We start from the raw sequence: 122,844 nt of genomic DNA on the forward strand, positions 1-122,844 counted from the left end.
AACATTCAAATGAAAGTTAATAAATAAAAGGAATAATGATCACAATTGAAGTCATTGAAAGCTTGCTCGATGCAGTGGAGGAAGAATATTGTCATCATTCAACGCTGTGAGAAGATATTAATGTGAATCTTCATCAAAATTGGTACGGAAATATGGCTGACAAAAGCACATTTTAAAATAGAAGTCTCGAGAGGCCTTTTGTCAGCCATATTTCCAAAATGCTCTAGAAATTGCTAGCCAATTGCAATCAAATTTTCACTATGTGCTAGGATGAGAGATTTCTTCTGCCCCTCGTTTAAGGAATTCTTTCTTGATATATTTTTGAAAGCCCATAAAGTTGTAGATGATTGTATCTGTAATAGAAATTCTGACTTGTGCTTCAATGTATCTGTAACAGATGCAATCATTTATAACTTTATGGACTTTCAAAAAAATCAGAATTCCAGCACATTAATATCCTGAGTAAATGGTTTACCATCAGTTCTAAAAATATCAACCCAAAAGCCACATCTTGGAACATATGAAAGGGAGTGGAATAATTATCCCAATCATTTCTTCAAATTTTTTCAACTCGCTTCTTGAATGTCTTTGTTGTCGTTCTAGAAAATTATTTCAGTTTCGTTAAGAATGTTGATCAATTTTGTTGCAATTCCTCTATTTGAAATCTCAGTTCGTATTATTCTCTGCATATCTTTCTTGTTTTTAAAACCTGTGGATGGTCGTGATTTCATCACATATTTTGCCATTTGTTCATCTAGTCTAGGAAAACTTTGTAACTCTGACGCATTCACCTCATTAATGTGAAGAATTTGTTTGCTACAAAAGAACTTCATGCTATCTGCAAAAATACCAAAATATTTTGCAAAGTTAGTCTTGTCAACGATAATTACATTGTCTGGAATGTTCTTAGGAAGGTCTGTAATAGGTTTTCCACTCATTATGACCGTAATATTTGTAGTCTTTGATTTCGTATTAAAGTACAATTTCTTATTCATTTCTATTTCAATAGAAATGTTTTCAAATGTTTCACTAGATTTTTTAGAGTCAGCCCATTTGCATTGAATATGAAAAACTAGAATATCGTTAGGTGAGTCTTGTAATTTTAAACCAATTATTAACACATCCCCAGCTTGAGCAGAGGCTGCGTTTTTGATGATTGTACAATCTGTAACCTTTGTTAAATCCAACAGACCATTAGTGGTATCAATTTTCTCATTCAAGGTACCTTGAATTTGATGTTTAGCGGTGCATTGTTTACAGTTTTGTATTTGTTTCAATGTGAGTTTAGCAGTTTTCTCTGACATGTTAGCAAATGGAAACAGCTCGTTCAATGATAAGTTTGATCTATTTGAAAGCAAATTAAAAAATAAATAAAGATAATCATGGACATGGTCTTCCCAAGAAAATCCACACACTTTTCTTTCAGTAGATAAAAATAACTTTTCAAAAATCGGTCGTAATTGCTGATCAATCATCGAGTACATCAATACTGGAGGATAGGTACAGGTAAAATTTGACGAATTATGGGCGAGGTCTAACATGATAAAGCCCAAATTTTCAGCGTCAGAGAAAGTGAAATTAATAGAGCGGATAATATTGTCCTTTTTGAGTACCGTTTGTCGAGTTAAAATATAGGCCACCAAATTTTGAGCAATATTGTTATTCATGGTGAATGAGTATTTTTGTCTCAGATTAGATGCTGAAGTTTCATAGGCAGTCCGTGCTGTAGGTTCTGTTTGAGTTACATATTGCTCAAGATAATATTCTAAACCTCTTGGAAATCCAGAAAAGAGTCGCAAGTAATGTCTAAACTCAACATCGGTCCTCCAATTCCTCAGTTTAGGATGAGTGTTCGATAAATCATCAATAACCGTAGCAACGTTCAGAGAAGACAGCAATGCATTAACTGGAACAAAAAGTGGAGTGTAAGTACTACCAAGCAGGTTTCTATGTAAAACGTTGTGATATGTGCCGGCTAATAACGGAAATAATCTCCAATAGTCGGGTTGTGGGTTTTGTAATAAACTGCCCAAATATGACATAAATGCACGCAAGGGGTTGTGTTGTTTTTCAGTATGATTAGTATCTATTTGATGAGCCTCATCAATCGCAACAAAGAAATCAATATTATCCTTCTCCAACAAACTGGTAATAGCACCCAATACCTCATTCAGATCTAGTATTTGATTTTCAAAAGTAGCAACCCAATTGCTTACAATACCTAAGAAATTCTCTTTTTTTCCATTGATGTGACATATGAATGAAAATACAATTCTAATAATAAATGATTGAGTAATGTCTAATTGTCTATCTTTTTCTGTTGCAGTGATGGCAGTACCATTTCCAAAAGAAACGAATAAAGGATAACAAGTAACCTGTTCTCTAAAATGTTTACGATATAAATTGAATCCAATCTCTTTCAGTAGCCTTGATTTACCTACACCTGGAGCTGCTGCAATGAATGGAATTATAATGTTCTTTTTGTCCAAATCTAACCCTTTTTGATCAATTAGTGACGAATATTGCTTATAATTGTCAACAATAATCTTGGTACTTTGTTCTCTATCCACAAACGTAAAATTTGTTCCAAAACTGCTGAGTAAAATATTCGAAATAGATTCAATGTTAGAGATAGCTTTTGGTGGTGATGTTGTAAATTGTTGAATAAATTGTTGTATCTTCTTTTGTTTTGATTGCACTGTTTTCGATTTTCAGTTTGTACATTAATATTGTTATAATTATCCAAATTACATACGTTTCAAAGTGGTTGTCAATAATGGTACCTGTATCTTATCTTGTGCTATCAAGACAGATTTTACCCAATCCACTAAATGTTTGCCAGTAGATGAGTCAATTTCCATTCCGAGAACTTTTTTCACTAAATCGGCATCAGTTAATGCACTCCCATCTTGTTCACTTTTACACAATTCATATACAATCTTTGATAGAGATGAGCCATCAAATCCTTTCTTGTACAATGGTTCAACTTGATCCATGGTTAAACCAGCACCGCCTTGTAGTGCAGATTGTACTTGGTTCTTGTCCCACAAACCAAAAAGCTTGGACATTAATGTATTGTTGACCCAATTCACAACAGTTTCACAAGCATCAGAAAGACGAGGATTAATCATGCCAGTATTGTCTTTGAATCTGCTTTGAAGTTTTTCAAGAGCATAATTGTAATTGTCTCTCTTGATATCTTCAACAATATTAGCAAGAGAGGTCCCTTTGAAACTGGCATCATATAAAGGCTTCACATCTTCAACGGTCAGTGATGCTCCGCCATCAAATTTCTTCATACAAAGCAGAGAAGCAACTTGTTGTGCTGTCCATTCCTCGTAATTGTTAAACGCAAGCACCACGGATAGTTGATTGGAAGAATCGTTAACAGTTGGTTGTTGTGGTGGACTGACCGAAACACCACTGCTCTGATCCTTCAACAACCGTGCCAACATGTGGAAGGAACGTGATGTATTGTTATCATCAAATACAGTGGATTGGGAACATGTTGGATTGGTAGAATTATTGTTCTTCACGTATGCGGGCCCAGCACCACCAAAAACTAATTTATCTGAAAACAATTTGGAGAAACAAGTTGAGATTGGTGATCCGCAAAGCGAGCCTTTAACTGCTGATGAAGTAGTGCGGCTCCAACGGAATAAATGGCGTTTCATGGTGGGCTTATTTTTTCTTTTCGCTGACCTTTCTTCCTAACAGCGGATGAAAAAATTAAAGAATGAAATTTTAGTTTTCAAACTGTCTAACAAAAGTTAAAGTCAAATCGAAGAGTTCAATTCAAATAGTTTTTTCTTTTTTACAACAAGAAATAGGTAGAATAAGGCACGAGTGATAGCCTTAATACAACAACTAAAATCTCCAACAAGTTATTATCTATTTATTGTGATGTGCGTCACAAAGCAACATTCAAATGAAAGTTAATAAATAAAAGGAATAGGCATGCAACAAGGTCACTACGTGTCTCATTAACAAGTCTCGAAAACAATCTTCCATGATGTAGACAAGCTCAATGATAAATTTTGAATGAATAATCGGCCAATATTTGACTCAAATCCATACCATGACCATGGCTGGCCATTCACACTCAATGAACAAATACTGCGACCCTGAACACCAAGGGTCATAATTGAAGTCATTGAAAGCTTGCTCGATTCAGTGTAACCATTCACAACAGGTGTTGCTTGAATCACATATTGGGAGGAAGAGGCACGCGTGGAGTTGAATGATATCATTGCATAATTTCCACTCACAATGGAATCAATGGATTCTCCATCGTCTAAGAAGAGATAACCTTGAGCTTTTTGATTCGAATCCAAAGCAACTACTAAATTATAAGGATTGAATTTCTGTTGGGCAGTACTCAAACCTGGTGTTTGTTTTGGAATAATGTATCCACCTCGAATATGAATTGGCATGGTATCCAATGGAGCATTAACATCAGCATATCCATCCGTTCCAGGAGACACTTGTTGACCTCCATAGTAATCATACCAAATCGACGAAGAAGGGAAATAAGCATGAACCATGGTCTGCTGGTAATACAAGACAGGTGACACGAGCAAAGCATCTCCAAACAAGAATTGTTCACTAATACTATATACTTGGGGAAGTGCCACTAATTACACTTTTTAGTTGCTGGAGGGGGTGGAGGCAATTTCATCGGTGAAACCGATGAAATTGCATCCCGCCTTCAGTTCCCACCAAAACTAAACGTTCAAATTTAATTAATTTAAAATAATAATTATTATTAATAAAGTGAATAAATATTTACCTCATGTATGGCTTTAATAACAAGAACAAAACAAATGGTGAAACGTCAAACCTTACTCGCTCCAATCAAGAAACAGATTCCAGTAGATTTTTACACAAGTGAAGAAAATCTTGACCAATATCAACTCTTCATGAATAGGTATTGCTTTCTCACAATGACAAGGCTTCAAATAATTCCATCTCAAAAGCAAGCAATTCATTCAGCTGGAGCACGTTTGTATCAACAAATCAAAAACCACTCAGAACTTCTCGATGCAATTACTGATGTTCACTCAAACCTATTCACAACATCACATGAAGAATTCACAGTCCTATCTAAATCTGGTCGTGAATGGCTGGAGCAAAGGACTAGCAAGAGAGGTCGAGTTACAAAGCAAGACCAACTGCGTAAATCAATACAAGACCTTCAGTTACAAAGAAGTAACATACTTGAATTGAAATCCTCAACTCAGGATGAGGTGTTGTTGGCAGAATATGACAAACAATTGCAAGAACTGGACTTCAAAACACTTGACAAAAAGCAAGCGATTGCATATCTCGAAAGGAAAGCAGCTGAACAAAGGATCCGTAGACACAACAGCAGCACGAACAAAATTGAAAAGAAGAGAGGACGTCCACGGAAAGCATCAGGAATGGCTCAAAGACTTCAAGCAGTAGTTGAAGGAACTGGTATTGCCTCTGCATCAGAGAGAAGAAGAGATTCATTTGTTCACACTCCTATGAACGGTGTTGATTTGGTTAAAGAAGCAAACGCTAAATTATCAGAAGAAGGATTTCGTCCTTACAGCAGGTCTGGAATGTTACGGTATGTCGTTCCAAGGTGCAAAAGTAGTCGAGAGGGTAAACGACATGACTCTGAAGCTACTGTTAAACTTACCAAACCGTCAAACGACCTGACTGAGGAACATGTTGATCTACATGCTACCCATTCTCTCAACAAATACATCAAGCAGTTGTGTTGTCTATTGCCTGAAGAAAGTACAGCTATTTCTTTGGATGAAAAAGCGAAAATACCAACAAAAGGAGCGGCTGTATCGACATCAACACAAATAGCAATGACTTCCAGTAGCAAAGTTTCACTACCAGACCATGATTTTCCAAAAGGTAAAGAGAATTCAATCACTCCAAATGTTGCTGCATTGTTACGTGCGGTTGTTGGTGGTAATAACAGTCTTCGTTGGATGGTGGAAAAAGTGTATGTGAGAAGTAGTTCTAACGCCGAGTTTTTGAAGACCACTAGTCGAGATAAGGACAAGATGTTGTGTGATCTGGTTTTCTTCCTCGAGAAGCTGAAGGAAACCGGAAAGCTTCTTCCGTTATTTTTTTGTAACACTGACAACTGTGTAAACGTTGCTCCCCAGAACCGGAAGGTGCAGGTGAGGATGTTCTACGTATTCATTTGCTTCGACCTTGACGCTCTCATCCACACATCCTTTGCCGCAGGAGGTAGTAAGTACAATCGTGTTGAGCGATGTATGGCTCCGCTTTCAAAAGGCTTGGTGGGTGTTATTGATTTGGATGATGAAAGTTTTGCAAGCAAGCAACAGAATCATCATTCAGCTTTAATCAAACTCACAAATATCTTCAACCAAAAGGGTGGCAAGGATGTACAGGCGTACTATGCTAGTGTATTCCAACAAGACCGTATTCGAGATTTACCTGGATGGCCATCTTTTGCTAGCATTGATGCTTTTTTGGAAGGAAAAGATATTACTGATTTGGAAGAAGAGAAGAAGGTGAAGGCAATACTTTTTAAACTCCACACACACTCAGAGCATGGTAATGGGTTGAACATCTTTTGTCTCCGCAAGTGCAATGATCCAAGTTGCTGTCCACCAAAAAGAGCAACTAAATATTGGGAATTGATGGAAAAGTTTGATGGTTTCATTCCATCTCCAATCCTCGATGAAAGTAATCCTGGTCATTATTTGTCGTTTGAAAAACGAAACAATGTGGAAGGAGTTAGAATGGATGAAGGGTTTCCGAGCGTTAAGGATGATGTCAAAACTTGTTCCCTTTGCGATCGTAGAGTCCACTCCGACATTGATTTAACGATTCACATGAAAGTGGTGCACCCGAACAAAACCCAAAATCAGCTTGATGGTAGTCTTGACAAGGATGCACGAGTAAATCAAGTCGAGAAAACGCAGTTGGAAGGAAGGTCATTGTCTGCTCAGATAAACAGCATCGAAAGAAGGGCACAAGAGCAACCTTTGCGAGCTCGGGCAAAGAGACGCTTTTTGAACAAGTGATTCATTTTTAATTAATTAAATTAAAAATAAATAAAAATTATTTTGAAAAAAAAAATTTTAAATTTGAATTTAATTCCAAAAGCCAAACCCCCCTCCCCCCCATGTTCTGTAATTAGTGGCTCCTCCCTTGCTTATCATATGGGAATGCAAAGAAGAGTGGTTTAGCGGCTACACCACCATTCATGTGAACCAATGCATGAGTGGTATAAATGTAAGGAAGTAATGAATACCTGTTCAATAAGTATTTTCTTGAAATGTCAGTTGTTTGTTGATCAAATGCAAAAGGTTCTTGAGGTATGTTACCAATGGCATTGTGATTGCGACTGAATGGATAGAGTGATCCTAATTGCATCCATCGAATTAAGAGCTCTTTTGTGGTATCACCATTGAAACCGCCAATATCTGAACCGACATGTGCAAAACCAAACATACTATTCAAAAGAATGGACGCAATGGACGTTTTCATACTTTCGAATGTGCTGTCATTGTCTCCAGTCCAATGAGATACATAGTGACCACTTCCAGCAAAGCTACTTCTTGTTAACACAAAAGGTCTCTTGTTGTAATAGGTTTTTAGAGCTTCTGCTGTTGCTTTGGCTTCTAAAAACCCATACAAATTGTGAGCATTGTAGTGTGTAGTGGCACTCATTCTCGAATCCAAATCAATGGTTTTGTGGAAGAGTGGTTCATTGCTTGCTCCTGGAACAAATGGTGGATAATTAAGACTATTTTGATTTGGAATAAAGAAGTCTAAGGTTGCTGGTTCGTTCCTGTTGGCATGTAAGGGTGTGAGTAATGTAAACCATCATTCATGTGAAAGAGAGTTATTGCAAATTACAGTTTTAACAATTTTACACCATCAAATTCAATGTCAATCCAATATGACGACTACTTACATATCAATCCAAAGACCTCCAACTCCTGCAAGTGACAAAAATCCATGAATGAGTGGCTTCCAATATTGATCTTTACAAATTGGATTGGAAAAGTCAGGGAAATAGCAATTACCTGGCCATACAGTGTGATTCACATAACTATTTGAGGAGCCTTGCTTGATGAAAATACCAAGAGAAAGACCCAATTCATATGGCTCGTAACTGTTCTTTGTTAAATCCACAATAGGAATACCAGGATCTACAATGACCACATATTTCCTTCCTTTTTGCTTCAAATCATTGGTGACAAAGTTTCGAACGTCATTAATTGGAAAACGTGTTGGATCGAATGTGAAATCCCAATATTGATACATGTAATCAATGTCAGTCCACATGGCATCGAGTGGCAATTGATTGTTGTCATAACCTTGAACAACAGCCTTCACTTCATCCAAAGTTCGATAACCCCATCTACAAATTGAATCATTTAAGGGAATAGGGGTTGGTCAAAATCCCATTATTATCCAGAACGAGTCACGCATTGGCCAAATATGATGAGAAATTAATTTGAACATGCTTAAAAACAACCTACCTGCATTGATGGAAACCAAAAGCCCACATTGGTGGAAAATGTGGTTTTCCTATAATGCTGTGGTATTGTTGAATAACATTCTCAGAGGATGGACCAAGGAAAAAGTAGAAATCCAAAACTCCACCAATCGTTTGATATTGCAAATATTTGGCAGAAGAGTGATACTCTGTTCTGATGCTCATAGCATTCGAGTTCAAAAGAAAAACTCCATGAGCTTCAGAATTTGGGGTGGCATAGAGATAGAATGGATGACTTCCATACAAGTTCATTTTCTCTGAATTTCCATTGCTAGGTGAGGGTTAACAATTAACAGATCGATCAAGGAGGAGAGTTTGAAAAATTAGTAAAAATCGGGTTTTGAACAAACAACACCACAACATGGTTAACAAGTTCATCCGTGCTACTGCAATCATTCATTCTATTACTTACTCATTGTTCCAAATGATAAATTCATTATCAGTGATATTCAAACGGAAAGAATCAATGCGTTCTCCCAATCCATAAATATTTGGCTCTCCGCCATAATAATCTGGTGCAAGAGCTGTACCAATACTAATGTACTGATCACTGAAAATGAAAGGTCTATTTGTGGTGTCAAAAATTGGTGCCGATTGTCCAACACTTCGACGTATGGTCAAATAGAATGGTTCTCCAACCTTGGCGATTGTCACTTGATACTTATTTCCAACAGCTGACTTTTTCAAATTTGTCAAGTTTTCATTCAATACATATTTATCTGCCTGCCATCTCTTCTGATCCTTGTCAGTGATTTTAATATGAACAATCGAATCAGTCATGTATGTGACAGTAAATAGCAATTGTGAGATATCATTTCCATAAGGTCCTCCAGTACCATTCTTCAATTGCAAAATTCCACTCATTCCCGATGATGTATCAGATCTAGTCATGACAATATATTGGGAAGTGGGAATAGCCCAAGAGAATTTATATGGATCATTTCTTTTCACTGTTTGGTCGTGATGAATATTATTTTCAGGTCGAGAAGTAATGACATTGGGTTCTCGTATGGTCCGATCATCAATTTTAATATTTCCGAATGTTGATGATGCACAAGCAACCACATGAATCATCAGAAGAATCATCGCAATGTTGATAAACAACCGTGATGAAACTGATCCCAACCCGCTGATACTTTCATACATTTTTTCTGGTTGTGTTGGCGAGGCAACAACAGGCAGCTGAGGCTGTTATTTCCTTTTTGAATGAACATCTCGAAAAAAATTTGTGTTACAGAAATGTCGAATCTTACCAACGATTCTGTTGTAAATTCTGCAGACCTTGAAGGAAATCAGGCTCTGAATGCGCCCAATCGAATAGAGGAAGAGCCATTGAAAAGGAACATGAACGTTCCCATCATTTCTTTGACAAAGAGCAATCCGTTAAATCCGTTGAAAGCCTTAGTGGAGCTGGGGCACGTACAGAAAGAGGTAAGCCTTTCCACTTCGTTTCTGATGAGTTGGGAGCATAAAACATGAATCGTTGATACTATATGGTCAATAGATGATGTCAAATGAATTAGAGTTTGCTCGTATCGTTGAAGAAGATTTAAATCTTCGGAACCAGTTATTTGAAACTACACTTGAGCTCTCTCATCAAGTAGACTCGTTTATGGGGTTGTTTGAAACATTTATGTCTGAAAGGAATTTGAGGATGGAACATGAACATATCAGGAGGTCTTTATATGAATTATGCTCTAAAGAAGTTCAAACTGAGGCAACGTTAATGACAACCCTCAAAGAAGACATCAAAGAAAGAAAAGAAACAAAACCAAAGGAACCAATCTTAACGAAAGAAGCTGAAGATAATCATTTAGATCTGAAGGAATCCACATCTGCAAACCTTGGCACAACTCCTTCATTCCAGGCAACCCCTCCTCAGACGAAACAAGAAGAGGTTCGTTCGAATCCAATAATTGTTGACCTCCTTTTCTTAGACATGAAAATAAGGTCCACCATGAAACAGGGGTTAAAACGTTCTTGGAATCAATGAAAGCATCAAATAAAACAACAAATCGTTGTTGACGCGGTTGTTGATGGAAAGCTTTTGTAAAAAGAAAAAAAAATATTCTAAAAATGAGTCAAATGCGTGCAGGTGCGTAAATTTTTCTGCTTGTGTTCGTTGGTCTGAAAGTACTCGGTCGTCATCATACCATGACATTGCTATTCATTCAACATCTAATATGAATACCGAATTTATGATTCTCGTTTTTCGGATTTTATTTGTTGTTGGACCGCTTCATCACGGCTTTGTTCAAAATAATCACTACTTTAGGTCTTACCACTAGACCATTCGGATCGTCTTTCTTGGGTTCATTGGTCAAATGCGGTGTTGTTGGTGGAGGTTTTATGGTTGCTTATGCTTTCATCTGCCCACCAGTTAGAAAGAAGATTTTCGGCGTCTTCTCTGCAAACAAGTAATTACCACTATGACATTAATTCATCATCAAGGATTACATGGAACGATTTGGAAATATTTATCGGATTGTAACTCTTGATTGGAATTGTCAACAAATCCAGATAGGGATGAACATTTTGTTAAACCAAATTTCAACACATTTTCGAATAGGATTGTCATTAAACTGCTCACAATATTATTTACAATCGTTTTTTACCTGTACAACAAGACACTCTCGGAATTGTGATAGGGTCATTCTTTGGATATCCAAGGCAACAAACACACATCAGGAAGACATCCAAATTAAAACTTTATCATCAGACACACAAAAAAATGTCTTCTAGTCAATCACCCAAATCATCATCAGCCAGTTCTGACAAGTCATCTTCACAATCTCAAGAGAGTGTAGCCATTCGTTTTTTAAATGCAGTCATTGATTTCATGGCCAAGAATCCTCAATCACCTTCCGAGATTTATCAACTTCTCGCACAAACAGGATCTGTCTTGTTGTTACAATCCGAAGAATTTCCCAAATACATGACTCGATACATTGAAAACAAATTCGAAGAGGCCGACAAGGAACACTCCAACAATGCTCTCAACAATTTTCAAGCCAAATATCAAATCGTGGTTCAACTTTTTAACTTGGCCACTTTTTTACAAAACGTTCGATTGCCTGCCATCTTACCTTTCATGTCTCCTGTATTGACACCTGAAGAACAACGAAAAGTAGAATTTAAATTGGAGGGAGCACCACTTGTCAAGCAATATGATTTTCATCATTTTCAAGAAATTTCCATTGCCACTTTGGAATGTTTGTTACAATCGAATCGATCACCCATTCAAACTGCCGATTATCGAGAAGCCAATCATTCCAACAACAAGACCAAAATTCCTCCTCATATTCTCAATGACGTGAGATTTTCATTAATGGCACCAAAAATTGAAATTCAATTAGCTTCTCTGTATTTACAACGATTGTATCATCCTTTTGAAGTTCTCAAAGATATGAATCATTTATCTGAACAACAACAACAACAACAACAACAATTTCCTCCATTGTATACCCATAATCATGACAAATTCTATCGATCCAGTAATGATGACATTGCATTATATTATTTAAAAAGTGCTCTCAATGTCATTACTCCACAAAATTCACCAGATGATTATGCCGTAGCTTATTCACAAATGGCACATCTTCTCAAACAAAAAAAGAAGTATGATGAAGCGATTAAGGCATTCCAGAAAGTATTGGAAGTGAGAAAAGTCACCGATTCGGATCCAACTAAATATGCTTCATTATGTATGAACATTGCAAACACATATCTTGCAAAAGAAGAAGAAGCATTTACTCGATTCAAAGAAGAATATTCATCTCACAAGGACGATATTGTTGTTAAATTATTTAAAGAATATTCCATTATTTTGAAAGAGAGCGTCTTGTTACACACTTCGAATTTAACAACGTGTCAAGAACAATGTGAAAAATTTGAACAAGTGTCCAAAGAATGGCTAAAATCCATCGATTGTGCTATTGAATGGTTTGGAAAGAGTGAACATGGTTTTAAACAACTCAAAAAACCACCTTCTCATGAAAAGAAGGAACTCTCAACACAAGATCAATACATTGGTCTCGTGAGTATTAATTTGGGATATGCACATCTTCTCAAGACTAAATTGTACATGCAAATCATTTCCAATTATGAATTGCTTTTGAAAACCAAAAATACACAAAAGAAGAATTTGAGTGAAACAATTAAGAAGGCAAAAACAAGTGCAGAGAATGGAATTGTTGTGTTAAAAACAGCTCTGGAAGTCATCAAACCAGATGTTCACGAAAAGGATTCGATACTTCAAAAAGTTCGTCATATGGGATCTGAATCATTTCCCAAATTGAATTTATATTTGGCAGAATGTTACATGTCTCTATATGTGTGTGATCGTTGGTGTTGTTTAGAAAATTCTGAAGCTATGAAAGAAGGAAATGAAAATCTCCATACTTATTTAGAAGAAGCAAGAACATGTTTAGATTTGGGAAGTTCTCTCTTCATGAAAAAAGAAATGAAAGATTGGAGAGTGAGATTGAATGTTTTACTTTTTGAAGTTTATTTCAAATCAAGTCATGGAAGTGAAACTCCAAAAGAGAAAAAGGAACAATTTTTGGAGAGGAGCATGACTGCTCTGAAAGAAGCTGTCAAAGATAAGGTTCAACAAGATGACGATGTTGTGACCTATGATGTGGATAATTTTTTGAACAAGTATTTAGAGAGTTTGAGCTTGAGTGATTGACTTGATTGACTTGTTAATTTTAATCAAAATTGAAATGAACACCACACTCTGTTTTTTGTGAAATTTGTTGTGAACATTAATTCCACTAAAAAATAATCCAAATGGAATTTTACAATTCAAATACAACAGGTTTATTGATCATACAATTCGAATACAATATTCACACACACAATTTTTACACCAAAGGACCATACTTGGCAGTCCATGGAGAAGTTCCCATAGCCTTATCACTTTTTGGAATTCCAGTATTTTCAGCAATAATATCAGCCAAAGTAACTCTTTCAATATCCCATTTCAATTCAGCACGAGCCCATCGTTGAGGATTATGGCTATAGAAACACTTATCTGCCTTCACATACTTGGCAAATTGATCCTTAATCAACAAAGTTCCCAATTCACCCAACAAGGAATCACCTCCATTGGTCTTCTTTTCAATCAAAATTCCCAACCATGGTTCCAAATTCACCAAATTAGGACCAAAGAATTGAATCAATTTGTTTTGCAATTCTTCATTATCAGTAATTTGAGTGGCATTTTGAGGTTGCAAACCCACAGCCTTACGAATGGTATTGTAATCTGGCAAACCCAAATCACGTCCACGTTGCATGTTACGAGCTGGTAAGTCAAGTCTTCCACGAATGACTTGTCTTAAACCATCGACGACTTTTTCATCCAAGTTGAATGAGTGATGCTTGATGATACCTCTCAAGAACATGTCATATTCCTCTGGACCAGCCATTAAGAGTGGATAGGCGTTGAAGGCCAAATCGAATGGTAATTGAGGAACTTCAGTACCGTTGGCTGTGAATTTGTGAATACTGCAACCGACCATGCTGTGTCCGAAACGATAGGCAGCAGTGGAAAATTCAACGCTGTAATGATTTCATGAAAAGTGTTAAATGTCAAGATTTTGATTTCAAAGCAAGTTCAATTGGATAACATTGTTTTGAAAAACTTACTTGGCAGTCACTCGAACATCTTCATCGTAATCCATTTCACATGGATTTGGTGATTGAGAACCCAACAATCTTGGCAAGTATTCATGATATGTAATGTGTTGAATTTCAGCACAAACAATTGAACGAGCAGTTTGGAAAATCCATTCATCGACTTCGGACTGAGCCAACAACTCCTCGGAATGAGCAACTCCGAAACGTTGAGCAACGAGACGAGCCACTCGATTGTGTTCTCTCAACCACAATGTTTGCATGATGGAAATTGGAAGAGCTTCAGTGGCTCTGGTATCTCCCTATTGGTGTTTTAAGAATATTAAGATGATTTACCATAAATGGGAATATAAAAAAAATAATATTACTTACAGCAATGACAGTGTTGTTTCCTGCACCAAGATAGAACAATCCAGTGGTTGGATCCACTCGAGTCTTTGGCAAGAATTCTTGTCCATGAGCCAATTGATGTCTCAACAAACCGCCATTGAATTCTCTCAACTCACGTGCACGTTGTAAATCACTACCGTACACTTGAGAACAGTCCATATAACCGGTAACGAAATTCACGGGACCAACGGGTTCGTTAGTGAACGTTGGCTTATTGGAGGCAAAAACGGCGCGAGTGAATGGTAAGGGAGTGGTCCAGACATCACCAGGAGGGACTTCAATATTGAGAGTTTCAGTGAATTTCAAACCAGTACCTAGATTATGAAGAAGTGGTTTGATAGAGTCGTTTTTGTTGTTGTTATTGTTGGTATTGTTATTGGTTGGTATAAAATGAAAGATTTCATTTGGGTGTCATATGAGATTGGCATGCGTGATGGAGTGGATATATTTGGAAGGAGACCAGAGGTCAGAGATTTCAATGGATATCATCATTATCAATTTCATCATCATTATCATGGCCAACGATAATATCAATATTATCATCATCAATATAAATTGAATGTTATATAATTATATATAATTTTACAAAATTTCACACACACACACACCACTACGAAATGATGACTTACCTTCAAAACTAATATCATGATCCACAAATTGTCCAAACGCATAAAACATGGCCGACAAATCATGATCATTACTTTCATCGCATTGTCCTTGCTTATTGAACGCATTGGAAATGACACGAGCACTTGTGGCCAATCTTGGAGGCTCCTTCACTCCATCCAAATAGGCAGCTTTAGAGACTCTTACTAATGGTTCACTGGTCATTCCCCACGTTGGATGTTTCTCATTGACACCAACGCCATCGTAATTGGATCCATAACAATTCGAGTAGATGGGACGAGAGAGTTTACGTAATGAACGGAGAGTGATGGGAGTGGAGAGAACGAGAGCAGCTGTTGAGGCGAGGAGGAAGGCTGCGAGAGCAACGACGAGTTGTTGTTGCTTCATCTTTACTATTTAGAGTGTTTTTTTTAGATGTGATTGTTGGCAGTTGAGTGAAATTGCTGTTCACAGCTTCGCAGGCTCGTTGTTACAAATTCACACACAAAATCGAAGGGCAGCGCTGTTGCAATTTATCCTTAACGGCCTTCGAAGACAAAAAAAAATTGCACGTTCATAAAAAAGTCTTGTATTTTTCGAGCTTGGAGAATTCAAGTCAGCTGTCAATTTCCATTTTTCAAAATCAAAAATAGTCCACAACTTTAAAAGGAAAGAGTGCACTGGATGTGAAACAGTAATCTTTGAGAAGATAAAACGCAGGTCTACCATTTAATACCAAATACTTCTATCTTGGAATTCAATGACCTGACAATGAATTTATTGTAGATGTCGTCTTGATAAATATTTATATTCGCGGTATTATGAATGCACTTTAATATAATTGAAACATGATGGAATGGAGAACTTGACACTATTATTAAGTGAACCTGACACTTCAATTTCTCACTGTCAACCAATTTACAGTATTATCTAAAAGTTACAGTTTTATTGTTTCGAAGGTTATTTAAACTTTTTCAAACAATTCAGAAATGATTCCGCAATATTAGAAGGATCCCAACAATAAACCATTCACTTCAACACTCATCGCAGGGAAGTTAAAACAAAAAATATCAAAGCCATTGTAAGACAATCGTTTTTGTGGAAGAACACAATCGGAACAGTTGCAACATGAAACATCCCGAATAACAACACTCCTCAAAACTTTTCATTAAATTTTGGGATTGAAGTTAACCTCATGAGCTCATGATCCAACTCTAATTTCGTTGTGTACAAGAGATGATTCAAAGAAATTGATCCATTTCAAATCGAAATCTTGGCACTCTCGAGAGAATTCACGTGGATCATGATGATGAACCAACTTCATAGGGATTTAATTCTCTACCTTTTTGATTTTCTAATCATTCCTCCGAGAGACTTTGTGCATGTTTTTTCATTAAACCGCCATTGGAGAGAATGTACGGAATTTAATGATGAATTTTGGGAGAGGCAATTAGGTGCCATGATGTATCTGTTGGATGATTCTTGGAGGAACTTAAAACAGGAAACTGAATCATCACATCATACTAATCGTCATCGTAATCGTCGCTACTTGCTACACCTTAACTCTAAAAGGCTCACTTTGGACGAGTTTAGACGAACATACTTTTTCAAAGAACATGCAGGTTCTAAACGATCGTTGAGTATGATACAGACACATCCAGTGTTTGTGAAAGTTTTTGGAAAATTGAATCATGATATAGATGGTTGGATGGAAGAAAAATCAAGAATGAATGAAGGTTGTTTTGGGACTCATACGACACCACCAATGGGCCACCGGATGGAAAATGATTTGAGGTCTATGAAATCTAAAAGACAAGTATCCATTCAATCAATGTTTATCTCAGCATTTGCACGAATTAAGGAGAAAGGATTGTCTTCAAATTTTTTCACAACTCGAATGGATAAGCAAATAGCATCTTGGGCTTTTGTGAGCGACCTTATTACCAGCTGTGAATATTTCAAATACTTTACTGATTTCGATTATTATAGAGAGTACATTTACACAGGTCTTCGTGTTTTTACTAAACCACAAATAGATAACTCTATTCCATGTTGGGAGTATATTTTAACATTAAGAACATTGACAAACAAGAGCGACATAATATCACTACAACGAATGGTTTTTGATTGGGCCATTCTCAGACCGTACAAAAATGATCCATATACTGTCATTCTCAACTTTTTGCAATCCACTTCGGACATGCTTGCAAATTTTATGGACCGTGGAGAAGCTGAGACAGTATCACTACAAGTAGCTTTGAATTCTATTTTTGATGGTATTACTGATTATTTGAAATGCAAACTTTCAGTTGAAAGAAGAACCAACTTCATGAAAAATCTGATCTTTCATTTAATTCAGGGTAGTTTTAACAACTCCACCAGCTGCATGGCAATATCTATTTTTAAACAATTTAAACAATATTTTCAACCCAGTTACAGTGATCTCTTTCAACAACCATTGCACAAATATATACAAGTTAGAAGCAACTGGATTACTTCCTTTCCTGTTCCTACCATCAATACCGACAACCAATTATTATTGTTGGAATATTTCTTAAATTCACTTTCATTTTCGACAGAGTTCCTTCTCAAATTCACTCTAACTCGGAAGAATGGAGCAGCATTTGCCAAAATAGGATTTTTATATTATGCAAGTCCAAATGCAAAACCAACATGTGACTTTATCAAATACTCAAGGATTACGGATGTAGATGATATAATTCGGACAGTCTTGGAGTGTCGTAAGGTGTACGAAAAATTTGGAAAAATGAAACGTTTTGAGAAAGATTTTGAACGAAGAGTCAACGATTTATGTTTCAGTAACGATATAATAATGAAATTATTCAAGTTGCGAATAATTTCCAACTCCTTCAGAGACAATTATATCAAGGACATGTTATATTCTAATTGGAATCGAGACACAATTTCTGATTTTGATCACACATTAACAACCATATTGCAACAAACACAAACCATGCTCTCTGAGTACAACTTTCATGAAGAAACAACCTGCACGAACAATTCCTTAGAACAGATCAAAATTCCATGCAATTACTTGACGGAACTTCATTTCGATTATTGGGAATTAAAAGAATCTGCGGAAAAATTTCCCAAATCCATACTGAACCAAAAATCCATAGAATTTAAACGAGTAGGACACGATTGTTTATTTCAGTCTAACCCTGTGGGTTTACTCTTACTCAGTCTTCGAGTAGTAAAGAAGCACGACGCTGACGCCTTACAGAAAGCATTGAATCATGCATTCTTTACTCAGTTTTGGAATTCAACAGTGACAGTACCATATTTGTACGACTGTTTGTATCCACAACCTGTAGCCATTGGAAATGAAACGATCTATTGCAAGGAGAACTCGTATGGTGACGATTATTATCGTCGAGTGTATTTGAAAAAGATGACAGTGAAACAATTATTACAAGAGATTTTGGAACAGTCTCATATTCTTGAAAAGAAGAAAAAACCCAATACAACCTTGTATTAATTACCATTACATTGTTTTCCATGAAGAAACAATTTTTTAAAATTTTGACATTAGGTTGTGCAATTTCAAAATTTCACAAACCATTTCCAAACACTCGTCTTGAAACAACCAAAAAATTGCAGCAACATGAATCATCAGACCTCTCATTCATCATCACGCTTTCGTGACGTTCCATATCAACAACTTTCGGGACTGTTTTACATTCGAAATTTTATTTCCAACGAGCAAGGTCAAGAACTTGTTTCGAACATGGATGGTTCCAGTTGCAGATTACATGAGAAGCAAGATGATCATGCGGAAGAAGATGATGAATTTATGAATTTCAATGATGATACTAAATTGGAATCATCCTCGCTGTGGCAAACAGAGATCATGTCACGACGTACCCAACAATTTGGATATCATTTCGATTACTTTTCTGGAGGGTTGAAGAAAATGAATTCTGACAGTGAGGTGGTTACGAATGCATTGGGAATTCCGTTCTATTTACAATCACTTGTGGAACGAGTACAACAAGAGCATGAAAAGTTGAATATGGTTCAACGAACAACGAGCAATATTGTACATCAGCAACAATATGAGAAAACTCTTGAATTACCAATTTCACAAATTATTCTTAATGAATATTGTGGACCTTATCAATATATTAAGAAGCATGTGGATTCTCTTCATTTTGGTCCTGTTGTTTCCATTGTGAGTTTATTACAACCTTGTGTCATGATTTTATATGAGGCTTCCCAAGATGGCTTGCCCAATCAAGATTACAGTTCAAATGAGGATGTTAATGAAAAGAATGAGACAACAAGAACCTCACTACTGGATGTCAGCATTCCAATTAAAGAGTTAAAGACAACAGGAAACCGATCGAGTATTGTGTTGGAACCAAACTCATTGCTGATTTTGAGTGGACTTGCTCGTTACAGATGGAAGCATGAAGTGATTAGTTTGAAGGATTATGAAAAGCATGGATTTTCAGCGAAGGAAGTACTTGGTGCCGATGCCAATGAGGAATTGTATCGTAGAATTTCCATCACCATGAGATCGGTGCTGTCAACATCAGAAGAGTAATGATTTGTTTTCCGTTGAAGATCTCGTTCTTCCCTTGGAAAATGACTTTTTATTGAGGGTCAATAAATTTATCAATTGTTGAACATCCAAGATCAATCAAGGATGAATGAGAAAAATAACACTAGAATGATGGGACAAATGAAAAGTGTGAATATCATATCGAACTGGATTTGAGAACGATTTGGGAATGTTGTGTTTGTGAGGTTAGGAATGATGGAGTCCGTGGAAGAGGTAGCTGATTGAGAATTGTCAGGCGCTGCAAACTCGCTCTCATCGTGCACGTTTTCTTTTCCTGACGAGAACTCGTGACAATTGTCGATCAATTGGGTTGTGAATATTTCAGTAGAGTTTGTATGAGACTCTTTCTTGCAATTCAAATCCAATTGTTTTAAGGACGTCAAGAGAGCATCCAACTGTTCCTCAACCAGTTTCTTTTCATGCATGACATTTTCCAATTGAGTTGTAAGCGTTTTCACTGTACATTCAAGAGCCTCGAGTCGTTTCTGTTGTTCATTCATATCCTTATTACTCCTTAGATCATCCCTTTCGGAATTTAGTAATATGGAATCTTCTTGTTGTAATTTACTTTCATTCCAGTTACATTCTTGCACAAGGTTGTTGAAATTCAATGAATCTTCACCATGTTGTGCCATCTCATGGTCCATGCTTCGATTCTCCTGACTGGAGATCTTGTTTTTGAGATGAGCCACCATTTTAAGGGGAAAGAGCAATACAGCAACCAATACCAGAAGAGTTCTCTCAAAGAAGAGCCTCAACATTCTCTTCTTTTCAATTAGAGAGGATTCCTTACTTACATCCATCAGAGTAGATGATGGTTGTGTGGTTTTCATTGGACTAGTGAATGAGGAATGAGGCATCATTGGATCTACAATACATTCATTGAATTCTTCAAACAATGATCGTTGGATGGGAGTGGTGTTCTTGGTGGTGTTTTCATCGTATAATGAAGTGTTTCCGAATTTATTATCATCATCATGAAGTTGAGAAGGAGAGAATAATAACATGGTCGTTAAGGTAGAAGCTATCATCTCTCGAGCACGAGATGTAGTAGAACGGGAAGGTTGTTTTAAGGAGGAAGAGGGTGTTCTTGGAGGAGTTTTCATCGGATGATGAAGAGAAGGATGAAAAGAAGTACGGAGCGAGGATGAAGAGGATCGGATGGGTGAATTCATACAGTAGTGGAGCTTTGGGTCATCATGATGTTGCATCGAGAGATCATGTAAATATTGAGGAGTATTGGGAGAATACATTTTTGTGATTTCAATGTGTGTTTGTTATTATAATAACAATGGAGTAGTAACGATTAGATGGATGAGATTGGACATTGAGACTTTTTTTTTAATTTTCTGAAAAACAAATTCGTAACGGCTAGAAATTTCCAAAATAAAATCATTAAAGGAAAGTCCTTGTTATGACAATTGAACACCAAGTGTCAGATGTAAAGTTGCATTGAGATTTGGTTGCTGCTGGGAGAAATGAGGATTCCCAACAAGATGTAACATATTTGTCAGTAAATATTCCCATTCGTGTTGGGTATCAAATAAAATCCAATCGTTGTCTTGATCAAGATAATACCATTTCATGCAAGTGGGAGAATTTGAAAGTATGACTTGTGGCATTTCGCTCAATGTAAATAAACTTGAGTAATGTGCAATTTGTTGAAGTGAAAACTTCCTCGAATATGTTTCTGATTCTGTGGTGTTGTTAAAAAATACCTTAATCAACATGTTCACTTGAATGTCATGACTGAGAATGCTCTCTATAAAAGTTGAGCTGATATCATTTTCTTTGATCATGCTCTTTTCAATAGGAAGGTGTGTTTGAATTGATGGATGCACATCCACGAACGAGGAAGGTTCTTGCAAGGATGATATTTCCTTTTCGCATTCTTTTGCATATTGTTGAACCTTCTCTAGCCACGTTTGAAGAGGCCTCTGTAAAAATCCACTCTCAATAACTTTACAAATTACTTCCCAGTTCATTCCACAATCTAATGCAACTGCACCAATAATTGCTTCAACCATATCGCTCACAATTTTGCCTTTCAATTTTTTGAAAGGAATGTAGAGAAGAGAGGCTAGTCCTGATGAATCTGCAATCTCTTCAAGAGAAGTGTTTTTCACAAATTGTGACTTGAAATCTGTCATTTCACTTTCGTTAAAATTAAAGTTTTCATAGAGTGTGCGGACAATGTATAAATCCAAGACAGCGTCTCCCACAAACTCGAGTGTATCATTATTGGCATTGCCTCCCATGTTAGCTGAAGGGTGTAACAGGGACAAATAAGCATACAGAGGCTCTTTAAATTGGTACGAGAGCTTTTGTTGCAAGATATTCACTCGATCTTTCATGTCACCAACAAAGGTCTCAATTTTTTTCTTCAATTCTGCAGGGTTGTGCGAGAATAAAAAGCCGTCCCATGTAAAGCAGTCTCGTTCAATAATGCCCACATCCTTTAGGAATGTCACACCATATTGCATATCATTTTCACTAAGCGCTCCTGTTAAGCTTTCCATCATGTTGGCTAAAAGTTTTTTACAACGCATGGCAGCGATTTGTTTTGATTTGGTGTAAGAAAATCCTGCAGCTTTGTGGTGATAATATTGTGTCTCAATGTAAAATTGTTGTAACCCAAATTTCTTGGCAACTATTTTAAGGTAGGCGTTGCTGACTTTGCCTTGGCGTTCATCATTGTAAAATTTCATTGCTTCGAATGGATATTTGAGAACAATGTCCATTGTAGCAGCAAATTTAAGGATGCTGTCCCCCATGAATTCCAATCTTTCATAGTTAAAGTCCAAATTTTGGGACGATCTATGAGTGATTGCTTTTCGTATTATGTCACTATCAACAGAGGCAGGAAGTTTGATAACTTCTCTCAAATCCTCAACAATGAGCAGCTGTTCTAACAGAGATAAAAAGCTTAATTCGTTACTGGTAGCGAAAACCAACCTGGAAAGATCATAATACTCAATGGAAAAGCATGTACTTCTGCAGAGCTCAGGTATTAGGCAAACAGTATTGGTTCCTTTTCGCTCGGCTGAACATGTTAGTAATGGCTGTGAACAATCTGTCACAACCACTTTGTACTTTTGTTCACAATATTGTTTAAAGGTTTCTGATTTCTTTGTGTTGTTGAAACTTGAGAGAGGATTTCTACTTGAATCAACTCCTAGTATAAAGTAAGGGGATTTGTTATAGGTAGTGATGACGATCTTATCTGTTGGGATCGATTGGCCATTCTTCCAAATATCCAAAATTGAGGGTTCAGCCTGTGATATATCTTGAACATTTGTATGATCCTTACTGAAATCCGACATAAATTGTCTCATAAAGTTCCAATCAATCCAACTATGATAATTAGATGATTCCGACGCTATCGTAGGAGTAATTAGATAAAATCTACCATCCTCTGTGTTGTACTTGTCACCCGACTTGAGTTTGCACAATATTTTGAAAAATAGCATGTGAAATCGTTGAAGAAGGAAAAACTCTTCTTCACTACATGTAAAAAAGCTCTTTGGATTGACGTTCAATTCTCCATAAACATTCTTAATTTTCATGGACCTTATGGGCTTCATTGGATGATAGGTTAAAATACCAAATGAAACGTTTGAAAAACTATTCAAGCACCCAGTCAGGTGGCTGAAGAACAATGTCACTCCCTCCGTTTGAAGTTTATGTGCTTGAGAATTTTCATTTCTTATGCAAGAGGGAACATAGAAAGGCTCCATTTCTTCTTCATCACTTGAGAAAGTATCATCATCGGTTGCATTGTTTCCGTCGTCCTTATCATTTTCTTCATCATTGTCAACAAGTGGTATGGGGTTTGATGTGAGTATTTCTCGAAATTGTTCAACGGTGCAATAATCTAATGGTTCATCGAGGGTCTTTTCCAAATTTCTAATGACATTGTTATGTTCAAAGTTTCCTTCTTCTGAAAATATAATGTAATGAGAATTTTGGAAACGAGCACGACCTTTAGATTGAAGATGCTCTTTGGTGGTGTTACATAAATCGTATTGTATCACAAGGGAACATTTGGAAACATTAATACCCTCTTCACCTGTTTTTGTAGCAACCAACAGCTTGACTTTTCTTCTCGAAAAATCTTTCACAACATCCTGTTGATTTTTCCTACTCATATTACTGACACCAACAAGTTCAGTGCAGTTGAGAGAATCGAATTCTGTGAAACATCTCAGAATTTTGGTAAGTGTTTTTACATGCACAATCTTTTCCACAAAGATGATACATTTTGCATTCTTCTCTCCAACAGTGTTCTTGTAAACATGCAACAGCTCAAAAAGGCGTTTAACTTTCGAAGATAGGAAAGGTGAGGTTCTAATTTGTTCTATAGTTTCAAATCTAAACGATGAATCTCTTAGATTTTCTAAGCTACACTGTTTCTGCTCGAAAAGTCGATACCAATCTACAATTTCATCTTTACCGTATAAGTACTGGAAGGAAAACAATAGTCCTATTTCTCCCAAACAAGTGTACTCTTCTTCAATAATGCTTTCATAGCTCATTAATGCACTATAGGATACACAAAATTGCTTCATAATTTGAATAGTTTCAATATTTTCACTTTTCTTGTAAGTGATAATGTGTTGAAATGGGTTTGTACTGTGAGCAAGCATCTCTTCCATGTGCTGTCTTGGGGCAATAACACACGAGTCGAGGTAAAATTCTAACTTGGTCTTTTTCAAATTTTGAGCATGTATGTCAACAACATTCTTATGGAGGGAATGAGAGGTTGGAGTGGCCGTCAAACCCAAAATCCTGGGCAGAGTAACAGACGTCACAATTTCTTCTTGCATAAACAAGAATTGTTCGTGCATCTCTGCATTCTCAATTCTGTTTTTGCGGGAATGGTAATATTTTCTCATGATCACTGTGTAGGGATGTTCTCCAACAGCATGATGAGCTTCATCGAATACAAGTAGTTTGATATCGTTCATCGAAATGGTATCTGTATCAAGAGCATTTAGAAGAGATTGTGCCGTGCATACTAAGACATTCCATGTTTTTCCATTATCAATCACGAAATCTTTTTTCACCTTTACACGCGAACACTTTCGAGCAGAAAAGAACTCTGTCAAAGACTCTTGTTGCTGTTTCTTGAGGGCATTTGTTGGAACTATGAAAAATGTTTTTTGTGGGTCCAAGCGCTCAGCTGACGATGAGTGCTTGCTTGAAGAACTTCCACAAGCACAAAGATCACTTTGAGCACAAAAATTGGCAGAATCTTGATGATAAAGTTGGTCAATGACGAGAGCAGCAATCAACGTCTTTCCACTTCCTGTTGGACAAATACAGACGATATTTCTCTTGACGGCCTCGTTGGCCAATTCTATTTGATAATTCCGAGGCTTCATGAGTGCACAGTGAAACAGGAGACGTTTTTTGTTTTTTACAAGCCTTTTCAAAATTTGTGTTGGTTGAAAGTTTAAACTCGACTGTCGGGAGTGCGTTGGGAATTCTCAAGTAATTTACACGAGTACAACAATTGTAAAGAACAGGATATTCATGGAATTGTTTTTTGTAGATTGTGTGTATTTCCGATGAAGGGTCCTCTCTTCAACACTAGTCCAAGCACTCTGTTCAAATAATTGATTTGGCAATTTTTTGTTGGAATGTTCTTTTTGAAAAGCCTTTATTAAAAAATGCAAAAAGAAGGATTGCCACAAGCAAAACCCACAACTGTTTTGGAACCACTTGATTTAATCCGATTATCGCTTGATGAACAAGTGTACATTAAATTGAAAGGAGATCGTGAATTGAGAGGAGTTTTACATGTATGTGTGAATGGTGAGATATGATGATGATAATAATAATTTAAATATTATTTCGGATATTCAATCAAACGAAAATTATGAATCTATAATTTTAACAAATAATATTTTCGTTTATCGGAATGGCTTCAATGATGACGAAATTATTTCTGAATTTATTATGAACGGATATTTACATTGAACCTGTATCTCGGACGAATTTGGAACGAACCCATGTCATTTTCGGAAACGTAAATTACCACGCGCCTACATACTACAACTCATGATGTCCAATGATGGCTTGGAATTTTCTTTGACATGCTGACAACAACTTCGAAACAAACATAGGCATATGACCAACATTTAAACATGGTTCTTGGAAACGTGGAAGAAACTATTCATGAAATTGAAGTGAGTAAGGAAACTGAAGAACAACACATCAAGGTAAGTAGAGCTCATCATTATGTGGAAATGGTTTGTTGCCAGCGATGGCCATACAATTGATTTCAACAATCAAATGTTCGTGTTTTGAACAATTCTAAAATTGTAAATCATGAAATTGTCGTTTGTGTCCATGATCAAAACCAAACCAATTGACAAATGGATCAATTACTCACACATCTAATCTTTTAAATACTACATCAAAATCCAAACAGACTACCAAAAGGAAAATAGGAATGCTGTTTGTTCGTGGAGATGGAGTGATTCTCGTTGTTAACTCTCAACTTCGGTCTCTATAAGGCAATAACTCGTTTCTAAATGAAAGAAACGACCCTTGACACTAAATCAATGTTCTTTCTCAACATATTCTCTTCCTTATTTCAGTCTGATGGTGTTTTTTAACAAAGTTTGTGTCAGGCCTCAAAGTCGCCAAAATGCACCATATAAAAAAACTGACACCTGACATGATTGCAAAAAATTAAAAAAATTTAACGCTTCTTCATCACTCACTTGTCATCAACAAGTTTATTCCAACAATTTGTTGGTGATACAATTTCAAAAACATTGAGTTTGAAAACATTCATCATCAACGAACACAATTGACACTCTAAATATTTGTTTAAATTGTTGCTGTTGATCCGGCAAGTAAACACCGAGATTGTGAGACCATCAAGAAAATCATCCATTCACGAGTTGTTTATAATCACATAACCATCCTTGTAGTATGGTGTTCGAAGGCCTTTTTGGAAGTAAGTATTGAAAAACGTTACGTGGTTGTTTTTAGATTCAGAAATGACGGCATCGTAATCAAATCGTAAAATACCATTTTGACATCAACCTCATGATGACTCTTCCCACGAAATCGCTTGAATCAAACATGAATACGTATTCATTATTCATTGGAAAACCATCCTTGTCGTATGAAACACCATACGTTTCACATCTTCGTTGGAATGAAACTCATCATCGTCTGTTTTCATCTTCTGTGCTCTTTGTTCCATGTTCCTCGTCTTCTTCATCATCACGACGTTGAACCAACCAATAACAACAACTTCATCCTCACTTCTTGGATATCCTTTGACTCTTTTCAATAACGATTTATTAACAACAAATTATCACCCTCTTTCTCTTACATCAACCACAAACGAACGACCATGATTCGACTTCTAACACTCTTCTCTCAACCGCAACTCACATCCTACTTTATATCCATCCAATTTGCACGTGAATGTCTTCTTCATGAACCGTTTGAATTAATCAACAACAACAACAAACAAACGACTACAGAAAAGAAAAAGGTCTTTGGTTTACCCCTCGACCAAGCCATCAAGGCTTCACCCATTTTCAACGGACTTCCATTCCCTCTCACGAAATGTGTCGATGCCGTTGAACGTTTTGCTCTCCACGAAGAGGGTATCTATCGAAGAGCTGGAGCCAAGAACGCTATTGAGGCTCTCGTTAAATTGTTTGACTCGGGCAAAGATCCAGAATTACAAAATGAAGATCCCTACACGATTTGTTGTGTCGTGAAGGAGTACTTGAAAAAGCTTCCTGATCCTCTCACGACCTATGAGTTATATAATTCATTCATGGAATTGGGAAGAACGAGAAAGAATAAGACTCGTGAAGAGTCGGCCGAGATTATGAGAGCCTTGATTGAAAAGCTTCCCGACAACTCTCGTTATGTTCTTTATTTTGTGGTTAAGCATTTGCATGCTGTGGCTCAACATCATGACGAAAACAAGATGAGTATTACCAACTTGTCCATTGTGTTTGGTCCTACTCTATTCAGATCCACCAATACAAGTCCTACTGTGATGCTGGGAGATGTCTCTCACCAAGGTTACTGTGTGGATTTATTGATTCGAGAAGCCGACACAATCTTTAACTCAATTATTGTGAATAATAAGCAAGTGGCTGTGCTGGATGATCCATTGAGTGTGTCACCAGCTTCCAATGCTGTCTCTCCTACTTTTGAGCAATCAAAACGTGAGGAGGATAATGCCATGAACGGTGGAGCTGCAACTACAGCCAATGCCTCAAATAGACATTCCAAGAGATTTTTCTCAATTGGTGGTCATCAAGCTCAAGACAAGAGAAAAGGACTCTCCTTGATAGAATTAAAGCTCTCTGATCAAGAGTCACCAGTACAAGCTGGAAGAGGATTATTCAGACCAGAAAGCACTCGAATTATATTTACTGAGGACAAATCCAAGCAAGTGACATACACAACCGATGACATCACTCAAATTGTGAAGAGTATTATCGGAGAAAATTTGGAAGAGTCCGCCCATCGATCGTTTAAGAGATCGCTCAGTGATGGTAGTTCCATGTTGAGAGCTCCAAAGAAATCGGCATGGAAGAGCGAGACACCTGAAGATATTCAATCATTGAGTCCCACTTCTGGTCGAAATAGAAGATCATCTGCTGTCGAGGAATACACAAAGGATTTGGATCATGCATCCGATATTACAACTGGCTCTAAGCTTGCAGACTTGACCAACGATCCAAACAATAGCGCTCTCCAAAAACAAGAAAACGCCTGCTTGAAAAATAATCTAACAGAAGAAACTAAAAAGCAACTGGAAAGCGTTCCTGTAGATATTGTGAACAAACCACTTGAAAGTTTGAATAAGAGAATTGAGATAAGACGAAATGCCTCACGTGACATTTACAATGGCATAGATTTGACGAAAATTGATGAGAAATGGAACTCACAACAGCTCTATCTTGAAAAATCAATCATACGAGAGGAAATCAAGCACTTTGAAGAGTGTTACTTTAAGACTAACCCTTCGGCAAGCAAACTACCAAAAGAGGTCAAGGAACTGATCAGGCCGCTGTTTGAAAGATATAATCAAGCAAAAGACATTTACGAAATTTTTGTTTCGAATCGACACGCCTATTCGTCACAAATGAGCACCGAATCTCCGCTGCATCAAGTTGTCATTTATCGATCGAACAATAACTTATCCATGAATACCAACCAAAATCGACAGAGCAATCCTTACTTGGGAGGAAGGAGGTCAATTTCTTTTTCGATACGAGGAACATCCACTCAAATCAAATCACCAGAATTCAAACAATTATTGCTTAAAAACAAGCATTATTGCGAGTTGAAAAAGAAAAAGAAGGAGCTTCAAACAAAACTATTAGAATATGAAAAGAAATTTGAAAAAGACCACAACAGAAAGATGAAGTATTTAAGTGATTGGGCAGACATGCAGAGTGATTATGAGGAATACATGTCAATCAAGCAAAAGATGGACAATATTGTTTCAACTATTACTTCCTCGAACAGCAAGATATCCTCTCCGCACGCAGGTGATGAGTAGAAATGCTTATCAACCCATAATGAGGACAATGTTGACAGTTATTTGTGCTCCAACTCTCTGGAAACAAACTCATCATTGCTTCCCCTCTTATGGCTTGAATGTAGTTATCACTCCATCATTCTCGAGTGGCATTTGTTTACGGATAAGCCACTCTCATTCTAATTGTTGCATCAAACATTCAATTGGTCCAACACATTACTCCATGTGTAGTTTTGAATTACTCTCTCTTTTGAAATCCTTCTCCTCCTTACTTGTCCCATTTTTCTCACAATTTACACCTCTCTTCCAGTTTTCTCTCAAACAACAACAATAAATTATCAAAAACTTCATGATTTTCATCTCTTCGTTGGACTTGTTCATGCCTTAGCACTTGACATACTTTTGTTGTTGTTGAAACCTTGTGATATCCAAACTTTTTTAATAACGGCAACAAAATTAGAAAATTTACAGAAAAAATTTACAATTTCATTGGCAGCACTATCGATTTTCTTTTGCAAATAAATAATACTGAGCGGATTCATTGTTTCATCATCAGATCATCAGTAGAGGGAGTTTTGTTGTAGTATTAATTACATTGAAATAATATTTCGGATACAAGCAATCGGACATCATTATGGAATGTTTGGCCAATTTCCGAAATTATTAAATGTAGAGCATCTGTCAGACAGAGCGGCATCATCAGCAAGTGATGGAGAAACGTTGGACTTGGGTATAACAACATTGGAGGTTCCAAGACCTGGCTCCGAAGCATCTCAGATCTCGGATAGAAGTGGTGCAGCAACACCCAATATAAGCGAGCAACGAGTGGCATCAAGACCCTCTTCTCGGAAAAGAGGAACCTCTAAAAGACCAAAATCTGGACAATTGACAATCTCTTCAGAGGATGATCAGGTTGGATCAAGGTCTGGAAGTAAGCTGGATTTAATCATGAGCAACATGGAAGATTTTAAGGTACAAACTTTGGTTAAAGAACAACAGCTGGAACGAGAGCGAATGTTAAGAGCTCGAAAGGAAGAAGAATTATTAATGGCAAATCGAAACTTAATGGAAAAACTGAGGAGACACGAAATTGAGGTAGAATTAATGAAGGGCCAATTAAAGAGAAGGAATGAATTACTAGATAATCAAAGAGAGTCATTCTATAAGGAATTGCTATTATTAAGGGAGGAACTGTTCAAGAAAAACGGAAACTCAAACTATGTGCCCACAGACTTTTCTCTATTTAATTGGACAAAAAAGAATAGATATGAGGATGAAATGGAGAAGGACAGCTATTCTCGCACAGAGGACATCATTGACACGGAGCATCGTACAAGTTCAATTGACACTGCGTCATATTTTGCTCTGAAAGAACAATCTAAAAAAGTGCAAGATACTTTAACAAACTTGAAAAATCTTGAATACAAGAGAAAACAAGAGCTAGAAAGACTTCAAAAAGAAAGAGAAGAAACAGAAAAGCTCAAGAAGAAGCTTGCAAAAAAAGCTAAGGAGTTACGAAAGAGTGCAGCAAAGGATAAAGAGGCTATTGTCAAACAAATTGACGCGGTAGTTGGTGAAGTGCACGATCCTTCCGAAGACTTGTTTGCGTCTGTTGACGAACATGAATTATCGAACGAAGTTTCTCAAGAAACTGCTCAAAAAGCAGAGGAAGAGGTACCAAAGGAGGAAACACCCAAGCAAGAGCCTGAAAAGAGAGCTGCTACACCTAAAAAGCCATTGGAGGTTTTAGTTTTAAGTGACGATGAAGAAGAAACGCAATCAGAAGAAAAGGAAGAGATTTCATCAGTGGAACTACAACAAGTGACACCCAAGCTATTCGAGATGGATTTAAATAGAGATAGTTCTGATGAAACGCGGTTCGAAGATTCCAAAGTAGAAATTGTCAAGAGCAACGAGCCACCAAAACCAGAAATTGAGATACCATCGTTTTTGAAGCAAGATCCAGTAGAAAAAAAGGAACAAGAGCAAAAAGAGTTGGAACATCTTCAATCAGAGGTTGTCGATTTTCAAAGCAAGTACAATGACTTAAAGTCCAAGATGAATACAGTACGGGCGAGGTTGATGTTTTACAAACAAGACAAGGAACAGAATTTAAAACCCAATGCCGAGGGACCTAAGGGCGATGTGACACTGGTATTCACCGATGTACAAGACTCTACCAGGTTATGGGAGCTCGACATGGACATAATGCAGCAATCAATCAAAGTTCATAATGACGTCATGCGGCAAGTATTGGATGAGACAGAGGGATTTGAAGTGAAAACGGAAGGTGATGCAGTAAGTTGATTATTTCCTTTCATTTAGATCGATCTTACCGTGTTTACAAACCATGTAATGAATCAGTTCATGTGTGCATTCCACACAACAGAGGATGCCATCGAGTTCGCTCTAAGGGCTCAAATAAGATTACTGGAAGCTGAATGGCCTGATCATTTGTACGACTTTGATCCAGGTCGAATCGAAATGGATCCAGAAGACATCAAAAACATAGTATATAGAGGTCTTCGAGTTAGAATGGGTGTGCACGTGGGAAAACCGATCGTGGAGCGAGATCCAGTGACAGGTCGGTACGATTACTTTGGACCTGTTGTAAACAGAGCAGCTAGAGTTGAGGGCCAAGCTGCGGGCGGTCAGATTGTAATATCGAACGCTGTATGGGAGAAAATTAAGGACAAGTTGGACACATTTTCAACTCAAATTTGGTCCAAGTATATGGGTGTTGTGAGTTTAAAGGGAATGGATGAAGCAGAGAACATTCGAACCATTCTCCCCTATCAACTTAGAAACAGAAAGTTTCCAGAGGTTAAGGTTATTATTAATGAGCAAACAGGTTTAAAAGAGCTAGAGGAAAAGCAAGAAGAACCTTCCATTAAGCAGCTACAAAATCAGCTTCGACTGTTGAAAGCACAACACAACGGTCTCACACAAATGAAAGAGGCTGTTAAAGGAAAGATTCAATTCAAAATTCGAATGCAAGCTCTGGAGAAAAGTTTAATGGAAAAAGATAGTGTCATACAGTTCTTGAAAGCCAAGATTGATAATCCAACTGGAATTGCTCTCGAAGAAATTGATGAAGTTATGAAAAGATACGACGAAATTAAGGCAGAGTACTTGGAAATGAAACAGTCCTATGATGACGCGTATGACATTTTTGAAGATGACAACCAGCTCGAAGAAATGTTCAATGAAGTAACTGAAATGAAACATATCGTGCCCTTGACTACGGAATCAGATTCATCATGGTCACTACGGAAAACCAAGTACGAAAACGAACTGGAACAAGTGCAAAACTTGATCAAGCAGCGAGAACGACGAATTTTGGACCTCAAGAAAACTCTAAAAGCATTACAAAGATTGCGTGAACGACGATACAAATCTCCTTCGACAAAGAGAAATGGTGATCGAAGAAATCTTTCCAAAAACCGAGTCAATGCCACTAAGAAAAAGGATCCTAATGCAATGGACGACTCGAACTCCCTTAAGCACAAACATGAACCTCTGCCCTCTACACAAACTCCAAAGACTGAAGACCCAATTCAATCCAAGAGCCCTATCAAAGACAACTCAAAACCATCATCAGCCAGTAATAAGAAGGACATTTCCTCCCAAAAGATGAAAAACTTGATGAAGGCAAAGTTGAACGCTCCCAACGTGCTCTCTCAGTCATTACCAAGCTCCACTCAACACAAGTATCAAGGTATTCGACCCATAATTTCTTCTGCAGCTTCCTCAAGAAATTACGTTCCATATAGGCAGACGTTTGGTCTTTCTCGTTCCTCGGCACCTTCTATGACACAACAACCACCTCCAATAGTTCCGTCCTCGATTGGTGAAATCACACAAATTCTCAAAGATGCAATCCAAGAAGCAATCGGTTCATCGAGTGACAGTAAGGATCTGAATTGGGATTCTTTCATTCAAGGCGTCAGCAAGAGTGTTGTTGAAGATATTCCTTCAACTCCTATTAAGCCAGAGCAACCACAAGACGTCTTTAAGAATATTATAATTTTCGACGAAAAGACCAATCAATATGTACAAATTCCAAAGGAAGCTCTAAAGAAATGGGGAGTCATCCATGCTGCCAAGTTTATTGCAGAGCAACAGTTTAAGGCAGGTCTCAGCAAGGGTGTTCGTATCAATTCTAGAGAAGTTCTTCTTGAGAAGCCAAAGCAGCGCATCGAGAAGGAGAACCAACCAAAAAGATCCTACTCGAGATTGTTGGAGAGTTTTTCTCGACCTAACATTCCTCCAACTAGTTCATTCGTTAATGTCAATATTATCCATCAGTGGGAACCATTAGGATCACCATTCAGAAAAGTACGTGTGCCACCTTCAGCAGAAGAACGAGAGAGAATTATGAATGAGCTCAAGAATTACTCTCCCTATGCAAGCTCAGAGTATTATACGACCTCGACCACTTTGTCTTCATCCCAGAGAATTGCCACAGGGAGTTCAAGTACCTCCAATAATGCTTTGTATTTACCACGACTTGTGTCTGGAGGAGAAGAGAGGTGATCATTGGCCACTCACTCAAATTGACAAGATTCAACAACTCGAGTATTAATTATTTTCCGAAATGTTCTTTCACCTCACCGTGGGAGGGTGATTTGATGTGATCGCAACTCCTTTCACTACTACCACTTTCTTGAAAAGGGCTTTGGGAACCTGTCACTTGACCTTAATACAACGCGTGGCTAAAGAATTTTTCAAGAAGAAAAAAATGGTCCAAAGACTCGGCTCTAAAAAGATTCTTTCTTGCAAGTGGTGGGACGCATTCTCACAACCACAACAACAGAATACTCACACCGCTACTATTATGGCAATGATGAGAAACACGTGCTCTCAGTTGCGTTATTGTGCACGTACTTATAAGAATCAAAGAAATCTTGCTGTACATAAAACAAATGTTACAATGTATCCGAATATTCAAGAAACGTTTTGGGGTGATCATTATGATGCATCAACGTTGAAATTTCATCATTGTACAGGAGGAGGAGGAGGAGGAGGACGAAGAAGGAATTATCACTCTTCCATGTTACACTCATCATCTTCAACTTCTTCATCATCACTCCGAGAATTAGCCAAACAATTCCGACAAGCCAAGAACATGAAGGAGATGCACACGTGTATTTCCTCTCTTGAACAATTTGCTTTGCAACATCCTAACCAATCAAAATCTTCTCAGATTGCTTTATATTCGATCGCTTTAGATATGGCCATGAAAGAAGACAAAATTGATGACGTTCGGAAAATTATGGAAGTCGCCAAACCATACTTTTATTTAATGGGTAAGTGGTTGGTTGGTGTTTAACGATGAAATTATTCACCTTTTGAAAAATAATATGATTATATTTACACCCGAATGATCATCTCGGTCTGTTGAATGATGCATGGCACAAATTTGTAAATTTACTAATTTGTAATATTCACAAAATTTTTGAAAACCAACATCGGAAAATGCTCAGACATTCAAACCTTAAAGTCTCTCACTCTCTACTTTGGGAGATACTACAAGAATCATCCCGAGCAATTACGTCACATACAAGCTCATGCCATGATGCACAAACCAAAGAAAGCTTCACCTACCTCCGTCTTGTGTAGCGAGAATTCTCCAATTGAGTTTATGAGAGTGGTCGCCATGACACGAAAAAACAATATTGAATGTCTATCTAAAATCGCTCCTCTTGCCATAGCTTCTGCTCTTATGAATGATGAATTTAAATTTGCTCATATTATTTTGGATTGTTTTGTGGATGCCACACTTATTCATGATCAACATTTGAGAGAGAAGCACGAGGAGTATGTATTTGTTGGAGAGTCACAAAGCACATTTTCTGGATTGAACGAATTAGTATTTCATGATGCAACGAAAGCGAGCTTTCTTGAGTTTACAGAATCAGTATTGAGAATTATTATCAAAAAATTACGACAAAATATGCTCAAACTCTCTGCATATACTTGTAAAACAGAGACAGGACACATGACATTCAATGATCAAATTTATAAGGACACATGCAATAGTATTATAGACACACTTTCACTCGCAGTGCAGACCATTTCGAAAACTACAACGAATATTCTACCATATAACTTTGAAGGAGGTATATTTGATGAGAATAACGTGGTCGAGCTAAATGATGAACTTTGTACGAAAATTTCGTACGCCATTGAAGCGAATCGAACATTTATGGACGCATCACCAAGCAAAAAATTGACAAAGAAATTTCGAGATCAAGTGACGAACATGACGAGTAACGCCTTAGATGAATACCTTAAAGGGAAACGTAAAGCTTTCAAAGAGAGCATGGGAGTGAAGGAGGATCCCTATATTCAATTCAGAATGGAATACAAGGTGAAGGTGGATAAAGACGGAGTCTTGAATTCTGATATTTCTAATGCATATGTGAATCCTAACCCCATTCAAGCTGGAAACACAATCATTTATAATCACTTTGAAATCGTGGATGATTCTCGTGCAAAGGTTGTAGTGACGGGCCGTAGCTATACGAGACCAGAGCAGGGAAGAGGAAACGAGCCATCTCTTGGTACCGAACCACAGGAACAACCAACACTGGAGCAAGCTTTTGTTCCTCTTCTCTCCATGGCTGATGAAGAATCTTTGGCACACGATCATGACGTTGATGGAATTAAGGATGACGACTTTTGGTAAGATAATTAAAGAAGTGAATAGTGGATTTATTGTGTTAGACATGATCGATTTGCTTTACTCAGTGCCAATTAATTTTCTTTGATGAAGACAATCGTAACTAGCTCAGTAATCAATATCGATCTTGGTATCTGCATGTTGTTTTCGATAGGATATCTTTGCCACATTGGAACCAAATTGCATGGCACGTTTCACATACATACATGATCGTTTCAAGCCCAATTTTTGAGCAGCTCTCCTTAGTAATTTCTTGTCACCAGGCAATAACTCTGAAGATACTTCAACATTATTCGTTGTAAAGTCTGCCAAATACCACAGTGGTTGCTCTCTCACAAAATTAATGAAAGGTTCATCTAGGAAAGGATTTCTCGACTCTCTTCCATGATCGCTAATAACTCGATCATCACGCCCCAAATTTCGAATCCATAATCTCTTAACATCCATATCCATTTCATTATTAAGACCAATCCAACCTTCTCTTTTGAATTTCTTGAAATGTCGTTTGTAGCCACCTAACTGTTCATCAGAGCCTATCTCCATTTTCAATGAAATCCACAAAATATTGGTCATGATAGATTCAACATGAATTAATCCCAAATTTGTCGTAGAATAAATGATACAACATTGAATTTCAAACGAAACGTGTGTGTACAAATATCACTTACCTATTCCACATAAAATGACACGAGCTGGTGATGTGTAAGAAACTTTGGAATCTCTGGATGATAATGGGTTGTAAATATATCCATGACCTCTCGATGCAAACCACAACGCTGATCCAATGTTAAAATCAATTACAGTATTTTGAGGATATATCAGTTTTTCAATAGTTTTACGATGAAGATCGAGCTCAGTAGAGTCCACATCAATGAGTACGAGTCGAAAATTTCTACTTGGATACAATTTGCTTAATTCCTCCCAAGCTTCAATGGCTTGTTTTCTGTCTGCAGATTGACTTTGTTGTTGGTGATTGGTACCAAATGAAACATTGAGTAAATCAATCGACATTTTCTCATTGTCTAGTAAATTCAAATGGGTCAATGCTGTGAGAATGACAGAGTCAATACCGCCTGAAAAAAGAACACACACTTTTGGCGTTGTTTCATCATGCTCTAGAGTATTGTCATAAATATTTGTCACTCGTTTTTGCACTGCTTTCGAGAGATGTTCAATAAATTCATCAACGACATGCTCATACGTGTCAGAGTCAATCACAAGCAAAGATTCTTGTTCTGAACTAGTTGGTGGCTTAATCAGGTGGCGATCTGAAATTAGAGGTTTTTTGAGAGTTCTAGTGTAAACGTCGTTCCATTCGATGAGTTCTAACGAGTCTTGCAATGATTGATTTGGCTTGAGAGAAAGTTTGAAAATTCCATTCACTCCAATAGATCTCCATTGTGAAAATCCAGGAATGTGACATGCTACACTAGAAAGAACCAGTTCATTTCCGCTTTCGTTCACGCAGTACAATAAACTTCTTCGTCCCAAAATGTCCCTTCCGAATAATAAATAATTATCAGTCGTATTTACATAAACAAATCCAAAAGGTCCCTCAATATTTGCAAAAGTATTCAAAACTTCAGTTTCATTACTACAATTCACTAAATGATTCAATAAACATATAGTATCATTTCCATGTTCAATGACACATTCTCTGAAATATTCATTACCAAATATTTCGCCATTCCAAATTAACCAGTGTGTATCATTACCATGATTCATTGAAACCGGTTGTGGAAATGGACGATCTCCTCTCAATGCCAATAAACTGGCAATAAGAGTTACTTGAATTTGTTCTTGAGAATCGTTTCGGAACGAAAGGGTTTTATCATTTGTGGCATCCGGACCTCGAGATGAAATTGCTTTTGAAATACTCTCCACAAGAGATTGTAGTTCCAAAGTCGTGTTTGTTGTTGTTGTGGATGATGCATCTACCATGATTGGTTCACGAGTACTTGGCTCTGAAATTTTGCAGCACAAGGATTGAAATCCTATACTACGTATCTTTTCCATCTTTTCATTAATACTTTCATTTCTTCCATCATCAGCATCATCATTATTTAAATCTTGATGTTGTTCTTCGTTGATTGAATCAACCAATTCATTGGTTGTTCTATCACTGTTCTCATTGTCTTGTAATTTTCCATATTGCAGTAAAAAGTGTAATTTTTCTAATGGCATGTTCTGATGATCATTGCACCGAGAAATATGATGTTCGGAAGAAGAGCTTGATGATGCCGACTGATTGTAGCCCTCATCCGATGATGATGAAGGAAATAAAAAACGAGCTCCAATACCACACATTTTTTCTGAACGTTTTTTATTGAATGATATTCGTTTTGAGAATGGCATGAATCCATACCACAACTCTTGATGGTAATATTCAATATTGAGAAACATTATGAAAACGAAGAGCACGATTATGGAAATTCATTGAGAGTTCTTTTAGACCAAAAAATTCTCGATATGTTTAGAAAATAAAACTAATCTCACTTACAAGGTCTTCCAAAAGGTTCACCAAACAATGGAATAAATATTGATATTGTCCAGCTACTCCTCAAGATTTAATTCTTCCTTGTTGGCTTGATGTGAATTTTAATTCTACTTGCTTTTCAATGTGAACAACTACAGTCAAACCAAATTTTGAAGAATTTAACTTGTGTGACAATTCATTTTGAAAGTGCCAAATTTATTTTGAATATCGAGTCAACATGTAAAGAGGAGTTATTTCAAATCACTATTGACTGTTCATTCATAACGTGCTGAATGTCAATACTTGAAAGTATTCACTGTGGTTTAAATCAGTTTATTATTGAGAGAAATATTAACTCCAACATTACTGGAGCTTTTGTTGTGCTTGTGTGTTGTGAAGAGTATCCCCATCATGTATCTTGATTCCTTTACATGACAAACATGTACATAATGGAACCTCATTGTTGGCAATACATGACTGATGATAGCATTTGATCAGGTGGCGTTCGAACGTGAAAGTATCAATGTTGGTGTTGCAAAAAGGACAAAATGATTCCATGGTTTTCGTTTTTTTTTGATTCTGCATGGAGGATTTCCGTAATTGAAATTTAAAAAGTTTCGGAATTTGTAAATTGTTGGGATCGGAATTTCTAGAGAGCATTCTTTGTGTGCTAACTCCTGACAAGTTTATTCCTTGAGTTGTATCAATTTCGACCTGTTCTGAGCGATCAGTTAGAGGATTGGGCTTTGATAATAAATGCTCACAAAGAAGCCAAAAATTACTTTAATTCGTCAAATAACATTTCTTCATAGGCCTCCTTTAACCATTGATTGACTTTATGTTTTAGATCAAGGCGACCTTTTGTCAATTCGTCCCATGTTGGTGGATTTTCACGCTTCTCTGGCACAAACGTGTCTTCATCTTCCATCTGATCATCTTCATTGTCGTATGTGGTGTTTTTCTGACGGGGTGTGTTGGGATTGTCCATTTTTTTTGTAATGGAATTTTTTTAAATTTAGAGAAAAGTTTGATGAAGGTTCAAAAAATTAAGAATTATGATTGCATGCAACCCTTAATTCTCATATCCATAAGCAACACAATGAGCTCTATTCTTGAATAATGCAGAACTCTTGAGAAAACGAAATAATACCAAACTTTCGATGGGAGGTGAATTTGATCCATTGGCAAATAGTCCTCAATCTTCTTTCTCACACAATGAGAACAAGTAATAATAAGTAAGCGACTAGAATTTTATAATCAAAAAGTTTAAATCATTGATAAATATCAGTCAAAGATTATCGAGTCGTAAAATGTTCACTGCAACGTTAATCGCAGAGAGGACAATGTGTCATTTCCCATGATTCTATAGGGATGTTTGAACTAAATTGTTCCTTTCCTCTTCATATTTGTAGACAGGATTGTCTTGCTTTCAACATTCCCATTTGAATTTTCCAAACCTTGACGACTGTATATACTGTTGTAAGAATTTTGAAAATTGTGTTTCAAAACATCCTCCGCGAATGACACATGTTAAAAGTCCAATACTTGTGGATGACAATGATGACGCATGAGGTTTTTTGATGATTGAAATTAAATGCTTCACACACTTGTGAATCTGATATTCTAATTGATCTAACAATTCGTGGTTTAAAGACTTGACAATCATGGTAAAATACGAGTTATTGTTGTTGTGCAAATTAGAATCATTGCATTCTACAGTAGAAGCCTGAGAATCATTGAATTCAATAATTAAGTCACAATGTTGGCCTCCTCTTTTAAAATTCAGTTTCACATGACGAATATTTGAACCACAGGAATAGTTCGTGTTAAACTCTTCATCTTGTAGATTTGTAACAATTCCACTCAAGTCTGCCAAATCGATCAAATGATACAGAAGAGAGAGTGACGTGTGGCCTCCTTGATTCGACTGAGTGTTCAAATTACATAATTTCCTCATTCAAACTACTTGCTCTTTTGTAAAACTCAATGCACGGTTTCATCGATGGAAATACCAATTTGTTGAAGTCCAAATTCATAGACCCGTCCGATGAACTCGGTTGCATCCGAGCAAGTGTGAGACCATAATTCATAATGTTGTTCAACAGCTTTTTTCAAGTTTCTCAGTGTGCCAACACCATGTTCATACATTTTCAATAATTTATTACTTGTACATTGGTAATTTAATCTCAAGGAGGTGGTGGAAATTTTCACCAATTTAGATTCACTCAAATTGAAAGCTCATTACTGGATAAGCCAGTGACCATCTTGTCAAGCAGTACAGTATTCATATCATTTAGGGGCACAAAATGGCTTCTCAACATCTCTTTTAATATTTCTAGTGAACTGGAAGCAAAAAGAACATACAACCACTCATGGTTTTTCAATGCAGCTGTTTGTTTGTCACTACCAAACCAAGCTCTCACCTTTGACATATTCTCTTCATTAAGATAATTGACTGTTTCTCTCGAAAAGCGATCTACTTCGTACGACAGGATGTGAAATGAATAAAGTTGAAGCCTGTGTGAATGATGAGTATAATCATTGTTCATTGTTGAGTCATCATTGTCATCATCGTCACTCAATGTCATGATCTTTTCTGCATCAATATCAACTGCAACTCTGGCTCGATTATGACCTAACGAACTCACATTACAAAACACATAAACTGCAATGCATGTAGGAGATAACGAATTAAAGCAATCCAGTCGCATTGCCACATTATAACAATAGCCATCTTCATCGGAATTGGAACAACTTCCAAAATGATGTACCTGTTGATCCGATCGCAATGATTTCAAGTAAAAACAGTCAAAAAACTTGCTATAATTTTTCATCATGTCCAGGTTTATACTCGTTCTGTAACAGTCAATTTTGTAGGAAATAAATGGCTGATCGGCTTCCAAAAATCGTCTTCTCCTCATCATGCAATATTTTCTTAAATATTTCCAATCCATCTTACTTGTAAACTTTTCAGTCTCATGATTGAAATCTGATGGATCAGAAGAAACTTCATTCAGGTCACGAATATATTCATCCTCTTGTGGGTGATCATTTTGGGAAATTTCATTCCAACGTGTTCGAGTTTTTATAAATCCATTCCATAACCGAGTAAAAACCAATCTCCAAAAGCCTTCACTTTCATAAATTCCTTCATACCATCTCTTACACACTAAAAACATAGATCCATTCAATAAAAATCCGAGAGGTAAATATGGACAAATATTTCCTACCATCACTTCCATCGGAACGTGTTGAATCAATTCCCATAAATATTCTTGTTTTTGTTTTTTAATGATTGTTTCTAAATGATCAAGTATAGACAAGTATTGAATCCTGTTCAATGATATGGATGATGAGGAAGATTTATATTCTTCAGAAATGGTTGTCTTGATCAGCTCGGAAAGTTGTACTTCCAATTTATTCATTTTTTGTTGTTGAATTTTATTAGTACAAAGAGAATTACATTATCCTTGATCGTAGTTAGTTATCGTGTAATACTATGTTTACGTTGAAGATCGACCACTTTTTCCCATTTCATAAATTCCTCAGTGGCTTGCATTCGATGAAAAGTATCGTTTAAATTATTTAACAGATCAGAATAGAGAATATGTTTGAGTGTTTCAATTTCTTTCATGTCCATGACAGAATTCTCTTGTATCATATCTTGATTCCTTTTCACATGTTCATGCCATTCATGGAAGGCCTTTTTGGTTGTTGATGAAATATTGACTTCATATTTCGAATAGGGTTTCAAAAAATTTTCTTCAATTTGAGAAACCTGTGAAAGTGTTAATTTTTGAGTTCTAACAAATTCTTGAATGTGTTCAAAGAGTAAAATATTCTCTAAGGAAAATTCTTTTTCAGAATAGGTTTTCAACATTTCAAACAAATTCGAGTCTTTCAACAAATGCTCCAAAGAATGGTCATTCTCTTTGATCATGGACAAAGTGGATTTAGATCCAGCTGCAGGTGTTACCGTTTCAAGCTTTTTCACAATTTCACTTTTACGATACTTTAACATTTTCACCCATTCAATGAAGAGAGTATTTCCTCCCATGATCATGTATGCTGTTAGAGAAATCAACATCCGAAATAAACCACTCAATACCGAGATTCGCGTTGGAGTAAGGAATGGAATGAGTAAAATTAGAATGAAAATCAAACAAATCAAATCAATTCGGATGTAAAAGGGATCGTCGAAAAAGAGGAAATAAATTAAACCCTTTTTCTTAATGTCTTTTCTGTGAAATATAAAGTCAATAATGCTGTATATTATTGCTGATAAAACTGCCAATGAAATAATGCATCCAGCGATCACATTTCGAGAGATGCTTAATGAATTTGTCAAGTAAATTCTGGAAAACATTGGAATGAAAACAAGCATGATTAAAAAGGTCAAAAAACATGCCAAAAGAGTGATGAAAATACCAAACTTCTTTGAAGCCAATCTCTTGTACAATCCAATATTATTGCGTTTTGAAATAATTTCATATAAATTTCTCAAATAGAGAACTCTCAAAATTGTGATAATATAAATAACTATGGTCATGGTCACAGTGATAATGGAAATCATGGAATATAAAACTGGACAGGTACTGTATATAAACTCGCTACTACTCAATATTCGAATCATTACCAGTAATGGGCCACACCAAGGAAGTAATAATCGGATTTTGATTGAATTCTTTTGACACATACAAAAGAGGAATATGTAATATATCAAGCAACATAAAATGGAGGCAAATTGAAAGTATTCACTTGCTAACAATGGTTCAAACAAACAAATACTGGTATGACATGAATATTGATAGCTGTTCATCATTTCATTTTGCATGACATAATCCAGTCGTTGTGAGAGAGTGAGGTTCATAAAATCAGAGGAATTGGTGGAAAGTAACTGGTGTGAAAATGTTGAGTTGAGATTATTGTCTTCTAAAATAGATGCAAGAGCAATTTCCTGAACTTTGAATTGATACTCCACAATAGCGGGCTGATGTGTTTGTGTTAAAATCTGTTGATTGATAAAATTCACAAACAATTCAGAATGTGCAACTTGAAAAAAGTTTTGAGCTCTCCTCAACCAACAATAATCATGTTTTTCATAACAAGACGAAATACCTGTTGACGAAACATTCATTCTGCAATATTTCATCTCGTACAAACAAGAAATCATGTCATCTTTCAAATTTTGAATCAAACTTTTTGAGAATGATTCGGAGAATGATGAATTCGTCCAAACATATTGAATTTCATAGGGTGAAAGGATGACAATATTAAAATCACTCAACTCCAAATATCGAGAAGGAGCATATTTCGAATTCTCTCGAATTTGTCGAATCAATTTTGGAACATCCTTATCGGTCGTGATTAAAAACTCAATTTGATTGGAATCCACAAAAGGATTTCCCAAAATACAATCACACAACATGTTGCTCACTTCGATCAGTTTCAATGGTTTGATCTGATGCATGGAAAGAGCCATCTCCACACTGGCTTTAAATGATGCTCTCGACACCACATCCGACTCGAAATCAAAGGAGAACATGTGAAGCGTGCGGTTATTGAAATATTCTCGAAGAATTGAGGACAGAGGTTGGATGAGAGAAGGATTTCTCATAGAAAGGACGACAATGGATGAGTTTGAGCTTGTAATAGAGGCCTCTGCTGTGGTCCATGATGAAGGAGGAGTTGTCCATTGTTGTTGTTGTTGTGAGATTTTCACTCGTTCCACAAATGTGTCAATCGTGGCAGAGATTGTTGAGCAGTGGACGAAATGAGCGGACAGCAGCAGCAGCAACGTGATGAGAGTCGTCGACAGCAGCAACGTGAGCAATCGAGTTGCTTGAATGCAGGTTGTAGAGCCGAGTGTTTGTGGAACGTCTCGAAACATTTTTTGATTTTTCAGTTCACGGAAGTAGAAGATCCATACTTTGACATCATGATTAGAAGTGGTGGTTGCCAAAAATATTCTAAAATTGTCCCTGTTTAGCTTTGGTGATTGCGTTGTGGATGGGCCAAAATGTATTCTCTGTGTCAGTTGCCAAATACCAAAATAGATATTCGAATAACTCTCCAAGAATACATATTAAAACAACATGTTTGCAAACTTGACAAAAAGTTTGAGCAATAGAGGAAGAGGTAATTGGTGAACAGTTGCAGTTTCCTTGAATAACTCATGCCTGTGATTCACTCCAATATCAATCATGTTTTGAATTACATCTGAAAATAAATCATTTTCAAAATCCAATGATTTTGCAATTTCTAAATACTTATCGCAATCAATTTGCTGCCAATGCGAGGGAAACCAATTCTGGCTTTTCATTCAAGGATGCTGTCAAGATGAGTGAAATGGCATGTTCTGGTTCAATTTGCTCCCATTAATTATAACAATATTTGACAATATATTCCAAACTAATTGCAACCTTAGGTGTGGGAGGTAGAAGTATGATAATACGTTCCTATGTGTCGTAATTAAGATCTTGTGACTGCGAGCGAGCCACTCTTAAACAATGCTTCAAAAAGTTTTCCACGGGAAGCCAAGATGGTTCTGTGTTGGCAAATATAAATGAATTGTTTTTCTTGTGGGAGAGTTTGATGCGGACATCACTTGTACTCTTGTCATTGAAATGTTCAATGGTCCACAATTTCTCAAATACTTGTTGTGGTGTGAATGAGGTTTCAGTTTGGAGTAAGTGAAGTGATTGAAGCTTTTGTCAGAAAAATCAAGAATTTACAGAAAATCTTAAGGAACCGAGAATTTACAAAAAAAATAACCCATTGATGATGATGCCCGATCCCACTCTGAGTCTTTTTGGGATATTCATCTTCAGGAAAATCCACTCTTGCAGGATCTTGTTTTTATCATTTCAATCCATCTCGTGGAAATGAATTGTTTGAGAAAATTCAACGAAATATTCTTCCGAGATTGATTCCTCGCTTTCAATGTTACACTCCATCCATGTGGTTAACTCGATATTCATTTCCTTCCTCTAGTCATTGCCCAAATGAATGTTCAATGGAAAGCACGTGTCGGAAAAATCAACTCGGTCCTTATTATTCCTATTCTCTTCTGATGTATCAATCGAGTGATGAATTTCAAAGCGATTATACCATTCATGTCAATGCAAAACATGTAATTCAAACCAATACAAACGTTCAATTTAGAATCATTGACATTCCGAGTCGATGCTATTCCATGAATGAATGTCATCGAGGAATTTTCATGGGATCGATTGGAATACTCGTGGTGAATGCAGAATCGTTTGATTTTGAATGGCAAGTATCGGCGACACTCAATCCTATCATGCAAGTAATGATGGCCAAATGGTATGGAATGAAACAATTGATCGTTTGTGTGAATCGAATGGATATCTTCCAACAAACGAAATATTCGGAAGAAAAATTTCATGAAATTCACACACGAATTTCAAAGGATTTGAAAAAAATAGGATTTGAAGAGACGATAATCATTCCAATTAGTGCAATGTATGGATATAATGTGACAGAACGCTCAGTGGCGCAATTTCTGAGTTGGTATTCGGGAAAATGTTTGCTTGAAGTATTGAATGAACAAGGCATGAAATTTCAATCTGAAAAAGCGTTGCAAAAACATTGTGCGACTCAACCATTGTTTGACGATTACAAATTTACAAACATTTCAACAATCCATTCTCCACTAAAAATACCAAAGAAACTATCATTTTGGGATTTATTGTGAGTGGAATGATTCGAGTGGGAATGACATTTCGAATTCCACTCCTCAATGGACAATATCAAAATCAAACTATTAGGAGTATTCAAATTTTTAATAAGGACTGCCAAAAGGCATACACCAATGACATTGTGGGAATTTGTTTGAGCTCACCGATATTAGAAGACAATCATCTCACTATAGTGGAACACAAAAATGTGGCGACAAAATCAGGATTTATCATTAGTGATCCAAATTTTGAGCCATGTTGTTTTATTAAGAGTTTTGAAGCACATGCTAAAATTGTCAAGTCCATAGAAATTCGTAAAATAGGACGTGTATTTCTAGTTTATTATGGATTCTCTCGAATTCCGTGCCGAGTTGAGAAAGTATTTCGCGTGATAACTAAAAATGGTCAATCATGCTCGAACAACAGTTTGCATACCATAGTGCTTGAGAAAGGAGCTGTTGTAATATTTAAATTCATTCCTCAAGCAAAAATGCTAGCTAATGATCCAAAAAACGAAACAAAGCTGTCACGAATTTTATTGTTAAACGATGATAGAGAGGTGGTTAGTTTTGCCAAAATTACAAACGTAGAAAGAACGAATGATGAGCGTAACGATTTATTGAAAAGATTAGAAGAACTGTTATTTCACAACAAGTCAACACCTATAGCATGGTCATTTCAAGATGTCACTATTCAAAGCTTTCATTAATAATATCAGGTGTTTGCGAACATCTAAACACATAGAGAAACGAATTGAGTTCATGTCAGAAATGAAAGGAACGATGTTTGCATCACAAAAATTTTGAGAAACAACATCGTAACGAAAATGAATGATTTGAACGAAATCTAAAAAGATTGGCTTGTTCATAAATGTTCTTCAAAGGTTCAATGGTAGCACGAATATACACGTGGATATTCATTGCAACACCTTTTATTTCTGAGAACATTCAAAGGAATGGAAGTTTCCATGGAGTGTTCTCGAAACTACGTCATTCCCGTGTTGCATGTGATTTTGGAATGGATAAAAAAAAAGAATATTTTCGACGTGCAACACATTAACTTCCATTGGATAACTTTTTTCAAGAAGAACAAATCTGTCACTCTGTTTCCAGAGTCTGACACTGTAACAAAAAAACAATGACAATGAATCCTACGACGAATGATGGCACATCAACCAACCATAACAATGACAACAACAATGTGCGATTGCTGTTGACAGATTATGATCTACCCTCCTCTCTCTCTTCAAACCATACATTCAACAATGACACTCAATTACCCCTTCTTGGATTGATTCAAAAATTTTCACTTCAACAGAACGGACGAAAAAAGTTCTTGCATCGATGGGAACACGGTTATGAAAAGTATTTCATTCCCATTGAATTTACAAACGACAAGTCCTATCTCTTGAATGCGCTTCGAAATTATCATCGCAAAACAAGTGAATCATTCCCGTGGTTGTTGGAACACGCTGCAAGACTTTATTATCATGATCGAGAAGTGATTCTTGAAATGGTAAAAATTCATGGAGGTTATGTGCATCGAGCAGTTGATGCGATTCGAAACGATAAGGAGGTAGCTATGACAGCTGTCAAACAAGATGGTCTTGCTTACCGTCGTTTATCGGACCCACTCAGAAATGATAAGGAAATTATTTTGGCAGCTGTCAAAAACACACCATATTTGTTTGACGAGCTTCCAGAGGAATGGAAGAATGACAGTGATGTGTTCTTGTGTTCCGTATGTCCCAATCATGCTCACAACTATTCACACATTCAATGGAATAATGACCTCTTGTCGTTATTTTCCCAATTGAAGGATGACAAGGAATTCCTGATAGGTGCTGTCAAACGCCATCCAGAAGCTTTACAATTTCTATCCGAAGAGCTCAAGAATGACGCCGAGTTCATACTAGCATGCGTTTCACAAAATGGAAAAGCTTTTCAACATGCTTCACAAGAGTTGAGAAGCGATAAGGAATTTGTTTTTAAAGCACTAGAACGAAATTGGAAGTCGTTTGAGTTTGCTTCCAACGAAATCAAATCCGATCGAGAATTCATCTTACAAGCGATCAATGTTACTGGTTTAGCATTGGAATTTGCATCGACGGAACTTAGAACTGATCTCGATATTATTTTCTCAAATCCAAGACAAGTTGGTGCTACGTTAGACTCTGCCTTGTGTCCAACATCCTCCATTGCTCTTGAATCATTTTCAAAGCTTGTAAAAGATGACCGGAACTTTTTTTTACGAGTTGTGACATCATGTGGAATGTATCTTGGAATGACAACGTCACAGAATTTCAGAAATGACAGAGAAATTGTATTACAAGCTGTCCAACAAAATGGAAGAGCTTTGATGTTTGCCTCTGAAGCATTGAAAAAAGATCTCGAAATTGTGTGGACAGCAATTGCCAATGAAAAGGAAGCGTTTAGTAATGTATCTCAGAGTCTGTTGAGTGACAAGTCATTTGTCTTGCAATTGATAAGACAAGAACGTTTGGCAGGGGTTCTTAATTTTGTTCCTCCAGAGTTGAGAAATGACAGACAAGTAGTGATGGAAGCTATGCAATTGGAAAGTTTCGAATGGGATTGTTTTCCCTCCTTCCAAAGGTTTGAATTGGAACCAGATATGGTTTTGGAACTTGTGAAACGCACAGGTTATACACGTGAGTATCGTGACGACTTGTACAAGGCACGAATGGATTATTATTATTATGGTGCTTATATGGGAATGAATCATGTTGGTACTGGAGTTGGTCAATAAAGTTGAAAAAATTGTGAAAACACATAGTGCGCATGCCAGGCGAGAGAATATGATTTTATGGAATGCATGCTTCCAAACTTTGTTGAACTCCAATTCTTGCTTCAGGAACTATACTATACCCAATAGAGTAACAATGCATTTGATAATCTTTGGTGATCACTTTCAACTTGTCCTCGCTTTGGCTATCGACATGTTGTTTCAATAAATTCACAAAATAATCATTGCCAGGTGACAATTCTTCATGCTTGCTGTAATTAATGACCCATTTGGATTGGAAGAGTTTTTGATACAATTGTTGATCTGTCTTTTCCATTTCCAGTAAATTTTTCAAAACCGAGTATCGCCTCTTGTCTTCGGGAGGTAGACATTTTTCAAACATTTGCTGAAGATTGGTTGGAATGGCTACAATTAGATTCTCCTTCACCAAATCTTTATGAATAATCGTTCTTGAAATGTCACATGAAGTTGAAAAGAGAGCCACTGAATGAACAGGCCATAATTCTTCATGTTTTGACAATGATGTTTGTTGGTCTTCAACGTGATGATCTCTTCTTCCAGATGTATCATTGGAGCCAATCAACCTTAGTAAAATCATGTTCACAATTAAGGCAGCTCCAGATGAATTTCCAACTAAAACAATATCTCTTGGAGGAATGTGCTTGTCATAGACCAACCACTTCAAACATTGTAAACAATCTTCAATTTGATCTGCCATCGAGTTGGTTAGTAAATTTCGATCCATTGTACTATATTCGTCAGGATCTGCCAACAAACGATGCTCCACGGACAAGACATGACTACAGATAGGATTTGATGATTTTTGTGCCATCATGTTATAATCGCGTACGGCAAACAGCATAGCTTGAGCTTCCATTCCCAGAGCACCACCACTCACATATCCTCCTCCATGAATAAACATCATGACTTTTGGATTGTGACGCCCATTTGGCTGAGAATGTTGATTTTCCTTGAATTCACAACCTTTCATGGTAAACCAGAAAGATTTTCTCAATTCATTCACTTCTTCCATTTTGCTCACACAACCCAGCAAGGGAGATTTCAGAGGAGGATAAAACGTTGATTTGCTCTTCCTTGTATATTCTCGTAATTCGGAAACTTTTTTAAAATTGTTTTCTAAACCTCTCCGTACCAAATAATTCCAAACCATGGATGCAGATGATTGTTTTCGATTCATGAATTTTGCTTGAAAGATTAATCTTCCAAATGATTTTCGGTAAATGGAAAAGAAACAGATGAGAATACGCATCCATGCTTGCACTGTTAAATAGGTGATCATTTTTTCAAATTCTGCTTTTGCTGTGACAGTGTGATAGTATTAATATAATTATTCAATACATTATTCAATTATTATTGTGGAAGATTCAATACTATGATCACCGGTGGCTGCACAATATCCATTCTTATTTTTAGAAAATGTATAAAGATGATAATCATTGTTGCTGTGAACCTTCATTAGGTTAAAATTAACATATTTGTTGACCATGAGTACTTGGTATTTCGTTTACCAAGGACGGCTTAGTAAGCACTTAATTGCGAAGGTCAATTATTTCAGTCGTAACAAGTACTTGGTAGTGACGCAGAGACGTCGAGTCAAATTTCAACTGTTCTACAATGTAGAAGAATTATTATTCACCACCATTTGTGGGGCTAATTCCTCTGTTAGCATTTGAGCCAACTTTAGCTTTTTAAATTGGGCTGCCATGCAAATAATTTCCTTAATGAATGCAATTTTCGTTTCCTTGTTGGGAAAATGAACCTTTTTCACTTCAGTGACAATTTCTCGTTCTTCCAGCATCATGGTATCTTCATTGTCTTTTCGTTGCCCGCGTTTTCGTTTCTTTACACTTGCTCGAATGTTGTCTAATTGTTGCCTCCGTTTACCGTCTATTTGATCCACTTGAAGTGATCGTACCACGATAGCATTCAATAAGTGGTCATTGGACTGGGAAATGAGTTTGAGAGCTTCAGTTGCACCTTGGAAGCTATCAATCAATATTTGAGCTTGCTCTTTTTGCGGATTAACTTTGGTTTTTCGAGTTGTTGAGGGTGGTCTAAAGTTGGCTGCCTTTCCAGCACCTGCGACTGTGGAGGATGATGCACTGGTGACATTTGGTGGTGACTTGTTAAGAGTCAAAAATGTATCGGTATCCATGGAGTATGCAGAAGTGAATGTATTCTCCATGACAGGTGTCGGTAGTAGCGATTCATCTTCACCACTCACAATTCCACCATTGCTGATAGCTTCTTCTGCAACTTTGTTTTCCTTCTCTGGTGTGAAGGAGAGCATGGCTTCAACTTGCTCTGATGGAGTTGTGATTTCGTCATTGGGTATGGTATCCGTTCTTGCCAATGGAGGAACAATATCTGACTCTGGTTTCAATGACGAGCCATCAATAATGATTGGGGTTTGCGCTTCACGTTCGTTTAATTCTTCTTCTTCCTTTCGTTGAATATCCATTTCAGACTCATCTACCAGCTTGTCCAACAGCAAGGGTGCATGAATGAGAATAGATCTCATCTTTTTAACCTTCTTCTTTTGATATGGACTTCCAAAAGTAAGTTGTTTTTGTTTCTGGGTATCGAATGGATCTCGCAATGTTTCTTTCGACGTGAGAACCTTGTCGAAATTGCCCATTTGAGAAACAGGAATGGAGTGCTTGATAATTTCTTCTTTGGATAGTTGTCGTAAGTGTTCATCGAGAGACTTTGATTTGTCAATTTCATCCTCCATCTCGTGTAATTCCATGTTAAAGAGATGGGAACTCATGGTCTTGAATTGTTTCAATAGATTAGATCGGTCAATATCGAATGGATTTCGTATAATAAGCTTTTTGTTGGATGTAGCTACAGATGTGTCTCGTTGGGCTGCTCCAGATGTTGCATCAGTAAATTCAACGTCAGTGCTGCTACTAAAAGGAGTGCCTCCTGCATTTTCATTTTCTGCATCTAGTTCTTTGTTAAACCGTTTTTCTTCTTCCACTAATTGCTTGTAATAGGTCTGTAACGAGATTGGTAGTTCTGATGGAACATCTGGAAAATGATTAAAACTTCCATTAAACCACTTGTTCATGGCTATTTTCAAGGGTTTGATATAGTATGGAGGCAGATTCTGCACAAATTTGTGAAATTGTTGAATCCATGCTGAGGATGGCTGTGACTTGTGAGTATTGACATATTCATTCATTAGATAGAACAGTCTCATGTAATTATAGGGCAATAAATAAAAATGGATTTTGTTTTCATAGTCTCCTGTTGGTAGCGGTATGGTGATGCGCTTTAAAAATCCAAAACTCTCTCCAAATCCATAATTACTTGGAGTACTGTTTGTCACAAATGCCTTATAGCAACCCTCTCGACTAGAATGTTGTATCACATATTTTCCGATTGGGCTATTGACATTAATGTCAAAAATGTCATAAATTGGGAATTTGTTAAAAGCCATGGTCCATAAAATGTCATTCTTTTCAGTGTAAAGAAGGGAAATGGATGGTTGAGCCCTTCGTGTTGGAAGCTCTGTCATATTTGCGCTTGGCAAATAGTTCTCTGGAATTGGCCAAAATGTTTCCTTGTTTGGTTGTGGTTGTGATAGTAGTTGAAGAAGTGTTTTTCCTAGACCTTCATTGTTGGACGGAGGGAATAGACTTAGTTGTTTCAAGCTCAAGGTTTTGACAATTTCAAAATTTACAATTACAGATGGTCGAGCTAATTGTACAGCGGATAAATCTTCCATAAACTTTAAAAGGGCTGTCATGTTCGAAAAAGTTCGTGAGAGACCTCCTGTCACTTCACTTATGGGTGCAATTGGATTGTCAGTGATGGTTGGTGTTTGTCCTGCAGTCAAAGGATTTTGTTGCTTGTCTTGCTGTTGTTGTTGATTGAGTGCTGAGGGCTGTATTGAGGCAGAGGGAGAAATGGTTGTCAAAGTTGTACCAACTGCTTGAAATTGTAAAATAATGCTGAACACTCGTTGGTCCCATCGAAATGGTTCCTCCGTCAACTTGGTCGAATATGTATGTGGGTTGGGCAAGGTCAACTTGTTTACATCAAAACTTGTCTTTGAATCAATGGCTACCTGCCTCTGATCAGCAGCACTCAAGTACGGATTATAGGAATGTGTTAATCGTTCTCCATCCGTAATGAGAATGATTGCCGAGTTTTCTGCAGCACTCGCATATCGTCCCATTCCGTAATGGTCCACTGATTTCTGAAGACGATATTGATTCAACACATCAAAACACTTTTTCAAAGAGGGACCAATTTCGGTGAGATCATTGGCTTTGAGTGATTTTAATCGTTGTAAGAAGATGGAACTATCAGCACTGTCTTTCCATCCTACCACAACTTTTTGTCCCGAAGTTACTAACAAATAATTGTCCTTCTTTTGGTGCTGATGAAGATGTTTTTGTCGGGTTTTGATAAAGTGTTCAACGCAATATTTGGCAATATCTATTAATTTCATGCCATTGGTTGTTAATTGATTCATCGACGAGGATGTATCCATTAAAAACAGAATATTCATCTTTTCCGATGATGATGATGATATTGTTATTCCTAGGTGGATCGTGTACTTGTTGTAAAAAAGAAAGGTGATATAAAAATTCTTTTTTCACAAATTAATTGGTAACTGATAGGTGATGGAGTTGTCTTATTTTTTTGTAAATTATCAATTTTTCTTTTTTTTTATTTCATAATTTAGATTCATAAATATAATAACTAAAATTAATTTTTAGAGTTATGAATTCATATTCAAGATTATTGCTTTACACAAGGTAAACTTTTATCAGTGTCTCGAATGTTACAAACGAAGGGTGGATGGTCACTTTTTTATCTGAACCAATGATTGGAAGGCTCAATTTCCTTCTCAGTTCCATTCATGTTTTCAATCTGAGAATTTTCTTTGAGAATTGCAAATTTTCCTTGTCATTGAGATTCTCTCAAATAGTCCTCTCGCTGAAACATTCGAAAAAAGTATTCATCTATTCTATTTGCTTTTCAAACAAGATATAATATGTGTGAAAACGCCACAACTTTCCCAGCTCATATTTCTCTCATTGATTTTCAACTGCCGTCCTTTAACAGGGATTCTGCTGATTGTTTAATTCAACAGTTGACCACACAACTCACAAGTCCAAAACTCCAACAAACTCTTGGCACATGGGGAGTTGCTTCCAGTGCTCCCAATTTCTTCTCCAACCCTTCAGCCATTCAAATCTCACACAATCATCAGGTCATTTTAGTGTGTGAAAGTAGTAAAAGTTCACAAGAACCTTACAATGATCGAATTCAAGTATTTGATCTCATTACGAAACAATTTAAATGTTTCTTACCTTTCCCTGACCAGTTGATTCGGTCTCTCGTCGTCGAAGAGAATTACAAATTGAAACAAGACGCCATTATTTTCGATACCTACCTCATGGACAACTCTCCATTGTACGATTATTATTCCAAATTATGCGTCTTGAAATATGATTTAAAACATTTACTTTCTCAAGGGGTTGCCAAGACCGAACCCATGACCTCGCATGGTTATTATTTACAGACTTCGTACGTGTGGAAGAGTGATCAATTTGAATCTCCTCAGGGAATGGCCATTCAGTATTCTTCGTCAGAATCTCGTCTTTTTAAGAAAGGGAATGATCAAGTAATAACCTCATCGAATCGTTTGTATGTATGTGAGGCCAACTTTTTAGGACCTTCCATTAAAATTGTGAACTGTTCGAACGGTACCTTATTGGAACGATTGGAAGTTCCATTCATACCTCAAGCAGTTGCTATTCATAACGATTATGATGATGGTGAGCTTGCTTTGGCTTTATTGTCGTCCACAAGTGCCAAAGTGTACGTGATTGTAAGACAGAAGAATGAGGAGAATAGTTCTTCTCCTAAACCAGTGAAATTAGATTCCATTGAGAATGATGATGAGGTTGAGGAATCGTTTTATGAATCGGATGAAGAGTTTTCTTTTAACGGAGGAGAATGGAAGTGTGTGCTTCAATTTGGAAACCTCCAAAAAGATAAACAAAGAAGACTAAACGTACATTCCATCCTTTACGATCGTTTGGCTCAGTGTTATCTTGTAGGTTCTAAGGAAGGAGTTACTTATTTCAATAAGGAAGGAAGAGAAGTGAAGAAATTGAATATTGGATGCTCCGTAGGGAATTCATCTCTCAGTGGAATTTGTTTGAATGAGAGGAGAGATCCATGCTATGAATTGTATGTCTGTGATTCGTATCATCGAGTTGTACAAGTTTTTAAGTAAGTCTTTCCACTGCAAATTTTGAGTTAAAAACTTGTGCTAGGAAACAAACAAAAAAATTGTAATTAATTAACTTCAACACTGATTTACAATCGACGGGTGTCTAGACAAATCCGAATTAAAGATGCAAACTTTTTGGGCAACAATTCTGCGTGTTTAGTTATTCCGTGGATTATTTTCTTGTTCGTTGCTGATGATACAATTATATTAATTCTATGCGAGCCATTGCAGCAATACCAACACACAAGCAACAATGGCGAACATTGGGATCTTGAAAACAGAAAATGCGGCCTCGGAAACTCTTGTACTTGCTTCTCCTCTTGAGCCAGGCAACACTTGAACAACAAACATACTGCTTGGAGTACTGGATTCCTCACTACTGGCAGCTAGAGATCTTGTTACAGATTGCAATGCTGTATTCGACTGAACAAAACATGAAGATGAAGTGTTGGAGTATTTGAGTGGGAACATGGACGGAATGAGCGTGAATGAAAAACCGTACAATGAATTTGCTCCAGGATATGGATACAAGACCGTGTCAAGCTCTGAGTTTCCAATTTGATTCGTAATGATCTGTTTCCAAACATCCATAGTTGCAGAATTGAATTGAGAGCATCCATACTCATTGTGTTCAGGATCGTATGTTATCGTTGCTCTAAATTCTTTAAAGCAACACAAGTAGGCATCCCGCACCACTAAATCATAATTCACACCAAGTGCGGAGGAGGTTTGAACCTGAGCATAGACCTTCTCACCTGACTTGAATGTTGTTTTTGGTGACCAATCGCTGGAAGCCAAGTACATGGTTGCTTTAAGGGTGAAATTCTTGTCAGAAGGAGCGCTCACAATGGTGTAATCAATTTTGAGAGGAATGAAAACAATAGCTTCATCCAGAACTCCATTTCTCTTAAATACAGCCCTAAAGTAAGTGAGAGCTCTGAAATCATTCACTTTGACATTGGACCGCATTTGGATGCGATAAAACATACTTGGTCCATTACTGTACCAGAATGAGCTCTCAGTGACTTGGTAAATGTAATTGGAATTAGTAGAGTTGTAAAAGCTGAAACCATTAAGTGTGGCATTTGTGGATTTCAATACCATTTTGACATTTAACACTCCCGTTGAAGTATTTGTGGCAAATTCCTGAGGGTACAAACTCACTGAAAATGGCAACAATGGAGAGAACTCATCAAATGAAGAAGCTACTGTAGAAGTGAGCTTGACATGGATTATTTGTGCAGTCGTGAATTGGTACGCCCTACAAAAACCACCATTGCTGGCACCAATCTCGTCATAATAATATAGAGCTAAAGGGATGGATAATGTCAAGACGTCTCCTTGCATTTCCTTTTTAACTCGTGCATTCTGTATTAAATCATCCAAAGTGAATACTGGAGTAGAGTATGAATTGCTACATGGTCCGTTTGAAATTAATGTCAGGTTGACTCTTTGACCACCATAGATGAAACAGCTGTCAGTATTGAAAGCAGAATCTTCTCCAATGAATGCTAAATGTGAGAATTCAACATTTGGATCGTTAGAGAAGTTGAATGTAAACTGAATTCCTTGTCCCACTATTTGTGAGGAAATCTGAGGATCTGGAGCACCAACTGAGCTGGCATCCCAACCACATGCAGTTTCACACTGAGCGCCTTCATATCCCTCAACACAAGAGCAGTTGTTTGGGGCTACACAAGTACCTCTTCCATTGCATACTGAGGACGTTTCATTGGATAGTTTGGAGAAGCACGTTGGCAATGAACAATCTGATCCTCCCCACAGAGAGTTGCAACTGCAAGTGTCATGATCGATACATGAACCTTTTAGAGGTCCTCCACAAGCGGCTTCTCCAGAATATCCATAACATGAGATAGTGAATTCGATAGAGGCTGATTGGTATGAAGACACCAACTGCACATCACCAACTCTCACCGAAAAACTTGGTGCAACATTTGAGATAGATACAAACACCACTTGTGACGCATTAATTTGAGCTTGTGTGAAGGATGAGACTGCTATTCCAGGTTGTGAACTCATTTCAAATCTTCCATTTTGAACATCGATGACTGAAAAGCTTATTTCATCATTCTCAGCGTCGTATCCAAGTAACTGTGATGGAGATAGTGTTACCGATTGTCTTGCCTTAATAGAGAGCTGGTTTCTCACCAAAACGGGAACAGTATTCTTGGCAAATAATTGGAAGTAAGCTCCTGCACCACTACCATCTCTGTCCTGTACAGCATATAATTGAATGAGTTTGTCAGAATCAAGAACATGCATTCCATGGAAACTAAAATGTGCCTCCACAGGAGTTCCATCATTGAGAAATCGTTGAGTATTAATACCATCCAATGATCCTCTCCAGCTAACAAGGAATTCTCCAGGTCGCACGACTATGCAATTTGGATCCAGTTGATCATTTTCAGTATAACCAGTATTCACAAGGAACGGTGAGTTAGCATTTCCATTGCTGGCATATACTCTGCCGTAAATATCATAACTAGTACCATCATGACTTGCCCAAGCAATGACCCATCCACCATTACTTAATGCTGCTACTGATGGTTGACGTTGTGCATTGTTCGTGTATGTATTTACTCTAGTTTCAGTATCAACAGTGTTCGCTTGAGAATCAAATCTTTGGAAATAGACTCCCCAACTGCTTCCATCTTGACCGTCACTTTGCCAAACCACAACAAATCCACCATCTGTCAACGACACAATCTTGGGACCACAAAAACAAGTATACAAATCGGATTGTTCTCCTGTTGTGTACGTATTCACGGTTCGAACACCTCCAATTTTGTTGCCATTCAAATCATAACGTTGTAACACAACATCATAAGTTTGATAGGCACCACTGGCCCAAATAACCACAAAACCATCAGGAAGAGCAGCCACTCCTGGAAAACCACCATCTCCATTCGTATTCACTACCATTTCTGTGCTAATGGGATTCATGTTCGCATCGAATAATCTCATGCTCACAGTTTTGTAAATATTAGGAGTAGCTATTAGAGACATGGTCCAAACAAAAACATAGTTGCCATTGGTTAAACGAGTGACTACAGGAAGGAATTGATGCTCGGCCACCACCGTATTCACAAGCTGTTCGGTATTCTCAGCCTCATTTTGAGCATTGTAGCGGCGATAGTAAACATCAGATCCACTTGAAGCAGCGGCTTGGTTGTAACTGATCCAATAGATGACAAACCCACCATCGCTGAGTTTAATAGCACCTTGTGGTACTTGATCATCGATTGTGTGAATGTTTGCTCTTTGTTCAGTTCCAACAGGTCGTGTGTTAAAGCCAAGACCAAGTTCACGATAACCGTCGAATGTTTTTGTAATTGGATGATTTCTCTTGTTGTCAAAATATATAAATGAGATGGCAAGCGAAGATAGAATGAGAATAATTCCAACCACTAAGCAATATCGTTGGATACATGGTTCAAATAATATAGCCAACTTACATGAAGACAAGAAAAGTAGATGTTTCTTTGGATTCTTGGTCAACTCATGTGTCCATGGTTGAGGGTCAGCAGATCCAAATTTCATTTTTTTGTTGATACAGCTTTTCCTGTGAAAACTACCCTGCGCATCTTACGGCTCATATCCCTTTCATTACTCAGCCGTACCACCTATGTTTTGTAAACTGGTGGATGAACTTGCAAAATTCAAAAAATTGAAAAAGGTCCCTCACGGTCCGACTGTGTCGAACTAGGGAAGTGTGAAAGATGATTTCCCACTTCCCAAATTTAATGTTTGTTGTCAACATAAAACAAACGCAGTTGGTACCTTGGTTTGGTGTTAGCCGCACCTACAGTAAAGCAACTACTTCCTTCCAGCTCCATTTCAATTCATTACAAATTCACCAAGCTTTTAAACTCGGGCTGAACCTGAAGACGCGCGTTAGCACTGAACTGCAGGAAGCGGATGAGAGCATGGTGTTGGAGACATGGTTGGCATTAACAAAAGTTTTTGGGTGTGACTTGTGTCAGATTATCGAAGCCAGTCTTTTAGACTCGGGGCTGAACCTGAAGAAGCGCGTTAGCACTTGACCGCAGGAAACCAATGAGAGCACTAGCTTGAGGGAATCTGACACACGTCACAGAATATATGCATCTCACTTTATATTCCACACGTATGGTATTGAAACCAACAATGTGAGTGGGCATGTTTAGCGCATGCGCTGCATTTGAAAGTGGTGTTGGAACGAATTCCTTTTCTCTTACAAAATTCACATGGTTTGGGTTGTTGGGTCAACATTGGAAAATGTTGCAACGTTGAAATTTCCTTATACCGAGGTTGTCGATCACTAAGGCTGTAAATAATGGCAACCAAATGGCCTAATTGTTGAGGCTTTCGGTTATTGGGTCCCATATGGAAATATTGATATAATTTGTGAGAACCAACCACAAGTGTCTTCATCATTGCAAAAAACATGCATCGTTTCCAACTTCTATGTCTACTTCGAAAATGGTACAAATTCAATGCAGCGTCAAATGAATCAACACTTCCCATGTTCATGTTATAAAATCGTAAAATGTCACATCTTGGTGTTTTGTTAGACCTTTTGGCTTTGACACGTTCTAATTCTTCTCTTGGAATTGAAGTGGACCCAACAGACGCCATAAAATTACATTTACCAGAATCAAACACTGAGAGTGCTGCAAAAGCGTTATCATTTCTAACAATAAAGCTTTGATCTCCTTTCTGTTTGAGATCCGGTTGCAAATAATTGGAAAATATTTCGGAAGGCCGATTACTTTGGCAACTCAATACAAATTCAAAGTTATTTTGTTTCAATTGCTCAGCTAATGTCAAACTTCCGTAAAATTGATCAGTAATTATTGCGTACTTTCTTGTGTTGTAATCTGGAAGTTTCTTGGCCAAATCCATAACATAATCAACTACGGTAGTACTAAGGTTATGCTCATTATTTTTCCCTCTGTATAACCAAAACCAAACCGGCATCCCGAAACTGTCACATAGAATAAATAATTTTAAACCTGTGGCATGTGGTTTACCACGGACGTGTTGTCTTCCCTTAAACCGTCCTTTGAACAATATAATACATTCATCAACAACCCCAATATTACTTGGGATCCAACACTCATGAAGCAGGTTGCAAAACGTGTCTAATATCCAATCAATATCGTATGATATGCATTGATGAATTTCTCGAAAACGTTTCTTGGTCATTATGTTGCGAATTAATCCGTTCCCAAATAAATATTCCTCTTCCTTTGTCCAATAATGTGCCAACTCCGGCATTTTGATAAGCCCCATTGTAAAAGTAATCGCAAAATAATAGTTCAATTCCTGCAAGGTAACCTCAGGTTTTTTCAATTCAGCACATTTTAAATTAGTTTTTTCTAAAATATGCTTTTCCACCTCAGCAGTGTATAATTGTTTGAATAATTCAAAACTATTTCCGTTTGTAACTTTGTTTGACGGTTTGCCACATTCTTTGGTGATGTATGGATTACAGAATTCCGGTGCTTTTTTCCAGCCTTCAGGAATATAACCATGCTTGTCTTTGTTGTGGGAGAGGAGAGCTTTTTTGCTTGCAAATTTCTTATTACATTCTTCGCAAACAATACTTGATTTTTTCTTTTTTTTTGATTTCTCAATTAATCTACTTGATGTCATTGATTTCTTTCTTTTCTTAGTTTCCTTGGTTTCGGCTGATGAATTATTGTTTGTAGATTTTTTCAATTTTTTAATGCTCCGTAGATTCCCTTCAAACTCATTTTGAGATGCGTTTGGATTAAGTGATGCGTAGAAGTTCATTATAGTTTGGACTAATTGTTGTTTGTTTCCTGATGTCCTAACATGATATTGTTTACATAATTCTTTTAAATTCTTGTTTGTGAGTTGTTGTAGCTCATCTTGTGACATTTTGATGATTTGTTGTTCCGATGATTTTGTTTGTTGAGTTTCACCCGAAGGTAGTTGTTGTGATGATTGTGGTAAAGTACTAGGTTCATTTTGTTGTGATGATTGTTGTGATGAGCAAAATGTGGCGCGTCCGTGTTGTTGTGGCCTGTTTGACTTGCTCATTTTTTCGTTATTTTCCAACAACACCAACGGCAACATTGATTCATAAATCTACTCACTCACCACATGTGTGATGAGTAAGGATGAAGTCATTGTTTAGTGTGAGCCTGTTGCAAACGGCTGACTCAAAATCCTACACCTCCAAATTAATTTGGATGCGGCTTTCCGAACCGTGACTCACGAAATACAAAAATAGGCGTGGGAACTTGGCATTTTATTTTTAAATTTGCTGCTTTTTGATTGGATGCAGGAAAGAGATATAAATGGCAGGTGATGTTGAATGACGTTTTTGAATGGAAAGTCCCTCTCATGATGTAAGACACGACCAATTCTTTTAGCAAGCAAGGATTTTGAACTTATCAATATCAAAATTCAACAGTACCAACCTGAAACCTAGATGTTCTTTGTACAGACAGACATAATAAACAACAACTTGGCAAAATATTAAGCAACGTGAAAGATTGTGTTAAAAAAGTTGTGAACTTTAACACATATGCTTTCTTTAATTTCAAAAACTCAGAATCTGCCAATCACTTCATTCCGTTATGAGGATCATGCTTTTTGTGGTTTTCCGTGAAATGCAGATAACATCATTGGTAAGGAGTGGCGTATTGGAGGAACGATGAAACATGGAATGTCTTGTTAATGAAGTCACCACATTTACCGAGCCTATTTGTAGTTTTTGTTAAGGTTGATGCAAGTTTTTGTTTCTCTTTCGTCGAGCAAAGGAAATTTAAAAGCAGATAATTTATTTTAAATATATTGGAGGAGTCGACAATTGTCTCAGATCCTTGGCAACTTGATACTTTGTCGAACACATTCTTTTTGGACTGATTTCGTTTCTTGTCCATCAAAAATTTAAAATTAAAAAAAAATGAGCCAAAACAACCCTTCATCCTCACCACCTGCAAAGGCTTCTTCGTACAAGGTACTCCCAACCACTCCTCCCAATAACAACAGCAGCACGAGTAGTGGAGCTCAGACCAGATCAAGAACCACCATAAGACCATTGCCAGGAAGTAGTGGAGGAGGATCGGTTGGTCATCATCATCCGAACAACAATAACAGTCCCTCTTCCACGAGTGGAGGAAGACCATCATTACCAGTGTTACCTTCTCAAGATAATTTGGGTGCTCATACCCATCGGTTGGTATCCACAGTGAAGACTAGTTTGGATTACGATCAATTTGCTCAGATCATTACGACGAGCCCAAGGTTGGTAAAATTTTTGTTGTTATACGAACTGATAACTATTGAATGACATAATTTTCGAATTGGAAATACGTCCACACAAAATATTTTATGATGATGATGATATCTTCTTGAACTTGTGGTGACAATATTATGAAATAATGGACAACATTTTGTGTGAACTAATTTTCGTGTCACTTTTAACAACGACTTTTCATGTGTCATTTTCCGTTATGGTGCACTGTCATCGGAAACACTGTTATGTACATGCCAACACTCATTAACACTTCATCATCACTCCCACAACAGCCTTCTTTCTGCTCTCCATTCACAACGATTATTGACTTCTTCAGAAGTGGACGAGATGGCCTCTGCGTTGTATCAACTGGCAAGCGCACTCTCTACCTTGTGTTTTATGAACAAGGTATTAATTGGAATTGAATTTGAAAGAGGAACAGATACATCTACTACTCCAACTGGAAGCGGATTAGTCATTATGAGAGGAAATACAATCGCTACTAAAATCATGGACAATGTTGTGAAATCGGAAGGTGTCAATTATTTAAAGAGCATTCTTTTAGAACCAATGAAAAAAGTTCTCCTCGATGAAGCTCTCGATTTAGAAATTGATCCAAGCAAATTTGAGGCCAGTTCCAGAATGGAGTCAGAAACTGATTTACCTTCCTTGGAAGATACAAACTTTGAAGGAAAGCCCAATCACGAGATTCGAGTTGAAGAAAATTTGGAAAATCTCAATCTGTTTTGTAGATACTTTTTGGATAGAATGTTGTCTCGTGAAGCTTTGGACACAATGCCTTTCAATATTCGATACATTTGCAAGATCATTTATGAAATGTGTCGCGACAAGTACCGAGTCGAAAATGCGGAAACTCTCATTGCTAGCTTTGTTTTCCTAAGATTGTTTAATCCAACCATTGTTTATCCAGAGTCAAGAGAAATTTTGCCTACAGAAGTCAAGATTCATTCCAAACAACGAAGAAATTTGGTTTTAATATCAAAAGTGGTCCAGCAAATTGCAAATGGTTTCGAATTTGGAGCAAAAGAAACCTTCATGATTCCTCTTAATCCTCTCATCAATGAGTATATTGAGAAGGCCAAGAAATTCCTTGTCGAATGTGCAACCCTTGACTGTGAAAAGAAATTGGAAGCCATGGAAAAACAAGTGCCTGAAAAAGTGAAGAGTAAGGTCATTTCAAACGATGACCAACTCATTCAAGATGCAATGAATGTTCAAATGTTGATCAAGGCTCACGAAAAGACCATTCTTGAAAAGAACAATCAAAACTGTAAGGACTTGATCAATGTTTTGAGTAGATTGCCAAAAATTGAAGAGGCTATCAAAACCGAAATGCTTCAACACTCATCATCAAGCAACAACAACAGCAGTCATTCACTCACATCTTCATCTGTCACATCAAAAGAAGACAAAAAGTATCAAGACTCTGAGCGATATTTGGAATTGCTTGAGAAGGCCAAACAAGAAGATGTCAGAGATTTAGAAGCCATGAACGTTCTCACATGCAGACACACTGATCCACAAGGACGACCAGTAGTCATCTTCTCTGAAGAAAAGATTAGAAAAGAAGATTTGGACAGAACTCTCCTTTACATGATTGCCAAGTTGGACAAGGTCGTAGAAAATGACTATGTCATGATATGGTGCGTGAGTAATTCGACGTCACAAGCTCGCCCTGGATTTTCATGGATGTTAAACGTTTATAGAACCATTACTAGAAAATATAAGAAGAATCTCAAATCCTTGTACATTCTTCATCCAACCATGATGATTAAGGTCATTATGAAATGTTTCTCTCCATTTGTGAGTGAAAAATTCTGGAAAAAACTCCACCTCGTTGACTCTATTCAAGACATTTACAAAGACATTCCAGAAGAAACTCTTCCATTGCCACCAACCACCATTGCATACGATATCATGCAAAATAATATCAAGAGTAATCAATATGCTCTGTTTGGAGCTCCTCTGGAAGATATCATGACCAATAGAAAGGATTGTATTGGATGTCTTGTTCCAACTCCAATCAAGAATTGCATGGACTTTATGAGAGAACATCATGCAGACACACGAGGTATTTTCAGAATTAGCGGAAATCAAGCCACTGTGAATCAACTCAAGATTTTATTGAATCATGGTACGAATGTAGATTTACATCATGTGGATTGCCATGTTCTTTCAAGTCTGATTAAGCTCTTCTTCCGTGAATTACCTGATCCTCTTTTCAAATATTCCATGTATGATGAAATTATTAAGTCTGTGAAAGGTTAGTTGTTCACTTTTTTACAAATTCACTCTTAATTGATTTGAACATGGTGTGTTATTGTGACATTCCTCATCTTCACCCTCACCCACTATGTAATAATAATAACTCTTGATCTGACACATGACAGAGGCTGGAAGTTCTACCTCAACCATTATTGAAAGTTTAAAGACTATTATTGCCAAATTACCTCAATATCATTTAGAGTTAGCAAAGGAATTATTTTCTCTCTTGTATTATCTCCAAACGCTTTCTGAAGAAAACATGATGAATGCACACAATTTGGCAATTGTTTTTGGCCCAAATATTATTAGATCTAATAGTCCTAATCCTTTGTTGGCGCTGCAAGATAACGGACCTCTGACATATGCCACAGAAATTATGATTGGCTATTATGACCAGTTATTTACGTCAAGCCCAAGCGGTAATGACAATGCACGACCTGTTTCTCGAAACCATCGTCCACAAGCACTCGACGCTGGAGATTTGGAACAATTGAAAAATTTAAACTTTGACCAACAATAATACTGATGTGGTCAAATGAATGCAATGTACCCTTTACAAACACCATTTCCAATAATAAATTATTATTTGATTGATTTAATGTGAGATGGTGTTTGCATCTAGTTCGTTATTTCTTTCAAAAAACTAACAACCAATTCATCTGAAAAGCCAGCTCTCCTTCCAAAACTAAAAAAGAACGATTGCGACGCTTCTTTCCTTGTCCTATTGATGATTTTACAAAATTTAGGGAAGCAACTTGGTCTCTCTATCAGAACTTGTTGAGTTTGGTGGATCAACTCGGGAATTTTCGAAATTTGCTCCATAAAGCAAAGCGTAAAATGTGTCATGTAATGCTTATCTTCATGCACAACCTTCTCAGCATGTTCCTCAACGAGATGTAGTATGAATTTTTGCACGAGTTTGTCACTCTTCCTAGAGTCGATCGTAGACGAGTTCAATGAAGTTGGAACTTTCTCTCGCAAGCTCAAAACAAATACTGAAAAATATGCCAACAATGAACTCAACATGGGCAAATATTCTACATTTGAAATGGCCTGAATGGAAGACCCACTTCGTTGTCTCGAATAAATAAATGTTCCATTCTCCAAGAATTGTTTTGTTTGTTCTGCGTGATGTGACAAGATAAATTCAAATAATCCTTCAGGAGATGTCGATGCCTTCTGAAGTAGAGTTTCAACTCCATCTTCTCCAGCGCTAATATAGAACATGATTGCAGCTGCCTCTGCCACTCTAAATCCGTCAAATGGCTCTTGCTCCTCTTTTAACAGACATTCATAGATTTGATCAATCATGAATTTAAGAAAATTGAGACATCCCATCGATCGATACGCGCGTCGAAGTGTGAAGAATGAATCAAACATGGATGGTTTCATGAGTCCAATAGTGTTAAGTGACGTCAAGCTTCCACCAATGGTTAAACTTCGGTAAATATTTTCGAATTCTTGTTGTACCCAAGTCTGCACCACAGCAGACGACGATGAAGAAGTCACACCAACACTGGAACTGCCAAAAGATTTTGCCTTTGGCAGTAGCACAGTTTCCTGTTCACCTTTCCTATACTCGAGCGAGTTGCTATTGGCTGGAATTGTGTCCATGAGTAAAAGCGGTGTCATTGCAACTTGCCATTCCACGTTTTGACCCGTAATCAAGTAACACTCGGTGAGCAAGGATTGAAGAGATGGATTGTTGTAGTTAAAGATCACTGCTGGTACTTTCTTTTTTCCTGGTTCCTTATTATTTTGATAGTAGGTATGAACAGAATCGACAAAGATGTTGTGCAGGATGACACTGGAAATATTGAAACCAATGGTACTTTCTTTCACCTTTTCCAAATCTTTAAAGGTAGTAAATAGAACGTCTATAAAGGTGAAAACAGAATCACTGGCTTTTTCCATAGAGGAGAATACTTGATTAACTGTGAAGAGAATTCCTGAAGCAAATCCAATTTCTGTATGGTACCCAAATTGTTCAATAAATGTAGAAATTATTGGTATAATCCTCTTTCCTAGCTCTTCTGGTTGAGCCATGTACCAAAGAAAACATTGTTGAGCGATATAGGACGACACTCGAAGTAAATGTGCCGGAGAGTACTCCTTTCGAATTTTGGCTAAACCAGCCATGTCATAACTAGCTTGTTCTGTTTGAGCTTGCAAGTCTAAATTCAACAACTCTTGAAAAATCCTATCTCCTGTTTCTTGAATGTCTAGATGATTATCAGAGTCGATCCTATCCTCGAACCAGTTTTTAAACCATTCTTTCACGTGTATCAGAGGTGAATCTTCCACGAAATAGCGGTCCATCATTTCGAAAAAGACGTCCTTGTTTTCTTTGATTTTCTTAAACTCAAATCTTTCTAATATGATGTAGAGTGCGGAAAATCCAAGTGAAAAGTTCGCTTGAATTTTTTCATCTCTATTACTTTCGTCCATATCATTTTCTTCTGTATTGCTCCAAATATTTCTCATAGATTGAAATACCTTTTCCATCACTTGTGGCATGTAACCATGTAATTGAATAAAATCTAGGAAATGTGTGTGGCTAATCAGAAAGTCAATTTCCGAAATAAAATCCTTTGATGAATTTTCAACAAAATCGTTAATAATTAGAGGTGCTTGTAATCTAGGATATTTGAACATTGTTGCAATGTATCTCATGTCAAGAAAGTTGGAAAACTTGTTTTGCTGAATTTCTAACGCATTGTTCTCTAAATCTAACACCACATCACTTGTATACTGCGATATAAGCTCATTGATGTTCTGCCGAGAGACCAGCTTTAGGTAGAGGCATGAGTTGATTAGTTCTGTCAGTACATATTGGTTGGTCTTGTCATTTAGCCAGGGAAATTTAGAAATCATAAATAAAGCCTTCTCTATGTTGTTGTATTTGATGTCGCTTAATCGGTCAATGTCGTTCGAAGAATAATTGGCGTGTAAATTCCTGGTACTTGCACACGCAAAAAATTGATCATAAAAATCTTTTTCATCACAATAGGTATCATTCCAAATTTTGAGTAGGAGAGGAAATTTTGAGGTTATGAAGCTCTTTCTGATAAGCATCTTATGTGATTTCTCAGCCACAATAAATCCAGGTTTGTGGTCTGACATGGGAACTTGAGAAAAGTCATAAATCTTGTCCAAAGCAGTGTACAAAATGTCAAGAAAGTAATTTACAAAACTTCTCTCCTTCAAAGTTCTTGAGTTTTCAAATCTAGCGAATGTTTGATAAATATTGGTGCGTGTGATTATTTTGGTTGAAATCTCATCTTCAATCAGGAGAGATGTTACAAAACATGTTTTTTCGTTGAGAGTGGACTGAAGGGATTTGGATGGCCTCGAATGTTGCAACTCTTTAAATTCAATCGCCTGATACGGTACTGATTTCTCTACGGACAATAAAAATATAAGGAATTGATTAATAGCTCCCCATAAATGCATCAAGAGATTTTCTAGCTTGGTGTTTTCATTCTTTTTTCCTTTAACATGGGATAAAACTGGAATAACTTCTTTGTGCATTACTTGCGTAAATATTGACCACAAATGTTTTTCTTCATACTTATTCAGTAAAAGAAAGGTCCTAAAGTTTGTATTTCCCAATTGTGTAACTAGAATTTGAATAGACCTTTCACAATTCAGTATGACATGGGGATCCTTGGTCGTCATATTTCCGAACATGTTGGTCATTGAAGTCTCGGGAAAGAGTTTGGTTTGAGAGAGAGAGTACGTTAAATGTCGTAAAATAATGATTAAGCATCTGATGACAACTCGTGCTGTATAGTATAAAGAAGAAACATCCTCTTTCGTGCTTGAAATGATGAATTTTCTGCGCTTAGGGTTATTCATTTCATCGTTATCAATAAAATCGATAGTCACATTGTTAAGAGTATCTTCTCGTTTTCGTTTCTTGTTGTCCATTTCCAAAAAATTGTCTTCGTCATCGTCATGGTTTGGTGATATGCCTTGATTGTCCACAGATGATGATCCTCCCAAATCATCTTGAGATGTGCTGCTGTTAGAAACGTTTAAAGAGCTGAATTTTTCCAAGACTAGTGGTAAATGATAGTCAAAAAGTTTAAGCAGCTCAAACCATGATGTTGGCTTGTTCCATACGTTTGCAATGCGCTTGGTATTGCTTGTTTCATGGCTTTTTCTTAATTCCGACTCGTTTTCAATCATCAAGTCATACAATGACTTGGTGAAAGCATCAAAAGAAATTAATTCTGTCATTAGCGCATGATTTAAATATTTGAAGAATATTTCGCTTGGTGAAACATTTCTTAGAGTAACATTTAAAAAGCATTCTGTATTGCCGAATTGCCATGTAATCCGAGTAGTTAATAGACAGGTCGTCCACACACAATTGTTGACAGTAAGAGATTTTAACAACTACCTACCAATAACTTGACTTTCAAAATTTGGATTATTCTTGTTTTTTGATTTTAGATGAAAAGCCCATTTGAAGGGAGAGTAATTCTTGTTCCACGAAGTGATAAAATGGTCTTTGATAAGCCTCATATATTCTGATGGCGATAATGTGCCATTGTTACCACTGTTGTTCAATAAATTACTATGGTTTCCATCACAAGTGCCATTCAATCCGATATGTTGTTCCTTCTCCTCAGTGATCATTTCAGATTGATTCCTACCATTCTCATCACGATGATTTTCCGTTTCTCCATTCATTGTATTCATTTGTATCGATGATGATGATGTGTCTTGAGTTGTTATGATTGGCACTTCCGGAGTACTTGATACTTGCTGTTGTTGTTTTTGATCCTTCTCATCCTCCATACCCGATACCGCTGATGATGCGGAAGAGGAAGGTTGTGGTTGCTCCCTCTCGTCCTCTGATGATGATGATGAGGACGAAGCCTGCTGCTGAACCACTTTCTTTCTCTTGCTGTTCTTACGAGGAGGCATTTTTTTGGATGAGAAAATAATTGTTTGAGCACAAGGGAATGTGAATGATAATAAGGAAGAAGAAGCATGAAACAATGACAATAACACGGAGTAAAATTGATGTTAATATATTTGGCAGAGGTCATTGATAAATTGATTGGGTGTAGAGATGGATCGTTGTTCGTCATGGAAATGTATCAAGAATGGATGATTGTACGAAATCTCTCTCTGGTGTTGGAAATGAATCAGACCTTAAATGAATGACACTTGGTGACAAGTATTCATCATGCAAAAATCCATTCTTGAAAATAAAGAACCTATGAAACCTGATTGAAACCTGATAGAATGGACAACCTTAAAAAAAACAAATTTTGAGTTATGAGTGAAAAGTTGCACCTGAGAAAACAGAGCATTCCCAATGACCAACTGAATCAAGTCTCGGCTGGACTTGGCTCACCTAAGAGTCAGTTGGTCAAAACCATGATGATGATACATTCCAATAGTGCTTTCAACTCACAAGATATTTCGAATGACCATGAAGACAATTTCTCAATGTCAAACACTCCAAAAAGAAATGAAACACATCCAACTCTGACAGATGCAGGAGAGGGACAAGTAGTACTTTGGGTGATTGTACCATTCGTATCTTGTTTGGTTCTTCCATTACTTTCTTCCTTAATTCGATTGTTGAGACCTCATGTGTCAGAGTCGTCAGATCGTTCATGTTCTATCAAGAACACGTGTAAATGGATTCTTTCATTCCTGATAACAGCTCATCACTCTCTTCAAAGCTGCATCAAAAATCAATCACCACGCTAGTCTTTCTGAAAAATCTCAAAGATATACAAACTTGGAAATCGAATTGGAAAATATTTTGCTTGCGTGAAGGTTCAAAGCCATTTTTAAAAAATAGAACAACATCACCGCGCAATTGCTACAACTACTGCTTGCTGCTGCTGTTGCTGTTGATCATCAACGATGCATCACGTGGATCGTATCATGAATTCCAAGACCCAACAAGAGCATCCAAATCATGGTGAGCCTCTTCTTACGAGTACTAACGTTAATGACGATTATCATTCCGAAACAAGTAGTATGAGTAGTATGAAACAACCACAGGAAATTTCGGATCTTGTTCTTCTTGATGATAGTCGGTTTGCATTAGCTGTTAATAATGCAGTGAAGCAAGGACAAGTGGAATGGTTGGATAATATTCTGAATAGAAAACGGCTTCTTATAGAAAAATCATCGGTCAATAACATGAGTAGTAGTAATAACTCATCAAACAAGAATGCAATGAATTACAAGGAAACGAATACAACTCTCTCCGGAGCTTTTGAAATATTACTCGACACAATTTTGATTGGGAAAAAAACCAGTTATTTGAATTTAGGAAAATGTTCGATTTTGCAAATTGCCGTTCGAAGAGCAGATTTACCAATGATCAATTATTTGGTCTATAAGAATCCATACATATCGGATTCTACAATTCGAAAACTGCTCCTCATGAAAGCCTCAAGAAATGGAGACAATATTCTTCACGTCGCATGTCAAACTGGAAATCATGAAGTGGTACAGACTGTACTTTCAATTTTGAGAGATGATTTTCATATTTTGAAAGATGTGACAAAACCTAAATCAAGACCGGCAAGCCCTCAACATGGTGAAAAATCTCCACCTCTTCATCATTATGATGGACAAAACATGGCCAATGACAGCAACAATTCCAATAATCCAGCTAGACGTTCCATCTCATCTGAATATTTAGCATACTATTACAGCAAGGTTGCAGACTGGACTGATAATATCAAAAAAGCCGTTGTTTCACAGAGCCCAGACAAATCCTCCTTTCTCTCGTTATTTTCATCCAAAGATTCATCACACAAAAATTCAGATTCTATGAGTATGATAGGAATTAATGATGTGAATGACGAGAAGTATAATGCACTATTTTGTGCAATTTTATCTAAATCACCTCTAGAAACCATTCAAACTCTTTTTGACATGGGATGTGACTTGTACAATATAACAGCAATGCATGAAAATGTTGTCCATGTAGCAGCAAAGAGTGGTGTTGAGGAAATTTTGAAACATATTCTTTTACTTGTTGATGAAAAGAAGCTAAAAACACTCCTCCTTGAGGGTGACAAAATAGGAAGAACTCCATTCCACATTTGTGCTCAATCGGGAAATTTAGAAGTTTGTAAAATATTAATTGAGGAATATCGAAGTTTAGAAATTTTGGATCAAGTTTTGAAGGCTAAAGATTCTTATGGTAGAGTGGCCTATCAAGTCGCTATTGAAGAGCTTGGAGATTCTATTCAAACTAAGAACAATAATAGTATGGCCAAACTAATTCATCAACACATGCCAACAGCTCTCTTATTGGAAGTTGATGAACGAATCAAATATTATGAAATTGAGAAAAATTCAATGGAGCAAATTTCGAAAACATTACAAGATATGCCTTTATCGTCCTCATTGGCAACTATGGAACATGAACGAAGCAACTTGGGTGAATGGGAAGTCATTTCCCAAGTTGCTACGGCCTCATCATCTGATCAATCACCTCCATCCAAGTCATCTCTTGTATTTACTGTCAACGAAAATATTATGAGCGCTCCACACAAATTTAAAGAACAAAACGAATTGCACTATCACAAGAAAAGCTCAAAAGTCAAGCTCACCTACCACGACGAAGAACAAGAATCCATCTTTGATTTTGTGAGAGAACAAGGTTTTCCCATCGAGAAGCATGAAACAGTGACGAGTGATGGCTACGTTTTGCAAATTCACCGAGTTCCTCATGGCGACCTCGACTCTCTGAAATACTTTCCCGATGAAATTCTTCTCGATGATGAGCTTGAAAGAAGAAAAAATCAAAAGAGACCAGTTGTTTTCATACAGCACGGCGTGTTAAACTCGAGTTCAGCGTGGCTTATTGGAGGAAAAAAGCACAGTCTTGCACTCATGCTAGCCAATGCTGGGTTCGATGTTTGGCTTGGAAATAATCGAGGTGTCCAATTTAGTCGAAAACATATTACATGGAATAGTTTCACAGACAAGGAATTTTGGAGATTTTCTTTTAGCGAAATGGCCAAGTTTGACTTTCCAGCTCAAATCAAATACGTACTCAAATATACGAAGAGTGAGAAAATTAGCTATATTGGTCATTCTCAGGGAACTACACAAGCGTTTGTTGCCTTGTCTCTCTTTCCAGAATTACAAAAGAAGCTTGATTTGTTCGTTGCCCTTGCTCCCGTATGTTCCTTGAAACATCAAACAAGCAAGCTCCTTTCCATGGTTACTCGATTGAATACTGATATTTTATTTTCGACGCTTGACGTGATTGGGATTGGAGAAATTGGTGCCACTCAATGTAAGTTTATGTTGATGATTTTCTGATTCGTGTTAAATATATTGTGCTTACTCGCAATTGTGAATATTTACTGTACCATATGCTACTCAATATTTACTGTACCATATACTACTCACACCTCACACAATATTGGATGAACATTTAGTGAGTCGAACCTTTCTTCCCAAGCTCACTCAAAGTCTCTTCAATGAAGCTTGGTCAATTTTAACCGATTGCAACATTGACCATGATATTCTTCCCATTCTCTCACGATATGAACCATCCCCAACCTCTCTTCAAAATCTCATTCACTGGGGACAATTAATCAAATCCGAGACGTTTCAATCCTTTACTTTTCCTGCCAACAGTAAGAAAGAAGCTCCCAAAGTTGAACAGTATGACCTTAAAAAGATTACAGAAGTTCCAATCGCCATATTTTACGGAACACAAGATTACTTGGCAAATCCCAAAGACGTTGAAGGTTTTCTGATGGAACATTTACAGTATTCACTGGTCTATCACAAGAAAATTGAAGGTTTCAAACACAATGATTTCGTATGGGGAAGAGAAGCCCGTAACGAGGTGTACAATTTTATTTTGCATTTACTAATCCAGAAAACAGCTGCATTCAAAGATGTATCATCTCCTCCAAAGACTCAGCTCACAATTGAAGAACAAGAACAAGTGGAGAAGTGTTTACAAATGACTCCTCGCTCGGCCAATGCTGCCATGTTTTTCCCATGTGTTGAGGGTAGTAGCAGCAATCACAATGTCAATGGTGAAAATAGTGATCGTACACTGGTTCCTGTAATAAGTCATAACAACCAAGAACCATTGAATCATACATTCCATGAACAAGTCGAAGAAGAAGAGAAGAAGACGACTGGAAACGAGCAGGTTAATACAAGTACCGAACACAGTGACTCTGTGTATTATTCGACCTCCACAAATATCCATGTAACACGATCATTCGAAGATATTGTTTGAATGTAAATTCCATGTTGCATTTGTCAAATTGGATCCATTGCCATAAAAGCCCGAGCAAAAATTTCGCTGGCATTGTAAACAACCCGTCAACTGAGGTGCCGTTTCTCTTTGAAAAAAAATACCCTAACACCAACAATACACCATGTCTGGTACGTTTTCAATGAACACGGCTTCCAAGCTTACCTGAATTTACATGAACATGCTATTCTAATTTGACATATTTGATGATCATCATGAATAAACAGACGAAGACCAAACATTCGAATCCGCATCCTCTGGTGCATCCCACACCTATCCAATGCAAGCGTAAGTTTTTGAATCGAAAACGATTCTTTGGATGATCATTCTGCTATTTATTCTTCAAAATTGGATGGAATTCCAAACAACCTGTATTGATGCACGATACCGTTTCAAATATATTCATCATAACATTCATTGAATACCCTCTCTCATCATCATCAAACTCACACAACAATGGTTGCTCTACTATCGAAACAAAATGATTTTGTTTGGCTCTCCTTCGTTTTACACAGTGGTAACTTGAAGAAGGGAGGATATGTCGTCATCAAGGACAAGCCATGCAAGATCACTGAAGTTACCACCTCAAAGACTGGTAAGCACGGTCACGCCAAGGCCAACATTACTGGTATTGATATCTTCACCGGAAAGAAGTATGAAGACGTTTGCCCAACTTCTCACAACATGCCAGTTCCAAACGTTACCAGAAATGAATATCAAGTTATCGATATTTCAGGTGAATATGTTTCCATCATGTTGGAAGATGGTTCCACCAGAGATGACCTCAAGTTGCCAAACGAAACTGAAGAAGATAAGACTCTTGCTGAAAAGATCAAGGCTGCATTCGATGAAGGTGCAGAATTCAACGTCATTGTCATGAGTGCAATGGGTGTTGAGAAAATCGTCGAAATGAAGTTGTAAACTTTTTTGGCAATTAAACAATCTTTTTTATTTCACCTGTACTGGTGTTTTCTTTGTCTTGTACATCAGAAATTTCACTAGGCCACACACAGGATCCTACTTTCGTTATCCATCCTGTGCGAACTCGTTGGAAACGTAATTTGGAAGCCAAATTTAAAAAATGCTTCAATTTTCGATAGATAAATCACTTCTCAACACGAACCAAACCATTCCATTGGGAGGTTTTTCAACACTGACCATCACAAACACCAGTTCAACAAGTAACAATACTTTTGTTCCGAGCTCGAGCATAAATTCCGATCCATCCATGACAATAACAAATCATCATGAAAACACTCAATCATCATCATCCTCTGTTCCATGTAAAAATGATGGCACTTGCTCACATCATCATCATCATAGATCTCCATCACCCACTCTTCATAGAAAATCCTCACAAGATGCCTGCTGTTCCAATTGTGTCAAAGTTTGCCAAAATTCTCTTCTTCCAGGTGTTGTTGTTGCCCTCTCTTGCGGAGCCTATCTTGTCGGTGCCTTGTTTATTGTACCATTTGCCTTTCCATTATTTCATCCCGAAAGAAGTACATCCATGATGTGGTTTTTACATTTTCTCAATCAAATTTGGGGTCTTTTTGAACTCTGTATGCTCTTGTGGAGTTATTTCCGATGCATGAAAACAAGTCCTGGAGTGGTTTCAACCAATTGGCAAGATTCATTCTCAGAGGAAGAGGTTAAAACATTGTTAGCTTTGGAGCCTCAAAAACATGGAGAACCAAGGTATTGCTCCAAGACTGGAATGAATATTCCTCCGAGAGCTCACTTTTCATCGGTACAGAAGAAGGTGATTTTGAGAATGGATCATTATTGTATTTGGGTGAATAATGTAAGTGTGTTGCAATTAGAGCAATGTTTCATGAATATGGTATGATCATTAATTTTTCACACATTAATGTTGTTGTTTATGTTTGTTGACATGTCGCGTGGTGGCTGTGTAACATTTACTGGACATGTCATGTTTAATTGACAATTTCAATGGAATCACATTTCGCAGTGCGTTGGATTGTACAATCACAAGTATTTCTATTTGTTTTTGACATATTTAGGTTTGTATTTGAAATCAAGAGTTATGCTCTTTAACTGCTCATTTAATTGTTGGCTTGTGTACTCTATGAAATTTTATTACTTCTTGTTGAACCACAACAACAACTCCAGTTATGGCTGTGACACACTTTTTCTTTGTCACAATTTTTGTCGTGTTGGCTTTTATTAAGGATTCAAGTAATATTGATGTGACTGTATTTTTATTGACCTTGGTATTTAATGTCTTTTTAGTTCCCATGTCTTGCATGATTTATCTGTTTTGGGGATGGAACACTTATTTATTGTTACTCAATCAAACTTCCATTGAGAATTTTCAACTTTCCGAGAAGAGAGCTCGTTCACAAATGAAGAACTTGAATCCAGAACATTTAAAGTATTTGAACTTTTACAATGTCTCGTATTTGACCAATATCAAACAAGTATTAGGTCAAAACGTGTGGAAATGGTTTTTGCCAATACCAGATGATTTAGGAACTGACGGATATCGATATCCAACCATTCTTCCCTACGAAAAGATTATTGAAATGCAAAAAGAAACCTTCACACATGTTCTTCCAGATTCGAGAGAACTTGCTCGATCTTCGAGGGGACCTCATTCCAAAGCTCATCACTCCTCTCGATATTCATCAACGAGAGATGATGACGACGATGACAGTAGTGAATATGGAACAGACGATGAATTGGTGTAAATGATGACTCATGTTCAATGAACATTACAGTATTCATACTATTTATTCATTCACTTACATATTTATATATTTACAATGGATGAAAATCTCTAAAGAGGATGATGGTTTCGTTTCTCATCATGATGAATTTCACACACACTGGAGAACATGTCCATATGGTGCATGTATCATCATCATCATTGTATGATGATTTCCTACCCAACGTTCCATTTACCACTTGACGTTCTGATCCTGCATTCCAACACTCGTCTCATCCTTCTTACTGGATGTGACCTTTTCTACAGTTGCACCCACTCCTAAATTCTCTGTTCCTTTCTGCAATTCTCTCTGAATGATATCCCTCAATGCCTCCAACGAGTAATTATTTCCACTTCGAAAGACCACTCTTCCATTCCTGCTGACCACAAACTTTTCAAAATCTTCGAGAATGGTCTTGGCTGAACCCTCTGCATAATTACACAAATAATTTAAGGCATCTCCAATTTCTGAAGAGACATTATTGTACAATTCCAAATCTGTGTCAAATGTTTGAGAAGAGTCTTCCGAGATGTAGGAATTGGGAATTCCTCGACACACGATAATATCTTTTAATTTGAGAGAGGATGACAATGTCGAAGAGGTTTTTGCTTCATCTGAAAGAAATTGTTGAATGGGAGATTGTTGATTCTCCAAAGCCTTCTCAATAACACGAGCATTAAGAATGGAATCTAATTTGGGAATGACCATAATTTCAAAATCTCGAGAATTCATCGAGTATTTAAAATCAGCCAAATCATACAAGTATTTTCTATAATTTTCATTGGAAATGTTGCAGACAGTGACAAGAGTGACTTTTCCTTTCAAGTTTTTCAAATGAAACCATTCACCATTGGCAGTGCGAACGGAATAATTGTAAAATGTGAGCAATGAAGAGTGACAAGTCGAGGAGGAGGTGTGAAACGATCGAAGGACGGATTGGCTACTACTATTGCTACTGATGAAAGGAATATGTGAATTGGAACGTTTTAAAGATGAAGCATTGGAGGATGGAAAGGAAAATTTGAGTTTTGGATGAAAAAGAGATTTCATTTTTTGTGTGAATGCTCATCGTCGATGAGGTGAAGGCTTGCTGGTAATGATCACATTGCGTTAATATTAACAAACGAATGCATTTGAATGGACATGTCTTATATGTAGCATTTCTAAAAAAATAAATAACCAAAGATAGAATCGAATGATGAATGGTAAGGGTTTAAAGGGTGTAATTAATCTATTTACCACTGGCAGGTCAAGGTCTTTGGTAGCACAAAACAAGAAGACATGCGATCTTAAAAAGCAGAGACCTCTTTACCCTTCCGCATGTCTCTGACTTGCGGACTTTAGCAACATGTTGCTTGGTCACCCCTTAGCAACTATCATGCGCCGTTGTTCTTGCTGTTGGGCGAAATTTAACTTGTAAATTTTTTTGGTTTGGGGTTGCAACCAGCTGGGGTGTTGGAATTTTCGCGCAATTTTTGGCAAGTTTTTTCGCGCCTGATGTTGCTAAGGGTTCCAGAAAGTAGATACTACAAGTACCATCCACTCTGTAAAGAAATCTCCACCAAAGATTGCAGTAGGAATTTTTGAGACATCGTGCAAATGTTAAATTTTACACTTGAGGTAATATGGTTTAGAAATAAAAGTTCACATTATTATTGTCGTCATCACAAAAGTTGCTTAAAAAATATTATTATCAATCTCTCTGGCAAAATTATTGAATTTCAGAGGTTGGCGTGGAGCATGATGTCGTCGTCGAAGAAGAATCACTTGTTGCTGCTGGTGAAGCTTCGGCATACTTTTTGTAAAATTCTTCCAATTTTTCAACACATTCATCTGCGGAAGGTCTCTCTGCTGGATTTAACTTTAACAAAGACACGACGAATTGCACTACATCTTCTTGTTTTCCATAAATCTTTTTCATATCATCCAAAATTTTCTCAATGTATTTTTCATTGTTCTGAAGTGCTTTGGTGTAGTGTGAAAAACCTTTAACTCCACAATTTAAGGTCAATAATTCGTAACACATGACACCAAAACTCCAAATATCTGCAGAGAAGGTGTATCCATTGATTTGTTGACCGGAGGATTTGATGGCAATTTCTGGAGCCATGTAATTGGTGGTTCCTAAAACAGTGTATGCGAGAGATTTTTCATTGAGGGAACGAGAAAAGCCAAAATCACCCAATTTTAACGTGTTGTAACTGTCCGTTAAAAAGACATTCTTTTTAAGATGATCGTGAAATGATTTGAACAAACAAGTGTTTTTCATAAGGTTGTGACCCCATGAATCAAAATGTTGAAAAATTTTTCACAAAAACGTATAAATATTGTTTGTGAAAATGGTCATTTGTGAAATTCAATGTGTTATACTCGATTCAATATTGTCCCATAAAACTCACCTTATGTTTCAAATCTCTGTGAATAATTCTCTTGGAATGCAAAAATTCAATTCCCTTTGCAATTTGAAGCATGTATCCAATACATCGATGAACAGAAAAGAATTTTCGTTGTTGTCTTCTCTTCATAATCAATGAATCTAAATCTCCATCCTTATAATAAGGCATGACAAAACAAACATTGAAAGAAACTTCTTTGGTGTTTTCATCTTCGACAAATTCAAGAAACATGTCATCGTAGGATGCCAAATTTTCATGTTTCAAATTTCGAATGTACCAAACTTCTTGAATGGCTTGATTGGCTTCTTGATCCGTGTCACATTTGATTTTTTTCATTGCCTTGTAATTTGGCTTATCTGTGGTAGATTGCTTATCTTCGAGATCGATCACCTTGTAGACAACTCCAAATCCTCCTTTTTGAAGTTTTTCTACAATTTTGTATTGTTGCATCTTTTTCATTCTCTTTCGAGTATCAACTGAAACTTCAGCAGTACTGGAGGCATCTTTGATTTTCAAAATGTCTGATTTGGTGAGTTGGAATACACTGTTTTGTTGCTTGCCTGTATTCAAGTATGTGTCACGTTCCGTTTGTGATTTGAATCCAAAATTTCGAGGAATGACTTGTAAATGAATTTTTCCTCTTTCCACACCAATTAAATCCAGTGTGTAATGATGGATGTGATCTTCGACAAGTGATTTTAATGGAATGTTGGCAGCTCCCCTTCATTGTGAAAATATTGTTAATATTTCATGAATTCAGGTCAACAAGACAGATATAAAGAATATATAAAGAATGAAAAAACAAATAATTGACGACTTACATGAAACTTTCAACTCCAGAATTAAACACTCCCTTATGCCACACCTGTATGGCAACAATCTCTTCAATCTGGCCCTTTTCTTTCACACTCGGAGAAACCTCAAATTCAAACACTTCATTCCAAACTGGATCTAATTGATTTTTCACGCTCGATGATTCCAATCTTCGTTGTGAAAGAAACGCATCATGACACAAATTCAACACTACAAAGGGCGAACTTGTTGCTTTGGATGATTTTCTTATCGACAATCCCTCTCCCTTCTCCAATAAAATTTCCAATTTTGGAATATTCAATGCCAACAACTTCTTTTTGGATGACACACCCGAACCAGACGAGAGAACGAGAGATTTTCTTGGAAATTTATCCCAACCCGAAGATCCTTGTATTTGAGAAAGATTTGTCAATGAGATCAATCCCGGACTCAATGAAGAATTAAAAGATGATGAGCCTCCACCTCCATCGCTACTGTTACTACTAGAATTTGAGAGAGTAGTATTTGATTCAGAGAAGGACATTTTTTTTTGAATAATAATATGAAAATGGATGATGATTTGATGAGAGATAGGAAAATTGTTTTTTTTTTCAAATTTGAAAAAGAAATTGGAAAATGAAACTTCTATCAATTCGTGGAGCGAGTGTACAACACATAAATTTTTGGTCGATTGGAACATGCGACGAACAAGTTATTGATAGACTGGAGTTTGGTCAGCAGATTGAATGACCGGAAATGTGGAATTTACTCAACTTGGAATTGTTTTTTACAATGCACGTACTTGAAAACCACTGTCAACACATGTTGAATGTGAAGGTTGGAAAGAAGATTATCAAAGATCATCTTTGGTAATGGTGACTGAATCAATTAATTGATTTTCTCCAGCAGAATAGAAGGAGAAGGTTAAGGAATGAATTTTCGATTGAGGATTGAAGGAAGTTTTCAAAATGCCATAACCTTCGTCCTTGTTGTAAATGTGTGCACTCCAATTGATGCCCCAATGATACATAAAGCTCCATGTGAGACCTTTTGGAATGATTGGTGTGTTTTGTTGTAAAGTGTGAAAGGTGTGAAATGTTAAAGAGATGTGCTTACCTTCAATGCAACCACCGGCTCCATTGACAATATGAATAGGATATCTTAAATTGTGGAAATTATCTTTTCTTTCGACTAGTGTCTTGTAGACTGGATAGGTTCTTTCATAGGACTGTCAAATGTCAAATGGGAAAATGTTTCGAGAACATTTCAACAAACAAAATACATACATGTACATGACCCACTAACATGATATCAACATGATATTTCACAAGTAAATCCTCAAATGCTTGTTGTACAGGCACGCTTTGTCCATCTGGAATTCCGTGAGAATTGCTATAACCAACAGCACTCGAATAAATTGGTCTGTGACCAGTGACAATCACCCATGGAGTTCGTTTTCGATCAATTTTTGCCAAAGTTTGTTCTAGCCATGCTAATTGATCACCCTTAAACACATATTCAGGAAAGAAGTTTTCTTTATGAAACGTCGAGAAGTGTGTTGTAATCATGAATGTTAAATCATGTTGCGAAATTAATTTTACCAAAAATAGTAAGAAACAACCTACCAGGATAATTGGTTTCAGTAGAGATGGAAACAAACGTAATTGGACCGTATTCAAATGAATACCACATATTATGTCCAAAATTAGAGTTGTTTCGAAGAGGCATGAAAAATCGATGATTCAATGCTTGAAATCCCAATTCAAAGGAATAATAAGGATGATGTAAAGGACCCATCTTTGAAATGATTCATTCATATTCATACCAATTCATTCATTTAATACTTACTTCATGATTTCCTGGAAGAACCATATAAGACACATAGGGCATGATGGATGTCATTTTGTTCATATACCAAGACCAAACAGCTTGATAAATTAATCCAGGATAATCATCGGCGTACTTTTGAGACATGATCATTCAAAGCGAGTTGTTGAGAATTTTTGAAAAAACTTACTGAAATGTCACCTAAATGATAAACAAACAAATTCTTTTGACTGGAATTGTAAAACTTTGAAATGTAGTCCTTGACACGTTCCATGACGTAATAACTGTTTAAAATTCCTTGATCACCATACGAAATGACAGTGGTTTCATAACTCTCCGGACTTTGTGGATCAGTTCTTGTATGAAAATGATAAATGTCACTTGACACATTTTCATTTCTTGTAAACGTGCATTGATAATAATACAACTTGTCAAATTCCAAATTACTCAACAAGACATTAAAATCATATCCAGTATGCGAGACTTCTCCGTATTGTGTCACGACATTTCCAAGTGTTGCTGTCTGAAACTCTCCTTTCAATGTTCGATCTTTGTGTGAAAATTTAATCATTGGAAATCCCAATAATTTTTCATCGTAATTTAATGTATGAAAGGAAACAACGATTTGATTGGGAATTTGTGTAAAAGCTAAATGGACTTCAACGGGAGTGAAATCAGAGGAGGAGGAAGCAGAATGAAGAGTTATGGATTTAGCTTTAATACAAAATAAGACAAGAAGCAAAACAAGACAAGCACTTGACAAGTGACTTTTGAGTGAGAGGGAATCAAATTTTCGAATATCGAGCAGAGACATGGTGGTGTTTTTTTTGACGTTGTGTTATATTCAGATCTACCAGTCCTCAGCTGGTGACAGAACGTTGATGTAGGACAGTTGTGCGCTCTTTTGGATGAGAATTGAGGTGCCTGCTTTTTTTCAAAATTGTGCAACCTTCAAAAAACCATTTTTGATATCAAACGGTTAGTAATTGGAGATTGGATGGAACTGAGCTCGTCAGTTGAGAAAAAAAATCTTTTGTGAATTTGTTTGTATTAATTGGTGATCCATTAAGAAAATGTGTGAATATAATTTTTATTTATATTGGTTCTCAATAAAAGTATGGACCTTGGGGTGGTAGTTGAGGTGAATAGACATTTCCAAACATATCTGTGTGAAATACATTATGAGTGGTGGTGGTCGTTGTGGTTACAATTTGAGGAGAATTCTGAGGTGGAATTCCCATCATGTTTGGTTGTGGAATTCCCATCATTGGCATGATTTGTTGTTGTTGTTGTTGATACTGCATGGTGTTCATGGTCATGTTCATTGGATAAATTGTTGGTTGTTGTTGTGGTTGCTGAGAGGTTGATGTTGAACTAAATGCATTTTGAGAAGTTGTAGAATTTGGTAAATAAGCTGAAGATGGATGTGACATGTTATTTGGATAAGATCCACTCGTACTAATACTAGTAGTGCTCGAAGGTAACCATTGTTGTTGTAATTGAGCTGTGACTGGACTTTGAGGACTTGAAATTTGGATATTGGGGTACATGCTTTTTTGTTGAGGTAAATAAACTTGTTGTGACAAGTGACTGCTTGGAAGATTCATCATACCCGCTTCAGGTTGAGAAGATGGAGGTGGTTGGTTCACGAGAATGGGTTGTTGGGGTTTGGGTTGATGATGTTGATATTGAGGCATTTGTTGAGGTAATTTAGGAGGTTGTACGTGAACAACTGCAGACGTTGGAGGTTGTGAAATTGGATTGACATTTGACACTTCTTCCAATGGAGGTGCTGAAGAAGCACTCAATTCCCGATCCATGTCCACTGGAGGTTGAACCACAACATGTTCTTCAACTTTCTTTGGCTCTTGTACCATCTGAACGGGTGGAATTTGGACAGTTGGAGGAACAATCTGTTGTTCTTCATTCTTCTTTTTCACCATTCTAAAATATGAAAGATAAGCAATCATACTGAATCGATCAGGAGATTGCGCTAAATCTTGTGCATCCTGAATTCGTGGAATGTGCAATTCATTTTCAGCTTGATCGATGCAAAGAGAAAGTTTCTTGACAGGATCGAACGAAGACCATTCAGGATCATTGAGAGTACTGGATTGACCATTGGTTAAATGCAAGATGAGTTTTTTCAAATTTTCACCATCGGTCCAGTCTGTTGTTAAATTGGTCAATACTGGTTGATTATTGTAAAGTGTGGAATTTAACCATTGTAATAGCAATTGTTCAATATAGAGAAGAGCTTCTGGATTTTGTTTGGTTAAATTTTCCTTTCCTGCAAGATCAGCTTGATCCAATACTTGACAAATTTGGAATTTGTAAATCAATGCATAGACCACTGCAAGAATGAGTTTCAAATTTCCATCCACAATGTCATTGCTGTCAATATTCACCAATTGAATACCCAAATCTTTGGTAATAATGTTCAAAGCTTCTGCAATATTATTCATCATTTGAATTCTATATTGAGGACGAAGAGAAGCCAATGGATATTCTGTTTTGGTTAATTCAGACAATAAGAGTAACAAGTTTTCACCAGTTTTGAAATCTTCGGCAAGATTGGTCAATTGAATGTTTCGGTTTTTCAATTTGGAGTTGACCCAGTTTAAGAAGGATCGATGTTGGACTTCAACCCAGTTCGGATCTAATGGATTCATTGTTTGTGAAAATAATTGATGGTGATGATTCAATGGTGATGATGTGATCGGATTAGATCGAGTCTTGTTGTGGTTGTTGTGACTTTTAAGAGCGCACGAACGGTTATGTAGTGACAGTGAAATGAATGGATCTCAATTCTTGTTGAGTCACAGACGGCAAAATCAATGGAGCGAAGAAGAAGGAGTTTGTGTTGAATAATTTTTTTTGTGTGTGACTCCAAAAGTCATCGCCCCGAAACGAGTTCCAAACTGTTTCTAAAGAACGATGAAGGAAAAACGCCTTATTAATGTTGAGGGCGTTCAGGTCAAATTGACTGGAAATTTGATCAATTGGAATGGGCAGAAAGGAGTGAATGAACCCTCTCAGCAACAAGAAGTCCCTTCATAGATGTTTGGAGTTCGTTCACAGTGACACAGTTGTGGTGGTTTAATCGTCGAGTGTAAAGTTTTCATTTAACACTTCTTCTTGTAGAGCAATGTCCTCATCGAGCTCATCTTCTTCACTTCCTTGTATCTTCTCCCATGTTAAGTCCATAAAGAAATCATTATCAAAAGCACTTGATTTTAAAGCATCATCAATTTCCATCTTGGTTAATCGTAAAATACCATTGTTAGGCATCATGCCTACATGGAATGAAATACGAAACATGTATTTGGGTTTCTTATTGTCTCTATGATGATAACCTCGAATGTAAACGTCACCACTCAATATCGTGTCAATATCAAACTCAATCACTCCATCTTCTTCTCTGTAATATCGTAATGGGTTTCTATCAGTACTTGAAAAGAGTAATTGTTTAGGATTGAATTGAGTAGGTGCTGTGTAAATTTCAATGACTGGACAACAACCATCTTTTGAAAATTTGGGAACAGTATACATGGTGATGCTTTTTAAAATTTGTTTTCCTCGTTTTCTAAAGTAGTTGCTGATGAGAGATTTGAGATTGAGGGTGTCTTGGCCAAACATGGAGACCAATTCGCTCACGTATTGTACATAACGACGTTGACTGGGTTGAGCAACACCACGCTCTCGAGTCGATCGTTTCGATGCAAAATAATCTAAAGCTTCTGTTCCTGATTCAAACATTCCACTGTAAGTCATGTAACAAGCAATGACAGTTCCCTGTAAAATGGGGTCATTATAATCAAGTACGTGGCCAGAGAAAATGATGAATGAAATTGAATGTTGAATAAGTCAATGGTTGTTGATTGTGAGATAGTAATGATGCATTTCATAGAATGATCATTTCAAAATATGAATCAAATGCATTAATAAAATTGCAAAATCACGTACAGTTCTTCCTCTTCCTGCTAAACAATGCACGGAGACCACATTATTTGGATTATCCTTCAAAAATCGATCCATCTCCTCACAAATTTCAATTAAATATTCCACAGGCGGATTATGATGATCCGGAAAACCCTTCTCAATGACTTTACCACCTCCAACTCCCTTTTCAAACAATTCATAATCATAGGGTATTTCCGATAAATTAACAATCATAAAGTGTCCTGCATGTTTCTGTTTGAAAAATTCAGCAACACTCTCAATATGATTTCTATAGACCGAGCTAAAGCCTTCTCCAGGAATGGCCATTGCAATAATTCTATTCGTAATGTAGGTTAAATCTAAATCAAAATAAGTAGAGCCTACTTGTTCCTGACATCGGATTTTATCACCCGATACCAGTGTCCGAATGAAATTCGTTAGAAAACTCATGATGATGAAATATCAAGTCCAATAAATTAAAAGAGTACAAGATATGAATCAATGAATTGAAATAAATTTTTGAATATTTTGATCCGTAAGAGTCAGACAATGTCAGAGAGTCGTATTGGAAGAGTCTTTCTATATTTTTTTGTAATCCTACCAAACTTCAAAGTGTGTCGCTGGTAGAAATGCTGAGAAATTAAAAAAATGCAACAAACAGAAGGCTCTTCTTCTCCGTCCTTTATTGGCTTTGGGTTAGAGGTGGCTCGTAGTGATGAATTGATAGAACATCCCAATTCAGTGATCCTTCTGGAAAATCAACATCTTGATGGAGGAATTGATGAAGGAAATGAAGCAACAACGACACCACAAATTCCGAATCCCTTGTTGAAGAAATTGAAAAAACAAGAATTGGAACTGGAATTATCGGATATGAATTTTGCGTATCATTGTAAATTTCCAGTGGATATTTTGATGAAAGGCTCTTCTGGTATTCGTCAATTAATTTCAAAATTACTTTTTAGTAATCACCGTATCGAAAATAGAGAGAATGACAATTTTGAGAGAGTGCAACAACATCAAGCACTGATAGAAAATAATGAGAATCACCACAATGATGAATTGTTGGGACAGAGATCAACACAAACCATTGTAAAACCAAATAACGATGGAAATAATTTATTGGAGAATCAAATTGGAGTGACGTTTGTTGTGCCGCATGACTTGTCGTTCTCAGATCCATCCATGAATCAATATTTGTTTGAACAATTTTCTCATCAAAGTTTATTGAGCTGGAATTGGAATTCAAAAGCAGATCATACACAAAGTGTCTTTTCAATGATGCAATATTATTATGGACCTTTCAAAGTGTTTTTATTATTTATGGTAATTCTTATTTTCACAACCATCTGCATGGTGAGTCTTGTGAAAGTGTCTTCACTTGGAAAGCATATCGAGAATGTATTATTTGAAACCGTGAGGACTGAAGCATTGAAAGTGAACCATTCAGCAAGCGTCACATCCATTTTGAAGACTGCTCCAGCAATCAAAACTATCATTTATTTAACGCTATTTCTAATAGCAACAATTTTGATCATTCTCATCACATCAATTTATGTGATGCGATTGATATTAATTTTTATAAGGAGAAGAGTGTTACAAAAATTCGCAAAAACCAAGAAGGCTTTCAACTTGGAAGTGCCTCCTCCTCGAGAGAAGCTCGATTTGGTTCTCTATGACGACAATTACAATGGCACTTCTGAAGAGAAAATATCACAAGCTGTTTATGGATACATTCAATTATCCAAACGATTGATAGTCACCAATAGTAATTCCTCAATTCTTTCTCAAAAGACAACCATCCAGTCGTCATCCTCTTCACAAGAATTAGCCATTTCTAATTTCGTGCTAGAGCACATGATGAAATCCATGATTGATTCACACAATTCATCATCATCATCGTCTCCTTCTTCCTCTGTAGATGCATCCATCACAACTTCAAATTCTATTCCTCTATTACAACCTGCCATCATAGAAATTGAACATTTCTTATTGAAAGAACAAATTCCAACCTTTTCCAAACCCCATGAATATCATGCTTCCAATTTTTCCATCGCTCAAGAATTTCTCTTAATTGCACTTGCAATGGCCCGAAAAGAAGTCATGTTTAAGAATTGTGGATTTGTATTGATTCGAGTTCCCTCTGTGCAGTATGGCATGATGCGATTATGTGAACAATTGGGATTTACAATGATTCATCAACAAGTTGGAGAATTTCCAATGAGTTGGAGTGTTTATATGAGTCCATTAAATTGAAAAGGTAAACATTGTTTGTGTTTGGGATTAGTAACGAGGTTGATGAGGAACTGAGGAATTAAGACCATCTCTTCTCTTGAACTCTGTGCTCTCGAACAAACTTCCAAGTTCATCTCTGCTGTCAAATGTCAAATCTGCCATCACTTCTACCCAACAACAATAAAAAAAATTCACTAGAGCATCAACTAATCTCATCAACAATGCCAAGAAACGACAAGAATGAAGAAACATTCACCTTTGCCGTCTGCGGAGGTGGTGCAGTGGTAAGTATTTTCAGGAAATTTCAAAATTAAATTTTCTTGATCATCATTTTGAAACTATATATCATCCAACCCAACAGGGAAAATCATCCATTACGATTCGATGGACTCAAGATACATTTATTGAACTTTACGATCCAACCATCGAAGCAACTTTTAACATTGCTCGAAAAGTTGACAATCAAACTTCGTTTTTAACAATTATTGATACTGCTGGACAAGGTGAGTGTAACTTATTGATGAAATTTTCATAATCATCAATTCTTGTAATGTCAAACTTTACTTTGGATCATGAATCACATACACATCATTGATTATATTTCAACTCGTGTCAAATGTCAAAAAATCCACACAGACGAATTCTCTGCTCTTCAAGACGTCTACATGAGAAACGCTTACGGCTTTGTTCTCGTCTTTGATTGCACTTCCAAAACCACTCTCGAAGAATTACAAAAATACACGGAAAGAATTTACAGAATCAAATCCGAAGAATTCAAACAAGTCGATGGAAAAGATTATCCTGTCATTTTCGTTGGAAACAAATATGATCTCATTCAAGAAAATCCAAAAGGAAAATATTTAACAGAAAAGGAAATTAAGGAGTTTATCAAAACTCAATTAGGACTTTCTGAAAAAACTCCATTTTTATTTGCGAGTGCAAAGAATGGTTTGAATATGAAAGAAGCATTGGAAAACATTGTTCGAGAAATGAGAGAATTTGAAAAAGGTCAAAAACCTGTCACTAATCCATTGAAACCACCCAAGTCGCCAAGAAAGGGAATGTTGTCATCCGTGTCGGATAAGGGTGATACACAAAGTGATTTGGAGAGAATGAACAATTATTGAAATTGTAAAATATCAAACTCTAGATTTTGTAAAAAAAATTAAATATTGAATATTGAATATTCAAATTATTAAAATAAATTAATAATCATTATTGAATCATTGATGAATTATATTAACTTTTGATTTAATATCTCTCATTACCTTTTGAAACTTGGAATTAGGTTTTTGGATGAACATGAAATGTCAATAATTGTCATTTTTGTTGTCTCATATTGAGAAAAAAATGTCCCAACCAGTTTCTGATGAATTTACACTAGCTGTTTGTGGTGGAGTTGTAAGTATTTCTATGATGAATTCGATCACTCTTGCTGTCACTTGTCAATAATTTTTCTAAATCATCACAATGTAACCAACAACTTCACATCTTGGATATCAAATAATATTTCATCAACAGGGAAAATCCTCTCTCACTGTTCAATGGACACAAAACCACTTTATGAAATACTATGATCCAACCATTGAATCCACCTTTTCGGTTCATAAAATTATTGACAACAAGGAGACTCATCTCACCATCATTGACACTGCTGGACAAGATGAATACAAAACATTACGAGATGTCTATATGAGATCTGCTTTTGGATTTGTTTTGGTTTTTGATTGTACTTTAAAATCTTCTTTGGAAGAGTTGAAAGAATTTACAAAACAATTGGAACGTCTTAAAAAGGAAGAAGTTCATGACGAAGAAGAACATGAAAAGAAGTGGAAAGGAAATTTGTATCCTTGTGTGGTAGTGGCAAATAAGTTTGATTTGATACCTGAAGATTATGAAAATCGAGAATTGACAGAAAAGGAAATTAAGGAATTTATGAAAACGGAATTACTACTTTCGGAAAACACACCTTTAATTTTTACAAGTGCCAAAACGGCTTGGAATGTTGTGGAATGTTTCGAAACGATCGTACGAGAAATGAGAGCCTTTTCAAAGGTGGAATTGCCTCCTCAAGAAGTAACCTCTTCACATCAAGCAAATTCGTCAACAAGTAGAAAACGAAATTCATTGTTTTTGACTAAAATGGCATCCGTTTCTGACAGTCATGATTGTCAAAATGATTTAAAAATGTTCTTAATGTAGAATTTTGAAAAATTCTTTTTCACACTTTCTGTGTATATAAAATTAAATTGAAATTTATCAAATTGATTTTAAAATTGATTTAAAATTACAAAATATCTTTTCGTGAACTTCCAACTGGTTCTCTTGTTCTCGCAAGCTTGATATAATGTTCAACACTCATCATACTCGTGGATCCATAAAGTAAGGCAGTATCTCGTTGTTGCTTTTGAATTAACATTTGAATTTGGAAAACTGGTTGCAATGCATAATCTACTCGACATTTTTCCAATCGATTCAAAGCAACTGCGACTTGTTCGAATTTTCCCCAACGAACCATATTATTTTGATGTTTGACATTTTCAGTAATTTCTGTCGAGTAACAATAATTCAATTCCTCTTGATGTAAACAATCAGAATAATGATTTTGAATATACATAATTTCTCGCAAATGAGCTTCAACCACTGGAATGGCTGGTAATCGACATCCATCAAAAATGTCATTATAATTTTGATATCTTTCGTCTTCGACAAATAAAACGTCAGCATAGTGAAATTTTGTTCGAATGTCAAATCCATAAAAGGAATCGTATTTGGACTTGAAATGGAGAAGAGGTGGAGTTGGCATGTGTGAAAATGCAGCATTCGAATTTGACAACTTGTCATCATTTTGAGTTGAAATGGAATTTCGTTCGTATTGATTTTCAATAAATACAGAATATTCAGAATCTAATTGATTATTATTCTCATCGCCGTCTTCATCGTCGGAATGATCATTCATATGGTCACTGTCTGCAGCATTGCTTTTTCGAATTTGAGGACGTTTGGAAGGACTGTTCGAGGTTGTTGACAATAATGAAATATTCTGAGAAGCGTTGTGATGATTGGCATGTGACAGCACATGTAAGGTGCTAAATGTCGAACAAGTACTGAATCGAGTTTGTCCAATCTTGATGGGAATAATCTTTGAATCATGTGAATTTGTGGAATTTGTGGAATTGGGTCTCGATATCGAACTTTCTCTAGAATTCTCATTCGAATGATAAGTGACTAATTCATCTCGTTGTTTCTGTTGTTGTTGTTGTTGTTGTGCCCACAAAATTGCATGATGATGTTTTGGATTTCCCAACACTCTCATGACATGTTTAAACATGTGATTGAAATTTCCTTTTTCTTTCTTTTTAGCATCCAAGAGTGTAAATTGTAAATGATTCTTAATGGCAGGATGTGTGAACATGGTGGCCATGGCATGAGCACTGGCATAGTTTTGAAGTGTATATAATTCAACAATGATGTGTTTCACCTTGTTCATCATTTCAACTCGATCTTTGATATGGGGTTTGTCCAAAATATCTAAAATGAGCCAATTCACACGATCATGAACAAGTTCTAAAAATTTACACAATTTCGGACAACTCATTTTGAAAAATTGAGTTCTAAAACCAGTATTGAGTAAATTGAAATCTAAATGTCCTTGAGTTTTCTTGCAATTATTGAGTGTGAATGAAGTATAATCTAAAAATTCCACACTTGAAATTTCATTAAAGAAAAAGTGATCCACAATTGTGATTTGTCTTGCAAGTTCGAGAGGTGACACGTCGACCCATCTGAGAGATGCTGAAAATACATTTTGTGGAATGACAGGTCTTGGACATTTGGAAGAATCTGTATAAATGGTTTTGTAAAAGTAAAAGAATTCTCCTGTTGATCCACTTGAAGTTTCTTCATCTTCCTTGTCGTGTGGAGAGCTAAATTCATCATCGTCCATATCAAAGTGAGATTTCTTTCGATAGCCACCGCTAGAGTCCGTAGATGTCACAAAATTCGATAATTTGTTTTTAACAAACGAGCTCACCTTGTTGTTTTGACTGGCTTCCACTTCGAGCGATGCAAATTCCATATATTCCTTAATTCCAACTTTCTTTTTGAGAGATTTTTTGTAATTGGCTAGTTTTTGCTTCTTGTGGACATGATCGAGCAAGACATGACTCAATTCTAAAATGTTGTTAATCTTGCTGAGGAAGACGGTTGGTTCTGGCAATTTGGAATGATCGGTTTTCTTCAATTTTCCAATCACAGAGACTTGTTCCACAATCTTGCTCAGAAATTCTAACATGTTTGAATTCCATTGATATTGATAATTGGAAATCCAAAATCGAAGCATGTCAAAACAGCAAATTATAATTTCCAAACATTCAATATGATTCAATAATTGAGACATGGTTCTTGTAATTCTTTCAATGTGTTCACCGATGGATTCTTCCAAAATACTCGTACCGCCAGTTGCAGTGGTCACCTTGTCTAAATTGTAACTTTTCAGAAGGAGCATTAATGGCAAGCTTAATCTTTCAAATATTTTCAATAAAAGACCATCTGGAGAGAGTAAATGTAAATAGCCGACAAAGAATGTCTTTCTGAATAACTCCTTGTTTTCAATATTTGCTTCAGGTCGAATACAATCTTCACCAAAAACTTCAAAATAATCATTAGCGACATCTGAATATTCTCTAAAACGAACATCTTTGATTGCATCATAGAGTCGATGTTCAGTGACGGTAATCATCTCAATGAGCTTGTTGAGAGAAATTCCAAACAGCAATTGCTTCTTATCTTGTTTCATGACATAAAAATTCGAGAATTGATCAAATAAAGAAAGCTCTGGAGGTGTCACGGTTTGTTTCCTCTCTAAAAATTGTTTGATTTGTTTGACATCGTTGGACGTGAGAGATTCGTATGCAATTTTTGGAATAATTGAAAATTCTTCCCAATACGAAGGTTTCAAGCTTGTCTTGTTCGATTGAGAACGTAATAAAAATTTCTGGTAAAAGTTTTGAGTTATTGTTTTGGATGGAATAGCAGTGTTTCTTCTCGCGTTGGCCATACTGTGACGAGCTCTGGAATTTGGAAGTGTTGCTTTCGATCCAATAATTGTCTTTAAAATTTCAACAGTTTGAGAAGCAGTTGGCCGATTGGAAGGAACTGGATCCAGTAATCGACAAATGAGTTTTGCCAACTCCTCGCCGTTTGGAACACACTCTGTAATTTGTTGAGTCAATTGAGCAAAAAAATGATTATTCTGAAAGACCTCAATGTAAAATTGTCGATTCAATACTTGAAAAATCATTTCAAAGAATACACATCCGAGAGACCACATGTCTGTCGAGTAACCAAATGGTTCTTGTGACATCATTTCAGGAGAACAATATTTCACAGTTCCATAAAGTTTTTGATCTGAATTATAGGATGATGCGTGATGGAAAGACAGAGATTCAACAAAAGCATAGGGATCATGGATACTCGTTCCAGATTCTTTCATCTTTTGAATTTCTTTTGCTTCATCTTGTACTTTGAAATCAAGTTTTCGCAATGTTTCAAAATCTCCAATTTTGATCGATTGTTCGTCATTGGTAACAAAAATGTTTTGCGGTTTCAAATCCAAATGCACAAATCCTTCGTGATGTAAATACTGAACTCCTTCTGCAATTTGCAACATGAAATGTAAAAGTTGGTCTCGACTAATGACTTCAAATACAGAACCTAAATGTTGACTTGTTGGAGAAGATGCATTCAATGAATTCGATTGTTCTTTTTGTTTAAATTTTCGTTTGATATATTGATTTAAATCTCCATTCTTAAAGTATTCCATTAAAAAACAAATCCAATATTTTTGAGAATGTGACGTGAGAGAATCATTCAATGAAGAAGAAGAGGACTCATCGGACGTATGATTCTGTTGTTGTTGTATTTGCTGAGAGGATGACGAAGATTCTGACTGGAGACCTGTGACAGAATTGACACTATGATTGCTGTCAAAAGTCACACGAGTAGAACCTTGTTGATTCAACAACAACACCGACGACATGTTAAACTTTTCAAAAAACACATCCTCAATTTCCAACAAATACGGACACTTCAAATGTCTCAATTTCCATCCTTCCGAAATTCTCAAATTCAATTCCTTTTCAGAATGACACAATACTTTTTTCAAAACTTTTGTAATTCGTTCTTTCGTAACAATCATGGCTACTAATTGTTGTGAAGACATGTTGAAATCTAGACCAGAATCCTCATCGAGTGAAGAAGAATTTGAAGAATGAATTCCAGAGGTGCCTCCGCTACTACTACTACTGATGAAACCATCCGAAGAGGAAGTTAAATATTTTACAATTTGATAATTCATGATGTGGAAACACGTCGACGACAGATGGGAATGATGAATTTAGGTTGTGTGTGATGGTTCTTGTTATTTTTGAAAGAACAAACTTTGTGTTTGAAAGAACGAATGAGAATGCTTGTTGTCAATTACTCGGAAAGTCAATGATGTGTTTTTAGGAGAGGGTGATGAAGAGAGAGAGAGTACTGAGATTGGAATTTTTTGTTTGTTGTTGATGATAGTTATAATGAGGGTTTGATGAGACAGTTTCATTAATTTGTCCGTTGTTCATTTAATTTTGGCTGTATTTGAAAAGTGACGTTTTGGAAGATACATGACCTGATAAAATCGTATCTTCTGGGAAATTCATTGAATGAAAAAACACTGTAACAACATTGCAAGATTAATAACGATTAGTCCAATATTAATTTCCATCATTCCAATTCATAATAAGGACATCATTATCTTACGCCATATTGATCTCTTAATTGACGCACAAAAGATAGATGAGATGCAAAATAACTCCAGTTCGTAATAATGTATGGAATGCTAGATTCCATATCTTTGCTCGCCATATTGCATAATTGAGATCGTGATTTGGTAAAATAAATTTTCGCAAAAAAGCACCACTTTTTCTCTCTCATCTTGTAAACGGCAAATTGAGTAATTTCTCGCACCAAGTCCATGTTTGTCGAAGAATCAATTTGTGCCGAACATAACACGTTCCAGAATATAATATTTTGAGGTGGACCTAACACACTCTTCTTTAAATATCGAATAAGGTAATAATGAGGCTCTGGAATGTAAGGATTTTTCTCAAACTCGTCTCGAGAGAATAAGCTTTTAAGGCGCCTATAAATGTCTGCGTCGCTTCCTAATACAAAACTACAACCGCTGGGACTGTCATAGTACTTGTTTCGTTCTGTCTCTTTTAGAATATCTTCTGAGTATGATTGAATAGATCCATTCACTCTCATTAGTTTGCCCTTAATAGAAAGGTCTCGAATGTCAAGACGTTGAAATTTTTTGAAAAGAGGTTCCAAAGTAGTTACAAGCCGAATATCATTGTTACGTAATACGAGATGCTTAAGTTTGGTATGTTGTAAAATGTAGGAGACGTTGAAAGTATGATCGTTGATTCGATTGCCCTCTAAATTAAGGGAAGTCAAATTTGGAATGTTCTCACTGCTCCATGTTGGAACCTGTTTCAAATTCATTTTGATCAAACTGATATCTGTGGCATTGGGTATTTGAAGCATGTGAATAAAGCGAGAATTATCTTCTCTCCAAATAACCTCATCGCTATCTGTAGTCTTTTCAAATGAAAATGTACAACTTTGTAATGTCAACACATTGAGATTGGGCATGTAAAATTGTCTTTCTGAATTGTTGTTGTCATTTTCTTGTTGTGCAATAGAAATTTTGCAATTATCCAACCCTAGTTGTTTCAAATACAGTAAATTTGGTAACAAGTTCAAAGTTGTAAAACTTTGAGCTAAATAGTTGTCTCTAATATTAGCAAATTCTAATTTTTCACAAGTATTCGATACTACTTGGGGAAGAAAAATCTTTGAATTGGTGTTGTTCGGGCCCCTTATTGTTAACGATTTTGTTTTCACTTTGAATGAGCTCATCAGCTCAGTAGATGATCCTCCATCTACCAGCACCTCCAATGATGAAAACGCAAGTTGATCCATAATTGGTAACAATTGAATAGCCTCTTCACTTGTAAGAACCACTTTTTCAACGAGTACCGTTGTGTTTTTTCCAAACATTTGTGAAATGTCAATCATTTCTTGAACTAAAAAGACTCCACCAACAGTCAATCGATCAATTTGAAGACCTTGTTCCAGTGCATTCGTTAGTGCTTTCATGGTGCCGTTACAAATCTTCACATGTTTGATGACAAGATTTGAAAATTGGGCCATCAATAGAATATTGCTGCAAACGAGTTGAGCAATATCTAAAAACAATGATTTACAAGTATTGGCAACAACTGATAAATCTTTGTAGTAGTGCAGTTCATCCACGATCATCACGACCTCCTTCCGATTCGAATGGCAGGCCAAATGTTCCAATACCATCTTTGCTACATTCATTCTCGTGTTATGATTCAATTCTTGCTGTTTTTGACTCGATGGATAGGGCCAATAACCCACTCTCAAACCTTTCACGAAATAAATCATGGATTTAAAAACCGTCTTGTTGATTTGTTGTTGTGGTTGTGGTGGATGATCCGTAGTACTACTGCTTGTTGAAAGATTCACGACAATTGTATGATGATCTTGTTGTTGAATGAGCCTTGCGATCGGTTTTGAAACAAGATACAACGTATTGAGAAGAAAGGGAACATTCAAGTACGGAATGATTTCATGAATGAAGAGAGAACCATTAGCACTCTCGAGGAGTAGATCTCGCCAACGAGTGGAAATGAGAGGCTCCGATGATGATGAATCACTCGGTGGATTGCATGATGATACTGTCAACATTAAATCGGATGATGACATTTTTTGTTTTGGTCAACAGGTGTTTTGGCATGAGTAGTTGGAGAATGATACAATTGGTGTGTCAGTGGTGACAGTGTTCTGTGCTGAAGAACCGAATTTGAATTCATCATCTTGATTTATGTCACGGAATGAAAATTGTTGAAGTTCGAGTAGTGGCTAGAACATCACCAACTTCACACGTTACTGTTGAATAAATAGATGAAATTTTCCAAAAGATATTAATAGTCAAAGCAAGAAACAAAAAAATTAAAGTATACTACCTCAGTTAATCCAAAATGAAGAGAACTAAAGAACAAACAACCATTCTTGATATCATTAAATCGGAATCCAAGAAGAAAAAAGTTGAAAATACTACTCCAATTAAGCCTGTTAATACCAATGTCACAAATACATCATCCACATCAGCAACTTCCTCCTCACAAACTGATTCAACAAAAAATTTTACCTATCTCATCAATGACATTGATACTAATGGATCTCAAGTAAAATATGTTCCAAATTTTCTCTCCAAAACAGAGTCAAAACAATTGTTTGACAAACTCATGCAAGTGTGTACATGGGAACGAGATGAGTATAACATTTTTGGAAAGAAAATATTATCACCTAGAAAAATTTCAGCATTTGGAGAAACAAACTATGTCTCAAAACTAAAAGGTAATTATTCACAGCGCCATAGAAGACCAACACATAGTGAGTGGCCTGAAGAATTAATTGCTCTTAAGGAAAAGGTTGAAAAATTCACAGGTGAACAATTCACATTCGCCTTAATTAATAGATATGACAGTGGTCAAGATTCCATCATGTGGCATTCTGATCAAGAAAAAGACTTGGCTCAACATTCATCCATTGTGTCTATTTCATTGGGAGAAGTACGAGACTTTCAATTTAGACCAATTCCTGACAAACGTGACAATGAAGAAGGTGAGAATGAATCATCTAATAAGGATGGGAAGAAACGAAAAAAGAGCCCAATTATCACTAAGGCTCTTGAAAATGGTTCAATGGTTGTCATGAATTATCAGACACAACGTAATTATCAACATGCACTTCCAAAAAGAAAAAATGTTCAAGGAGTAAGATTGAATGTAACTTTTAGACATGTAGTGAGATAAATTGTAATAATCATTATTGGTGTTATGGTTGCAAAAAGTGTGAGTTACATACCAATAAGTTAAAATATTCATTTTCAATCATTGTAAAATCGTCTATTTGGCCTATACAGATGTGTTGGATCGATTCAACTCGAGGTCTGTGGAATCCATGTCATCCATGACGGAGTCTTTAATCAATTCCTGTTGTTTTTCCAGTTCCTTTTTATAGTTGCGAATTCTTCTAGTGGCAATAAAACTCAATACGATAAATGGAGAGCATGCAGCTAGTGCAACCACCGATGTTAAAATTAAAATAATTACATCTGTCTGTACATCTAATTCTGGCATGGACTTGAATCTCTCAATCATTAAATGCATGACACTCACGCCTACACCTGCTAAAATCATTCGTCCAACCTGAAAAAGTCGAATGAAATTCCAAAATTCAAGATGTAACACATATTTCACCAATTGGGAATATTCAATATCATATTATGTGTGTAAAAAAGTATTTCGTCACCATTCATGATTTGCCAACTCTTCTCATCAACACATACCTGAAATAATATTGTCAACACTGAACACACCAACCAAATAATACTACAATAATAACGTATATTTGCAGTTTTCAAAGCTCTAGAAATAAAAATTGGATTCCACATGTTTCTATTCGCCTGATCGACAGCACTTCCCAAACTTTGTCCAAAATCTCCAACTGCAGCTCCGGAGCCATGAATGGACACACCCATACTGTCGCTCACGACATTACTTGGCTTACTACCCGGATACAGACTTGCCACAATTCCACACACCGATCCTACCACCATCACCGTTCCCGTAAACAAATGTAACAATGAAACTCCCACCATAAATGCCGTCAATTTACTTGTCATTGTTTTATCATATTTTTCCAATTCATCCACATCTCCTAAAGCCACAAATGTATTAATGGCCACTGCAAACACAATGATTGCAAACGTAAATTTTACAACACAACTCAACCAATAAAGCATTAATTTTCTCGGATGAGATTTTATAAGTGCCAACGTGAAGGAAGAAGGAGCCTCATGATCCGATGGGATGGTGGTTTGATGATGATGGGAGGAAGGGATCATCGGATGATGCTGATGAGAATGTCTTGTTCGGGAAGGATGAGAAATTTCCTCATGATGATGATCATCATCATCACGGACCACTTCTTCTAACACAACATTCGGAGACATTGAATTTTTTAATGATGATGACGACTGTATGATTTTCTTGAAAAGACAATTTTTTTTTGAAATTCAAATTAGGACCTTTTGACAATTCAAGGCCTGTTTAGTAGTTTCACTAAGATCGTAGTCTCAGTTTGTGGGATGTTAATTTCAGAAGATCAAGGTCAGAATCATTGAGTCAATCCAAAGGATCAAATTCATTCCAATAGAATCAGAAAAGAGAACTCGAGATTAACAAAAAGATCATCTTAAAAAAAAATATTACAGCCTTTGTTGCCTCATCATTACACACCCTCATTCATCATGACCAATATTACTTCGGAACAAGTTACTTGTGCGGTTTGCTCTAAAAAATCAAAACAAGATGTTTTAATCTCTACCAATACGATGGGAGGTTCCGATCTTGATTTACGTCCTCCTCCCATGAAACGAGATACCATGAATTGTTGGTTACAACGATGTGCTCATTGTGGATACGTTTCCTATGATATTAGTGTCTTACCTGAGAATGAAGAAGGTCATGAAGGAGTATCATTGGAGAAGGTGAAAGAAATTATTGAATCCGAAGATTATGTCGAACAATTACATAATAGTTCATTGTCTCCTTTGGCTAATACTTTCTTGTGTTATGCCATTTTGCAAGATAAGGGATTTAGAAATTATGCAGCAAGTGGATGGGCATCTCTTCGTGCTGCTTGGGTCTGTGACGATGGAGTCATCCATGACAAGTTCAATGAAGAGAAACATTTGGACAATGCTGTGAAATGTAGAAAGAAGGCAATTTATTGGTTTGAAAAGTGTCGTTCATTATCAGTACCTTTTGTCCAACAAAACGGAACAGAAGAAATGATTTTAACTGATCTCTTCAGAAGATGTAGAATGTGGGAAGATGCTGAAAAGGAACTTCAACGAGCACAAGTCTTTAAGGATGAAATTGATGACTTTGTTTGGAAATTAATTGAATATGAAATGTATTTGGTGAAGAAGCAAGACACTGAATGCCACAAGGTCAGTGATGCACAACTGAACTTTAATAAGGACGGCGACTCCACTGTCACCAATGAGAACAATACTGCTCCTCGAAGTAGTAGGGATTGAACATGATTCTTTAGAATTCATCAAAACTCCAAATTACCTTTAAGAAAAGCAGTTTGTTTATAAACTTTCAGCAAAATCGATCAACCAAACTATTACCATTCGATTTGTGGAATCAGAATGGATATTCATGTATTAGCAACTGCGTTCAGTTATTATAATTAGGTTTCCTAAAAAATGCTCCAAAATAACCATGTTCCATTCTTGCTTGAAATAATGCGTCGCTATACTGTAGAGCAAAACCATTACATTTAAGAGCTTCCATAACTAATTCTGGATCGTTCTTCAAAGCATCTTCTGCATAATAAAGAGCAAAGCCATTGTTTTTCACAGCCTCCAACAATATTTCCTTGTCGTTCAAATGCTCACGAACACCACAGATTTGAATACCATTTAGCTTGACCATTTCCATTACAAATGATTTGTCTGAGCGTAATTCTGGAACTGCATATCGGAGAAGTGGGAAATGTCCAAACTCGATAATGGCATTCCGTATGACTTCTTTGTCTCTTAATAACTCTGGTGAGGCATATTCAATAGCACCGTTGTAACTTTGGATAGCTGTCCATACAATTTCTAGATCTCCTCTAAGCTCGTCTGAAACAAAGGCAAAAGCAAAACCGCTATGTTTGATAGCAGTCAATACAACCTCTCTGTCAGCTTTCATTCGTGCAGACGCATGATGTATGAAATAACCTTCCCTTGACACTGCACACAAAGTAACTTCTTTGTCATCCTGCAGTTCTTCAGATACATAGCAATAAGCTCGTGGTCTTGTTCGATCGCCAACAATGCAATTTCCTTGTCATTTCTCAAGTCATCGGATGCAAATTCAAGTATGTTGCCGTTGAAGCCAAAAGAACAATTACAGCAATTTCTTTCAAAAACCATCAGTAAAACACAGTCCTGATGACGCAAGGGTTTATTAATAACCTTGTTTGTTTTGGAGGTTTTGTTTTTTTAATCGGTTTTAAATTACTCAGCACTAAAATAAAAGAGAATTTATTACAAACACAACAAGTCATTTTTATCATCAACTGTCAGTTCCTGACGAACCATTTATTCATTCTTTGAATCAAAAGTGTTGTTTTGGAGGTGGATAAGGAATTGTCAAGGCGTTCACTTTTCCATGATCAGTTCGGACGAAAAGAATGAATCAAGTTATTCAAATTGATAGAGTTTCAATTCAATGAGTCATTCAATACTGATAGAGTTTCAACTCTTGTTGAGGTTATCAAAAAAAAAACTCAACAACAACCTTAATCTCAACGAATGAAGAGAAGTAGAGAGGATGAACCTACTCATCCTCCTACTAATCCATCTCTTGCACACAGCATCATTCCATTCTGGGATGAGTACTCACAACAAGTATCGGATAAGCTTTGGGCATGTGCTAGAGATTCCTTTCATGAGTTTAATCAGTACAACAACAAGGGATGCACTGACGGATGGTTCAACTTTTCTCAATTCAGTGTGATTGAATCAAAGCCAGTGTTTGATGTTCCACTCAATGTCCATCACTCTATAACAGAGAATGTGGCTTTTGATAACTCTAAAAAGCCACCTCAGCTCAAGAAAGCAAAAAAGAATCAAAAGGTGGCCCAAAAATTTCAAGCAGACAAATCATTGAAAATCCGACTCTACCCCAATGAACAAGAAAGGACAACATTGAATCAGTGGATGGGAACTGCTCGTTGGATCTACAACAGGTGTTTAGAATTTACACACAACTTCAAAGATGTCAAGAAAAATAAGAAGAATTTCAGAACGTTTGTGGTGAACAACGATAATTATCAGACAGAAAATCAGTGGGTTGTGAATACTCCTTATGACGTAAGAGATGCTGCCGCTATTGAATTGTTGACTGCTTTCAACACTAATTTTGAAAAGAAGAAGGCTGGAACGATTGACAAGTTCATGATCCCTTCAGAACTAGAGCTAGCTATAGGTCTATTGCTATGGTGACCTTGATCAGTACTCTTACTGGCGGTTGGTTTACTACTATGTGATGGATCCATGTTGTTGGTAGGTAATGATAGACACAAAGATTGCTTCACAAAGCTAGAGAGCATCCGTGGACACACATTTATATTGTCAACGAAGCGTACACATCCAAAACTTGCTCATGTTGTGGACATGTTTATACAGTTGGATCATCGGAAGTGTTTCGTTGTCCATCATGTGGCTCAATTTTTGACAGAGATATCAATGGAGCCAGAAATATTCTTCTTCGATTCCTTACTACTCATGGAATTAGTTTTTGAGCACCTTGTGTGTTGGGTCTTCCCCACCTTGTGTGCGTTGGGTCCTTTCCCCTGGCTTTCACTCTTTGAGTGTTTGCTTGCAAGATCAGCACTTTGTTCGATTTGTTTGTTTTGTTCAAATTGTTGATTTAAATAAAGGCGTCATGTTTCACAGCAGCAAGTACAATTTCACGATCACCCTTAAATTGGTCCTTCACATAACGGAGTGATTTTCCATTATGTTGAACTGCTTCCAACACAAACTCTCGATCGTTCTGTAATTCTTGAGAGGCCAACATGATGGTTTCGTAAGCTTGCTTAATAGCCGTGAGCACGAATAATTTCTCATTTCGTAATTCGGAAGGAGCATAATGCAATTCTAAGCCACACCGCTGAATTGCTTCCCATAGAACCTCTTTGTCTTTTTGTAATTCCAATGATACTCTGGGTAAATAAAGAAAATTTTGATCCCGACACTTTTTCAAATGATCCAAGATAAATACTTTGTCGTTCATGAACTCGATTGGAATGAAGGATCTATGTTCTAATTCAATGTTCTTTAACCATTTCTTCTTTCCCGATTGTTGTCGTTGAAATTTAATTTTAAGCAAATTCTCCAAACTGCAAATCGTAAAGTGAGAAGAATTTGGGTTTTCAAATCGGACGGAATCATCATGGTGAGAAGAAAAATCCATCAATATTATTTGAACACAAGGATGATTCATGGTGTTGTTGTTATTGTGCAAAAATTCAGTAATCATCATCAGCCTTTAGTAAGTATTCATTAAATTTTGTTTATAATAATAATAATAAATTGAACGATGAGAACATTAAATATCGCGAGGTGGAACCTTCCTCATATTGGAAAATGATCTTCGAATACGGGTTTGAAGTAACACTCTTTTCCTTTGTATTGATACCTATTACAATATTTTACAAATCATCCATCCGTTTTTCTATTTTTTAATTGTTGAATGTTCCACATTGAATGAGCTCCTTTTATTATTATTGCTACCAAATTATCATTCATTAATTTTCACAACCAAGCTTGCATGCTCTCCTTCTTCCACCTTCTTCTCGTTTCTCTGTTCTGTACATCTTCGATAACATCTCAAAATTCTCAATGCCACCACACTAAAGAGTCCCATGCCAACACTTGTCATCAACAATGCAAACGTCAAGGTTGGAATATAACTCGTCGAGCTAGGAAACCATGTCAAATCATTGAAATAATTCAAAAAACAAAAGTATTTGACATGAAGTAAAGGTTGATTCAACACTTGTTGTGCTTTTTCGAGATTAGTGGTTATAAAACCAGACAACAATTGAGAAGGAATGGTTTCATGCATCAATTGAACCTGCCATGACGGAGCATAACATGTACTGACACCACTCGTACATGCTTCATTCAATGGTTTTTCAATCCAATCTCCTGATTTGGAATAGACTTGATCTTGCAACTCACGAGAGAAGACTGGTGTGAAAATTGTACTTGAGGGATAGTATTGAGTTTGGATGGATAAGGGAGCGTGGAACTGAATCTTTTTGTTGGTAACAACGTTGCAATCGTAATCGGTACAAACATGTGCATTCAAATTTCCATTCAACACGTGACAGGTTTGAACATGGACATGATTCAATTCGAATTGATCTGCCAAGAATGAGTTCAAGATGATAAAAAACGAAGCAATGGAAATAACGAGAATAACAATCAAGATGAAACGTAAGGGATCCTTGCGAATCAAATTACGAATGGCAATAATTTGTTCTTTTCCAATCATTCCGGCAAAGGCAAAGGTGGTCAGTCCTGTAGTAGATGAATTCATGAAGTTGAGTTTTTTCCTTGGTGAAATTTTAGTGAAATGCTGAAATGCATTTGGTTGTGTGAGTTTGAGTTGGAAACGAGTTGGAAATGCAGAAATTACGGAGTTATTGAATGAATTTCAGCTAAAACACCGCCTTTTTTTTTCGTACAAACCTTGTTTCATTGAGTTATGATGTTACAGGATTTATGGACACATTGGAAAGCCGGTAGAACTGGCCAAGTTCACCACAAGTTTTTTTGAATTGGATTTCGCACATATAACTTGAGTTTCCAAATCTATCCCCAATGGAAATACTCATGGATCTGTGTTCACATGTCAAAAATTGTACAAGTTTTTATTGTTGTTGATTATTTGTTGTTAAATTGAACGTGGAAATCCAATTTCGTCGATAGGGCACCGAAGGTTCATAATCGCCCAAGGATGAACTATCTGCCAGTTTGCTCATCATATCAATCTCAATGGTACTCAAAGCTTCTGGGTTAAATGGGCAATTAATTTCTTCCTTACAATGAACGAGTACGTTTCCTTTTTGTGTGACAACATGCTTAGATTGACTAAGCTGTTCTAATGACTCTTTATGGAGAGTCAATCTTGCATTTTGTTTGGTCAGTGGATAATCTTTGCTATTTCTATCCACTGGTTTTTTAGATTGTGTGACACGAACCCAGAAACTTCGGTCAAATAATTGTAACAACCAACGATCCCATTGACCTTCAAAGCTGTTAAAGTAATCATTACCTTGACCAAAAGCACTCTTAATTTGAAAATATAAATTATCCACATCTCGATGTTCTTTAAATGTAATAAAATCTTTTTCATTCCAATTGAAAATTGTTGCATTTGTACCATTCTTATTGATGTATGAAAGTTGTGGAGATGGAGGCATGTCACACACCATCGAAGAACCTGCAGTCATGACTCCAGGCGAAGAAGAAGTCGAAGTGACAGTAGTATTCGAAAAAGTAGTAGCTGTGGAAATAATAGATGCACGTGTTGAGGTCGCTGATTGAGGAGGAGAGGCAACAATTCCAGCCATCGTAGATTTTGTAGGAGATGATCCCATGCCATGGTTATTCGTTTTGGTTGGAGTCGACGAGGATGTTGTCTTTTTCTTCTTTCCATATAATACTTCTTTCACTTCTTCGTTGGTATAAAAGGCAATTGAGGAATAACCATCTCGTTGGATTCGATGCAAAAACATTTCAACACTCGTTCCGAAAAGTCTTATTGGAATTTCAGGAGTGTTGCCATGATCACGATGTGAATTTCCTATATGAATGGGGCTCGAAGATGCCAAATTTCCAGTTGGATTGGTAATTCCCACTGGTGGCAATGGAGGTACAAATGATGCTTGAGTGGCAGTGACAGGTAATGGTGAAAACAAATTTTCAGATTCCAACAATTCCAAAACATCCCTCACAAAATGTTGATGATTACAATTCTTTAAATCGTACACAAAATTGCCATTCCATAAGCAACATAAATTGGAGAGTTTGATGAGTGCCTTTTCTACATTTTCACCTTCAATTTTACGAAGAGGAATGTAATGATAGTTGTGATTGAGACGAGTGCCATGAGGAGACTTTCGAGAAGGAACAATGAGAGAATATTCATTCCATTCTAATAACCAATTACCAATGGCAATGGCAGATCTGTGTATGAAATCAATAGAATCAATTTTAGAAATTGGAACACAATGACAGCTCTGACACTTACCTAAATACATTATGTTCAAAACCTGATGGAATTTGAATGAGACGAGAATCTGCAACTTCCAACAAGACAATATAGACCTGTAAATACATGGACTTGTCTGTGATTGGATTTCCACCTCCACGTCCGACAGCATTCGAAAGTTGTTGTTGTTGTTTCTTCTTTGATCCTCCAAACCAATTAAAACGTTTCTTTTTCTTTTCATTCGTTGATGGCGATGTTTCTGGTGAACTTGCATCACTGTCAATACTATAATTCATCTTGTATCTACCAATTGCCTTATTTTGCTCAATGAGAGATCTCGTTGGGTTATCGAATAACATGTAATTGAAACAATCTGGAAGTGCCAAATTTTGTGCAATGAACATCTTTTCAGTGAGGGTAAAGTCGTGTTGAAGAACAGAAATCTTTTTCAAAACGTTACAGCTACATTTGAGTTCATCGATATTCAATGAATTCCAAGAAATGTAAATTGGAAGGGATTGAAGAGGTGTTGAGTTGGATGGGATAGTCGAAGAAGGTGAGTGATTTGCAGTCGTTGTTTCATTCTTGACGCTTTCCAATGATGGTGACATGATGGAATACAGAAATTTCAATTCTTCTTGACAATATTCAATACATGTTGCATTGAAAGATTGTGTGAATGCTTCAAGTGACGAAAATGTGAAAGTTTGAGCTGTTGCTTGCTGAGAAGATGCTTCATCTTGTGCATTCATTGTTGGAGGTGTACGAACCATTTGTGGTGTCAAGAGTTGAGGAGAATTGGAGAGTGATCCACCCATCTCATCACTTCCACCGTAAAAATTCTCAGATTCAATGAGACGGTCCGATAGCGATTGATATCTGGTTCTTACTTTTTTCAAATGTTCTAAAAAGACAAGATCCGAGTCCAACATGTTGGCATTTCCCTCCTTGCATTGAATTAAATCTTCAATATTTACAGTATTCACATTTCGAACAATATACAAGTCATTATAACCACTGAGTTCACTTCCGCTCAATTCGTCATAGTCCGTTCCCGTTGAGCTATTGTCACTGTGCAAGTGTGACGAAAATTCGGGTAAGCTCGTACTCTTTTTAGAAATGACGGAATCAAAAAGATTTTGTTTTTGTGAAAGAAGCAAGACAGCATTTCCCGAAGGTGCATTAGGGTTGAAATTCATGGTCAACGTTGAAATGAATTTGCTTGAATTGTATGGATTATTGTGTTGCTGAGTCATCATGGTTGGAAGCGATTTTGGTGATCCCACTTGTGGTAAACCATTGCTGGGTGGTGAAAACGCTTCCACACTATCTGTGGTTGATGAAGCTGATGAACAATTTGAGTCCAGTGACGTGCTGGAATTTGCTCGATTTGGTTCTCCTGCTGATCCCAACACTTGAAAGGATCCTCTATGATGATGATAGTGTCGTGTTGAATTTGGTGAATCGGTTTTTGATCGCAATTGCTGTTGTTGTTCACCAACACCATTGGATTCTATACAGTCATTACTGCAAGAAGAAGTATTATTTCCATTTTCAGAAATTGTCATCATTGAAGTCTCTTGAGGCAAGAGCTGCGTGCTTAAAATTGCTGGTTTGATGTTGTGATTTCTATCACCGAGAAGAATGACTTGAAGAATTGTTTCTTCTTGTTGCGGTGGTGTTGTTGTCGTAGTGGAAGATGATCGCTGATGATCAGAAGTTGTTGTTGATCCTTGCTTGTCACTACTACTACTCTGCACAGTTGTGAGATCCATTGGGTGGGTATTAGGTTTGGTTGTTGGTGTTGAATGTGCATCGCTCATTGGCTCAATAACCACTTGAGACATTTTTTGCGCAAGTTTTGTGTTGGACGGACGAGGGAAATGATCAATCGATCGAGCGCACGTCTGTGTCAAACTTCGAAGGGTGCTGACACTTTTTATCAGCAAAGTAGTTCCTGTAGAGGATTTTGAGTGTTAGAAAAAAAGTCAATGGTTTTGATATGTCAACACTGGTTTTGGAAAGGCAAGTACATCCAAAACCAAGTCAACAAAAAAATTGCAATCTGGTCCTGATAATTGTTGATGTGTAAACAGATGACAAGGAGTTTGAAATGAGTCATTTCGATTGGAAATCATGGTCTTATTTAAAACGCCTTGAAAGTCGATCCAGTTGCCGTATTCTCACAAACTCCTGTCTCTGTTATTTAGAGAAGGTGAACTCATAGCTTGTTATTACTGAAAAGACTTACGTGAGATTTATTGTCGTTAGTGAGGCCCAAAACCAAGGTCAAAGAGCTTGGACAATGACACTTTTACACAAAATGTCGTAATATCCACAAGGTTCTGATCTTTTCACTGTGACAAAAGGCAGTACATTCTCGTAAGATCAGACTACGATGCACTCAAGCGTAGCTCTTTCATGACCGTTGATTGCGACATTTACACAACATTGCTGAATCACCATTTAGAGTCTCTTTAGGCTTGTTGGTTTTGCAGTGGTGGTCGAAGATGTTGAGGATGTTGGTTTTTTGAGGAGCAGTGGTTTCTTTTGAACTGACTGTGATTGTGGTGTGTTGTTGTTACAGAGATTTTCCTTGACATCAGAATTCTCGTCACTAGGGGTGGTTGGAGTGAATGCAGAGGTCTTATTCAGAGATTGAGTATCAACATTGCTGCTTTCAGCAGATGGCGAAGATAAACCTTGTTGTTTGGCATAAATATCAGTGAACATTTTAGCCTTATTCGCAAATGCTTCATAGTTATCTTGAATTAAACGTCCAGCTTCTGCGTTCAAAGCACTATCTGGATTTGGTTCAATCATGAGACATCGAATAACCATGAGAACGTGCTTAAATCCCAAAGTACTCTTCCAATCTCGCTTTAATGTATTCACGCAAATCTCACCTTCTCTTGGAGAAACATTGGGATGGAAGATTTTGGTGACAAAGTAACCTTTTGGAGGTTTACTTGGAAATTCTTGATCCATGACCAATTTGACGACAAATTTACCAGATTCGAAAGGAGTGCCTTGTGGACCATCGATACAAGCATAAATCTCACTGAGATCGCTCAACAAGTCAACATTTCGAACAGGATCGTACGTGAGAATTTCAATGCCATCAATCTTGTTCTTTTGCAAGTCCATAATTTCTTTCGAAATTCGTTGAATGGTATTTGGTGGGAGGAATGTGCTCATGATGAAACGGGAAGGGTCAGTATGTGTGTTTGAGAGATGTGGAGGATCGGCGTTTTTGTTGTTGTATTGAACGGAAACAGCAGAAGAAGGCGTTCCGAATGTTGAATGATGAATTTTTTTAAATAATTGAAAAATTTAAAATTTACAGATGTAACGGTTTTTTGGGAAGGCGCTCAAAACCGTTACGACCTTCCAATAAATAAAAAAGTATTTTCTTCAAGAATTGTTTATTGCAGATGATGATCTCGAGAGAGTTGCTGAAATACTTGGCCTCGGAGATATTCAGTTGCTGGTGCTTCAGCCAATTCACTGAAAGTAGCCTGAAATACTTGGCCTCGGAGATATTCTTCCTCGTGGAGAGTAGTAGCAATTGGCTGCTAAATTGTTATTGAACTCTTCACTAAGATTATTATTATTGATATTCAAACCACTGATGTTCAATTTGGACAAGTGGCCTCCATTCGTTCTCAATGGAGAATGGGCCTGTGCTCCCATGCCATATGTTGTTGCTGTTGATGATGATGGATCATTCAGAGAGGACATTTCCAAAGCTTGTTGCATTTCCCAATATTCAGATGAAACAACAAAACGAAAGAACATGTCGGGTAATACACTCTTCACCAATTCACTGACGACCTCATCAAACAAGTGATCGGCTTGATCAATGAAATCCCAACATGATAATTGCATGTTCTGTTTCACTTGTTCGACTAATTTGTTACTGGTATTAAGGCAATAGACACTCTCGGGATCGAGTAAATATTTGAGAGAAATGTATTCGGCCATTCGAAATATCTTCTCATAGAGGTCTTGAACGAGTTCAGAGTTTTTGGGAAGGGTGAATGTTTGTAATGGGTTAGTGGAACTATGGAGAGATGTTTCCAAAGAAGGAGGTGATGCATCACGTCGATGGGAACGAGATTTTGAAGAGGTTTCAATAATGGAAGTACTTGAAAGTGATTTGGAATGATGAGATGGAGAGGAATGAGTGGATGGTTGTTGTTTGGATTTTGAAGAGAATCCAATACTTGAAAGCTTGGACTTGTTTGAAGATGGAGCTGTTGAAGTGGAGCCATACAGTAGTGAGGTCATTGTAGGCGAAGATTGTCCACTAGTTGCTGTATTTGGAGGAGTGTCATGAGGTGTGGACATGGACACATTTGTTGTTGGAATCATGTATGGTCGTTTCAACTCTGAGACAATCTTCTTGTAGAACAATTTGACATCCTCGTAGAAGAGCAAATTCTCTGCATTGAACTGTTTCAAACTGTACAACTTGAAATATTGTCGTTTCATGTCATCATGCATAATTTGAAACATTTCAGAAATGGATTGATCGTAGGAATCGACATTTCCTAATGATTTCTCATCGTGTTGAGTTGGACGTGAAAGTGGAGAGGTTTCTTCATCAATATTTTCTTTGGTGAAGCCAAAACAAAGGGCAAAGATGGATCTTTTTGAGGTAACACTATTGCTGCTTGTTCTCTCTTTGTTTCGTTCTTGTTTCTTTTTCTCACTCTTTTGAATTTGCATTTCACGTTCAAGTCTCTGCTGCTCCAATGCAATTTTTTCAATTTCAAACTTTTCCCTTAATTTTCTGAAAAGTGAAAATCGTTTTCGTTGCATTAAATGTTCAGCAGAGGTCACGGTGGGAGTAGTACCAGTAGGAGAAGTGGCAGTATGATCTGTGTTGAGAGAAAGAGAGCTCGTGTTTGGAATGCAGTGTTGTTGCGAGGATGTCATGTCACTGGTTTGAGTTCCAGAAATGAGCGTTGAAGAAGAAGAATTTGAATCCACAATAACAACTGAAAGGGTGCTTGTTGACAAGTTGTGAAGTTGAGAGGACTTGTCTGTGGTTGTTGAATTTCCAAGTAAGGGAGTGCCATGAGTTAAAGACGACGACACTATGGAAGAATTGGAATGGGATTTCATGTCAGTGTTGATGTGAGATGGCGATTGAATCGTGTTAGATTGAGGCGAGGTAAGGAAATTTGTTCCTTCAGAACAGGTTAAGGAAGATTCTTGATGTTTGTTGGGAGATTTCTCTTGTGATGGATGTGGCAGATCACTTTGGTTGAACATTGCAAAGTGTGAAGTTGTGACAGGATTGGTCATGGTCTCGGAAGCATTTTCTGTTTGTGTCACTGTGGCAACAAATGAATCCTCTTCATGAAATGGCTCAACATCCTCGTGATGATGACGATCATCCATATCAGTGAATACATTTCCCTTGTCACCACTTCCAACAATGGCTCGAAGAAGATTATTCTCACCTCCATCACCGCTGAGATGACCTCCACTTGCCGATCCATTGGAATACGAACGAGCACTGCATCTTCCGGTCAATACCCCAAATGCATCTTGAAGTGACATTCCAGTAGGTACAACAATATGTGAAGAAGAGGACGTCGAAGGACTCATCTTTTCTGAACTCGCACTCGACGATCTGGAATTAAGGTGATGACCGTTCATACCTGTCGAACATGCATTTTCATCTGCAACAATATCTTCTGTCGACATGGTACACTGTGGCAATTTTAACACAATGGTTGAGAGTACACTTCCCATAACATTATCTTGTTCCATGATGGTACTTTCATCCCAATGGAAAACAAGTTTGTTCTCACGTATGAGAAACATTTTAGGTAATAATTTTGAATGTTTTCCGATATTCGTGTGACTATTGGAGCACAAATTCATGCTGTTTGCTGTTTTGTTTGGTGATTCCAATGATGATATTTGTGATTTGGAAAATGATTGATGACCTTTTCGAGGGCTTGTTGTTGATCGGTATGAATTCTGAGCTGCCTGCTGTGGATGTAGAAATTGATTCAGTTGTTGTAGTTGATGAAGATTTGAATTCGAGATGAGATTTTGCTCTTCCCACACAAGTTCCATTAATTGCTTGGTCAATTCATACTGTTCATCTATGATTCTCAACAAGTGACTCGAGGATGATTTCAATTTGCTGACAAACTCTTCTTCACTTGATTTATCAGAAAACACAACCACAGGCAGAACGCCGAGCTGCCGTAATGATTTCTGCCTTTCAGTAATCATCTCTAACAATTTGATGTGTGTATTATATTGATTGGAAGATGTTTGTGAATCTCGAGCATTGTCATCTTCATCATTTTGAATATCTTGAATGACAATTAATAGAATGGTAAAGGAAAGTGATAATTGTGAGAGCGGAGTGGGATATTTAATTTCGGGCAGGAGGAGAGATCCACTGCTACTACTTCGGTGATGTTGTTGTTGTTGATGATGGTTGGAGGAGTGTGCTATGGGTGATTTTTGAAGCGTATTATTGTTGTTGTGCAAATGATGAGTGGTGTGGAATGAAAACGCAAAGGCATCTGCGTCCATCACACTTGTAAACGAAGAAAGAGAAACGGAGTGAGAGGAATGTTTGTTGATGTAACTATTGAAAATAGAACTTGAAGGTTGATGATAGGGAGTGGGTGTTTGGGTGGTTGAAGAAGTGTTAGTGGCGTTTGGGTTCCCACACGTCACATTCATTTGACTCAAAAGTGTGGAGAGAGTGAAGGAATTGATGGACCATTGAAGTGAGTCATCCTTTCGGATAACGTTGTTGTTACCAAGTGGTGTACTGTTTGTTGATGAACCGTAAAAGGAGGCCATTATTGACTCAAAATTTAATTCTTGTGTAATACTGTATTGAATGATCAATGTAAAATTGTAATATCAAATGCTAGTTCAAATAACCAACTCTAGAGGATGCTTCGTTGAACGGAATCAATGATCATACAACACACACGCCAAGCAACACTCGTAATCTGATGATTAACTTGTTTTTGAAGTATTAATTAATTTCGTATCACGATTCCTTTACAAGAGCCACTAAGAGATGCACACAACAATTTGTCTCAAGCTCCAGAGAGACATCCGCAGTAAGGCCCAAAATTTTAATTGGGACTCACAAACTATTTAGAGGTGATGCTAAAATTTTAATTCTTTTTATGGATGAGGATTTTCTTTTCATGAAGGGTGTGATAGCATTCTGTTTGGTTTCTCAGAGTCATGAAAAGCAGCGTGTGCGAACAGGATGAAGTCAACAATTTGTGTTTCAGGTTGCTGATGTTTCAAGTTGTGAGCTAGGATTCTCGAAGGCTTTGAGCATTTCAGTAGTCTCCTCCTAATGGTGACACAAGAATTGAAACCCAACAACGAGTAACCAAAAAATTCTAACTTTGCTGCATGCTTATAAGGAAGGCCTCGCATGGATCTTGAGCTACAACAATTATTACCATTTCAAAGCACTGGCTGAGATCATACCCATCTTTTCCACTGCATGATACGTGGTATGGAGATATTTCTGAGCTTGAGGTGAGCCAACAGCTCCTTGAATCCAGGTGTTATACAACCATGATAAATACATTTTAGATTGTGGGTCGTTTTGAGACAAATTCTTCAAATGAGATAAATACTCTCGATAAAGTCTCTCTGTTTGAGACAAATGCTGTTTGGGTGTGAGAGTTGTAGTGAGTGACAAATCTTGATGTTTGGGTTGAGCTTCTGTTTCATCGTTCATAGATGATTGTGCAGACAACAATTGAGGTGTTTTTGCTTTGACCTGTCCACCTCCATTGAGACAACCAATTGGACATGCCATAACTTCTACAAAGTGGAATGCATCCGATAACTCTGTACTTTGTTTCATTCTTCTCACCAAATTTTGAATATTTCTAAATCCATTAGCAATGACAAATTTTAAGAGAACTTTTTGATCTGTCGTGTTTGGGTCATAGAGAACCACTTCTCGATAGTCACTATTTCTCTTACTTTCGAATTGGAGTGTCGTGTTTCTAATGTCAATATTGAACAGTTTTTTTGCCGCATATTTAAATACAATTTCACAATATCCTCCTGAACCCGTAGCATCACTTCCATCGCTCAGCCATTCGAGTAGGGATAGATCTAACATGTCATTAGTATTCTCCATAAAATTAGTCTCGTTTAACATGTTATTACTTTGTGAATTTTGTAAAACGTCAAACACATTATCCAATGTAAGGTCATTCAAGTCAAAATGGGTAAGGGAGTGAAAATCTTGTGGAGTATCAATTTGAAATTGTTTTTTTAAAAGCTCAGTAATTTCACTACTCGTCAATACCATGTCGACCTTGTCGAAAGGATCATTGGTAAAATCTGGCCGACTTGCCTCAAGTTTCTTATCAAAACATGGCATGACTGTTGTGTGATAAATGTTAAAATCATCAATATGATACTTTGCAGAAATGTGGTGCTTAATAAACTTCTTGACAAATGTTCCCATAATTTGTTGAGGAGATTTCACAGTTGAAATGTATGGCAAAATTTCAGGATGAGTCTTCTCTGCATAACAAATCCAACCAGGACATGAACTCGCAAATAGTGGTATCTTGGAATTTCCCTCTCTGTAACGCCTCACAAAATCTTCACAAATTTCCAAATGAGAGGCCATTCTTGCCAAAGAAGCGCTCTCAAAAACAGCAATAGCACCAAGCTTAGTTTTGAAAAGGTATGAAAGTCTATTGAGACAATCTCGCACTGATTCACATTGGTAATAGGATGCCAATGAAGCTGCACTTTGTTGTGAAATGGTCACAAAAAACATCGTTTGTTTTTTGGCAGTGTTGTTGGTTTTGTTTCGTTGCTTCAAGAAGGATGACGACGATGAGAGAATGTCATCCAATAAAGCATCTTTGAGCTCTGTTGTGGAATCCATTTCCGCAAATCCAATATCAGTGCCATTGCTGTGGATTTTCAAATGACTTGATGATGGGTTGTTCACAGCTCCTCCATTATTGCTTTCATGATGTAAAAAATAGGGAGAAAATAAATTCATTTCCCGTAACGTATTCAAAAATTGTTCGACACTTTGCTGATTCACGAGGACACTTTCGGCTGTAGTAACACATCCTGAACATGCCAAACAATCGGCAAGTTCGATTTTAGCTATTTTCTTTGGTTCTGATGTTTCCGATAGGGTGTTGTTGTTGTTGGCTTGTTGAAATTTCAATCGGTTGGTCCTTCGGGCGTTGTTGTTGGTTGATTTGGATGATGATGTACCAACAACTCCTACCAAAGCAACTCCTCCTTCATTGTTGTTCATGGAAGACGTGGTTCGGGAATCTGAAATTGGATTAGGTTGCAGCTCCGATATTCCCAACTTTTTCGTGTTGTTGTTGTTGTTGTTGGTATGAGTGTTGTTATTCAGAAGGAAAGGTTTAATACATTCTTGTCGTGTAATGGGCAGAAAATCATCCAAATCTGCCAACATTAATGCGGTAGATAGAGTGGGTTCTTGTTGTGGAATGAAAGCATGAGAGTGGTTATTCGTGTAGGACTTGTCTGCCGACATACGGAAGGTAATTTTTGCGTGGAGGAGTTTTTTTTTGACTTTGCAATTGATTTCGTGATCCTTACTTGCGCACATGGAGTGCGTATCTTCCATTCATCCAATTTGAAAACTACCAAGTCGTAATATGGGTGATAGAATTGCATGCTTCGCATTTTACTTTTCTTGTTCTTCTTTTTGTTTCATTTTTACCTTCAATTCAAGTAAAAGTTTGTTCTGTTTGATAAATAGTCGATTCAAATAATTGAAAAGATCGTCATGAGTAATTCCATATTCAGCATTAAAGAATTGAATGACCTTAATGGTTTCACGATTGGAAAAGAATAAATCTAAAGGTGTTTCTTCTACTTCAGATTTTTCAAGAGTCATGTTATTGACGCTCATGGTTCGAGCCTCTTCCACCACTTGATTCATGATGGAAAAGAAAAAATTCTCCTTACTTTGTTTGCATGTAGGATTATTGATGAGCTTGGTACGGATTCTATTCAAAAAACTTAGTAATAATCGATTTGATTGTGAAGGTGCTTGTATAACTTCTAAAAAGACGAGTAACCTCTTGTAGAAAAGTACAGATTGATAAAATTTGGTAGTTTGAATGTCCAGCCTCTTCTTTGCTTTGTCCCACAGTGAGTCATTAGAGTGAAATTTCTTATTTCCAGTTACACCATAGAGAGCCATTCGCTCAGCGCCATGCATAACCTTCTTACTCACTCGTGATAAATGCTCATTAGATTCAGCTACCACGTTTCTATTCTCTGAGCGATCATCAAGCTTGACTAAAAGTTCGTATTGTTGTTTGGTCTGGCATGAAATGAACGAATTCCTCCAGGTTCCACTAGGAACATTTCGAATTTTTGGTTTCTTCAATTCCCTCTTTTTCTTTACGTTGAGATTGGATGAAGAGTCGCTTTTTCGTGGACTCAAATCTTTTGTCTTGTAGAAGGTTTCTCCATTAATTTCCACCACTTGTTTCTTAATAGAGTATGATGATGAATAGGGAGAGTTTTCAGAGTTGGCAGTTTCAAAATTAGGAGCCACTTGTTGAGTGATTTTATGAACATCTCCAATAATTACTTTAAAATCGGTATCATATTGTTGAAGTTTCTCATCTAACATTTGTTCATGTTGTTCATCCACAATTTGATTTCGTAACGTTTCAGTGTTAAGCTCATCCACATTAATATTCGAAATATTTTTGTACTGAATTTTTGCTCTAATATTTTCAATAATATAATCAATATTAGACCCATATGGATTTGAGTATGATGTATATGAATTATCTCTGAAACTTGCAGAATGTGCACTGGTATTTGTGATATTTGCATTGGAAGGGTTGTTAACAAGAGCGTGTAAAGAAGATGTACTGGAATTTGATGATGAATTGCCACTAGCAAGACCTGGATTTGGGGCTGTGGTATTTGTGGAAAATGTTGCAATTTTGATGGGAGGAAATACCTTTTCTAGGTCCTCTGGAGCATAATCAAAGTCTGCCTCTTCCACATCAATAATTGTGTGATATGATCCTGTGTTGTCGAGAGGCATTTCTTTTGCTTTGATGCGTTTCAATCTTTCATCGCTTACTCCTAACTCCTCAGCTGGAAATCTTGCTACAATGCCTCCAATTCCACTTTGTGCAGAATGATTAACCCCCGTAATATAAGTACCTTTGGTTTTTTCTTGACAACCACTCGCTCGTTTAATGGTTTCAATGAGACCAACTTTGGCTTTCTTATTACGTTCTGCATAATCAGCTTGCTCGTCAGTAATAAATAAATCATAGCCCGTACCAGTCCCGTTTGTACCAATACTAGATGTGACGCTTCTTGCACTAAGTGGTACGTTTTGCTGAGAATTTGATTGATTTGAAAAAAAACTTCCTCTAAACGACGAAGTCTTTCCTGCAGGTGAGTTGATGTTTAGATGAAGACATTGTGATGAATTGGTTCGTAACGGTGTTGAAGGACTATTGTTTGTGATACCACTTGCACTGTTCGTATTATTTTGAGTTGCACTATTGTGAGTGGCAGTATTGACCTCTGTAATAAATGTTCCACCTGCATTGGTTTGTTGTTCGCTTGTAAGAATATTTTGGTGGTGTCCGACTTGTTCTTGAACGAACTGTGAAATTGGCTTAAGTCTCTTCTTTTTCTTTCGTTCCCATAAATTATTACAAAGTAAGGGCTCCTTATTAACATTTTCATCTGATTGACGCTTAATAAATAGAACTTTCTTCTCTGATTTAGTTTCAGAATGTTGACCTTTTGCTTTCACTGGAGAGGATCCAGATGGTTTCATTCTAAGACGTATTCGCTTCATTGTTTGTTGCATGGACTCAAAATCTTCATGTTTTTCTATGAGGTCCTTCTGATAAAGCAGGTACTTGTTGTAGAATTCTTCAACTGGTTCTCCTCTATTAAATAATTTGACTGTGTTGCCGTGAGTAATCATGACATTTCGATTCTTTCCTCGTGAAACATGTTCAAACTTCCATAGATCTTGTTCTAATTTTTCATAGTAATCACTGGTGATTTGGCCAGATAGAGTGTCCGCTGCCAAGAGCTCACTAGAGTGCCTCAATATTAAATGTTCTGCATTTGATTTTGGAGCATTCTTGTAACAGTTGTATGGAATTCCTGCATCTCCTTTTGGAGGAGCAATAATTCCTGGAATTCCCAATAAAGTTGTACTATCAGGTACATTCTCTCTCTTTTTCGTTTTAGAATTTGATGGCATTCCTGTATCTACAATTAAGTCTGCTGATGTGATGTGAATTCTTGATGAGTTCAATACATTTTCATCATCATCTTCATCTTTTATACCTCCTCTTCGAGAAAATGTTCCAGTTGCAGTATGCGGTCGAGATTTTCCTCTTTTTTGACTGTGTGATTTTGATTCATTTGATCCAGCAGTACTACTCCGATAATTTTTCTCGTGTAATGTTTTAATGTACAAGTCATTGATTGTTTGTGGATTATGTGGGAGGAGTGTGGGTACTACATATTCATATTTTTGAGAAGCTTGAACTCTTTCTTTCTGTTCATTGAACACAGACTCCCTTCTTTTTGTTGATGATTGTGCCGAGAGTAAATTTGTCGAAGAATTGGAATGAGCATTTTTTTGGTTGATTTGTTGTGCGTTGTGATGCCTCGACGACACGCGTTTGCTGTCAGCTTGATCTGTATTGTCAGAGCCTGGCAAAGCTGGAGCAGTGGTTGGAAGACTTATTGAACTCATTTGATTTGAGATTATTGATTTTGATGTTGGTGGACCTGAAGACTCCCCAAACACTAGCACTGTCTCTTCAATTCGAGGAGATTTTGCTGTATCTATTTGAATAGATGGAATGTCAAAAATTGTTGGAGGTGTTACTGCTGATACGGATCCTCTTCGTTGCTTAACCACGGTCTTGATCGGGGAAGTATCAACCAATGACGTTGCATTTGATGACTGGGTGTTGCCTGATGATTTTCCGAATTGGAATGATTCAAGCTTGGATTGAAGGTATTCCTTTGAATTTTCCTCCGTGTGGGTTGTTGTTGAGATTTGTTGATTACTTCTTAAGGGTTGTGATGTTTGTACATTGGATGGCTTGTGCTTCCGAGCACTGAGATGAGCACCTGAACCTCTCAATTGAAGTTCAGCTTCCCCTGAGGGAATGGCAACGGAAGATGAAAGCATTAATTTTTTTCTGCAAATTCTGAACTTTGATTGGCGGGAGCGGAACCTTTGAGCTGTGTTTATTTACATTGTTTAATTATATTTACAAGATCGATCTCTCTAGGGTGCAATGTTTCATTGGAAATCTTCCTCTCTGGTTTTATCAATTTGGATATTCTTCATACCTTGATTGATATGTTTATTTAGGGGAAGATCAGAAGCACACAAGGGTGGATCTGCCATCAAGTCATCTACAAAATCGGTAAAGTGAGGTGTTGGTGGTTTGTCTTGTAAGGGCTTTTTACCAAATGTTGAAGGATATGTTCCAGGGTTTCGTTTATTCATCATTATGTTCTACGTGAGAGGGAGAGGTTAATTGTTGCTCGATACAGTTCAACGTTTTTTATAATAGAATTTGTAAAACGAGAGAGGAGGAGCAAGAGTGATATTTAATGGTATCGAGTCTCAGGTAAAAGAAGAGTATGGTTTGTTAAAGAAAATTGAAATATTTGAACAAGTTGTCCAAAATGGCAATTCACTTAATTCGGAGAGCGTTAGATTCGTGTCATCTTATAACGAATGGACCAGTGTGATTTTTCTTTCAGACCAGGTGTTTCTCTGATGCTCAGACACCTCTCATTCCCTATGAAAGTTGATTGAAACGAATATTAAGTATTTGCTTTTAATATATTATACTATTTCCTTCATGTAATATTAAAAAGTATGGCTTGGTTATTTGGCGTTTGGATCCTTCTCTGAGAGTTGAGGATTTAATTGAGGGTGACCACTGCTAAACATTCGTGACGGTTGTTGTTGATCTTGCTGATCTGCAACAAACGAGTATTGTGGATAAGGATATTGTTGTTCCATATTGTTTTCAGAGTCTTTGGGAATTAAGTGTTCCTTAAGCACTTCATTTTGCAATTGATGTTGTTGGTGATGATGACTAAATGGGTTATCACTTGGAGGCAGGGACAGATTTGATGTAATTTCAGAACCCTTCTGGTTATGATGCGAGGCATGTTCATGAGTAATTTCTGAAATGTTACTTGCTGTGACTCGGCCTACATTCGAAGAGGATTGAGAGGGCTCCTGCACGTCCCAAATCTCTCCTCCTCCGTTCACATAAATGTAGGCGTTGATAAATTCCTCCAATGAAATCAAGCCATTCTCACTGGAATGAACAATACGACTCAAATTCTTGGCTTTTGTAGGTTCCAAACCGAATTGTTGGAAAGCCATTTTGAATTCTTGTTTGGAGATGGCAAACGTTCGGTTCGTATCATAATGAAAGAACAAGTGTTCTGCCTGTTGAATGAGATCATCCCTCTGTTGAAATAAATCAGCTCGAGGATAAAAGTTATTGGGAAGCCACTCTGGTTTTTTACCTTTGAACCAGAGGTGGTTGAGGATTTCTTCGAACTTATCCTTGTTTTTTTCTTGATCTGAGGTTGTTGGAATGTGGTGGACTGGAACAGAGAATGTGGAGTGCATGGCGATACTTTTTCTTTAACGTAATAATTGCATCAAGCCGAATAAACACAATCCTCTCATTTACATTTAAAAAACTGCAATGATCATTATTTGGACTATTAACAAAATGGGTTTGTATACGACGCTTCCGTCCGTTGTAATCTTTGGCTCCCCAACGAAAAACACAAAAAAATATCTGCTCAGCTTTTGATTTTCAACTCTCTCACCACGACTTTCATCTTGATCACAACAACAAGCTGATTTCATCACTTGAACCCTCCATCGTTTTCATTGCCATCATTATTGTACCACACTCACCACTCAAAACCGAACTCTCCAACCCGACGAACAAAGATGAGCAACCCATCTGTGTCTATGAAATCCTTTGAAGAGGAAACGACATCTCAACAACAACGAAGAGATTATATTCTCTCATCCGATCACGCTACTGACGAATCATTGATTGAATCGAAAATTCCTGCCAAGAGTATTTATGCTTTTGGTGCCGATAAAATCCTCCATTCCGCACGTATAAGCCTTCTGGATTCGGAACGGTTATCAAATTTGAGATACCTCATCATCACGAATGAGGCTCTTTACATTTTTGATGATCAAGACTTTGAGAGAAGAATTCCTAACGAACAAATTATTGAGATTGTTAAATATCAAGACCCAGCAGGATCACCAAATGTTACAAAGAGTCCATCCAATGAACAAAACAAATCACATCGTTTATTGTTTCGTGTAAAAGACGATTCCGATTTGTTAATTATTTGCAAAGGCGCTACTGGAGTGTTGGAAACTTTGCAAAAACAAGCAAAAGATTGCAATGCTTATCGCTTCTCACAGGTGGACCCTGCTGAAGATTTATTTTCGAAGGCAACCTTCATTGAAAATCAAACAACAAAGTGTTCATCATCACTGAAACAATCTTTAGAAAATGCTTTAAACGCATCTGAACTGAAAAAAGTCATGTTGTATTTGGAATATTTGAGAAGACAATGCAGTCAAAATGAATGGGAATCAGATTCTCTAATTTTAAGAGCGATTGAATATGTGAAGAGCCAATAATTTTTGTGGTGGTCCTGATGCTACTGAAATTGTTGAACTGTGAAAATGTGATCACACTTTAGAGACAATCTTGTCACCCTACTTGACAAAAGTAAATTTTGCGAGTGCACTAAATTTTTATAATAATTATTCAGGTTTGGTTGATTCGACCAACAATCGCACATTATCGTACTGCGCTTGTTAAAAAAATGTCTCAACAACTAATTGCTGGCATTCTCTCCACTCATCTTCAAATCGTCAGAGAGCCCATGTTTTGGCTCGTATTGCAAGTTGATCTTTTACTGACAATTTTAACCTTTATCGGATCGATATATTACAACAACAGCAGTATTTATGACCCGTATTGGAGTGTATTTCCTCCATTCGCATTATTGACCCTCGTTGTCGATTATTTTATGTCTGATAGAATGCTCAGCAAGTTTTATCTAGGCCTATGGGTTTAGGTTGGGTTTGGGTTTGGTTTATTCTGCCAACATTTTGCCCGATTATTGGGTTCAAAAAATTAAAGTAATCTTTATTCAAGTCTTCTACACTTTCCAACTCTCTTGTAGGAAAAATGCGTCGGCACTCAAAAAAATTTTGGGTTTGGGTTTGGGTTTGGGTTTGGGTTTGGGTTTGGGTTTGGGTTTGGGTTTGGGTTTGGGTTTGGGTTTGGGTTTGGGTTTGGGTTTGGGTTTGGGTTTGGGTTTGGGTTTGGGTTTGGGTTTGGGTTTGGGTTTGGGTTTGGGTTTGGGTTTGGGTTTGGGTTTTGGGTTTGGGTTTGGGTTTGGGTTTGGGTTTGGGTTTGGGTTTGGGTTTGGGTTTGGGTTTGGGTTTGGGTTTGGGTTTGGGTTTGGGTTTGGGTTTGGGTTTGGGTTTGGGTTTGGGTTTGGGTTTGGGTTTGGGTTTGGGTTTGGGTTTGGGTTTGGGTTTGGGTTTGGGTTTGGGTTTGGGTTTGGGTTTGGGTTTGGGTTTGGGTTTGGGTTTGGGTTTGGGTTTGGGTTTGGGTTTGGGTTTGGTTTGGGTTTGGGTTTGGGTTTGGGTTTGGGTTTGGGTTTGGGTTTGGGTTTGGGTTTGGTTTGGGTTTGGGTTTGGGTTTGGGTTTGGTTTGGGTTTGGGTTTGGGTTTGGGTTTGGGTTTGGGTTTGGGTTTGGGTTTGGGTTTGGGTTTGGGTTTG

General features: G+C 37.0%; 55 protein-coding genes across 55 annotated transcripts; 23 read left to right on the forward strand and 32 right to left on the reverse strand.

Moving 5' to 3' along the window:
- Positions 1-599: 599 nt before the first annotated feature.
- Positions 600-3,674, reverse strand: C9374_009775 (uncharacterized protein; the record flags this gene model as incomplete). The annotated part of the gene is made up of 2 exons (XM_044699999.1): positions 600-2,698; positions 2,756-3,674. 2 exons carry the CDS (start codon positions 3,672-3,674, stop codon positions 600-602), a joined length of 3,018 nt encoding a protein of 1,005 aa, XP_044555092.1.
- Positions 3,675-3,983: 309 nt separating this feature from the next.
- C9374_009776 (uncharacterized protein) lies at positions 3,984-4,544 on the reverse strand (the record flags this gene model as incomplete). Its single annotated transcript, XM_044700000.1, has 1 exon — positions 3,984-4,544. The coding sequence occupies one exon, from the start codon at positions 4,542-4,544 to the stop codon at positions 3,984-3,986; it is 561 nt and encodes a 186-aa protein (XP_044555093.1).
- Positions 4,545-4,823: 279 nt separating this feature from the next.
- Positions 4,824-7,040, forward strand: C9374_009777 (uncharacterized protein; the record flags this gene model as incomplete). Its single annotated transcript, XM_044700001.1, has 1 exon — positions 4,824-7,040. The coding sequence occupies one exon, from the start codon at positions 4,824-4,826 to the stop codon at positions 7,038-7,040; it is 2,217 nt and encodes a 738-aa protein (XP_044555094.1).
- Positions 7,041-7,152: 112 nt separating this feature from the next.
- On the reverse strand, positions 7,153-9,670 carry C9374_009778 (uncharacterized protein; the record flags this gene model as incomplete). Its single annotated transcript, XM_044700002.1, has 4 exons — positions 7,153-7,810; positions 7,937-8,386; positions 8,508-8,795; positions 8,937-9,670. The coding sequence occupies 4 exons, from the start codon at positions 9,668-9,670 to the stop codon at positions 7,153-7,155; spliced, it is 2,130 nt and encodes a 709-aa protein (XP_044555095.1).
- A 93-nt stretch (positions 9,671-9,763) lies between these two features.
- Positions 9,764-10,517, forward strand: C9374_009779 (uncharacterized protein; the record flags this gene model as incomplete). Its single annotated transcript, XM_044700003.1, has 2 exons — positions 9,764-9,955; positions 10,029-10,517. The coding sequence occupies 2 exons, from the start codon at positions 9,764-9,766 to the stop codon at positions 10,515-10,517; spliced, it is 681 nt and encodes a 226-aa protein (XP_044555096.1).
- A 738-nt stretch (positions 10,518-11,255) lies between these two features.
- C9374_009780 (uncharacterized protein) lies at positions 11,256-13,214 on the forward strand (the record flags this gene model as incomplete). Its single annotated transcript, XM_044700005.1, has 1 exon — positions 11,256-13,214. One exon carries the CDS (start codon positions 11,256-11,258, stop codon positions 13,212-13,214), a length of 1,959 nt encoding a protein of 652 aa, XP_044555097.1.
- Positions 13,215-13,389: 175 nt separating this feature from the next.
- Positions 13,390-15,565, reverse strand: C9374_009781 (uncharacterized protein; the record flags this gene model as incomplete). Its single annotated transcript, XM_044700006.1, has 4 exons — positions 13,390-14,086; positions 14,174-14,463; positions 14,534-14,865; positions 15,181-15,565. The coding sequence occupies 4 exons, from the start codon at positions 15,563-15,565 to the stop codon at positions 13,390-13,392; spliced, it is 1,704 nt and encodes a 567-aa protein (XP_044555098.1).
- A 1,357-nt stretch (positions 15,566-16,922) lies between these two features.
- C9374_009782 (uncharacterized protein) lies at positions 16,923-18,656 on the forward strand (the record flags this gene model as incomplete). The annotated part of the gene is made up of 1 exon (XM_044700007.1): positions 16,923-18,656. The coding sequence occupies one exon, from the start codon at positions 16,923-16,925 to the stop codon at positions 18,654-18,656; it is 1,734 nt and encodes a 577-aa protein (XP_044555099.1).
- Positions 18,657-18,782: 126 nt separating this feature from the next.
- On the forward strand, positions 18,783-19,724 carry C9374_009783 (uncharacterized protein; the record flags this gene model as incomplete). The annotated part of the gene is made up of 1 exon (XM_044700008.1): positions 18,783-19,724. One exon carries the CDS (start codon positions 18,783-18,785, stop codon positions 19,722-19,724), a length of 942 nt encoding a protein of 313 aa, XP_044555100.1.
- Positions 19,725-19,816: 92 nt separating this feature from the next.
- On the reverse strand, positions 19,817-20,995 carry C9374_009784 (uncharacterized protein; the record flags this gene model as incomplete). The annotated part of the gene is made up of 1 exon (XM_044700009.1): positions 19,817-20,995. One exon carries the CDS (start codon positions 20,993-20,995, stop codon positions 19,817-19,819), a length of 1,179 nt encoding a protein of 392 aa, XP_044555101.1.
- Positions 20,996-21,154: 159 nt separating this feature from the next.
- Positions 21,155-25,126, reverse strand: C9374_009785 (uncharacterized protein; the record flags this gene model as incomplete). The annotated part of the gene is made up of 1 exon (XM_044700010.1): positions 21,155-25,126. One exon carries the CDS (start codon positions 25,124-25,126, stop codon positions 21,155-21,157), a length of 3,972 nt encoding a protein of 1,323 aa, XP_044555102.1.
- Positions 25,127-25,414: 288 nt separating this feature from the next.
- On the forward strand, positions 25,415-26,262 carry C9374_009786 (uncharacterized protein; the record flags this gene model as incomplete). The annotated part of the gene is made up of 3 exons (XM_044700011.1): positions 25,415-25,546; positions 25,871-25,966; positions 26,179-26,262. 3 exons carry the CDS (start codon positions 25,415-25,417, stop codon positions 26,260-26,262), a joined length of 312 nt encoding a protein of 103 aa, XP_044555103.1.
- Positions 26,263-26,687: 425 nt separating this feature from the next.
- C9374_009787 (uncharacterized protein) lies at positions 26,688-29,298 on the forward strand (the record flags this gene model as incomplete). Its single annotated transcript, XM_044700012.1, has 2 exons — positions 26,688-26,712; positions 27,251-29,298. The coding sequence occupies 2 exons, from the start codon at positions 26,688-26,690 to the stop codon at positions 29,296-29,298; spliced, it is 2,073 nt and encodes a 690-aa protein (XP_044555104.1).
- A 618-nt stretch (positions 29,299-29,916) lies between these two features.
- C9374_009788 (uncharacterized protein) lies at positions 29,917-33,813 on the forward strand (the record flags this gene model as incomplete). Its single annotated transcript, XM_044700013.1, has 2 exons — positions 29,917-31,575; positions 31,642-33,813. 2 exons carry the CDS (start codon positions 29,917-29,919, stop codon positions 33,811-33,813), a joined length of 3,831 nt encoding a protein of 1,276 aa, XP_044555105.1.
- A 205-nt stretch (positions 33,814-34,018) lies between these two features.
- C9374_009789 (uncharacterized protein) lies at positions 34,019-35,968 on the forward strand (the record flags this gene model as incomplete). The annotated part of the gene is made up of 2 exons (XM_044700014.1): positions 34,019-34,586; positions 34,764-35,968. The coding sequence occupies 2 exons, from the start codon at positions 34,019-34,021 to the stop codon at positions 35,966-35,968; spliced, it is 1,773 nt and encodes a 590-aa protein (XP_044555106.1).
- Positions 35,969-36,070: 102 nt separating this feature from the next.
- On the reverse strand, positions 36,071-38,269 carry C9374_009790 (uncharacterized protein; the record flags this gene model as incomplete). Its single annotated transcript, XM_044700016.1, has 2 exons — positions 36,071-36,495; positions 36,631-38,269. 2 exons carry the CDS (start codon positions 38,267-38,269, stop codon positions 36,071-36,073), a joined length of 2,064 nt encoding a protein of 687 aa, XP_044555107.1.
- Positions 38,270-39,216: 947 nt separating this feature from the next.
- Positions 39,217-39,426, reverse strand: C9374_009791 (uncharacterized protein; the record flags this gene model as incomplete). Its single annotated transcript, XM_044700017.1, has 1 exon — positions 39,217-39,426. The coding sequence occupies one exon, from the start codon at positions 39,424-39,426 to the stop codon at positions 39,217-39,219; it is 210 nt and encodes a 69-aa protein (XP_044555108.1).
- Positions 39,427-40,663: 1,237 nt separating this feature from the next.
- On the reverse strand, positions 40,664-41,863 carry C9374_009792 (uncharacterized protein; the record flags this gene model as incomplete). Its single annotated transcript, XM_044700018.1, has 1 exon — positions 40,664-41,863. One exon carries the CDS (start codon positions 41,861-41,863, stop codon positions 40,664-40,666), a length of 1,200 nt encoding a protein of 399 aa, XP_044555109.1.
- Positions 41,864-41,922: 59 nt separating this feature from the next.
- C9374_009793 (uncharacterized protein) lies at positions 41,923-44,328 on the reverse strand (the record flags this gene model as incomplete). The annotated part of the gene is made up of 1 exon (XM_044700019.1): positions 41,923-44,328. The coding sequence occupies one exon, from the start codon at positions 44,326-44,328 to the stop codon at positions 41,923-41,925; it is 2,406 nt and encodes an 801-aa protein (XP_044555110.1).
- A 1,182-nt stretch (positions 44,329-45,510) lies between these two features.
- C9374_009794 (uncharacterized protein) lies at positions 45,511-46,847 on the forward strand (the record flags this gene model as incomplete). The annotated part of the gene is made up of 2 exons (XM_044700020.1): positions 45,511-46,151; positions 46,229-46,847. 2 exons carry the CDS (start codon positions 45,511-45,513, stop codon positions 46,845-46,847), a joined length of 1,260 nt encoding a protein of 419 aa, XP_044555111.1.
- A 428-nt stretch (positions 46,848-47,275) lies between these two features.
- C9374_009795 (uncharacterized protein) lies at positions 47,276-48,904 on the forward strand (the record flags this gene model as incomplete). Its single annotated transcript, XM_044700021.1, has 1 exon — positions 47,276-48,904. One exon carries the CDS (start codon positions 47,276-47,278, stop codon positions 48,902-48,904), a length of 1,629 nt encoding a protein of 542 aa, XP_044555112.1.
- A 55-nt stretch (positions 48,905-48,959) lies between these two features.
- Positions 48,960-50,201, reverse strand: C9374_009796 (uncharacterized protein; the record flags this gene model as incomplete). The annotated part of the gene is made up of 1 exon (XM_044700022.1): positions 48,960-50,201. The coding sequence occupies one exon, from the start codon at positions 50,199-50,201 to the stop codon at positions 48,960-48,962; it is 1,242 nt and encodes a 413-aa protein (XP_044555113.1).
- A 330-nt stretch (positions 50,202-50,531) lies between these two features.
- C9374_009797 (uncharacterized protein) lies at positions 50,532-53,444 on the reverse strand (the record flags this gene model as incomplete). The annotated part of the gene is made up of 1 exon (XM_044700023.1): positions 50,532-53,444. The coding sequence occupies one exon, from the start codon at positions 53,442-53,444 to the stop codon at positions 50,532-50,534; it is 2,913 nt and encodes a 970-aa protein (XP_044555114.1).
- Positions 53,445-53,933: 489 nt separating this feature from the next.
- C9374_009798 (uncharacterized protein) lies at positions 53,934-55,184 on the forward strand (the record flags this gene model as incomplete). The annotated part of the gene is made up of 1 exon (XM_044700024.1): positions 53,934-55,184. One exon carries the CDS (start codon positions 53,934-53,936, stop codon positions 55,182-55,184), a length of 1,251 nt encoding a protein of 416 aa, XP_044555115.1.
- Positions 55,185-55,394: 210 nt separating this feature from the next.
- On the reverse strand, positions 55,395-58,742 carry C9374_009799 (uncharacterized protein; the record flags this gene model as incomplete). The annotated part of the gene is made up of 2 exons (XM_044700025.1): positions 55,395-58,609; positions 58,658-58,742. 2 exons carry the CDS (start codon positions 58,740-58,742, stop codon positions 55,395-55,397), a joined length of 3,300 nt encoding a protein of 1,099 aa, XP_044555116.1.
- Positions 58,743-59,315: 573 nt separating this feature from the next.
- C9374_009800 (uncharacterized protein) lies at positions 59,316-61,250 on the reverse strand (the record flags this gene model as incomplete). Its single annotated transcript, XM_044700028.1, has 1 exon — positions 59,316-61,250. The coding sequence occupies one exon, from the start codon at positions 61,248-61,250 to the stop codon at positions 59,316-59,318; it is 1,935 nt and encodes a 644-aa protein (XP_044555117.1).
- Positions 61,251-62,121: 871 nt separating this feature from the next.
- Positions 62,122-65,260, forward strand: C9374_009801 (uncharacterized protein; the record flags this gene model as incomplete). Its single annotated transcript, XM_044700029.1, has 3 exons — positions 62,122-62,462; positions 62,748-64,738; positions 64,866-65,260. The coding sequence occupies 3 exons, from the start codon at positions 62,122-62,124 to the stop codon at positions 65,258-65,260; spliced, it is 2,727 nt and encodes a 908-aa protein (XP_044555118.1).
- Positions 65,261-65,358: 98 nt separating this feature from the next.
- C9374_009802 (uncharacterized protein) lies at positions 65,359-69,675 on the reverse strand (the record flags this gene model as incomplete). The annotated part of the gene is made up of 2 exons (XM_044700030.1): positions 65,359-69,056; positions 69,150-69,675. The coding sequence occupies 2 exons, from the start codon at positions 69,673-69,675 to the stop codon at positions 65,359-65,361; spliced, it is 4,224 nt and encodes a 1,407-aa protein (XP_044555119.1).
- Positions 69,676-70,632: 957 nt separating this feature from the next.
- Positions 70,633-73,999, forward strand: C9374_009803 (uncharacterized protein; the record flags this gene model as incomplete). The annotated part of the gene is made up of 2 exons (XM_044700031.1): positions 70,633-73,033; positions 73,179-73,999. The coding sequence occupies 2 exons, from the start codon at positions 70,633-70,635 to the stop codon at positions 73,997-73,999; spliced, it is 3,222 nt and encodes a 1,073-aa protein (XP_044555120.1).
- Positions 74,000-74,141: 142 nt separating this feature from the next.
- C9374_009804 (uncharacterized protein) lies at positions 74,142-74,938 on the forward strand (the record flags this gene model as incomplete). The annotated part of the gene is made up of 3 exons (XM_044700032.1): positions 74,142-74,148; positions 74,245-74,305; positions 74,533-74,938. The coding sequence occupies 3 exons, from the start codon at positions 74,142-74,144 to the stop codon at positions 74,936-74,938; spliced, it is 474 nt and encodes a 157-aa protein (XP_044555121.1).
- A 160-nt stretch (positions 74,939-75,098) lies between these two features.
- On the forward strand, positions 75,099-76,728 carry C9374_009805 (uncharacterized protein; the record flags this gene model as incomplete). The annotated part of the gene is made up of 3 exons (XM_044700033.1): positions 75,099-75,821; positions 75,990-76,041; positions 76,151-76,728. 3 exons carry the CDS (start codon positions 75,099-75,101, stop codon positions 76,726-76,728), a joined length of 1,353 nt encoding a protein of 450 aa, XP_044555122.1.
- Positions 76,729-76,938: 210 nt separating this feature from the next.
- On the reverse strand, positions 76,939-77,796 carry C9374_009806 (uncharacterized protein; the record flags this gene model as incomplete). Its single annotated transcript, XM_044700034.1, has 1 exon — positions 76,939-77,796. One exon carries the CDS (start codon positions 77,794-77,796, stop codon positions 76,939-76,941), a length of 858 nt encoding a protein of 285 aa, XP_044555123.1.
- A 661-nt stretch (positions 77,797-78,457) lies between these two features.
- Positions 78,458-80,478, reverse strand: C9374_009807 (uncharacterized protein; the record flags this gene model as incomplete). The annotated part of the gene is made up of 3 exons (XM_044700035.1): positions 78,458-78,967; positions 79,146-79,863; positions 79,964-80,478. The coding sequence occupies 3 exons, from the start codon at positions 80,476-80,478 to the stop codon at positions 78,458-78,460; spliced, it is 1,743 nt and encodes a 580-aa protein (XP_044555124.1).
- A 309-nt stretch (positions 80,479-80,787) lies between these two features.
- On the reverse strand, positions 80,788-82,575 carry C9374_009808 (uncharacterized protein; the record flags this gene model as incomplete). The annotated part of the gene is made up of 6 exons (XM_044700036.1): positions 80,788-80,981; positions 81,051-81,162; positions 81,221-81,468; positions 81,560-81,731; positions 81,783-81,896; positions 81,952-82,575. The coding sequence occupies 6 exons, from the start codon at positions 82,573-82,575 to the stop codon at positions 80,788-80,790; spliced, it is 1,464 nt and encodes a 487-aa protein (XP_044555125.1).
- Positions 82,576-82,867: 292 nt separating this feature from the next.
- Positions 82,868-84,433, reverse strand: C9374_009809 (uncharacterized protein; the record flags this gene model as incomplete). The annotated part of the gene is made up of 1 exon (XM_044700037.1): positions 82,868-84,433. One exon carries the CDS (start codon positions 84,431-84,433, stop codon positions 82,868-82,870), a length of 1,566 nt encoding a protein of 521 aa, XP_044555126.1.
- Positions 84,434-84,860: 427 nt separating this feature from the next.
- Positions 84,861-86,153, reverse strand: C9374_009810 (uncharacterized protein; the record flags this gene model as incomplete). The annotated part of the gene is made up of 2 exons (XM_044700039.1): positions 84,861-85,556; positions 85,728-86,153. 2 exons carry the CDS (start codon positions 86,151-86,153, stop codon positions 84,861-84,863), a joined length of 1,122 nt encoding a protein of 373 aa, XP_044555127.1.
- Positions 86,154-86,351: 198 nt separating this feature from the next.
- C9374_009811 (uncharacterized protein) lies at positions 86,352-87,959 on the forward strand (the record flags this gene model as incomplete). The annotated part of the gene is made up of 1 exon (XM_044700040.1): positions 86,352-87,959. One exon carries the CDS (start codon positions 86,352-86,354, stop codon positions 87,957-87,959), a length of 1,608 nt encoding a protein of 535 aa, XP_044555128.1.
- Positions 87,960-88,159: 200 nt separating this feature from the next.
- C9374_009812 (uncharacterized protein) lies at positions 88,160-89,065 on the forward strand (the record flags this gene model as incomplete). The annotated part of the gene is made up of 3 exons (XM_044700041.1): positions 88,160-88,222; positions 88,300-88,441; positions 88,575-89,065. 3 exons carry the CDS (start codon positions 88,160-88,162, stop codon positions 89,063-89,065), a joined length of 696 nt encoding a protein of 231 aa, XP_044555129.1.
- A 223-nt stretch (positions 89,066-89,288) lies between these two features.
- Positions 89,289-90,140, forward strand: C9374_009813 (uncharacterized protein; the record flags this gene model as incomplete). The annotated part of the gene is made up of 2 exons (XM_044700042.1): positions 89,289-89,339; positions 89,460-90,140. 2 exons carry the CDS (start codon positions 89,289-89,291, stop codon positions 90,138-90,140), a joined length of 732 nt encoding a protein of 243 aa, XP_044555130.1.
- An 85-nt stretch (positions 90,141-90,225) lies between these two features.
- C9374_009814 (uncharacterized protein) lies at positions 90,226-94,296 on the reverse strand (the record flags this gene model as incomplete). Its single annotated transcript, XM_044700043.1, has 1 exon — positions 90,226-94,296. One exon carries the CDS (start codon positions 94,294-94,296, stop codon positions 90,226-90,228), a length of 4,071 nt encoding a protein of 1,356 aa, XP_044555131.1.
- A 434-nt stretch (positions 94,297-94,730) lies between these two features.
- C9374_009815 (uncharacterized protein) lies at positions 94,731-96,776 on the reverse strand (the record flags this gene model as incomplete). Its single annotated transcript, XM_044700044.1, has 1 exon — positions 94,731-96,776. The coding sequence occupies one exon, from the start codon at positions 96,774-96,776 to the stop codon at positions 94,731-94,733; it is 2,046 nt and encodes a 681-aa protein (XP_044555132.1).
- Positions 96,777-97,051: 275 nt separating this feature from the next.
- On the forward strand, positions 97,052-97,888 carry C9374_009816 (uncharacterized protein; the record flags this gene model as incomplete). The annotated part of the gene is made up of 1 exon (XM_044700045.1): positions 97,052-97,888. One exon carries the CDS (start codon positions 97,052-97,054, stop codon positions 97,886-97,888), a length of 837 nt encoding a protein of 278 aa, XP_044555133.1.
- Positions 97,889-97,990: 102 nt separating this feature from the next.
- C9374_009817 (uncharacterized protein) lies at positions 97,991-99,090 on the reverse strand (the record flags this gene model as incomplete). The annotated part of the gene is made up of 2 exons (XM_044700046.1): positions 97,991-98,284; positions 98,425-99,090. The coding sequence occupies 2 exons, from the start codon at positions 99,088-99,090 to the stop codon at positions 97,991-97,993; spliced, it is 960 nt and encodes a 319-aa protein (XP_044555134.1).
- Positions 99,091-99,387: 297 nt separating this feature from the next.
- C9374_009818 (uncharacterized protein) lies at positions 99,388-100,182 on the forward strand (the record flags this gene model as incomplete). Its single annotated transcript, XM_044700047.1, has 1 exon — positions 99,388-100,182. The coding sequence occupies one exon, from the start codon at positions 99,388-99,390 to the stop codon at positions 100,180-100,182; it is 795 nt and encodes a 264-aa protein (XP_044555135.1).
- Positions 100,183-100,327: 145 nt separating this feature from the next.
- C9374_009819 (uncharacterized protein) lies at positions 100,328-100,846 on the reverse strand (the record flags this gene model as incomplete). The annotated part of the gene is made up of 1 exon (XM_044700048.1): positions 100,328-100,846. The coding sequence occupies one exon, from the start codon at positions 100,844-100,846 to the stop codon at positions 100,328-100,330; it is 519 nt and encodes a 172-aa protein (XP_044555136.1).
- A 605-nt stretch (positions 100,847-101,451) lies between these two features.
- C9374_009820 (uncharacterized protein) lies at positions 101,452-102,144 on the forward strand (the record flags this gene model as incomplete). The annotated part of the gene is made up of 1 exon (XM_044700050.1): positions 101,452-102,144. One exon carries the CDS (start codon positions 101,452-101,454, stop codon positions 102,142-102,144), a length of 693 nt encoding a protein of 230 aa, XP_044555137.1.
- Positions 102,145-102,571: 427 nt separating this feature from the next.
- Positions 102,572-103,147, reverse strand: C9374_009821 (uncharacterized protein; the record flags this gene model as incomplete). The annotated part of the gene is made up of 1 exon (XM_044700051.1): positions 102,572-103,147. One exon carries the CDS (start codon positions 103,145-103,147, stop codon positions 102,572-102,574), a length of 576 nt encoding a protein of 191 aa, XP_044555138.1.
- Positions 103,148-103,444: 297 nt separating this feature from the next.
- C9374_009822 (uncharacterized protein) lies at positions 103,445-104,248 on the reverse strand (the record flags this gene model as incomplete). Its single annotated transcript, XM_044700052.1, has 1 exon — positions 103,445-104,248. The coding sequence occupies one exon, from the start codon at positions 104,246-104,248 to the stop codon at positions 103,445-103,447; it is 804 nt and encodes a 267-aa protein (XP_044555139.1).
- A 334-nt stretch (positions 104,249-104,582) lies between these two features.
- C9374_009823 (uncharacterized protein) lies at positions 104,583-107,772 on the reverse strand (the record flags this gene model as incomplete). The annotated part of the gene is made up of 2 exons (XM_044700053.1): positions 104,583-105,900; positions 105,965-107,772. The coding sequence occupies 2 exons, from the start codon at positions 107,770-107,772 to the stop codon at positions 104,583-104,585; spliced, it is 3,126 nt and encodes a 1,041-aa protein (XP_044555140.1).
- Positions 107,773-108,391: 619 nt separating this feature from the next.
- C9374_009824 (uncharacterized protein) lies at positions 108,392-109,123 on the reverse strand (the record flags this gene model as incomplete). The annotated part of the gene is made up of 1 exon (XM_044700054.1): positions 108,392-109,123. One exon carries the CDS (start codon positions 109,121-109,123, stop codon positions 108,392-108,394), a length of 732 nt encoding a protein of 243 aa, XP_044555141.1.
- Positions 109,124-109,429: 306 nt separating this feature from the next.
- On the reverse strand, positions 109,430-112,768 carry C9374_009825 (uncharacterized protein; the record flags this gene model as incomplete). Its single annotated transcript, XM_044700055.1, has 1 exon — positions 109,430-112,768. One exon carries the CDS (start codon positions 112,766-112,768, stop codon positions 109,430-109,432), a length of 3,339 nt encoding a protein of 1,112 aa, XP_044555142.1.
- A 622-nt stretch (positions 112,769-113,390) lies between these two features.
- C9374_009826 (uncharacterized protein) lies at positions 113,391-115,490 on the reverse strand (the record flags this gene model as incomplete). Its single annotated transcript, XM_044700056.1, has 1 exon — positions 113,391-115,490. One exon carries the CDS (start codon positions 115,488-115,490, stop codon positions 113,391-113,393), a length of 2,100 nt encoding a protein of 699 aa, XP_044555143.1.
- A 153-nt stretch (positions 115,491-115,643) lies between these two features.
- Positions 115,644-119,165, reverse strand: C9374_009827 (uncharacterized protein; the record flags this gene model as incomplete). The annotated part of the gene is made up of 1 exon (XM_044700057.1): positions 115,644-119,165. The coding sequence occupies one exon, from the start codon at positions 119,163-119,165 to the stop codon at positions 115,644-115,646; it is 3,522 nt and encodes a 1,173-aa protein (XP_044555144.1).
- A 711-nt stretch (positions 119,166-119,876) lies between these two features.
- Positions 119,877-120,638, reverse strand: C9374_009828 (uncharacterized protein; the record flags this gene model as incomplete). Its single annotated transcript, XM_044700058.1, has 1 exon — positions 119,877-120,638. The coding sequence occupies one exon, from the start codon at positions 120,636-120,638 to the stop codon at positions 119,877-119,879; it is 762 nt and encodes a 253-aa protein (XP_044555145.1).
- Positions 120,639-120,971: 333 nt separating this feature from the next.
- Positions 120,972-121,688, forward strand: C9374_009829 (uncharacterized protein; the record flags this gene model as incomplete). Its single annotated transcript, XM_044700059.1, has 1 exon — positions 120,972-121,688. The coding sequence occupies one exon, from the start codon at positions 120,972-120,974 to the stop codon at positions 121,686-121,688; it is 717 nt and encodes a 238-aa protein (XP_044555146.1).
- Between the last annotated feature and the right edge of the window lie 1,156 nt (positions 121,689-122,844).

This window comes from Naegleria lovaniensis (genome assembly GCF_003324165.1).
Source record: "Naegleria lovaniensis strain ATCC 30569 chromosome Unknown tig003, whole genome shotgun sequence".
NCBI classification, from domain to species: Eukaryota; Heterolobosea; class Eutetramitea; order Acrasida; family Naegleriidae; genus Naegleria; species Naegleria lovaniensis.